Source organism: Phyllostomus discolor, chromosome 4, assembly GCF_004126475.2.
Source record: "Phyllostomus discolor isolate MPI-MPIP mPhyDis1 chromosome 4, mPhyDis1.pri.v3, whole genome shotgun sequence".
NCBI lineage: Eukaryota > Metazoa > Chordata > Mammalia > Chiroptera > Phyllostomidae > Phyllostomus > Phyllostomus discolor.
Window position 1 is genome coordinate 105,937,796 of NC_040906.2, and position 144,179 is coordinate 106,081,974.

Below are 144,179 nucleotides of genomic sequence, written 5' to 3' on the forward strand. Positions count from 1 at the left end.
CATTGCACAGGATTTCCTTAGTGTCGCTAAGACTTAGCTTTTCCTTGTCTGCAGTAGAAAGGTATGTGACTATGTCTGAGGCGTCTTCCAGATATAAATCAGTATTAACTTCAACTCAGATGTCCACGTGGGTTTGCTTAAAGGATAATTTTGGCCATTTATATAAAGCTTTTTTTCACCAACATAATTCACTGAATGTTAATTGGTTTTAAATTTATTAAATGGTCACAGAGTTCTTTTCAATCCTAAGATTTTTAGAGTATATTTCAACTGTTCAGAAGACATTCTCTATTATTCACCATGAGCTATTCACAGTGCCAGAGATACAGCATGAACAACCCAGGTGCAGTTTCTTTGCCACAAAGCTTGGTTGAATTAATCTTTTTTAGAATACAATTCATATTTCAAGTATCATTCAAGATAGCCAATCCATAAAGTAATAAAGAGAAATGTTTCCAATACCAAGAGTCACTGACAAAGAAAAATAAATGAATGCATAAAAACTAAATTATAAACTTTTATGTTTAAGTACAAAAAGAAAACAAGCATGCACTGTATGATCATTAAGTAAAATATCTGGCAAACTGTGGCCTATAGATGTCAGCAAAGACCCGCCAGAGGGCAGGCAATAGTCCCCAGAGGAAGTAGGTCCCTCTGTATACTTACTTTCGTCCTGTGTTCTCTTTGTCTCCCTTAAAAGAACCCATTACACGTACTCAAGGCAAATGTTTCCTGTTTTTTTATCTATTTGAATGTATTTTGTTTTCTGAATTTTATTCAATTAACTGACCAGTTCTGGTAGTCTAGGTTTGCTTTTATTTCTCTACTCTGAAGTACTTTTGTCTGCAGCATAAAATGTGGCACTTGGCGACCTGCAGGCAGGAACTGCTTTCTAAGGCGCTGGTTTCCCGTGGAGAGTTTCCTCCACACTACAGGGAGCACACAAAAGATTGTTAGGATAAAAAGAAAATATTAGAATTTCCACTTCTACTTATTTGGCAACTTTTAAACTTTATATTTGTGTGCATTACAGTGCATATAATGAAATCATGTTAGTAGTCATGTGCATAATTTATAATTTATAAACATATGTATGTAAGCGCTCACATATTTTTTACTGAGAGAACTGACTTTTCATTCGAACTGTTGTATCTAAATGCCAGAGACCAGGTGGCTTATAAACAACAGAAATGTATTCCTCACAGTTCTGAGGCTGGGAGGTCCAGTATCATAGGGCCAACAAGGCCTCACTCTGGTGAGGGCCTTCTTCCTGGTCCACAGCCGTCACCTTCGCACTGGGCCCTGGCGAGGGCTCTCTGTGTGGTCTCTTCCATAAGAGCACTATTCCCATTCATGAGGGCCCACCCTCAGGACCTAATCACCTCCCAAAGGCACCACCTTCTCACACCATCACATTAGGCATTAGGGTTTTAACATATGAATTTGGGGGTGGGGGACACAAATATTTAACCTTGCCCTTTTTTGGAGAAGTTTGAACACCACAGTTCAAATGTGTGTTTAGTCTTTTTTTTTTTAAGATTTTATTTATTTATTTTTAGAGAGGGAAGGGAGATAGAGAGAGAGAGAGAGAAACATCAATGTGCGGTTGCTGGGGGTTATGGCCTGCAACCCAGGCATGTACTCTGGCTGGGAATCGAACCTGGGACACTTTGGTTCCCAGCCCGCGCTCAATCCACTGAGCTATGCCAGCCAGGGCTGTGTTTAGTCTTTTGTTTACACAACTGGAGTACATGCTCTTCCAGGGAATGGTGGTGTCTTTCCTCTCTTACTCTGCCTGAAGGACCTTGTAATATAGATGTTAATGAATATTTTTCCAACTCCGCTGACCTACAGGTCAGTTCTTCAGACTGCTAGTCTACTGGCCACCTTTTGAACATTCTTTGGAAATATTTTTATTAGAACTAAGGGTGTATTAGAAATTTTTAACTAAAAGGAAAAACAAAAATATTTCCTTTGCACCATCAGAAAGAAGACTTTGTGAAAAATAAACTTGAATAGCAAATGTAAAAGGTACAAACCACCAGTTATAAAATGAGCAAGTCATGGGGAAGTAACATAAGGCATGGTGTCTATAGTTAATAATACTATATTGTATATTGGAAAGTTGCTAAGAGAGTAGATTTTAAAAGTTCTCATTATGAAAAAAATTGTAACTATGTATGGTGACATATTAACTAGACATATTGTGGTGATCATTTCATAATACCTAAAAATATCAAATCAGTATGTTATGCACCTGAAACTAATATAATGTTGTATGTCAATTATACCCCAATAAAAAAAATTGTAAATGTAGAAGTAATGCTGAGAAATAGTAGAGCAACTGGGAAGTATTAAATAAAGTCATCATCAGTATCCACAAACCGCAGAAATGTCCAATTGCCCAAGTTAATTCATATTTGGTATAATTTTTCCTTGATAAAAATAACTCATAATTAATTAACTTGCTTACCCACACTTCTTAATCCATGGTGTACATAAGAATTACTAGGAAGTAGACTTAAATGCAAATTCTCAGGCTCCAGCCCCTGGGACTCTAAGTCAGCAGGCCTAGGAGTGTCTAGAAATCAGTACCCCAGAATATTCTAATGCTGGTTGTCTGTGACAAGCATGTTCTATCTTGCTACCAGCCATAAGAATTTGATCAAAGAAACAGATCTACGAGCCCATCTACCAGATCATTGCTCCAGCTATCCCTTATCACCAAACGTCACCAGAGTGTGAAACAATAGTTCATGTTCTTCCTTTGGAAGTGATCATATTTCCAACTATGCAATGGTTTCAGTCCATCAGGACTGGGTATGGACTGTGACCCTGATGCCCCAGGCCCCTCGCTGCTCCTTCATATGCCAGCTGGCATTTCATGATATTTATTTGATAAACTGTTACTCAGTCTTAAGTAACCTCCTTGCCTCCTGACCCATCCCATCGAGCCTGGCTGCTCCTTCTTTATCCGTTATGTGGACCATCTTCTGGCTCTCCTGTCTTTCCCAACAGATGTGAATGCAAGAGATCCTGGAGCAAGGTGAGATGCCCCAGTGTGAAAATAGTGTAAACTGGCCTCTCCAAAGACCTTTAATGAAAATATGCCCTAAATCCTTCCCCAAAACGCCCTTCCCCTATGTTTTTTTGTCTGTGGATTAAACCACTGTTCACTTAACTGTCCAAACCAGAAATTGGATCCAATTAGTTTTAAAGTCCTATCAGGTCTCTTGCTTTGAGTCATTTCATCCATTTTATCTCCTTTGCTTCTAAATAACAGCATACATGAGTACTGAGTACAGTAGTGGGTTCAAAATTAGAGAAATTGATTTTGAAGGCATCTTTTTATAGAAATAATAAAAGTCTTGGTAAATTAGAGGAGAGGCCCTGGCTGGTGTTAGCTCAGTGGATTGAGCACTGGCCTGTGAACCAAAGAGTCACCAGTTTGATTCCCAATCAGGGCACATGCTTGTGTTGCAGGCCAGGTCCCCAGTTAAGGGTGCATGAGAGGCAATCACCCATTGATGTTTCTTTCCCTCTCTTTCTCCCTCCTTTCCCCTCTCTAAAAATAAATAAATAAATATTGATGCAGATACCGGCCCACAGTGTCCATAGCATTGTGGCTGAGACGAGACAAATTCACACAGACTACCGAGTCCTGTGGAGGGAAACGGACAGCACAGCCACTCTCTCAAGAGGAAAGCTTGCCTTTTATTGCTATTCTGAGCACATTACATCGAGGATGGTCCTCATTTACTATGCACAGGTTCACTTTAGGTGGTTACCTTTTACAGAAAACAAAGGAGAGGATGTTGCTAATTACATAAAAAAAGAAAGATATTTGCAAATGTAAAGGGAAAAGTGGTTGAATTGGTTATACTCATCCTTGGAAGGTTTAGTGTAGGTTTTAGGAAGTTACTTTAAAGATACGCAGTAAATGTTTGCTGCCTCAATTCAGGGTGAGGGAGTTTTAGCAAAAAGCAAGTCTCAAAGTGGCCTAGGTATAATGCAGGCCTGACTCCCCACAGGAGAACCTATCCATGGGTGTGGGTCCTGTGTACCGAACCTCACTTTCCACTGGCCTTTCCGAGTGGGAACTGGGCCCACATCACGCAGAATGGTCTCCTATAAAATATCTTTTAAAAAAATGAGAGAAGAGGGAAAAATAAGGTCAAGTAAAATGATGTCCATGAAAACACTTTGGAAAATTCAAAGTATTACATAAAAGTAATGTTTTATTAACTCTGATTTTATTTTCATTCTTATTTTACACAGAGAAATTTGGCTATGTGACAGAATTTTAAGGCTTTGGTCAAAAGAATACTAGATGGTCTCCAGTTACTACTTGTTTACTTGTAATAAAATTTCAGCAACAAAGAGAAAGTTATTTTGAAGGAAAAAAAAACCTGCCATGCCCACTCTGTAGAACTCAGCTGGGGTCTTAGGTTCAGATTAAGATACATACTCAAAAGACAATAATGAGCAATAAACTAGAACCTGGAATCTAGTTCACTTAGCTTTGTGGAAGGATGTAGAACATAATACACAACTTGCCAGCCTGACAACATTAAACACACGTTCACAGAGTCTTTACAATCGTGTAGATGTTGCTTCTCAACCCTCTCATCTCATGGTTGTGAGGCAGAAGACAGCACATGAAGAACTCTGACACTGCAATGCTGTTACTGGCCAGCATCTAGCATCCTGGTTGCCAGGAAACACCTTTTACCATTTAGGTAGAATAGTAAACTGAGGCAGGGAAGAGGAAGGAGACATGTCTCACACACTAACTCAGTAGTCCTAAGCCTAGTCTGATAATATTGCCAGGTGTTCCAACATCACAAGAAACACTATGTCAGCAAGAAAGGAGGGAAGTCCTTGAAATTCTTGTAGCGTTTTCACTATCTGGGAAAGAAAGCCTTGAAACTGTGCTTTCATCCCAAGGCCTGAATGTGGGAGACGGTCCCTGGTACCCAAAGAAGAAGCCCATAAAAACAACTTTGGTTAATTGTCTACCTCTGGTCACTATCTGTTTTACGAGGGAGTCCCTGGTGCTTACAGAAAGGACCCATAAATAACTTTGGGTAACTGCCCCAATTTTAATTAATTGTCTCTTGTCACATATTTGTTTTACAACAAGATGAACAAATGGGGTCTGGAGCAAGATAAGGATTTGAGATAACAGACCCCCACATGTACCTAAGTTTGGGTAGTCACGTCCGCCAGGAAAGCTGGCACCGCATTTACCTGTTAATCAATATGTAACTTTTTTTCCTATCCCACCAACCATTTAAGTCCTCAGAACAAAGGATTTGCCTTCTCTCTCCTCCTCTCTCTCCCTCTCCCTCTCTCTCTCTCTCTCTCTCTCTCTCTCTCTCTCTCTCTCTCTCTCTCTCTCTCTCTCTCTCTCTCTCTCTCTCTCGGGTTCAGGGCATTCTTGGCTCTCAGGTCACTGGGCCTCTGGCTACCCAAAGGATTGCTACCCAGGTCTTCAGCCGCTCTTACTTTTGCCGCCCTGCTTTGCCCTGAAACTTTGCCTTTCACCCCCCCACTCTACCCAGTCCCATTTTCTTCCATGGGAATGGATCACTAATAAACAGACTATATGCTAATAGATTTGCTGATCTGTAATTCTTTACATGTGTCAGCGAGAAGAACCAGGTCTCTCCTGTCAACAGTTGGTTGTAACAGACAAGATTGCAGGGGTAGATGGGGGCCGTCCTACGACAGGAAAACCTCACACATGACAAGGACCACATCTTGTAACAGCCTGAGAGTATGAATTCAAAGCCAAGGCTGCATTCAGGTTCAAGAAACACCACACATGGAACCCAAGGTCTGTGTTTCCCAACAGGTTTTTATACATTTCTTGTTGTGCAGACCTACAAACTCTAGCACCTACTGTCTTACCCACACAAATACAGTTCACCAAACAGATCATTTCTACAATCTAAAATGTTGCTTTGTAATACAGCTAACATTCCACATTTATCTAAACCCAGCACATTACAAAGAAACAGTGAAGATAGGGTAAAGTCGAGTTCATCTTCCCATGGGGCAAAAAAACTGGTTTTAAACTGCTGTTGAGTCTCTCTCCCTCCCCCACACCCCCTCTGGCACACCCGCACCTTTCCCTTCCCCCTCTTCTTCCCTGCCAGATGCATTACCTTTGCCCTGCTCTCTCCTAAGCTCCAAGGGCCCTTCCACCTCTGTAATTTATTTCCTAACCCTATGCAGCCCAGCTGGCTCACTTCTGCCTCTGAAATTTCTAAATAAACTTTCTCTTATAACTTGAAAAAACAAACAAACAGCTGTTGACCCTTGGGCCCACCAACAAACCTGGTCTGGCACTGAAGGGCTCACCCCAGTCAGGGCGCAGCCTGGCCACGGCGCTTCAGCAACAGCAGCTACTGAGCACTGCAGGGAGGAAACGCTGGATGGGTGCCTATAAAGAGAAAAACCCTCTGCCTTTTTGAGCCTTCAAACATAAAGAGCACAACCAATTCGACAAGGATTTGCTGTGTTCCTAGGGCCAAACACTGCCATCTCCGTCAAGACCAGCTGAGGAGAGGGATGGAACTGGAGGCCAGTAGGGAGACAGGAGGAAAGAGGACCAGCTGGGATGGGTGCGGCGGGCTGCTCCGAGGGGCCTGGACACCACCCATGCTACCCTGAAAGAACTCATAAGGCGTTTGGACGCTTCTAAATTACAGAAGAAAAAGACACAGCCAAATACATCTTAAAGACCACAGGTTAATACCACCTAGCACACAGGTGGCAAGAACAAGGCCTGTGGGCCGAATCCAGCATTCCACCTTGTTTTATCTGGCCTCGCACCTTATTTCTACCCAGCAGCAGCCCCGATCTTGCTTAACTGTTAAGAAGCAGTTACATTTATACAGTCCTAAAATTACATTCAGCCCTTTGAAGGCAACCACAAGGCTGATGTGGCCCCTGGTGAAAATGAGTTTGATAGCCTTGACCTACTAGTGTTACGGAGTCCCATCACACAGCCTCCCCCCAAACTAGCCGATATTCTCCTGGAAAGAACCAGCTGGAAGTATTTCTTCTGAACTGCGTGAAGTAAAACACCCTCCAGGTGCCCCCAGCACTGGCTCAGTGGTGTACACCGTAAGTACTCAACGAAAGTGTATCTCCCTCTTACTTATTGTCCATTCACCGCTACCTCATGAATCTCCAAGTCTCCTCTCTGTCCTGCCCCTGGAGCACAGACGGATCAGAATTCCCACCCCATTTGGCACCAGGAACAGAGACCTTTGGAACAGGCACAAGAACACATTAGTTTGAAGCCACCTGTGTAAGACTCCAGAGATCAGAAGCTTCCAACTATGAGCTACTGGGTGTCACCTGTCGCTCTGTCCTTTGAGCACCAGAAATAAAACTTCCAGTTCCCATCGAGATGGCAAATAGGTGGGTTTGGGCTCCCAGCTTCCTCACCCAAAATTAGTTTGGGTAGGACTATAGAAACAAAGGGAAACAAGGATTTGGGAAACTAGCAACAGTAAAAACAATACGAAATGTTCAGAACTTTCCAGGAAGACAGAACTACATCTTGAATGTGCGTGTGTACAGGGAGTGGGGAGGTCTGCGTCCTGGGACAGAAGGGATCCTGGCCGCAGGGAGACCTTTCTAAATTCCACCCTCGTAACCGAGTGCAGGTCCAGCTGCCTGCCACTACGAAAACCAATATGGCAGAGGCAGGTGCTGATGAAAAGGAAAGTGGTTTTATTCAGATGCTGACCATCTGCAAGATGGGGGACTCGTGTCTAAGACCATTTCCCCCTCTCAGTGAAGGCAGAGGTTTTTATGAGGGAGAGGGGAACAGAATGAAGAGATCAAGGGAGGGGGTTGAAAAATGCCCTATGTGCAGACAAGTGCAGTCCATTCCCACAAGCAAGTGATGTCCAGTGTGCATCATCCCGGTTTCGTCATCTGGCTCCACATCATCCTGGCTCTGTGGTTGAAGGTCAGCAAATCTCCTAGAACTGGGATGCTTGAAGGTCAGAGTCTGTATCTTTCTAAGTTAGTTCCCAGGATTCTCATATAAACATGCTGTTTATTTATAAGCTACATATTAGTCAGAGTCAGCACTTTCAGAAAAAAATGTCAAAAGAAAGGTAGGGAGGGTTACAATTTCCCACCATTACAATTTTCCACTCTAACACCCTCACTCCTTCATGATTGCCTCTGGACCATCACTGCCTTCCCTCGACACAGAAATGGGAATGGAGCAGCACATAGGAAGCTAGGTAGAAGCTTTGGGTGTGCATTTCTGCCTACTAGGCACCACTGCCCCAACTCTGAGCTGCAGACCGAAGCACAGAGAGCCTGCCTACCCCTAGCTGTGCTTTTCCTGAGCTGGCTGATGCAGTAGCTGCAAATCAGGAGAGCCACATGCCTGCGAGTGCTCTCCCAGGTCTGGACCTGGAAGGACACACACCACAGGGCCCACCCCTCATCTCTTTTCCACTACACATTACCCTGGCACCTAGCTGTTGCCCATGGAGCATGAGCACACAAACCTACAGAATTAAACAGCAACAGAGCAAAACCATTGCAAAACACAGGAAACAAACTGAACACAAATACTAATGCAGGACTGTGACAAAGGTGAACCAAGATCTGAAAAGAGACAGCAAGTATACTTAAAAAGATAACAGAAGATATCAACAACATAAAACAAAACCAATATTTTTTTTTACTTTTAAAGAAAGGGAGGGAGAAATACTGGGAGAGAAACATTAATGTGTGGTTGCCTCCGCACACCTCTCCCCACTGGGGACCTGGCCCACAACCCAGGCATGTGCCCTGACTGGGAATTGAACCTTTGGTTCACAGGCCAGTGCTTAATCCACTGAGCCACACCATCCAAGACCAAAACCAATCATTTATAAAGAGAAAATATTAGATATTAAAACTAGAACAGTGTAAATGACAACCACTATAGATGGAAGTAGCAGGATGGATGAAGCTGACGGGTAATTAGTGAGGTGAAAGGTGAAATGAAAGGGGCCCACTGAAAAGAAAAAAGACTTCAGCAAAATGGAGGACAGAGACAGAAGTATTGGTTGATGTCTGGATGACGAGGTCTTTCAATGAGAGAGAAAAAGAAGAATATTTGAGAAGACCATGAGTAATGAATTTACCTATTTTACAGAAAGATGAAAGACCTCAGAATAAAAGGCTGAAAAAGTACCAAAGCGAAGTAAAAAGAACATCTCCACACTGAGGTTCATTATAATGAGACAAAGAAACATTCAAAAAGCTCACAGAAAAAGAGAACAGATTGCATATGCCACAGAGTAACCGGCACACTGACATCAGGCTTTCAACAGCACCATCGGTGGGTTCAAGAATAAACTAAAATAATGGTTTACAGTGGTGAATGAAAATAAGCTTGAACCTAGAGATGTATATATGTCTCAGCTGCTGTTCAAGTGAGATGGTGCAATGAAGATATCACTCTGCATACAAAGCCTTAGACCGCAAAGGCCTACATTGAAAACAGTCCTGGAAGAAGTACTCAAATACCAAGAGAGTCAAATCAAGGAGGTTATAGCGAGGGATATAGGAATAAGGGTGCTTCATCAACAAATTCAGAATTGTATGAAAGAAAATGTGTATGTGTAACTCCAGATTTTAAAATCTAAACAATATCCACTTGGTGGGGGTATTGACATTTGGGTGAAAAGTGAAAAATAAATCAAAAGGAAAAATAAATCAAAAGGGCAGGTGATGGGTGTATTAAATTAACTTGATTGTGGTAATCATTTAACAATGTATATGTACATTAACTCATCACATTGTACACCTTTTAAAAGTCATATTATTGTCAGAATGGCTATCATTAATAAAACAACAAACAATAAGTGCTGGCGAGGATGTGAAGAAAAAGAAACCCTTTAGCACTGTTGGTGGGAATGCAGACTGGTGCAGCCACTGTGGAAAGCAGTATGGAGATACCTCAAAAAATTAAAAATAGAACTCCCTTTTGACCCAGCAATCCCACTTCTGAGAATACACCCAAAGGAACCCAAAACATTAATTCCAAAACCCATAAGCACCCCTATGTTCATTGCAGCCTTGTTTATAATCACCAATATACAGAAGCAGCCCAAGTGTTCATCAATAGATGAGTGGATAAAACTATGTGACATTAACGCATGGAATTCTACTTGACTGTAAAAAAGAAGAAAATTTTACCTTTTGTGACAGCATGTATAAACCTGGAGAACATTATGCTAAGTGAAATAAGCTAGTCAGAGAAAGACAAATACCATATGATTTCACTCATATGTGGAATCTAATGAACAAACTGAACTGACAAGGAAAACAAGGACAGACTCATAGAGGGAGAGCAGGATGACAGCTAGTGGTGGCTAAGTAAGGGGGTGGAGGGATTTAACAAAAAGGAAGAAGGACTCATGGACACGGACAGGAGTGTGGTGATTGCTGAGGGGACAGGGGTATAAGGGGACTAAATAGTAATGGAAAAAATACAATAAAGATTAAACTTTAAAAAGTCATATTGTAGAACTTAAATATATACAGTTTTGTCATGCATACATCAATAAATCTGGAAGAAAATTTTAAAATAACATTTTTAAATCAAAAGGGCATATGAGTGTGCTAAAGAATTTACAAACAAATAGTTAAGATATTTAAGAAATTAATAACAGTAAGCAAACATAAGCATATGTCAAATTAAAAGCAATCATCATAACAACAAAATCAGTATATATAAATAAAACTTTTTTTATCCTCACCCAAGGACATTTTATTTTCCCTTGTTTTGAGAGAGACAAAGAGAGAGTGAAACGTCGATTCATTGTCCTCCCACACACGCCCCACCAGGGGGTTGAACTCACTCTTAGGTATTTGCCCTGACCTGGAATTGAACCTGCGATCTTTCTGTCTATTGCATGACACTCCACCTAACTGAGTCACACCACTCAGGGTTACATAACTTTTAATCCAGCATAAAAAACAATTAGTCTAGTAAATGGAAAGCAAGAAAAAGGAAGAAGCAATATACTATAATTACAAAATGTGAACTGAGTTGCAAAATTAAGTCTTAGTGCATCAGCAGTTACCAAATAAAAGACAGAGGCCATCATAATGGATGAAATAAAAAGAACAATGGGTTATCTACAATAAATACACTTAAAACAAGAAAAAAACATAAAAGTTGAAATTAAATGGAGGAAAAAGATTTACCAGGTGGCAAATATGACCCAAAAGAACACTGGGTGACAATCTCAATAATACTCAACAAAACAGAATTTAAGGTTCAAAGAAAGGTGCATCAAGGACAAAAGAAAATCCTTTTTATAATTGAAAAGAAACAGTAGAGCAAGAACATATAGTAATCATAAACATATATAACATCAACAATGGAACCTCACAATTTATAAAGCAATGGCTAAAAGAACTATAGGTAGAAGACGGTTTTAAAATTGCAGTTGGTGATTTTAACAAATCTCTCTCAAAAACTGGTACATAGACACAATATTAAGCAGAGATCTCCAAGAACAGAAGAATAAAATTAAACTCAAATTTATTAATCAAGCCTTAATCCAGAAGAAACTAAAGCACTCCTCCAGATTAAAAATGACTAAAGAAACAATTTATTACAATGCATGATTCTGGATTGCAGGGCAGGAGATAGAGGGAATTAGGGGACCACAGGGATCCTCACTGAGGAAACGAGTCAAATTTGAATATGCGCTGTAGATTAAATACTAGTATTATATCAAAGGTAAATTTCCTCAATATTATCATTCCTGTGTTTTTCTATAAAAGAATGTCCTTGTTCTTTAAAAGTGCTCCAAAATATTTAGCAGTGAAGGGGCATGATGTCTGCAGTTCGCTCCAAAATGATCAGGAAAAAAACATTAAAGAGACAGAACCAGAGAGAAAAAGAAAGCAAACGCAGTAAAATGTTAAAAGTTGTTCAATCTCGACAAAGTGTCATAGGAATGACACTGCTTCAGCTCCCCCTGTATGAGAGTTTCCAGCCTGCCCTACGTACAGGTCTGGGATTTGACTATCCAACCGCCACAATCACACTTTATCTCGTCTCCTCTCCCCTCCTGCGGGGGCTGCACGGGTCTAGCCCAGCTCCGCCTTTTCCGGCCCCTCCCCGCCTCAGCGGATGGCTGCGGTGCTGCGGAGCCCGTGAGCCTTGGAACCGGTGAGGATCCGCAGCGCACAGACAGCACACAGCCCCGGCGAGGCCCGTGGTGACCTGTGCGCCGCGCGAGCTGACAAATGTTTTGGGGGTGGTGTCCCGCCCAGGCCAGCGCACGTGCGCGGGAGGCGGGACTTCCGGGACCCGCGGGATGCTGGGAAGGGTTGTAGTGCTCGCGGAGTGAACCCTTGGCCTAGAGGTTGCCAAGGACCCTTATTGGGTCTGTGACTTTGCAGCCCTTCCGTGGTCCGCTGTACCCACCGCAGGGCCATACTGGAACGGGCTCGTCCTAAGGTCCAGCCCTGTGCCGAAGGGGCGGAGAGAGGCAGACGTGGGAACCTTGTGCTCGCTCAGGCCCCCAGGAGCCTGCTTTACCTTTCATTAGTTTCCTGACCTCTGCCTGGGAACGGCAGGAAGGGGTCACTTAGGCACTCTGGACTTAAACCGCTTTCTGGGCCTCTGGTTCCTCATTTGTAAAGCGGGGCTAGTCCTCCCTAACCATCACTGGTTGGTGGGAGCATTTAATGATGCTCTTCTTTATGTTTTATTTTTATTGGTAATATCCAACAAGTTATGATGTATAATTACAACAGTCTGGATCGTCTGAGGTAGTTTCAGTTTTAAATGTTCTGCTCTGTGATCACCTTGTGTGACTCTAGATCATCATTGTATACCCAGAAACTGGTGCAGTATCTGGCATACAGTAGGCATTCAAACAATGCATGCAAAATGAATGATTGCATAATACTGTTTGGTAGACAGTGTGCCCCACTATTGGTTTTAAAATTGTGGTCACTGACTATATTTAGAATAGACATATACAAGCATTTTTTTTTTTGACCACACGAGTTTAAATTTTAATCTGTCAAACAGGAATATTTATAGTTAAAAACAAACTTGGGAGGAGTACTTGGGAGAATAAGGCATAGCAGATTACTTTAATATTTTCTCTTTTTTCGATATTTATTTACTTTTAGAGAGAGGAGAAGGGAGGAAGAAAGAAAGGGAAAGAAACATCAATGTGTAGTTGCCTCTTGCACCACCTCTCCACACTGGGGACCTGACCCACAATCTAGGCTTGTGCCCTGACTGGGAATCAAACCTGTGACCCTTTGGTTCACAGGCCAGTGCTCAATCTGTAACAAGGTGCAGCCAGGAGGGGACCCTCAAATAGGGATCTGTAATAAGATCCAGAAGAGCCTGGAGAAAATTGGCTCCACACCACAGGGCCACACCTGCCCAGAATCTGGCAGCTATAGCCAATTGTGAAAGGAGCCGGAAATGGGGCTTCAGAGGAAGATTGGCACTAGGATCTAAACCGAGATGCGGCAGCCATTTGAGGGGGGAGACCCATGCGCAGCCCTGCAAGAGAGAACCACACAGCTTTAGCAGAGTGAAGACTCTCGAGACCCTGAGGGAGAGAACCACGTGGCTCTGGCAGAGTGGGGACTCCCACAGCTTTAGGAGATACGGTACTCTGGACTGGGCAAAGGGGGAAGGAAGGAAGGACTGTGTCTGTTTGTGGGTGTTTTAAGGGACTTTAGGATTTTGGTAAAGACATTAGGTCCCTACTTTAAGTTTGTATAGCATTAAATAAATGTTTCCTTTCCTTTTCACAAATCTCTGGCGTTGAGAGATGTCTTTCCTCTGGCGGCGGACATAACGGACCTGGGGGCTTCTTTATATCGTCCCAGGCCCCCCTTGTTTGTTCTGTAACAAATCCACTGAGCCACACCAGCCAGGGCTAATGTTTTCTTTAAAAAAAAAGATTTTATTTGTTTATATTAGAGAGACAGAAAGAGAGAAAGATGGACAGAAACATTCAAGTGTGATATATCATTTGCCTCTCATACTCCCCCTGCTGGGGAACTGGCCAGCCTCCAGGTGTGTGCCCTGACGAAGCAACCAGTGACTGTTGGGTCCACAGGCCAGCACTCAATTTACTGAGCCACATCAGACAGGACTAGTTTAACATTTTCTTCTGAACTTTCAATTACAGTTGGCATTCTGTATTACGTTAGTTTCAGGTGTACCATAATTGATTAGACATTTATGTAAGTTATGAAGTGATCCCCCATAAGTCTAGTATAGGGGAGAGTGCTCTTAAACTAAAATGTTTACCAATATACTGATGGTATTGCCATATTTAAGTAGTAGGATGTAGTAGCCAGATTGCCTAAGTTTGAATCCTGGCTCTTCCATTTGCTGGCAACTGTCATTGTCTAACCCAGTGATTTCCAACCTTTTTCATTTCATGGCACACATAAACTAATTATTAAAATTCTGTGGCACACCAAAAATATATTTTTTTGTTGCTGACCTAACAAAAATAGGTATAATTTTGATTCATTCACACTGGACAGCTATTGTTATGTTGGGTTTTATTTTTTTTATTTGACAACCTAAGGGAAAAGAGGTCAGCACCCTGGACTAAATTGTCAGGTAATGCATGTTTTAAAAATTCTTGTGCCAAGAATGTGTGGAAAAGGGAACCCTAGTGCACTGTTGGTGGGAATGCCCACTGGTGCAGCCACTGTGGAAAACAGTATGGAATTTCCTCTGAAAATTAAAAATGGATCTGCCTTTTGACCCAGCAATTCCACTTCTGGGAATATATTTTAAGATTCTGGAAACACCAATACAAAAGAATATATGCACCGCTATATTCATAGCAGTATTACTTATGATAGGCAAGACCTGGAAACAGCATAAGTACTCATCAGGAGATGAATGGGTAAAAAAAACCTGTAATACATTTATACAATGGAATACCACACAGCAGTAAAAAGGAAACCCCTTTTAACTTTTTTTTTTTAATTTTATTTATTTTTAGAGTGGGGGAGGGAGAAAGAAAGGGAGAGAAACATCAATGTGTGGTTGCCCCTTGCACGCTCCCTACCAGGGACCTGGCCTGCAATCAGGCATGTACCCTGGCCAGGAATCAAACCAGTGACCCTTTGGTTCACAGTCTGGTGCTCAATCCACTGAGTCAGACCAGCCAAGGCAGTCCTCTTAACCTTTTTCGACAGCATGGATGGGCATGGAGACTGTTACACTAAGAAAAATAAGCCAGTTACTGAAAGCCAAATACTGTATGATGTCACTTATATGTGGATTCTAATGAACAAAATAAACTAACAAACTAGTGAACAAAATACAAACAGAAGCATAGATACATGGAATAGACTGATGGCCTTGGCCGGGTGTGGGGAGACTGAGTGAACAAAGGTGAAAGAATTGATTAGCTAAAGAACACATATACATGACCCACAGACACAGACAACAGTGTGGAGATTGCCTGAGGGAGAGAGGGGCTGGGTAGAGGTAGGCAAAGGGAGAAAAAGTGGGAACAATTGTAATATCATAAACAATAAAATACACTAAAAAAAGATTATATATATATATATATATATACACTAAGATATATATATATATATTGTTCCAGAAAAGAGAATAAAGAACAAAATCTATGCAGCTCATTGCTTATAAGAATTTTTATTACAAAAACAAATAAGGAAATACAAAATAAGCAAGTTTTATGTCCATGCTTTATAAAAGCAAACACACCACTCTAACTAAAATATTAACTAAATACAACTAACAGAAAGCATGAAAATATAGGATGATCAAATTCCTGGGTTTAATCCAGGAATGCAAAGATGTTCCACATCAAAAAGTTTCTCAATATAATCCACCATTATTAAGAAATTAAGAGGGGAAATACAAAAATACATATAAAATAAATCAATGCTGGAAAACTATTTTTAAAATTTCAATATTTATTTATGTTTGTTTTTTAATTCTTAGAAAACTAGGAATAGCACTGGCTGGTGTGGCTTAGTGGATTGAGCACCAGCCTGTGAACCAAAGGGCTGCTGGTTTGATTCCCGGTCAGGGCACATGCCTGGGTTGTGGGCCAGGTTCCCCAGTAGAGATATGCGAGAAGCAACCACACATTGATGTTTCTCCCACTCTCTTTCTCCCTTCCTTCTCCTCTGCCTAAAAATAAATAAATAAAATCTTTTAAAAAATAATATTAAGAATAAAAGAAAACCTACTTAATTTGATAAAACTTGTACATAAAAATCTGTAGTAAGAACTTCTGCTTCTGGGAAAATGGAATAAAGATACTTTTCTCTATTCCTCCCACTAAGTGCAACTAAAAACACTGGACATTGTGTATGAAACAAACATACAAAAACTCTTAAAGTTAGAGATAAGAAGGCAGACCTTGTAGGAAGCCAAGATCTGAAAATGGCACAGTGGTGAGTTCCCTGGGCTTTCCTTTTGACTCATGTATCCCAGACGTGGAGCTGAAGAAACTGGCAGTTTGGAAAGGCCAACGGATATACACACACACACACAAATTGCTGGTCAATAACCAAAGACCAGGACAGAAGCAGCCTACTAAGACAGAAAACTTTTAGAAAATAACTGCTCTATTCCAGGAAAACACCATAGAAATAACTGTAGCCCCACTCCTACTCACACTAGAAAGCCCAAATGAGAACCCTAAACTTCTGTTCCTTTGAAGTTTTAATAGGCATCTGAACATCATCCTGCAGTGGTGTCTGGGTAGACCAATTTGGATGCAAAGAATTTCATTTCTTAAGACCAGTAATGAGTCTCCTTCCCCAAGATCTCAGTGGTGAAGGAGATGGGGGGTGGGGGCGAGGGAGACCTCCCACACCTACCCAGCAATAATGATAATGGCTAAAACAAGTTATCTAAATGGAATGAAAATGATAAAATATGAACCTTGTAATATCAAAAAAGAAAGAACAAGGTAAGCAAAAATATGGATAAATAGAAAAAAGGTCTTTTAGTTTTCTAAGTTATGTTTGGTGGTTAAAGCAAAAATTATAATACTGTCTCCTGTGGTTCTAAATGTATGTAGAGGAAATATTTAAGATTATTATATTATAAATAAAGGAAGGAAAAGGGACATAAAGGGACAAACTGGTAAATGAAGACACCAGTAGACTGTGATAATTATGTATATATAATGTAATATCTAAACAAAACCACTAAAGTTGCTATACAAAGATACAAAGAGATGTACTCAAAAAAAGTATAGATAAATAAAAATCTAATTATAAAAAATGTGCAGGTAAGCCACAGAAAAGCAGAGAAAAAGTAAACAGAGAAATGAAAAACAGAGAGAACAAACAGGAAAAAAATATCAGGGGAGAGCCCTACCATACTACAATGTACCAAATTATGTTCCCCCCAAATTCATATATTGAAGTTCTCTACCCCCCCTAATGTGTTTGGAGATAGAGCCTTAATGGAAGTAATTAAGGTTAAATGAGGTCATAAGGGTATGGCTCTGATCTAACAAGATTAGCGTCCTTGTAAGTAGTAGAAGAAAACCTATTCTGTCTCTCTACCCCATGCCCTCTGGTGAGGACGTAACCAGGATACAAGTCAGGAAGAAAGCACTCACCAGAAACTGATCATGCTGGCACTCTGATCTCAGACTTCCAGCCTCCAAAACTGTGTAAGAAAATTCATTTTCATTGTTTAAAGCCTCCAGTTTATGATATTTTGTTATGACAGCCCAAGTCGACTAAAACACATATCAATTATTTCATTTAATGTAAATTGTCTAAATGCATCAATTAAAAGACAGATTGGTAGAGTGGAGTTTTAAAAAGTGAATGAACCAAAGATATGCTATCTACAAGAAACTCAGTTCAACTATAACAACATAGATAGGTTAAACTAAAAGGACGGAAAAATATATACAATGCAATCAATCAAAGGAAAACATGATTAAGCATACAACTATCAGATAAAATAAACTTCTGAGTAAAGAAAATTGTCAGAGATGTATTGGAACACTTGATAATAAAAGGGTCAATTTACCAAGAAGACTTAGCAATCCTAAATGTTTATGCACAAATAACAGAGCTGTAAAATATGTGAAGCAAAAAGTAATAGAACTGAAAAAATAAATACATGAATCTACAATAATAGTTAGAGACTTCAACATAACTCTTTCAAAAAGTAATAGAACAATTAGAAAGAAAATCAGCAAGGATACCACAGCAATGCCATCAACCAGTAGTATCTAATCCACATTTGAATGAAATTGTGGTACTTGTTCTCTGATTGGCTTATTTCCCTTAGCATAATGATCTCCAGGTCCATCCATGCTATCACAAAGGGCAAAATTTTCCTGTTTTTAAATTTTATTTTACAGCCGAACTAACAAGCAAAACAGAGACAGGCTCATAGATAGAGAGCTGACTGGCAGCTCTGGAGAGGTATTTGGGGGGTGAAGGGTTGAACAAAAAAGAAAAAGAACAGTGTGGCGATTGTGGGAGAGGGGGTGGGTGGAGATGGAAGAGGATATTAGGAGGATAAATAGTAATGGAAAAATACAATAAAAATGAACTATTAAAAAAACACTACACCCAACAACAGCTGAATACATACTCTTTTCAAGTGCCCATGGGCCCGTGGAACATATATCAAGATGGATTATATCTGAAGCCATAAAACAAATGTCAATAAATTTAAGATAATTGAAGTTGTAGAGTATGTTCTTTGACCACAATGAAATCAAACTAGAAATAGGTAATAGAAAGATAACAGGAAAATCTCCAAATGTTTGTAAAGTAAACAATTAGTTTTAAAGAATCCATTGGTCAGAAGATCTCAAGAAAAATTTTAAAATACATTGAATTGAATAAAAATGAACACACAGTATATCAAAATTTATGGAGCATAGTTAAAGGAGTGCTGAGAGGAAAATTCAGAGTATTAAGTTGTGGGGGAGCTTTGCCCACAGAGCCCCCCATTCACCATGGATGAAAACAAGTCTACCAAAACATGATCTGCTTGGGAAGGAAAAGTGGCCAAACTCTCAAAGGAGAAGGGCCAGAAACCTGTTCCTCAATGAACTTTTACTGGGTTTATTTGCATAGGAATACAGGGCATATACATAAAGCTCATCAATCATTGTCAGGCAGTAACAATCAAACAATAGATAACATTCAAAGAACTATGAGGGCTTATTTAGAGTCAGGGTCAGATAGCTAAAGGGCCATAAAACTTTGAGGAAACAAATTCACTTCAGGCTTGGACCCTTACCATTTAAATTGAAGGTATTGGCAAAGCAGGTTTCACAGGATTTTATACATTCTTTCTTAGGCCTGTTCGCCCTGGGGCAACTGCCCCTTCCAGCACAGGGCCGCACCCACCTCCAACATTGCTTCAGGCTTAGGTCAAGCAGGGGAAGTAAGGCAGCCAAGAGATTAGGAGACTTCGTAGATAGAATGAGGACCCAGGCTATGTCAAAACCAAGGGGTGAGGGTCCATCACCCCCTTTTTCTATAGTCCCCAAAGTCCTTCCCTGAGGGCCCCTTCATGACCATGCCTGTCTTGGATCATCCCTCCTTTGAGGAATCTTACCCATCATTGGCTATCCAGTCATCCGCCTGGGGCCAAGCAGGGTAAGGTGAAAGGGAGCAGAGGTGGCACCCCTACAAGGAAGATAAGCTTTGTCTCCTTAATGGCTTATGATTTCAAGGTCTTTTTACTCAGCCTTAGCCCCGAGGGGTTACAGTTTCTGAAACTGTAACCGGAAAAGACACTGGTGTTCGGGCTGCCTGTCACTACCAAATCCAATAAGCAATGACAGTGATTGAATCTTTTATAGGCGCTTTATTCAGATGGCCGGCGAACCAAGAAGATGGCAGGTTCATACCCTAACAAACCATCTCTCTCTTTCTTTCCCAGCCAGATCTTTTATAAGGGGGTTGGGGAGGGCAAACAAGGTGTCAGCAAAAGCCTTTGAAATTTAACAGTTGCCTCCAAGGGGGAAGGGTAGTCGCTTGCTTCTTCCTGGTACAGAAGTCTCCAGATGAGGTAATCCCCAGTCAGTGACCCAGGAGGTCAACTGCTTAAAATTTAGGCGCCAGGATGGGTCTTATCTGTACTTGCTGAAACAAAAACTTAACATACACATTACTTGCTAGATTTATGACTATTTACCTTAAGTTAAATTTTCCCAAGTCTTAAACCCCTATCAAAACCAGGCAGGGTGGTTCCCAACATTAAATGCATACATTAAAAAAGATTAAAAGTCTTAAATCAATAATCTAAGCTCCTACCTCAAGAACCTAGAAAATGATCAAAATCTAAAGGAAGCAGAAGAAAGGAAATAATAAAGAGCAGAAATTGATGAAATTCAAAACAAAAACAAAAGAGAAAACCAGTGAAACAGAGATGGTTCTTTGAAAAAAATGAATAAATTAATGAACATCTAGCAAGAATGAAAAAGAGAAAAAGACAAGATAGAAATCAGCAATATTGTTGCAGAACAAACAAGGGGGGGGGCCTGGGATGATATACTATTATTGAAAGAAGGCCCCGGGTCCGTTATGTCTGCTGCCAGAGGAAAGATGTCTCTTAATGCCAGAGATTCGTGAAAAGGAAAGGAAATGTTTATTTAATGCTATACTAACTTAAAGTAGTGACCTAATGTCTTTACCAAAATCCCAAAGTCCCTAAAAACACCCACAAACACACAGTCCTTCCTTCCTTCCCCCTTTGCCCAGTCCAGAGTACCGCGTCTCAAGAAAGGAAATAGAAGTCCATGGCTCACGTAGTCTTCTGGTTCTTTCCAGTTAGTACTCCCTCTCGACTGGGAGACCTCCCTGGGTTCCCAGCACCCTCCGCTGAGTCACCGGGATCTCTGCTAAAACCAGGTGGTGGTTCTCCCTTCTAAAGCTGTGGGGGTCCCCACTCTGCCAGGCCGCGTGGTCTTCTCTCTCTCAGGGCTGCAGGAAGGGAGAGTCCCCACTCTGCCAAAACTGCATGGATCTCCCCTCCAAGGCTGCCGCGTGGTTCTCCCTCTCTCAGGGCTGCAGGAGTCTCCACTCTGTCAAGGCTGCGTGGTTTCTCTCTCTTAAAGCAGCGTGGTTCTCCTTCTCTCAGGGCTGTGCATAGCTCTCCTCCTCTGGGCTGCACGTGGCTCTTCTTCTTAAAGCAGCCTGGTTCTCCTCCTCCATGGCTGTACATGGCTCTCTACTCCATCGAGTCTGCGTGGTTCTTCCCTCAATGGCCGCCAAATCTGGGTTTTAAATCCCCGCGGCCAATCTTCTTCTGCAGCCCCATTTCCGACTCCTCCTACACTTGGGCACACTTGCCCTCAATCTGCTGTCTTCTCCAGCTTTTCTGGTCGCCATCCTGGGTCTGGGCAGGTGTCACCTCATGTCATGGAGCCAATCTTCTCTCAGCTCTCACGCAGGCGCTGTAACTCAGGGGACCCGCCCTCCCCAGTCTGGGTGGGGAAGTTACTTCCATTTCCCTAGCTTAGAGCTGATCACAGCTACTTAACCTATCTATGCAACCAGCCAAAGGCTATAGATATGTTAAATGACCAACCCAGAGGTTAGCTGCAAGGCTGTTGCTATGCAAAACAGCTCTCAATGGCCCTGCTTCATTTGTCCCTTTCTCCAACCCACACCCTGGGGTGGGGGATGGAGACATCTTAAAATTTCCTGGACACCTTAAGTTCTGGACCCCATTCTAAATGTCCATTTGGGGTCCCCCCTCTTGGCTGCACCCTGTAACAATATCAGTAATGAAACAAAGAATACACTACAGACCCTGTGTATATCAATAAAATAATAAGAGAATGCTACAATTCCATGAACATAAATTTGACAATTTAGACAATATGTACCACTTTCTCAAAAAAAGACAAATTACTACAACTCACCCAATATAAAACAGGTAATTTGAATAACCCTATAACTATTAAGGTATTTTAAACTGTGTAAATTTAATCTGAAATTTAAACTGTGTAAAAGGAGATCTCAGGTCCAGATAGTTTCACTGGAAGATTCTATCAAACATTTAAAGAAGAATTAACACCAATTCTTCACAGTCTCTTCCAGAAGGAAAGACTTCTCGATTCGTTTTGATAGAAGACTCAAAATTTGGAAAATTTTAGCTTAAGGTAAAAAACTGTAAGTCTAGCAAGTAACAGTGTATGTTAAGCTTTTGTTTCAGAAACTACAGATAAGGCCCAGAAGAAGCAGCCGACCTCCTGGGGCACTGATAGAGGATTACCTCCTGGGGACATGGAACCTTTGTTCCAGGAAGGAGCAGGTGGCCACCCCTCCCCCTTGGAAACAGCTAACTGCCCAGGACTGGAATGTTGCAGCTTCTGAATCTCAAAGCCCTCACTGCACCTTGTTTGTCCTCCCCAACCCCCTTATAAAAGATCTGGCCAGGAAAGAAAAGGGAAGGTGGTTTGTTAGGGTATGAAGCCTCCATCTTCTCGGATCACCGGCCATCTGAATAAAGCACCCATAAAAGATTCAATTGCTGTCATTGCTTATTGGATTTGGTAGTGACAGGCAGCCCGAATGCCGGTATCTTTTCCGGTTACAATTTTATGAAATTAACATGAGTCTGATACCAAAAAAGACGGAAAATCTACATACCTATAGCCTTCACGAATAAGCACAAAAATCCTTTTTTTTAAAAAAAAAGATTTTATTTACTTATTTTTAGAGAGAAGGGAAGGGAGGAAGAAAGAGAAACATCAATGTGCAAGATAAACATCAATTGGTTTCCCCTCATGCACCCCCAACTGGGGACCTGGCAGGCAACCTAGGCATGTACCCTGACCGGGAATCAAACTGACAACAATTTGGTTTGCAGGACAATGCCCAAAGCACTGAGCTACACCAGTCAAGGCAGCACAAAAATCCTTAACAAATTATTAGCAAATACAATTTAACAATATATAAAAAACAGTATATATTCAATCATTTGGGGTTTTTTGAAGGATGCAAAGCTGGTTCAATATTCAAAAATCCATCAGTAATGGATTTTTGGGAGTGTGTAATCTCCCACATTATCAAGCTAAAGAAGAAAAATAAACCTTATTAACTAATGCAGGAAAAGCATTTGATTTCATTGAACACCCATTCGTGATAAAAACTCAGAAATAAAATAGAATAAAGGGAACTTTCTCAACTTCATAAAAAGCAATTTAAAAAAATTAAAACCTGTGATTCAAGACAGTGGCAGAATAGATGCAAACTACACTAACTGTTTCCCAGGACCAAAGCACACTATAGAAAAAAATCATCCTGAATAACCAACTGAACACTAGCAAAAGAGAAGCCTTATAACCAAGGACTTATGGAAGATTCCACAACACAACAGTAAGACTGGCAGGAAATATGGAGGCACAAGAGAGCTGGCTGGGTTCCCACTGAAGTTCTGGGGGGATATTTCAGTGGCCAGGAGGTTCCCCCTGAGAACTATAGGGTCTAAACCCCAAGATGGGTTCCCCATCCTACAGGACCAGTACCAGGAAAGGAGCCAAAATAGCATCTGGCTGTGAAAAGCAGTGGGGTTTCTGTACACTAGGGAGAGATGGCTAGAGATGCAGAGATCCTCTTAAAGGACCAACACACAAAAAAATTATTTTGCAGGCACTTACCCTGGGCTCCAGCAGAGGGAGGGCAGAGCAGACCAGAAACACATTAGGATAGTCTGGGGCTGGTGTAAGGGCCAGCTACCAGGATCCCTGTGCTGAGTCATTTCCCATATTGCAGAAGCCATCATTCTTTGGCAGAGCGCTCCATTTCATGTGGCATCAGCCTGGAGGGGAAGCATTAGCCCCAACTGCAGAAATCCCTCTTGTCCTACAATGGGGAGCTTAAGCCAGGGTGCTTAAGAATAGAGCTGAAGGCTATTTCAGTAATTAAGCCTAACAGAAACCTTGCAGGCAGAGGTAAATCTCTGGGAGCTCTGAGACCTTGGTTGACCCTCCCATGGATGTTGTGCTGGTAAAAGCCAGCCTTGGTATGCAGCTTGGTTCTTTCTGCACACACCCAAGTCCAGCAGAAGGAGCCAAAAGCTGTGGATCACTGATAGCTCCAAACAGGTAGCCTAGGGCCAGTCACATGCAGTGTGTGACATAATTGCAAACCAGAGACTTTGCAGATCACCTAATACATAGAAAAAAAAACACAAAAAGACTTCTGGGGAGTTCCAACCAAAATGGAGGCATAGGAATAAACCCTTTGCTTCCTTGTACAACCAATAGGAGGATAACACCCAATTTAAAATCCATAAAGAACCAGAAGTGCCAGAAAATCAAACTGCAGGGAACTCCAACAACCAAGGAATTAAAGAAACAGTCAACCAGACCAACCAGACTGGTAAGACAGGCCAATGGAGAGAACCCAAGGAAAGGCGGTGGACCATGTGGGCAGGACTGGCTGAATGGGAAACTGAGACTCAGAGTTGACTGTGGACTACCGTGGGGGTTGCCATGGTAGTAGAAATGCCTAGTCTCACACAACAGTCCATCGGAAAGTGGGGCTAGAGCCAAGCAGGTGAGCTGCATTTTTCCCTCTCTGGCCCCTCCCTCCACAGACAGCACCGCAGCACAGTAAGGAGGGTTGCCCTGCCCTGGTGAATACCTAAGGCCCTGCCCCCTTACAACTTAACAGGTTTGCCAAGACAAAGAAATATGGTCCAGATGAAAGAACAGAGCAAAACTCCAAAGAGAGAGCTAAGTGATGAGGAGATAGTCAAACTATCTGATGGGAAGTTCAAAACACTGGTAATCAAAATGCTTACAGAACTGATTGAGCTTGGTCACAAAATGAAAGAACAAATGAAGGATACCCAAAATGAAATAAAACAAAATATTCAGGGAACCAACAGCGACAGGAAGGAAACTAGGACTCAACTCAATGATGTGGAACAAAAGGAAGAAATAAACATCCAAATGGAACAGAATGAAGAAACAAGAATTTTTTTTTAAAATAAAGAGAGGCTTAGGAACCTCTAGGACAACTTGAAATGTTCCAATATCCAAATTATAGGATACCAGAAGGAGAAGAACAAGAGCAAGAAATTGAAAACTTATTTGAACAAATAATGAAGGAAAACTTCCCCAATCTGGTGAAGGAAATAGGCTTCCAAGAAGTCCAGGAAGCCCAGAGAGTCCCAAAGAAGTTGGACCCAAAGAGGGATACACCAAGGCACATCATCATTAAGTTACCCAAAATTAAAGATAAAGAAAGAATCTTAAAAGCAGCAAGAGAAGAGAGTTACCTACAAAGGAATGCCCATAAAACTATCAGCTGGTTTCTCAAAAGAAACCTTGCAGGCAAGAAGGGGCTGGAAAGAGGTATCTGAAGCCATGAAAAGCAGGGACCTACATCCAAGATTATTCTACCCAGAAAAGCTTTCATTTAGAATGGAAGCAAAGATAAAGTGCTTCCCAGCTAAGGTCAAGTTAAAGGAGTTCATCATCACCAAGCCTTTATTATATAAAATGTTGAAGGAACTTATCTAAGAAATTGAAGAAGATCAAAAACTATGAACAGTAAAATGACAACAAACAACTATCAACAAATGAACCTAAAAGAAAAAAGAAAAACAAAAACTAAGCAAACAACTAGAACAGGAACAGGATCAGAGAAATGGACATGACATGGAGGGTTTTCAGTGGGGAGGGGGAAGGGAGGAATGGGGAGAAAGGTACAGGAAATAAGAAACATAATTGGTAGGCATAAAATAGACAGGAAGAGGCCAAAAATGGTATAGGAAACAGAATTCAAAGAACTTATATGTACAACCCATGGACATGAACTAAGGGGGGGGAGGAATGCTGGAGGGTTGGAGGGTACTGGGTGGGGGGGGATAAAGAGGGAAAAATTGAGGCAACTATAATAGCATAATCAATAAAATATACTTAAAAATAAAATAAACCTAATGTTACATTAAAAAACAACAACAACAACAAAGAAGTGGCCAAAATAGGGAGACAAAAAAATAGGCCCCAAATGAAAAAAAAAAAGAGAATTCTCCAGAAGAACTAAATGGAGGCAAGAAATGTATTAGATATAGAATTTAGAGTAATGATTATAAGGATTCAACAGCATGAAAAAAGAAAATGAAACCATACAAAAGGACCAATCAGAAATAAGGAATGCCCTGGCTGGCATAGCTTAGTGGATTGAGCGTGGGCTGCGAACCAGTGTCACAGGTTCGATTCCCAGTCAGGGTACATGCCTGGGTTGTGGGCCATGACCCCCAGCAACCGCACATGGATGTTTCTCTCTCTCTATCTCCCTCCCTTCCCTCTCTGAAAAGAAATAAATAAAATCTAAAAAAAAAAAAAGAAATAAGGAATGCAATATCTGAAATAAATAATACACTGGAAGGAATAAACAGTAGGTTAAATGAACCAGAGGATCAAATCAGTGATTTGGAAAGCAAGGTAGAAAAAAAAACTCAAGCAGAACAGCAAAAAGAAAAAAGAATTAAAAAAAATGAAAAGAGTTTAAGAAACCTTTGGGAAAACATGAAGCATAACATAACCACATGATGGGAATAACAAAAGAGGAAGACAGTGAACAAGGTATTGGAAACATATTTGAAGAAATAATGACTGAAAACTTCCTAATCTGATGAAGGGAAAAGACACACAAGTCAAGGAAGCACAGAGTTCCCAACAAGATGAACCCAAACACACCCACACCACTACACATCATAATTAAAAAGGCAAAGCTTAAAGACAAGGAAAGAATCTTAAAAGCCACAAGAGAAAAGCAGTTAGTTACCTACAAGGGAGCTCCCACTAGACTGTCATTTGATTTCTCAACAGAAACATTTCAGGCCAGAAGGGCTTAGCGTGAAATATTCAAAGTGATGAAAAACAAATACCTACAACCAAGGCTATTTTAGTCAGCAAGGCTAACATTTAAAATTAAAGAAGAAATAAAGAGCTTCCCAGGCAAGAAAAAGCTAAAGGAGTTTGTTACCACCAAACCAGTGTTGCAACATGTTAAAGTCTTGCTTTAAGAAAAAGAATAAGGTAAAGAAAAAAACATAGAAAAAATAGTTTTTAAAAACGACAATAAATATGTATCTATCAATGATCACTTTTATATGTAAATGGCCTAAATGCTCTGACCAAAAGACATAGGGTAGCTTATGGACAAGAAAACAGGACCCATACCTATGCTGTCTCCAAAAGACCCACCTCAGAACAAAAGATACACATAGACTAAAAATAAAAGGATGGAAAAAGATATTCATGCTAATGGAAAAAGAAAAAAAAGCTGGGGTAGCAATACTTACATACGACAAAGTAGACTTTAAAACCAAGGCTATCACAGAAGACAAAGAAGGACTCTACATAATGATAAAAGGAACAATCCAACAAGAGGATATAACCATAGTAAACATTTATTCATCCAGCACATAAGCCTCTAAATATGTAAAGCAAAATTGATGAACAGAGACAGATCAACAGAAATATGGTCATAATAAAAGATTTTTAACACCCAATTGATTTCAATGGATAGATCTTCCAGACAAAAAATCAACAAGGAGACTGCCACCTTAAATGACACACTAGATCAAATAATTTTAATTTATATCTTCAGAGCATTTTACCCCAAAACAGCAGAATGTAAATTATTTTTAAGTGCATGTAGAACAATTTCTAGAATACACCACATGTTTGGACACAAAACTAGTTTCAATAAATTTAAGATGTAAATCATATCAAGCATCTTCTTTAACCACAATGCTATGAAAGTAGAAATCAATCACAAGAAGAACATTGAAAATCATGCAAAAATATGGAAGATGAATAACATGTTATTAAATAATGAATGGGTCAAGAAAGAAATCAAGAGATCAAGGAATCAACAAGATCAAGAAAGAAATCAGAAGCTACCTTGAAACAAACGAAAATGAGGACACAGCAAACCAAAATCTGTAGGACACAGTGAAGAGTCCTAATGGATAAGAAACAAGAAAAAGCCAAAATAAACAATCTAACTTTATAATTAAGGAACTTGAAATGGAACAACAAAGACTGAACTAAGTAGAAGGAAGGAAATAATAATAAATATATGAGCAGAAATAAATGAAATAGAGTAAAAAAAAAGATACAAAAGATCAAAGAGTCCAAGAGCTGGTTTTTTAAAAAGATAAACAAGATTGACAAACCTTTCACCAGGCTCATAAGAAAAAAGAGAGAAGACCCAAATAAATACAATCAGAAATGAAAGAGGAGAAATAACAACTAACACTGAAGAAATGCAAAGGATTGTAAGAGAAGATTATGAACAACTATATGCCAACAAATTGGACAACCTAGATGAAATGGATATATTCCTAGAAACATACAACCTTCCAAAACTAAATCAGGAAGAATCAGAGAATCTGAATACACAGCCAGTGCATAACTAATGAAATTGAAGCAGTTATCAAAAAAAACTACCAACAAACAAAAGCCTGGAATGGATGGCTTCATAGAGGAATTTTATCAAACATTCCCAGAAGTAACACTTCTCCTTCTCAAACTACTCCAAAAAATTTGAGAGGAGGAAAGACTCCCAAAGTCTCTTTACAAACTCACATTGTCCTAATTACAAAACCAGATAAAGACACAACAAAAAAAGAAAATTATAGGTCCATATCTCTGAATATAGATACTAAAATCCTCAACAAAATATTAGCAAACTGAATACAGCAATCTTTTCATCAAAAAGATCATACACCATGATAAAGTGGGATTTATTACAGGAATACAAGGTTGGTACACCATTCACAAATCAATAAATGTGATTCACCATATAAACAAAATGAAAGATAAAAACTACATAATAATATCAATTTATGAAGAAAAAACATTTGATAAAATCCAGTACCCATTTATGATAAAAAAAAAAACCTTTCAGCAAAGTGGGAATAGAGGGGACATACCTAAAGATAATCAAAGCCATACCTAACAAACTCACTGCCAGCATTCCTCTATGGGCAAAGACTACAAGCATTCCCCTTAAAATCAGGAACAAAACAGGGATATCCTCTTTCACCTCTCTTATTCAACATAGTACCGGAAGTCTTAGCCATAGCAATCAGATGAGAAGAAGAAATAAAAGGCATCCAAATTGGAAAACTTTACTTGCAGATCATATGATACTGTACAAAGAGAACCCAAAGATCCTACCAAGAAACTACTAGAACTGATAAATGAATTCAGCAAAGTATCAGAATACAAAATCAATGTCCAGAAATCAGTTGCATTTTATATGCCAGTAATTAACTATCAGAAAGAAACATTAAGTAAAACAATCACATTTACCATGCTTCAAAAAGAACAAAATACCTAGGAATAAATCTAACCAATGACTTAAAAGACCTGTACTTGAGACTGCTAGCCAAGATGGAGGCATAGGTAGATATGCTTTGCTTCCTCACATAACCAGAAGAAGGACAACAACAAATTTAAAAACAAAAAACAACCAGAACTGCCAGAAAACCAAACTGCATGGAAGTCCGACAACCAAGAAGTTAAGGAAGAAACATTTATCCAGACCAGTAGGAGGGGCAGAGATGAGCAGCTGGGGTGGAGAGGACACATGGCAAAGTGGCAGCTGGAGAACTGGGTGGGTGAGGTGGTGGCTGGTGGATGGGGCAATCCCACATTTGTGTGCAGATAAGCCAAGAGGAAAAACTGGGGAGCAATACAGACCACACAACCCAGGGTTCCAAAATGGGAAAATACAGCCTCAAAACCTCTGTCTGTAAAATCCTGTGGAGGCTGCAGCAATGGGAAAAACTCCCAACCTCACAAGAGAGTTCGTTAGAGAGACCCACAGGGCCCTGGGATGTACACAAGCCCACCCACCTAGCAGTCAGCACCAGAAGGGCCCAATTTGCTTTAGCAGGGGAAGTGACTGAAAGCTGGATAAGAGCCGATCAATTTAGCAAGTGGCATTGTTCTATCTCTGACCCCTCCCCCACATACAGTGCCACAACACAGCAAAGTGGGTTGCCCCACCATGGCGAATACCTAAGGCTCTGCCCCTTACAAGTTAACAGGTGTGTCAAGACTAAGAAAATGGCCCTAATGAAAGAACAGATCAAAACTCCAGAAAAAGAACTAAGCGACGAGGAGATAGCCAACTTATCAGATGTAGAGTTCAAAACACTGGCAATCAGGATGCTCACAGAAATGCTTGAGTACAGACACAAAATAGAGAAAGAAGTGAAGGCTATGAAAAGTGAAATAAAGAAAAATGTACAGGAAACCAACAGTGATGGGAAGGAAATCAAGACTCAAATCAACAATTTGGAACAGAAGGAAGAAATAAATATTCAACCAAAACAGAATGAAGAAACAGAATTCAAAAAAATGAGCAGAGGCGTAGGGGCCTCCAGGACAACTTTAAATGTTCCACCTTCCAAATCATATGGGTACTAGAAAGAGAAGAGGAAGAGCAAGAAATCGAAAACTTATTTGAAAAAATAATGGAGAACTTCCCTAATCTGGCAAAGGAAATAGACTTCCAGGAAGTCCAGGAAGCTCAGAGAGTCCCAAAGAAGTTGGACCCAAGGAAGCACATACCAAGGCACATCATGATTACATTTCCCAATATCAAAGATAGAGAGATAATATTAAAAGCAATCAAAAGACTATCAGCTGATTTCTCAAAAGAAACCTTACAGGAAAGAAGGGGCTACAAAGAAGTATTCAAAGTCAGGAAAGGCAAGGACCTACATCCAAAGTTAGTCTATCCAACATAGCTATCATTAGAATGGAAAGGCAGATAAAGTGCTTCCCAGATAAGGTCCAATTAAAGGAGTTCATCATCACCACGCCCTTATTCTATGAAATGTTCAAGGGACTTATATAAGAAGAAGAAGAAGATCAAAATTATGAACTGTAAAATGACAACAAACTCACAACTATCAACAATTGAACCTAAAAAGCAAAAACAAACTAAGCAAAGAGGAATAGAATCACAGAAATGGAGATCACATGGAGGGTTATCATGTGGAGGGGGGTGTGAATGGGGAGAAAATGTACAGGGAAAGTATGACTGGTGGGTACAGAATGGACAGGGGGAGGTTGGGAGTAGTGTAGGAAGTGGAGAAGCCAGGGAACTTATGTGTATGACCCATGGATGTGAACTAAGGTGGGGGAGAGCATTGGAGGGAGTGCAGAGGGAGGGGATAGGGGATAGGGAGAGAGAAGAATGTGGCAACTGTAATACTGTAATCAATAAAATATACTTAGAACTAATAAAATGAAAAAAAATTTAAAAGACCTGTACTCAAAAAAAAAATTATGACACTGAAGAAAGAAACTGATGAAGATACAAGTGAGTAGAAGTACATACTATGTTCATTGTTAGGAAAAATGAACATCATTAAAAGTCCATGCTACCCAAAGCAATCTACTGATTCAAAGAGATTACTATCAAGATTCCAATAACATATTTCACATAACTAAGATAAATACTATAATAATTTATATGGAACCACAAAAGGCCCTGAACAGCAACAGTGATCCTGTGAAAGAAGAACTAATTTGGAGGAATTATGCTACCAAACATCAAGTTATATTATAAGGCCTTAGTAATCAAAACAGCTTAGTACTGGAATAAAAACAAACACATTTCAATGGAACAGAATAGGAATCCCGGAAATAAACACACAACTTTATAGTCAATTAAGATTTGACAGAGGAAGCAAGCACATGCAATGGGCTAATTATAGTTTATTCAATAAATGCTGTTGATAAAATTAGATATGTGCAGAAAAGTGAAACTAGACCATCTCTTTATGCCACATACAAAAATAAATTCAAAATGGATTAAAGATTTAAATGTTAGACCTAATACCATAAAATTTTAGGACAAATCATAGGCAGTAAAATCTCAGACATTGCTCATAGCAATATTTTATCTGATATATCTCCACAGGCAAGGGAAACAAAAGAAAAAATAAATAAATGGGACTACATCACACTAAAAAGTTTTTGCACAGCAGAAGAAGTCATCAATAAAATAAAGACAACCCAGTGAATGGGAGAACATATTCAACAATACATCTGATAAGAGCTTAATATCTAAAATGAATAAAGAACTTACAAAATTCAATACCAAAACCCCCCAAACGACCCAAATTAAAAATGTGCAAGGGACCTGAATACACACTTCTCAAAAGAGAACATGCAAATGGCCAATAGCCATATGAAAAGATGCTCAACATCACTAATCATCCGAGAAATGCAAATTAAAACCACAATGAGGTATCATCTCATACACTGTCATCAATATATCAACGAACAACAAGTGCTGGCCAGGATGTAGAGAAAAAGGAACCCTAGTGCTCTGTTGGTGGGGATGCAGCCTGGTGCAGCCACTGTGAAAAGTAGTGTGGAGATACCCGAAAAAAATTTAAATGGACCTGCCTTTTGACCCAGTGATCTCACTTCTGGGAATATATCCAAAGGAACCCCAAACACTAATTCAAAAGAACATAAGCACTCCAATGTTCATTATACCATTATTTACAATTGCCAATATACAGAAGCAGCCCAAGTGTTTATCAGTAGATGAGTGGATAAAACAACTATGGAACATTTACACAGTGGAATACTACTTGGTTGTTAAAAGAAGAAGAAAGTTTTACCTTTTGCAACAGTGTGGATAGACCTGGAGAACATTATGCTAAGTGAAATAAGCCAGTCAGAGAAAGACGAATACCACATAATTTCACTGATATGTGGAATCTAATGAACAAACTGAACTAACAAGCAAATTAAAGACAGACTCATAGATAGAGACCTGGCTGACAGCTCTGGCAGGGGTTAAAATGTGGAGAGATTGAGCAAAAAGGAGTAAGTGCTCATAAACATGGACAACAGTGCAGTGATTGCAAGGGGGAGTAAGCATAAGGGAACTAAATGGTAATGGAAAAAATGCAATAAAAAAGTTAAAAATAAAGTGTTGCAGGTTCGATTCCCAGTCAGGGTACATGCCTGGGTTGCAGGCCATGACCCCCAGCAACCGCACATTGATGTTTCTCTTTCTCTCTCTGTCTCCCTCCCTTCCCTCTCTAAAAATAAATAAATAAAATCTTTTTTAAAAAGTAAAAAAAATACTGAAATGACAAATTATACAAATGGAGATCAGATTAGCTACTGCCAAAGGTTAAGGAGGGTTTAGAGCAATAGGGAGGTGCATATGGCTGTTAAAAAGCAACATGGGCGGTCCTTGTGATGATAGGAATGTTCTGTATATTGACTGTATCAACTTATCCTGATTTTGATATTGTACCATAATCTTGCAAGACATCACCATTATGGGAAACTGGGCAAAGGGTACAAAGGATCCATTTGTACTATTTCTACAACTGCATGTGAATCTACAATTATCTCAAATTAAAAAGTTTCTTTTAAAAATATACAGTAAACATTGTAATTAGTGCGGAACATTTCATTGTACTTCCTTTAACAATGATGTTCATTGTCTGTACCATTGCTTAACACAGAACTGGAGGTTCTGGCCAGTGCTGTGAAAAAAGAAACTAATTAAGAGGGGTTTTTTTGTTTTGTTTTGTTTTGTTTAGAGAGAGGGGAAGGGAGGGAGAGCGAAAGGGAGTGAAACATTAATGTGTGGTTAATGCACCCCTTACTGGGGACCTGGCCGGCAACCCAGGCATGTGCCCTGACTGGGAATCGAACCAGCAATGCTTTGGTTCACAGGCCCGTGCTCAATCTACTGAGCTACACCAGCCGGGGCTAATTAAGAGTTTTAAGGGTTAGAAAGCAATACTCTCAGTGTTTGCTGATATTATCTACCTAGAAAAGGAGAGAGAAAAAATGAGAATGGGAGAGAATATCAACAACAAATGAACCACTGAAATCAGAGAGCCCAGCAAGTTTGCCCCATATGTGATCAACCAACAAAACTGGTTAATGTCTAATATTTGAAAAGTATGTATCTGATAAGGTGTTATTATCCAGAATATACACAAAACTCTTATGACTCAATAACAACATGAAACAAAACCACACACGGAAAAAAAACACAATTTTAAAAAGGGCAAAGACTTAAATAGACATTTCTCTAAAAATAATACATAAATGGCAAACAAGCATATGAAAAGATGTTCAACATCACTAATCACTAGAGAAATTCAAGTCAAAACCATAGTGAAGTATCACCTCACAACCTATTAGGATGGCTACTATATAAAAAAAAAGAGCAGGGACCCGAAGAGATATTTGCACACCCATATTTAAAGCAGGATTATTCACAATAGTCAAGTGACCCAAGTTTCCACTTGGATGATTGGAGAAACAAAATGTCATATGTACATACAATGGAATATTACTCAGCTTTAGAAAATGGAAAGAAATCCTGTCACACGCTACAATGTGTATAAACCTTTAGGACATTATGCTAAGTGAAATGAGCCAGTCACAAGAAGACAAATACTGTCTTCTTTTAAAAGATCATTCTTAGCTCTGGCTGGCATAGCTCAGTGGATTGAGCACAGGCTGCGAACCAAAGTGTCACAGGTTCGATTCCCAGTCAGGGTACATGCCTGGGTTGCAGGCCATGACCCCCCAGCAACCGCACATTGATGTTTCTTTCTCTCTCTCTTTCTCCCTCCCTTCCCTCTCTAAAAATAAATAAAATCTTTAAAAAATCATTCTTATGTGAAGAAAATAAAGTTGTCAAATTCATAGAAATAGAAAGTAGCATGGTAGTTACCAGGGGCTGAGGAGAAAGGGAAATGGAGAGATGTTTCATGTGTATAGAGGATCAGTTTTGCATGAAGAAAAAGTTTTGGAGAATTGTTGCACAACAATGTGAATATACTTAATTGTACTAAATGTACACTCAAAAATGCTTACGATGGTAAATTTACATGATGTTTATCACAACTTTTACTTAATTTTTAATTTTTTTGTTTTCATATCTATTGTTGACACTATTAATGTCCCCATTTCCCAGCCCCCACTTTTTCTGTCTCCAACCATCCCCCATGCCTCTTTCCTCTGGCCATCACCACACTGTTGTCTGTGTCTATGGGCTGTGCATGTATGTTCTTAGGCTAATCCATTCACTTTCTTTCATCCAGTTCCCCTCACCCCATCCTCTCCCATCTGACAACGGTCAGTCTGTTCCATGTGTCCATGTCTCCATTTCTATTTTGTTCATTAGATCCCACATATAAGCAAGATCATATGGTATTTGTCTCTTCCTGACTGGTTTATTTCACTTATTTCACTTGATAATCTCCAGGTCCATCCATGCTGTCACAAAAGGTAAGATTTCCTTTGTTTTTGTGGCCATGTAGTATTACTTTGTGTAAATGTCCCACAGCTTTTTATCCACTCATCTGCTGATGGGCACTTGGGCTGCTTTTCAGATCTTGGCTATTGTGACTAATGCTGCTGTGAACATAGGGGTACATAAGTACTTTTGAGTTGGTTTCATGATTCAGAGGATATAGTCCCAGCAGTGGGATCACTGGATCAAAAGGCAATTCCATTTTTAATTTTTTGAAGAAACTCCATACTGTTTTCCACAGTGGCTGCACCTGTCTGTATTCCTATCAGCAATGCACTAGAGTTCCTTTATCTCCTCATCCTCACTAGCATTTGTTTGTTGATTTATTGATGGTAGCCATTCTGGCAGGTGTGAGGGGATACCTCATTGTAGTGTTAATTTACATCTCTCTGATAATTAGTGATGTTGAGCATCTTTTTATATGTTTGTTGGCCATTTGCATATCCTCATTGGAGAAGTGTCTAGTCGGGTCCTTTGCCCACTATTTAATTGAATTTTTTTTTGTTTTCCAGGTGTTGTGCTGTTCTTTACATATTTTGAAATTAACCACTTATCAGAAATATCTTTGACAAATGTATTCTACCATACAGTGTCATTTTAATGGGCATATTTTTATCTTCTTTTCTTAAATAAGTCCCTTTAACCTTTCATATAATAAGGACTTGGTTATAATGAACTCCTTTAACTTGACCTTATCTAGGAAGCACTTTATCTGCCCTTCCATTCTAAATGAAAGCTTTGCTGGGTAGAGTCATCTTGGATGTGGGTCCTTGCTTTTCATGGCTTCAGATACCTCTTTCCAGCCCCTTCTTGCCTGCAAGGTTTCTTTTGAGAAATCAGCTGACAGTCTGATGGGAACTCCTTTGTAGGTAACTGTGTCCTCTTGTTTTGCAGCTTTTAAGATTCTTTCCTTATCTTTGATCTTGGGAAATGTAATCATGATGTGCCTTAGTGTGTGCTTCCTTGGGTCCAACTTCCTTGGGACTCTCTGAGCTTCCTGGACTTCATGGAAATCTATTTCCTTTGCCAGATTAGGGAAGTTCTCCTTCACAATTTTTTCAGATAAATTTTCAATTTCTTGCTCTTCCTCTTCTCCTTCTGGCACCCCTATGATTCAAAAGTTGTCCTGGAGGTTCCTATGCCTCTCCTCATTTTTTTGAATTCTTGTTTCTTCATTCTATTCTGATTGAATGTTTATTTCTTCCTTCTGTTCTAAACGATTGATTTGAGTCCCGGTTTCCTTCCCATCACTGTTAGTTCCCTGTACATTTTTCTTTATTTCACTTTTCATAGCCTTTACGTCTTCCTCTATTTTGCATCTGTACTCAACCATTTCTGTGAGAATCCTGATTATCAGTCTTTTGAACTGTGCATCTCACAGGTTGACTATCTCTTTGTTGCTTAGTTGTGTTTTTTCTGGAGCTTTGATCAGTTCTTTCATTTGGGCCATTTTCTTTGTCTTGCCACACCTATTAATTTGTAAGTGGTAGAGTCTTAGGTATTCACCAGGGCGAGGAAACCCAAGTTGATGTACTGTGATGCTGTCAGTGGGGGAGGGGTCTGAGATGGAGCAGTGCAGCTTGCTCAGCTCTCTGTAAGCTTTCAGTCACTTCCTCCACTACCCACAGGCAAGTTGAGCCCTTATGGTGCTCATTCCCAGGTGGGTAGGGTTGTGTACATTCTAGGACCCTGTGGGTCTCTCCAACAAACTCTCCTGTGAGACTAGGAGTTTCTCCCACCCCTACACCCCCCCACAGGTTTTTTCAGTCAGAGATTTTGAGGCTTTATTTCTCCACACTGGAACCCTGGGTTGTGTGGTCTGTCTTGCTCCCCAGTTGTTCTTCCCGGTTTACCTGCATGGGAATATGGAACTGCCCACTCTGCCAGCTGCCACCTTTCCTGCCCCAGCCCACCAGCCACTGCCTTGCCCAGACCCTCCAGCCACTGCCTCACTGTGAGTCCTCTCCACCTGTCTGCTGGTCTCCACCCCTCCTACTGGTCTGGATGAATGTTTCTTCTTTAACTCTTTGGTTGTTGGACTTCCATACAGTTCGATTTTCTGTCAGTTCTGGTTGTTTTTTGTTTTTAAATTTCTTCTTGTCCCTATTTTGGTTTTGTAAGGAGGCACAGTGTATTGACCTATGCCTACATCTTGGCCAGAAGTCTGGAATTATTTTCTTAGTTTCTCTTTCTGATAGTTCATTACTGGTGCATGGCAATGACATGGATTTCTGAATATTAATTTTGTATCCTGATACTTCGCTGAATTCATTTATTAGCTCTAGTAGCTTTTTGGTAGAGTCTTTAGGGTTTTCTGTGTACAATATCATGTCATCTTTGGATGACAGGTTTACTTCCTACTTTCCAATTTGGGTGCGTTTTATTTCTTTTTCTCACCTGATTGCTGTGGCTAAAACTTCCAGTACTATGTTGAATAAGAGTGGTGAAAGCATGCATCCCTGCCTTGTTCCTGATCTTAAGGAAAATACTTTTAGTTTTTGCCCATTGAATATGAGTGAGAAGTGGGTTTGTTATGTATAGCCTTCATTCTGTTGAGTTATGTTCTGTCTATCCCCACCTTGCTGAGAGTTATTATCATGAATGAGGGTTGGATTTTATCAAATTCTTTTTCTCCATATATTGATACTATCATGTGGTGTTTTATCCTTTTTTAAATATCCTTTTAACATTTATTGATTTTCAGATACTATACCAAACTTGCACCCCCAGAATAAATCCCATTTGATCCTTGTGTATATGATCTTTTTAATGTATTGCTGGATTTGGTTTGCTAGTGTTGAGAAGTTTAACATCTATGTTTATCAGGAATATTGGCTTATAATTTTCTTTCTTTATAGTGTCTTTATCTGGTTTTGGAATTAAAATAACTCTAGCCTCATAAAATAAGCTTGGGCTTTTCCCTCCTCTTGAATTCTTTGGAATAGTTTAAGAGGGATAGGTGTTAGTTCTTCTTTGAACTTTTGGTAAAATTCCCCTGTGAAGCCATCCAGTCCAGGACTTTTATTTGTTGGGAGATTTTTTAATTAATTCTTCAATTTCACTAGTTGTGATCTGTCTATTCAGATTATCTGACTCTTCCTGATTCAGTTTGGAAAATTGTATGTTTCTAGGAATTAATCTATTTCTTCCAGATTGTCCAATTTGTTGGTGTATAGTTGTTCATAATCTCCTCTTACAATCCTTTGTATTTCTTTGATGTCACTTGTTACTTCTCCTTTTTCATTTCTTATTGTATTTATTTGAGTCCTCTCTCTTTTATTCTTGATGAGTCTGGTTAAAGGTTTGTCAACCTTGTTTGTCTTTTCAAATAACCAGCTCTTGGTTTCATTGGTCTGTTGTGTTGTTTTTAAGACTCCATTGTATTTATTTCTATGGAAGTCTTTATTAGTTCCTTCATTCTACTCACTTTGGGCTTTGTTTGCTGTTGTTTTATCCAGTTCCTTTAAGTGTAAAGTTAGATTGAGTTTTTTTCCTGTTTCCTCAGGTAGGCCTGTAATGCTATGGATTTCCCAATCTGGACTGCTTTTGCTGTGTCCTATAGATTTTGGGTTGTTGTGTTCTCAGTTTCATTTGTTTCAAGGTAACTTTTGATTTCTTCCTTGATCTCATTGGTAACCCATTCACTGTTTAGTAACATTATTTAGCCATCAAGACTTTGTGTGGCTTTCAAGGTTTTGTTTTGTTTTGGTTTTTTTAGTGGTTGACTTTTAGTTTCCTATCATTATGGTCAGAGAAGATGCTTGGTATTATTTCAGCCTTCTTAAATTTATTGAGGCTTGTTTTGTGTCCTAATGTTCCATTTGGGCTTGAAAACAATGTATATTTTGCTACTTTGGGGTGAATTACTCTGAAGATATCAATTAAATCCATCTGATTTAGCATATCAGCTAAGGCCACCATTTCCTTGTTGATTTTCTGTCTGGAAAATCTATCCATTGATGTCTCAATCTCTCTCTTTATATCAATCAAAATTAGCTTTACATATTTAAGTGCTCCAATGTTGGTTACATAAATGTATACCAGAATTATATCCTCTTGTTGGATTACCATTATGTAGTGTTTTTCTTTGTCTCTTACTATAGCCTTTGTTTTAAAGACTATTTTGTCATATATAAGTATTTCTACCCCAGCTTTTTATAATTTCCATTTGCATGAAATACCTTTATCCATTCCTTTACTTTTAGTCTGTGTGTATCTTTTGTTCTGAGGTGGGTCTCTTGTAGATAACATATATATATAGATAGATAGATAGATAGATAGATAGATAGATCTTGTTTTCTTATTCATTCAGCTACCCTTTGTATTTTTATTGGAGCATTTAAGACATTTACATTTAAAGTGATTATTGATAGTTATATATTTATTGTTATTTGATTTTTTAACTTAGTTTGAGTTTTTTTCCCCTCCTCTACTTCTTAAAGAAGGCTCTTTAACATTTCTTGTAGTGCTGATTTGGTGATAACAAACTACTTTAGCCTTTTCTTATTAGGGAAACTCTTTGTTTCTCCTTCAATTTGAAATAATAGCTTTGCTAAGTAAAGTAGTCTTGATTCTAGGTTCTTGATTCTCATCACTTTGAATATTTCATGCCAATCCCCTGTGATCAGAAATATTTCTGTAGAGAGATCAGCTGACAGTCTTTTGGGAGCTCCCTTGCAGGTAAATATCTGCCTTTTTTCTTGCTGCTTTTAAGATTCTCTCTTTGTCTTTAACTATTACCATTTTAATTATGATGTGTCCTGATGTGACCTTTTTGAGTTCATCTTGTTTGGAACTCTCTGTACTTCCTGGACTTGTGTGTCTTTTTCTTTCACCATGTACTCCTATGATGAGGATGTTGTGATGCTTCATGTTGTCCCAAGATTCCTTTAAACTATCCTCATTCTTTTACATTCTTTTTTTTTTTTTTTTGCTAGTGTGATTAGGTGTTTTTTTCTATCTTTTCTGCCAAAATGTTGATTTGATTCTCTGTTTTATCCAAACTATTTTTTATTCCTTCCAGTGCATTCCTGATGTCAGATACTGTATTCATTTTCAACTGGTTCTTTTTCATCGTTTCTGTTTTTTTATGCTGTTGTAGACCTCACTAAGTTCCTTGAGCAACCTTAAAAACATTACTTTGAACTCTGTATCTAATAGATTTCTTGCCTGCATTTCATTTAGCCCTTTTTCTTGATATTCATTCTGTCCTTTCATTTGGGGCCTGTTCTTCTGTCTCCCAATTTTGGCTCTTTTTTTTGTATTTATTTCTATGTATTAGATAGATTTGTTATGACTTCCAGTATTTATGGGGTGGCCTTATGTAGTAGGTGACCTGTGGGACCCAGCAATTCAGTCTCCTTGACCTCCTGAGCTGGGTGCTCTAGGAATGTCCCTCCTGTTTAATTGAGTCTTGTTTGCTGTTTGCCTGTTCCTGTGTGGGATTGACCCTCAGGCTGGTTGACTGAGGCTCAACCTCAACTATGGCATTTGAGCTGCTATGCGGGTGCTTAAAACAGAGGAAGTCTGGAATTCCAAGGGAACTCATGCAACTTCACCCAATGCAAAATGAGGAGCCAGTGGAGCGCAATGGGTCCCTGTTGGTACTTAACATGGTTCCAGGTCTGTGAGGTGGTCCTGAATGGGTTTATCTGGTATCCTGTCACTCTAGGCCACAGTAAGCCTGATTCACAACAAGTGAGCCAGCTGAGCTGGGTAGGCTCAGGAAATCTTTGCCATAATTCCTATAACATTGGTTATATTTTAAAATTTAGTTATATTTCTATATATCAGAAATAACTGATTCAAAAGTAAAAATACAATAAAATACCAATCACAATAGCAGTAAGAGCTATAAAATGTCTAAGAAATAACTGAGCATATATAGAACCTCTGTGAAAAAGTGAATTTAAAAAAGCATTATAAAGAGCAAACAAGATGATTTGAATAAATGGAGAAATACCCTTTACTTTTGCCAGGGATGACTTAATATTAAAACTTATTCCCAAATGGCTCTATAAATTTAATATAACCTCAATCAAAATTCAAGTTTAGTTTTGAGGAACTCAATAAACTCACTGTAAAGTATGTATAATAAAGTAAAAATCCACTAAGAGGCACACGAACCTTGGGGGTGGGGAGAACCAGAAATGTGTGTCCTCCCAGAGCCCTCAGCAGGAAACAAAAAACTTGGTCTTTTCTTGTTACTAAGGTCTTGACCTTGTCCAAGGCCAAAGGAAACCCAAGTTTCATATCTTTTCCCTCAGCCTTGGCTTCTTTCATTCATATTACAAGTGTACCAACATTTCTTTATTTGTTCTTCTCAATCCACACTCCTCCACCCTGGTTACTGCCTGGGGTGCTGGCCTGTACAACATCACAGGCTCCCAAGCTACTTGCTTCAAACTCCTTGCTTTCAGCCATGTTCAAAAATCTGAAGGAAGAGTGTGAAGTCAGGGATTTCATTCCCCTGGGTCTATCCCTGCAAGGTTATCTTGGGCTGGCTGTGTTCCTTGACTGAAGGAAACTGCTGCTGGCAAGGTGGTGACTATATAGATTCTATAGAGTTTGCCATCCTCCTAAGTGATAACCCCTTCAATCCCTTCTCTTTTCAGGCCCTGTGGTAGTGACAGCTCAGCTACTGTGCCCGGTCACTTACCATCTGTCATCCACTTCTTCGTAAACATTTCCTTGTAAATAGACTCTCCTTGAGCTATCCTACTTTGAGCATGCCCTGTTGTCTATTGTGGCCCTGATACAGTGAAAGTCGCTTACTTCTTCATTTGCTGCCCTAGACTACTCTGGTCAGGGGCTCTTGGGAGCCTCATATACAATGAAAAAGTGGGGAGTTCTGGCCAAGATGGAGGCATAGGTACAAATCCTTCACTTCCTCACATAACCAAAACAAGGATAACAACCAATCTAAAAATCAATAAATAACCAGAAGCACCAGAAAATCAAATTGCATGGAACTCCAACAACCAAGGAATTAAAGAAAAAAAAATCAACCAGAACAACCAGACTGGTAAGAACCCATGGCAAGGCAGTAGACTGTGCATGCGAGGCCAGTTGAGAAAAACTTCAGTAGGCCTTGAACACGTGGATGGAGCTGGCTGAACAGGAAACTGAGACTCAGAGTTGACTGTGGACTATAGCAGTTGCTATGACAGGAGAAACTCCCAGTCTCACACAAGAGTTCATTGGAAAGTGCACTAGGGAACACAAGCAGGTGAGCTGCATTGTTCCCTCTCTGGCCCCTCCCCCACAGACAGCACTGCAGTGCAGCAAAGAGGGTTGCTCTGCCCCCGTACAACTTAACAGGTTCACCAAGACAAAGAAATATAGCCCAGATGAAAAAAACAGAGCAAAACTTCAGAAAGAGAGCTAAGTGATACGGAGATAGCCAACCTGTCTAATGAAGAATTTAAGGCCCTGGTAATCAGAATGCTCACAGAACTGATTGGGTTTGGTCAAAAAATGAAAAATACCCAAAATGAAATAAAACAAAATATTCAGGGAACCAACAGTGACAGGAAGCAAACCAGGACTCAAAACAATGATTTGGAACAAAAGGGGAAAATAAACATCCAACCAGAACAGAATGAAGAAACAAGAATTTTAAAATGTGAAGAGACATTACAAATCTCTGGGACAACCTGAAACGTTCCAATATCCAAATTATAGGGGTACCATAAGGAGAAGAACAAGAGCAAGAAATTGAAAACTTATTTGAACAAATAATGAAGGAAAACCTCCCCATTCTGGTGAAGGAAATAGATTTCCAGGAAATCCAGGAAGCCCAGAGAATCCCAAAGAAGTTGGACCCAAAGAGGAGCACATCAAGGCACATCATCATTAAGTTACCCAAGATTAAAGATAAGGTGAGCAGCTCTGGCTGGTGTAACTCAGTGGATTGAGCAAGGGCCTGCAAACCAAAGGGTTGCTGATTTGATTGCCAGTTAGGGTACATGCCCAGGTTGTGGCCCAGGTCTCCAGTAGGGGATGTGCAAGACACAACCACACATTGATGTTTCTCTCCCTCTATCCTTTCCTTCTACTCTCTATAAAAATAAAAATAAATAATTTTTTTAAAAAAGATAAGGAGAGCATCTTAAAAGCAGTAAGAGAAAAGGAGACAGTTACCTACAAAGGAGTGCCCATAAGGCTGTCAGCTGATTTCTCAAATGAAACCTTGCAGGCCAGAGGGGCTGGAAAGAAGTATTTGAAGTCATGAAAGGCAAGGACCTACATCCAAGATTACTCTTCCAGCAAAGCTTTCATTTAGAATGGAAGTGAAGATAAAGTGCTTTCAGATAAGGTCAAGTTCAAGGAGTTCATCATCACCAAGCCCTTAATATATGAAATATTAAAGGGACTTATCTAAGAAAAAGAAGATAAAAAGTGTGAACAAGAAAATGACAACAAACTCACAACTATCAACAAAGGAACTTAAAAAAAAAAGAAGAACAATGAAAACAAAAACTAAGCAAACAACTAGAACAGGAACAGAATCAGAGAAATGGACATCACATGGAGGGATTTTAGTAGGGAGGGGGAAGGGAGGAACAGGGGAGAAAGGTATAGAGAAGAAGAAGCATAATTAGTAGACAAAATAGACATTGAGAGATAAAAAATGGTATAGGAAACAGAGAACTCAAAGAATTTATATGTACAACCCATGGACATGAACTAAGTGGAGGGAATGCTGGAGGGTTGGAGGGTACAAGGCAGAGGGGGGATAGAGGGGGAAATTTGGGACAACTGTAATAGCATAATCAATAAAAAATACTTTAAAAATAAATTTAAAAAATTAAAAGACCAAAAAAAAGTGGGAGGGGAAAGTTTGGGAGAGCCAGTAAACCCCTGTCCGGGAACAATCTCTGTGGATTTGGGGGCTCTTCATTCTCTGCAGCTCCTGGGGACTGGTCTGGCTAAGAGGTAGCAGGAAGCACCAAGGTGGTGTGAGGTTTTGGGAAGGAATGTCAGGCCCTCTAGGCAAAACCAAAGTGGGGATGAGGTTAGACTCCACCCTCCTCTGTCATTCAATTTCCCCAACTTCACTTGGAAACTTGAGAAGATGATCTAAATATAATTTTCCTAAGTAAACATTGAGATTACATACCAGTGCTTGTCTGTTCCTTTCACATGAATGTGTGCATGAGTAAGGAAACAAGAGAGAACCTGGAACACAGGAGCATGCTCTCCCTCAGGAAACAACACTGAGGATACCCAACACCCACTCCTGTGTATTTGGGTTTTATTCCCATTGTCTTTAATGTTCAAAAGAAAAACCTCAAACTTGAAGTCAACAGTTCTCTAAAGTAGTGTTATCATCACTGATGGTTGAAGATTCTCCCTGCAGTGTGCATGGTCTCCTGGACACAGAGCCAGCTCTTTTGTGGTTGGAGGGCAGGGCTACATACCTTCAAAGTCAATTCCAACTCCAAGTTCAGCTTTTTTTAAAAAAAAATTATTTATTTTTAAAGAGAGGGGAAGAGAAGGAGAAAGAGAAGGAGAGATACATCAATGTGTGGTTGCCTCTTGTGAACTCCCCACTGGAGACCTGGCCCAAAAATGAGGCATGTGCCATGAGTGGAAATCGAACCAGCAACCCTTTGGTTCACAGGCTGGTGCTCAGTCCTCTGAGTCACACCAGCCAGGGCCAATTTCAGCTTTTAAAACAAACAATAGATTGAAAGGAAAGAATCATTTGTTATGCCACTTGGATTAGATAACCCAAAACCCAATTTTCTCTCTCTCTCTCTCTCTCTCTCTCTCTCTCACTCACACACACACACACACACACACACACACGTGCAGGTGCACCCCTTTTGCCATTTCAGTATGTTCCACATGCTACTGTCGTGCAGTCCTGGGGCTGGCCACTATAGCGCCTCCTCTACCTCCCTTCCAGGCACCAGTCACTCCCTTGTGTAATGACATATACATCTTCCCTTTCCTCCCTATTGTAACCTGGCACCCTGGATCCCAGGAGACATACATAGCACTTTCTGCTCCCCATCTAGATGGGAACATTCAAGGTTAGGGCAGAGAAAAGACTGCATGGGAGTCCCCAGAGGAGAACTGGAATCTACCCAATTAGTTGACCCTTTACTTTCCTCTGGGGATCTTGTCACTTCGCTTCCCACTACTGTGATCAGACCCAGACCTTCAGATGTGCAGCTTCTTCAAAAGCATCTAGGCACAGACAAGACCCAAAGCCCTACCCCCAGACTAGACTAGAATTTCAAGTGGAATTTGCTTTGTGAAACAAATAGAAACAAGAACAGTCAATGGAAAAATGAAAACAAAACATGACAAGACTTCAAACAGGAAGTTATTAAAGAAAACATAGTCAAGTAGAGGTGGATGATTATTTACATGACACCCAAGCTAATTAATTAAACACTATACAAAAACTTAAAATGAAACACAAAACTGGTGGAGATTAATTTCTGAGCCTGCACTTACTGATTAACACAGCACCCTTTCTCTTCCTACCTTCATGGCCATGCTCAGAGAATAACCATTTTGAAAAGTAACCATTTGTTACTTTCCCCTCCCATTGACTTCTTCAGTAAACTTCTTCCAGAAGAGATGCCCTGGTCACAAGGATCCTTCTGAGGAAACCATGGGTGTAGAGATCAGTTCATGGGTTGGACAAACACTGAGCACCTACTTTGGACATCAGGTCTGTATGAACAGTGCTACTCCCACTCTTACATAGGCCCCCATCAGCATAGCAACTGTCCAAGGATGAAGGGACCTAGTCCCTGTGACCAGCCCTCCCACCCACGCATAACCAGGGACATCAGCACACAGGAAGATTCCACACAGTCACCTGAACCTCACAGCTCATCAGATTCTGGTCACATGTGTCCCTGTATAGATACCCCCACTGAAACATGCCTCCGTAACTCCTGGTTCTCCCTCCACAATCCTCTGTTAGGCTAAGTTCGCCAAGTACTTATCTTCATTTCTGGTGGGGTGGGGATTTGCCTCAAGTCCAGTATCCAACTGTAATTCCAAAAACAGTGGCACAGCCCAGCTTTCTGTGTCCAGGAGGAGTCACCCTTCTCTGGACACAAACTACCTGGCTTCTGCAATTTGAAAACCAGTATCCCACAATGGCTGCCCTTTGGGTTTGAGTTAAGAGGGAACGGAGGCTGGCTCTGAGGGTGGTGTGCTCACCAGCACGAGGGGCCTCAGAATAAAACAGTCCACTTACTTCCGGCTCAGGTAAACAAACATCCTGCAAAGAATTTGTTCTTATACCTTAGGCAAGTTATTTAACCTCTTTGAAACTCACTTTCTTCATGTGTGATGTGGAGGAAGACAGTTTTTTCTTTGTGGGGCTGTGGTGAGATATTGTACAAACATAAAGCTCTTAACCCAGTACTGGGTCATGATCAGCACTCAAGCTATGTTCTCTTCCCCACTTAGGATATTGAAGAAATAACCACCAGAACTCAGATCTAAAGTTAAGCTCTGCCCCTTGAATCCTGACTATCTGAAGGTCTGTGTCAGGTTTATGATGAAGATCAAATGAAATAACCCATGTAAAGCACCCAGTGCAATGCCTGGCCCAGAAAGTTGAGTCACTATTTCGGGTTCATTTTGTGCCACTCAATGTTCTTAGTCATATTCAAGTATGAGCTCATTTAATGCTCATAAAACCTTTTATGAAGTAAGTGAAATAAACTGTTAATCCCTTCCTCTACCTTACCCTGTGACTCCATCCCACCACAGTTCAATTTCTTCTTATGAATTATAAATTTTAAAACTGCCCTAAATTCTGTCTTTCTAGATGGAGAAATGGGGGGACGACTCGTCCACTCAAGTAGGAGAGAATCAACCCCAGTCCCCAGCTCTGCCCACAGTCCCTCCCCAGTGCCTCAGGAAAAGCCAGGAAAAGCACTACTTCCACCAGAGTTTATTCCTCAGAGATATCACCAGTGACTCACGGCCCTCTGTGTCCCAGTGGGGTCCCCGGGAAGGCCTTTAGCCCTCCTCCCCAGATTATATTCACCCCAGAAATGTAGCCTTGGACAATTACTTGATTATAGAATATTCCCAGAAATGAGTGTCTCCAAGTCACTAAGGTTTACATGGGGAGGAGACTGGGAAACATAAAGAACTGGATGGAGGAACCATGAGACCCAAGAAAAATTAGAGGGTTTGAGGATGTTAGAGGGCACAGCAGCGTCACTAAGAGTTTGAATCTCCTTCTCACTTGGAGTGAAAGTTGTAGAATTCTGCCTCTAAGAAATGTGCCGACCTGCAAAAGAAATAAAAAGGAGATAATAAGGCTTCCGACCAACTTGACTCCATCATTTATCTCTATAACCATCATGTCAGAGCCCTTAGTACAGTGATACTGAAACTTCCAGAGCTACCTTCAGCCTCCTGCCTGCAGACACCCCACTGGGTAGAAGACAAGGGCAGGCTCTCCTCTTTCCTGCTCCTAATTCTAACAATGGTGGCTTAAATCATGCCGGTGGTCTGATCGTGGTGGAAGCTCACCCCTATTACAAGCACCTTAGCTGAATCTAACACTGACCCTGCAAACTTCACCCCTTCCAGAGGACCAATAGGCAAACAGACCAACACAGATATTACCTTCTGGAAAATTGGAGCCAGGGAGCACAGTATAGCCTAGGAGAGGAAAATATTTGATTAGAGGGCAGTCTTTGTGGATAAAAATATCTGGCATTATTCACAGTAATGGGAGATAGCAATGGGAGAGCCAATCATAGGGAGAAAGTGAGTAGAGATGGGGAGATCAGGAAGGTTACTCACCAGAGGAGCCAGCTCTCCGCCAGCTGAGCAAACCAAGAGAGAAGATGATGAGGCCCAGGCCTAGAGTTGCTACAGACACAGAAACCTTCACTGTCTGTTCCGGCGACAGTCCAGGTGCTACAAAAACAGAAACGTACTAGAACCAATTTCTGTTGCTCATTCCCAGAGCAACTTTATTTATTTCAACCTCCACTTAGCAGATTCAAAGGTGCTATATCGCAATTTCAAGGGTCTAGCTCACACCAACTCACTCCTCAGAACTCCCACCCTGTGAATCATTATTCCTAGCTTAACCCTGGGGGATCCCTAGAGGTAGCACCTTAGCTTCTAGTTCCTCTCTAATACGGTGGTCTTCTCAAGGCATCCTTCTTTCTTCTTTCACCCCAAACAATAAAGCATTCCTCGTTACCTCTCTATTTACCCTATGGTGACAATGTTTGTTCCATTACTTTTTCTGAGTTTTTCCCATTAAAATGTATTGCCACCTCTCCCAGCCTCCAATTGTTCTATTCTGTAAGTTGTGTCTCTTCCTGTCCACATCCAGATTTCCCATGTGTTCTTCCAGAACCTGTCTCCACCCCACTTCACAGTCCCAGAGCTGATCCTACTCTAAATCCTGTCCCACCTAGATTCCTTGCCCTTGCTAAAATGAACATCCCACAGCTAAAGAGAACTCCTTGCACAGGCTGTGAACAAGCCTTTTCCAAGAAGCCTGTTGGTTCCACTCTCCGCTTGTCATGCTGCCCAACAAGACACTCTCCCCACTGGGGGTGGGGGTGGGGTGGGGTGTGGGGGGTGGAGGTGTGGTCTCAGCAGCCAGTCTGGGATCCTGTTCCCCGGCCCTTTGTGGACATCCTTCATCTTTCTCATTTCTTCCTCTTCTCTTTCCCAAGAATTCCCAAATCTGTGTGTAACTTCTCTCCATTCCCTTAACTACTTCCGATCCTAGGGTTTGAGCAATCATGATTGGTTCCTTGTTGATTAGTCCCCAAACATGCACATCCAAGTGTTTACCAGCCATGGCTTTTCCTCCCTGACTAAGCAGCCCAAATGCAATACTACCCCACGGCAGGAGGCAGCCCCCTTTCTTCTGCAACCTTCTTTATTTCTCCCATTCCCATTCCTGATTTGACAACAGAATAGTTGAAATCTAAGGATCCTAGAATATTGCACCATACTTTTTGGTTCTGAAATCTACATCCCCTTTTCAAGACAGTCCTGCTCCCTTCCCACCCTCAGACAAGCACATGACATCAACACCACCACCATAGCAACACCAAAAATAACTAACATTACTTTCTTGTATCCTCTTGGCCCGTCCTCAGTCTTAAACCCTCCATAAGTTTCTCCAAGCCCCATTCTCATTCTTGGCATCTCCCTCTCTACCATACACCACGGACCTCTCCACATCTCACTCCCTCTGCTGAAATATTTGTGTTCATTTTCAACCACCCACTCGCAATATCTTTTTGCTTTAACCCTACTTCCCTCCTGCCATGTACTTACTCCAGTACTGAAGGATGGGCTCAGGAGCTCCAATGTGCTCCACCACACAGATGTAGGTGTCCCCAAAAGAGGGGGTTGTGGCTAAGTAGGAGAGGGTCTGGTATGTCCAGTCTCCATTAGGTTGGGCAACCTTATGGGCACTGCCATGAGGAGGGACAAGCTGCCCGTTCTTCCTCCATGTGATGGTCACATCTGCTGGGTAGAAGCCCCACACATAGCAAGCCAGCATCACGGACTCCCTCGTGTTAAAAGGAGTGGCTTTGGCTACTTGCACAGATGGGGGCCCTGCAAAGAGGGAAACATGGTCATGAAGGAGGGATGGCCTTTCCTCCGCCTTGGCGTCTTTCCTTCTTTAATTCTTCATGGATTTTGCCAAACTACTGTCTTCATCCCCACCCCAGGCCACCACATGATCCTTGAAAAGTAAGGAATCTGAATTTACTCCTGCTTTGCTCTTCCCCCCGCCATTCCTTCACTGCCCCTCCCCTTTTCCATCTCTAAAATTATGTTTGATTGCAGTAAGTATAAGCCAGGTCTGAACTGCAGGCTGTTTCAGACGTGACTGTACTTACCTCAAGCACACAAGCTAACAGTTGTCCAGGGTTGTAAGTTGGGGTTTACGTAAAGGCAGACAAAAGGCAGACTTCTGTCATCAAACCTCATTTAACAAATTAATTTGCTAAATAAAGTTCTTTTTCCTCAGATTGTTTAAGGAAACAAACCTAACTCAGGACTCTCTTAAATTTGAAATAGTGTAGTTAAAATTAATGAGAGTGTTAATGTATACATTTTTTACTAGTTCATTCTCCTAGGAGACCCATCTGCTTGTCTTTCTCTTGGTGCTTTTCAAACAAAATTTTAAAACTTGTCTTGAAGCACAGATTTCCTGGCCCACAACCCCAGATACTTTCATTCTAAGGGTCTGCAAGGCTCTCAAGGGCTGCATTTTTAACAAGTACCTTCCCCAGGCAATTCTGAGAAAGGCGGGTCAGAAACCACACCTCAAGACACAATACTCCATTCTGTGGAGATCAAGTTTCCTTTTTCCGGTCTCAAGTCATTCTCAATGCATGGGAGTAAGGGTGGGAGAGCATACATGATCAGAAGCTTTATAAATACTCCCGTGCCTGGGTCCATCCAAGACCTAGAACATCAGGTCTTGGGACAGAAAAGCATGCACAATTACAGAAAGCCATTCTGGCTACTCTGACACACCCCTGGGGGAACTGGGGGCTGTCTCCAGAGATGCCTTCCTAGGAGGAAAGCTTGTGTACTCCCCCCCAAGAGTTTCTTGTGGACTCCAACATCACCTCTCCTCCTTTATTCCCTCCCCACCCCCACCAACCACCTTGTGCCCCCTTCAGTGTCAACCTTCCCTCTATCAACATCCAGGTCCACATATTTTCTGCTCAAATCTCAAAACCTTTGCCTGCTGAGGGATCCTCCTTGGCCTCCTCTCTCTTAAATGTGCTTCCTAATAGCCCCATTGGCACCCCTCTCTCCTTACGTGTCCTTTGGGTCAGTGATCCCCAAAAAGGCTGTGTGCGTGTGGTACAGTTCTGGAGCCCCTCAGATAAGCGCTGGAGCAGGTTTTCCTGTGCATTGAGGTAAGTGGAGATGTAAGTGGCCAAGGGATTCAGCACCCCAAATTCACAAGGGGCCATTGCTTTCTGCTGTGGATCCCAGCAGGTCAGCAAATCTTTGTTGAAGGAGATGCAATATTTGAAATCCTGTGCAGTCCCATCATCATCCAGCAGACAGGTGCTTTCCACATGGGCCACAAAGCCACCTGCAGGAGCCAGAGAAGAGGGCAGGTCAGAAACCAGGCTCAGGACACCCAGGGAGCTGGGCACGTTTCCCACCTCAGGCAGCATCTACTGACCAAGCTCATTAACTGAAGTCCCCAGGAGTCCTGATTAAGGAACTCGATAGTAGTAGCAGAGGTGTTTTAAGAACCTGCTTCCTCCTTATGTGAGACTAAGGAGCAGTAGAAGACTATTTACTTGTGTAAAAATGATGATTTACCCTGGACAAGACCTTCAGTAAGCCACACTGTTGAGTGAGAAAAAGGGTCAAAGGAAAGAGTCAGCCTTGTTCTGCACTGGACGTGTTATTAAATATTCACTCCATACATATTTACAAAGCATCTCTGTGTGCCAGGCACTGTGTGAGGAGCTAGGATGCAACAAACAAGGCAGATGCGGTCCTTGCCTACGTTCCAGCAGGAGATCTGAATTATACAAATAATTACACAGCTTAATTACTATTAAAATTGCTATAAAGGTACAGTGCAAGTGCTGTCAGAGTAGATAATAGGGAGACAAACTAGTCTGGGGCATCCAAATCCAATAACAGAACGGAATTCCCTTACCAAGAAAAAGGGGCAGAGGAAGGCAGGTCCCAGTAAGGAACGTCCTTACCTGCTCCGGTGCAGCCCAGGCTGAGGCCCAGCAGCAGCTGCAGGAGTGTGGTCATGATCTGCTCTGGGAAGACCCGGAGAACGTGGTCCCCTGGACCACCTCTTCCAAGGGCCTTGAATTCTCACCTGCCCCACAAACACCAGCCCAGGTGAATGATCTCCAGACCCTGAGTGGAATATGGTATTGCTCTGGCGCCTCAATCCCCACTAAACAAGTGGTTTAGAGCCGTGCAGCCCCTAGACATTAACTTGTTCCTGATCTAACAGGGTTGTGAAATTGGCTATTAAACGGAGAGACAAATCGGCGAGTGCCTCGGCCTAGTGTCATCAGTTGCTAGGTAAATCTCATCCTGCCCTAGGCTCTAAACAACTCCTGGTCCCTTTCTTAACTTTTCCTGTGGAGCAACCAGTCTGTAGGTGGATTTCCCTGGGTGAGTGGGGAGAACACACCCAGCATTCCCAGGATGCATGTAGCCTGTCCTGCCCGCTGGTTGAACTGTTTCCTTTCAATGTCCTCCCCAAAGACAAACTAGATAACCTCCTTTGTTCCTTAAAGGGGGGTTACTTGGGAAGATATTCCATTACCCTTGGTCTGTCCTGTCACCCAGCAGATGGAGCACACAGGCCCTTCTGGGGCAGGTGGCAGAGGCAGGACTGTTGAGAAGGAAGGAAGCGTGGGAGAGTGAGGGTTCTCTCTGGCCTCAAAGCAAGACAGCAGAATAAGGAAGGCGGGTCCACCCAGGGTCAGGCACAAGGGCCTGAAAATCCCTGCCTGGCCCAGTCTTTCTTCGTCCAGCCAGTGGAGTGTCATTTCCCCCTTTCTACTTTCTGGAGCAGGAAACTCTATCCTCCTACACTCTGAGCCATCTCAGGGCCGACCGCAGTTTAACTCCACTTAAGCCCCTTAATAAATACTGCTGATGGGCCCGTACCTGAAGCTCACCTGTCTTCCCCAAACTTGAGACTCCCCTGTGTGTTTCCCCCACTGGTGCCATCTGCGCCAGAGCAGGCCCTTGCAATATGAAGCCATGAGCAAAATAAGATAAGGCTTCTCTACTTTTCTTCCCGTGGAAAAGGCAGATTTTATTTATTTATTTATTTATTTATTTATTTTTAAATCAAATTTATTGGGTTGATGTTGGCCAATAGGATCATATAGGCTTCAAGTGTACATTTCTATGATACACAATCCATATATTGCACAGTATGCCCACCACTCAAAGTCAGATCATCCCCCATCACCATGTGTGTGGCCCCCTTTATCTTTTACTAGCCCCTACCCCCTTCCCTCTGGTAACCACCATACTGTTGTCTGTGTTGATGTTTTTCTTATTTGCTAATTTATTGCTTTTAGTTTTATATCCCACATGTAAGTGAAATCCTATGGTTCTCAGTGTTTTCTGACTAACTTACTTCAGTTAGCATAATATTCTCAAGGACCACCCATGTTGTTGCAAATGGCAATATTTCATCTTTTCTTATGGCTGAGTAGTATTCCATTTTGGGAGGGGGCCCAAAACAAACTGGAATTATCTTCTGGAGAGCATCCCTTGTATTGCAGGCTTCCCTCGCTAGGTGAGTATTCTAGGAACCCATCTGTATCAGTGTACCAGCTGGCGTTTTTCTGAGAGGCTGCAATCAGTTTCAGTGAACTTATTTTGAAGACTCTTTCAAAATGTTTGCCCATTTCATAATGAGTGATTTACAAGTGCACCTGTCCACACTGCACTGAGTGTTGAGTAGTTTTTGACCAAAAACAGTATGACCCCCCCATGCCCCACCCTCCCCATTCAGCCAATCTTGCCCCAAATGACTTTTTTTGTTTCCACTGGTTGAAAAAATTCCTCAGAGGGAAACATTTAGCCAATGTGGAAGAGGAGAAACAAAAAATGGTAGAAGCACTAAAGGGCATCAAAATTGACAAGTTCAAAAACTGTTTTCAAGTATTGCAGGTTCTATTCCCAGTCAGGTTACATGCCTGGGTTGCAGGCCATGACCCCCAGCAACTGCATATTGATGTTTCTCTCTCTCTCTCTCTCTCTCTCTCTCTTCCTCCCTCCCTTCCCTCTCTGAAAATAAATAAATAAAATCTTAAAAACAAAACAAAACAAAACTGTTTTCAGCCATGGAAAAAATAGGTATATTGCATCAAATTGAGAGTACTTTGAAAGTCACTGAAGTTTAAACATGTAAAATACACAATTTTTATAAATAAATTCCTGGTTTTGGGGGGTCCCCCCCATATGTACCACATATTCTTTATTCAATCATCTATTGAAGGACACTTTAGTTGTTTCCATGCCTTGGCCACTGTAAAAAATGCTGCAATAAACATGGGGGGTGCGGTGTGCATATATCTTTGCAAATAAATGTTTCCAAGTTTTTCAAGTAGATACTCAGAAGAAGGATTGCTGGGTCATACCATAACTTTGTTCTTAATTTTTTGAGAAACTTCTGCACTGTTTTTTATAGTGGCTGTACCAGTTTACATTTCTACCAGCAGTGAATGAGGATTGCTTCTTCTCCACAACTTCTCCAACATTTGTTATTACTTGTCTTATTGAAAACAGCTATTGTAACAGGTGTGAGGTATTATCTATCATCTCACTGTCGTTTTTTTTTAATTGGTTTGTCAATCAAACTTTTCAAATGGTGGTCTGTTTTTCCCCCCTGTGGTGATTTTTATTTTATTTTATTTTATTTAAGATTTTATTTATTTATTTTTAGAGAGGGAAGGGAGAGAGAGAGAGAGAGAGAGAGGGAAACATCAATGTGCGGTTGCCGGGGGTCATGGCCTGCAACCCAGGGGTTGTACCCTGACTGGGAATCGAACCTGCAACACTTTGGTTCACAGCCCGTGCTCAATCCACTGAGCTATGCCAGCCAGGGCTCACTGTAGTTTTGATTTGCATTTCCCTAATAGCTAGTGAAGTTGAGCATCTTTTCATGTATCTGTTGGCTGTTTGTATTTCTTGGGAGAAGTGTCTATTCAGGTCCTCTGCCCATTTTTTAATTGGATTGTTTGTTTGTATGGTATTAAACTGTATGAATTCTCTATATTTTTTATATTAATCACTTGTAGGAGCTGTTATTTGCAAACATCATCTCCCATTCAGTTGGCTGCCTTTTAATCAATATTTTGTTGTCAGTTCTTTTGCTGTGCAGAAACTTTTTAATTTGATATAGTCTCATTCACTTATTTTTGCCTTTATTTCCTTTGCTTTGGAGGGTCAAATTCATAAAATGTTCTTTACAGCCAAGTTCCATAATTTTAGTACCTATGTTTTCTTCTATATAATTTGTTGTTTCAGATCTTATATTTAGGTCTTTGATCCATTTTGATTTAATTTTTGTATATGGGGACATACTGTAATCTAGTTTTATTCTTTTGCATCTGGCTTTCCAGTTTTTTCACCACCACTTATTGAAGGGGCGTTCTTTTCTCCAGTGTGTGTTTTTGGTTCTTTTGTCAAAAATTATTTGCTCATATACTTGTGGTTTTATTTCTGGGCTCCCAATTCTGTTCCATTGGTCTGTGTGTCTGTTTTTCTGGCAATATCATGCTGTTTTGATTATCATAACTCTGTAGTATAATTTTAAGTCAGGTAGTGTGATACCTCCAGCTTCATTCTTTTTTTCTCAGGATTGCTTTGGCTATGTGGGGTCTTTTGTGGTTCCATACAAATCTGATGATTTTTTATTCTATTTCTTTAAAAAATGACATTGGGACCCTGGCTGGTGTGGCTCAGTGGATTGAGTGCTTGTCTGGGAACCAAAGGGTCTCTGGTTTGATTCCCAGTTAGGGTACATGCCTGGGTTGTGGTCCAGGTTCCCAGTAGGGGGCACGTGAGAGGCAACCACACACTGATGTTTCTTTTCCTTTCTTTCTCCCTCCCTCCTTATCTCTCTAAAATTAAATAAATAAATAAAAACTTTTTAAAAAATGACATTGGGATTTTGATGGGGATTGCATTAAATCTGTATATTGTTTTGCATAATATGGCCATTTCAACTATGTTAATTCTTCTAATCCATGAACATGGAATATCTTTCCATTACCCTGGAAAAATTGATTTTTAAAAAGACTTTATTTATTTTATTTTTAGACAGAGGGGAAAGGAGGGAGAGACAGAGAGAGAAATATCAATGTGTGGTTGTTTCTCACATTCCCCATACTGGGGAGCTGGCCCGCAACCCAGGCATGCACCCTGACTGGGAATTGAACCCGCAACCCTTTGGTTTGCAGGCTGTCACTCAATCCACTGAGCCACACCAACTAGGGCTAGAAAAGATGGATTTTTGAATGGCAATTCATCCTCCTATCCCATTGTTAACTATACCACTGGTGACTTTTTCCATCACAAATTTACAACCCTAAGTTGGTTTCTCTCTGTTCCCTAACATGGCTGCCTCTTCTCACCTTGGTTTCTGAAAGCTCTTGGATTTGATTTAATAGCCAGTTAAACAAAAAAGGATTAGGAGGAAGCCCCCACCACTACACTTGTCTGTCCTCCACCAAAGTCCCTGACTCCAAGAAATTTCTGATCTTTATGAAGAAAATGGAAGGAAAAAAAAAAAACATGGACCAAAGGTAATACTGAAATGAATGAATACCAGAAACAAAAGACTTGTTTCATATAACTGAGCTTAACTGAAGGTGTGCCCATGTTTCCTGGCCACCTGCACTCTCAACCTCACCCTGGTGATAAGATTGTCCTAGACTCTAACTCTCCTAATGAACCATCAAGTACGTTGTAGTGGGCAGAAAATTGGGTGGGAGTCCAAAATTTGTTGAGCTTCTACTTTGTGACAGATTCTATACTAGACAGGTCTTTTGGAAGCTGTCTCATTTAATCTTGAAAAACCTGTTAATTGTCCTCACTTTATAGTTTTGGAAACAGGTCCAAAGATACACACCTAAGGTCTAGAGGTACACACATATACACTTGAGTATGCCGACACACTGGGTACCTCCTGGGACTAAGATAACCTCACAGCTAGTGGTGTCCTCCAGAATTCTTTCTGCTTGTTGAAACTCGGTCTCTTCCACTTTCTCTTTCAAAGTTTCTCTTTCAAAGTTTTCAAATGGCCAAATCTCCTACATACACACACACACACACACACACACACACACACTTCCCCCATATGTCCTCCATTAGGTAGGAGGAAGCCTAATCTTGCAAGAATTAGGTTTTAGGATTGTTTTTAATGTTTACAAAGCGTGGCCTAGCACAGGACTTCTCACCCACTGTGTGGCCGGCACCGGTATGGCCCTCTGCCAACACGGTGATGCTGAGAGGGATTCCCTCTGGTGCCTAGGTCTCGGTTCTGGCAGCCGAAAGAGATGTGAAACCTGTAAGGCAGCAGCCGGAAATGTAGATTTCACTTCTTTGTTAATGAGAAGACTTGAGGGTGATTTTTAGAATAAGGAAGGACAGAAAAACCCAGAGACCTGTGCTCAGCGAAGCAGTTTCTTCCTTCCCCTCTTTCTCTACTTCCCCTCAAGCCTACTTTTTTTTTTTTTACAGGCGTAGCTCTGTCTCCCACCTCTAGTCAACCCAAAAGAATATTTCAACTGCCCTGTCCATTGCTGGTGATTTGATAACTATTTACGTATCATCAGGACTGCAGAGGTTAGGGAACCCCAGCCAGCTGTCCCACACTGTCCCAATGTCACTGCCAATATGCAAGGACCCCTAGAGTGAGTCCTCCCTTTTCCATGTGCCAAAAGTATACTAACCAAGGTGTTTATGTGCAAAGCACTACAGAGAATAGGAGCTAGGAGATATGGACTTTATCTCCCATCACTTGTTATTCACTGAGAGGTCAGTTGGGGAATGAGAATAAACATCTATAAAGAAGCATTTGTGTTGAGGTGAGTAAGCAATAAGTCCAGTACACTTAAAAGAAAAAAAGAGAAATCATCGTGGATGTCCTCTCCATCGGAGTCCTCTTCCTCGAAGGACAGGGAGTCCTCTCCATCGAAGCGGCCTGGAGGTGAGCCTTGAGTATGGGGCAGGATTTGTGTCAGAGAAGAGGGAGGCGGTTGGTTCTCAGTCTTGGCATGTAGCTCCACAAGCCTGGCCATGTTATGAGGTGCTATTCCAAGTCAGCCAGAAGCCTGAGCTGGATAAAACAAAAATGAACTGCGATAATGTCACTGGCATTGCACTTTGAAGGAGACCACAAATGTGGTCTCATGCTTTTCCTGAGAGTATAGCCATAACGATAAATCTCTTCCAGGTACTTCCTAACGTCACTCCCTCTAAATTCTCAGGTTCCTCTTCTGGACAGATGGTTTTAACTCAAGCCTCCACTTTATAAACTCAAAAATTGTTCAACCTATGAATTATCTGTAATCTAAAACCAATAGTATGAGGCCACTTTTTTGACTTCTTTCAATGTCTTTTCAAAATTACACACACCTGCACCTACCAGGATCACACTACTCCGCAGTCTGTCAACCTTGCTCTGCCCCTCCTCCCACTTCCTCTTCCCTATCAGGATTCACGCTCTAGAGTCTAGACCCTGACCTTTGGGTTACAGTTGCTGTAACTAGTTCATCATCCTTCCATCCTGCAGCCAAATTACTTGAACTATTAGGGGACATTCTACATGATTTGCCACAAAAACTCTTGAATGTTATCTCCATTTTAACTATGAGAAAATGGAGGCAGAGAGAAGTAATTGCCCTTACCCAGATATGAAGTAATAAACCATAACTTGAACTCAGGATTTATGATTTTAAATCCTATACACCTCAGAATAAAATAAAAACAGTTGAAAATTGTCAATAATTTATGGGTAATAAAAACTATAATATAGCTAGAAATTAACATATAAGAACTTTATAGGAAAAAAACTTTGTTCAATTACATAAAGTAAAACCTCAAGAAATAACAGACATATCATTTTCATGGATGGGGCATCCTAAAATAATGAAAAAGCCAATTTCCCCCATACTTCTAACCAAAATGATGTCCCAACCAAAATCACAGCAGGATTTGGGGAGAACTTGATAAACTGATTCTAAAATATACATGGAAATAAAGCCCATGAATATCTTGGAAATTTTTGATAAAGAAGAGCATATTAAAAAGCTTTAAGGATTAAAACAATATGACACTTACAGGGGAACTGAATAATTCATAGATAAATCCATGCTTATAGGGGAACTTGATGTAAAATCCCCAGGAGTAAATGGAATATTTGGTAAATGGTATTAAAATGATCAATTTATTATTTAGAGGAAAAGAAAGTTTTATCTTTACACCACATAAAAAAATTCTAGATCAATAAAGGTCTCAATGTGAAAGGAAAGCAATAACACTAACAACAGCACAGTAGAATACCATATACAGCCACATAAATATAAGGACAAATTTTTTACCCAAAATATTCATCAGAAAAGAAGGAATTATTTATATATAGGTCCTTAGGGTTTTTTCTTTTCAAATTAAGTCCACTTTCTCAAAACTATTTGAAAACAATGTTTTCCTAAAATGATCTCAATTAATACATTCATGAGAAGAATTCAATTGTTTTATGAAATGTGAGAGTGGAAACAGCAATATGCCTACATTAATATATTATATTATAAAATGTAATTTTAAATTTAAATTTTTAACTAAAGGTAATTTGACTATTTCCCTATTACTTCTGTATCACTAACATTTCATATATTAAACTTGTCAAAAACTTTTAAAATATTCTTATTGAGAAAATTTAAGTATTACCTTTTCACTTTAGAGTCCAGCAATAATTGTAACTTTACTGTCTTGTGGTTAGAAAGCATTTCTTAAGATCATAAAAGCACAAACCATAAGGGTTTTGAAGGTCAAAATTAAATCTACTCAGGTAAAAAAAACTGTGTATAAATTTAACTGGTGAGCAACAAACTGGAAGAAGGCATTTGCAATATTTATACTGACATAAGATTACTATATCAAATATATTAGAAATCCCTGCAAATTTGTAACAGGGTGAAGCCAAGAGGGGGGCCCCAAATGGGGTCCAAACTCAAGGTGTTCAGGAAATATTAGGATGTCCCCAACCCCCGCCCCCCCCCCCATAGGTGTGGGTTGGGGGAAGGGACAAATGGAGCAGGGCCATTGAGAGCTGTTTTGCATAGCAACAGCTTTGCAGCTAACCTCTGGTGTGGTCATTTAACATATCTATAACCTTTAACTGGTTACATAGATATGTTAAATAGCTGTGGCCTGTGCTCTGAGCCAGGGGAATGGAAGTAACTTCCCCACCAAGAGGTAACTGGGGGGCAGGTTCCCCGAGTTACAGCACCTGCGTGGGAGCTTGGAGAAGATCGGCTCTGTGACACGGGGCCACACCTGCCCAGATTCACGATGGCAGCCCAGTAAAGCTGGAAGGATATGGGAGTGCTGGCAAGTATGGTCAATTGTGGGAGGAGTCGGAAATGGGGCTGCAGAGGAGGATTGGTGCGGGGATTTAAACCCAGAAACGGCAGCCATTGAGGGGAGAACCATGCAGTTTTGGCAGAGTGGAGACTCTCGCAGCCCTATGAGAGAGAATTACCATGCAACTTTACCAGAGAACCGCCACTTGGCTTTGGCAGAGTGATGACCCCCCTCCCCGCAGCCCTGGGAGGGAGAACCACGTGGTTTTGGCTGAGTGGAGACTCCCTCGGCCATTGTGCAGAGAGGACCACGCAGCTGGGGCAGTGGAGAGAGAACCTCGAGGCTTTGCCAAAGCGGGGACCCCTGCAGCTTTAGTAGGGGGAACCACCACTTGGCTTTAGGAGAGGTCCCAGCGACACAGCTGATGGTGCCAGGAACCGAGGGAGGCCTACCAGCTGAGATGGATTACTGGAAAGAATTGGGGGCTGCCTGAGCTGTGGACTTCTATTTCTTTTCCTGAGATACAGTGCCCCAGACTGGGCAAAGGGGGAAGGACTATGTGTGTTTGTGGATGTTTTAAGGGACTTTGGGATTTTGATGAAGACATTAGGTCATTACTTTAAGTCTGTATAGCATTAAATAAACATTTCTTTCCTTTTCACAAATCTCTGGCATTGAGAGACATCTTTCCTCTGGCGGTGGACATAATGAACCTGGGGTGTTCTTTTCAGGTAATAGTATATTGCCTCGGCTGCCCTTTGCCCCCCCCCCCCCCTTGTTGTTCTGTAACAAATTCACAAGAAAGACAAGAAAATGCAATTTTTTAAACAGACAAAGACATGAATTGGCAACTCATATAGAGAGAACCCTATAAAAATATGCTTGGCCTCACTAGTAATGAGAGAAAGGCAAATTAAAATGAGATCCACTTTACACCCACCATATTGCCAACATTTGAAAGTCAAATAATCTCAAGTGTTAATGGTGATCAAAGAACATAAGAACTACCTTGCTCTGTTGGTGGGAGCATAAACTATTTATGATCCCTGAATTATAGAAATTACATACCAGTTGAGTGAAAAAAATTAACATGAAACAAAGCAGGATATCCTTGAGCGTAAGGCCTGAATTGAGTGCTTCCAAGACTCCAGCACTGTCTTGGAAGAGTTCAATAAAGACCACTTAGGGCTGCGGGACTAGGCAGAGGTTCATAGAAGAGGTCAAAGCTAGGTTGGATCTATAGCGTTGGTTAATATGAGAACAAGCAGAACAGAACAAGAAAGGCACTCTGGTGAGGGGAAAAAGCCTGGATAAATGCACTTAAATAAAGTAGACATGATACAGTCAAGAAGGGGAGAAAACATATTCATTGAAGAACAGGACTCCAGCTGGAAAGAGTGGATGATATTTTTTATTAGAAGGGGACCCAGCCCTAGCCAGTGTGGCTCAGTTGGAGCGTCATCCCATTCACAGAAAGGTCGCAGGTTTGATCCCCAGTCAGGACATGTACAGGAGGCAACTGAAGCAACTGATCACATTGGTGTTTCTCCCCCTTCCTACCTTTCTCTCTTCCTCTCTCTCTAGAATCAATATATATATATTTTTTAAATGGTTAAGATGATAATTTTTTTAAAGGAAAAGAAAAAAAAAAGAAGAAGGGGACCCAGAGTAGAGAGGGTCTTGAATGCTTCTTGCATGCTATAAGTGACATTCTAATAGAACGCTTGATCAGAAAACACCTAAGCCCATCATTCCAGATGAGGAATCTGATGCCCAGAGAGGGGATGGGAATTATCTAAGGTTACACAGAATAACGAAAGCAGCTTTAAGGCTTGACTGGCAGGAATTTCTGAATAGGTTGGAAAATAGGTAGAAATCAGGAAGATGTAAAAAACAATAAGAGACAGCTGTAGAAAGGTGAAGTAAAAAGAAACACATCTCAAATGGAGAAAATACAAACAATACTTGAAGGTATATTCAAAATAGGTTCTGGAAAAAGAGAAAGAAGTCAATGATGTTAAGTTCCCCTGTGAAGATCTTTGCAAAGTTATTGAGCACCTTCACTCTGTGCTAAACACTGTTCTAAGCATCTGACAGGTAGTAACTTATTTAAGCTTCACAACAATCTTATTAATGTGGGCACTACTGTAATCATCATCCTTTTACAGAATATGGCATCAAGGCACAGAGAGGTTAAGTAACTTGCCCAAGGGTACACAGCTAAAATTTGCAGTCACGATTGAATTTCCAGCAGTCTGGTTCCATAGCCCACACTCTTAACCTGTGAACATGCTGCTCTTAGAAATGAAGTGGTTCAGAGAGGTTCCAGCTCCTGGAAAGAATTTTTTTTTCCCCTTAGATTAGATTCTGGTACAATGCAAAGAACAGAAACTCCCTCACCAAAACCAAAATAATTTCATTCTGATTAATGCCACCCCCTCCTCCAAAGCAACTCCCAGACCCTAAAGAAAGCAAGAAGCCAAGCATATGCAAAGTAATTTAGTCCCAGTAGTCACATGCCCCTGGCCCCACTATCCCCCCAGAACAGCAGGAGGAGCCACTCAGGCCAAAGAACAGACCGTTTGAAAGGACACATGAATTCTGGGCCCTTTCAGGCTGCTCAGACGTCACTTCCAGAGTCTGATTATGCTGGTTTCACAGAACTGATATGAAGAAGTTAGAAAAGCATCTGAAGATTCATTTTTCCCATTCCTGCATTCCTGTTTCCTCGACTGTGGTGAAGGTGGAAGGGAGTTACATACTTCTCAAGGCAGTGAAGTACAAAAATACACACAAGCAAAAACTCCATTTTGTGAGCTGATGATCAAAAATATTTCTGCCTTCATTTCCCACATAGTTTCCCACACTGATGGGAGTGGAAGCCATTGTGAGGTGCTGAGACCAGGGAACAGAGGCAGCTGAAGAGTTAGGAAGTTTCCTATTTCCCTCCATAAGGAAGACAAGCTGTGTTCAGGTTAAGGCATGTTGAATTTGAAATGAGAACTCACTCAAGTTCTCATTTCAGAAAAAGATATCCAGAAAAAAAAACCATCGTGAGTTAAAAATTATTTATTGCCTTGAAGTGGGAAGGATTGTGCTCATGATAGAAAGGCCACTCTGGGTTCCCTTGGATGCAACCTGTACACCCACACACACAGCCGGGGGAGTCCCAGGCCTTCTGCTCTGAGAAGGAGCAATCAATATCAGGCAGCATGTGAGAAACCTGAGCACCCCCTGCTGGGATGGCCGAAGGTGTTGGCATCAGACTCTGATCAGGAAGAATCAGTCTGAGGAGAGAAAAGAATGGAGGAAAGCCATCAGGGGGATCCCCGTCCTCCCCAGTGGCCCCTCCCCGCCTGCAGCACACCCTACAGAGGCTGGTCTCTCCTTGTGCCCAAATCATCTCCAAGCACCCTTTCTACAGCTCCCCATATCACTTCTCTGTCACTCAAAGCCATCTCTGTCACCCACAATTGTGTGTGTAACCAGGACTACAACAAGGTGGATGCCTATGGTGCCCAATATAGCCTCTCCACCAAAGAGCCCGAGGGTTATTCTAAGTCCTCCCCATGCTCGATATAATCCTGGCATGCCTGCCCAAGCACCACTGTATGGCTTCCTCAGCCCGCCAGCCCCTCCAGATGCCCCGATGTACCACCTGAGCAAGGCTTCCGGAAGTAGATGATGAGGACCAAGCCAACAATGATGCCCAGCACACCCAGGCTGAAGGCCATGCCACACAGCACATTCTCCAGAAGATCTGAGGGCAGTGCGTTGTTGGGCACTGGAGACAAAAGGGAGCGGTTGGGCCTCGAGACCTTGTTGGGGAGCCCCCCACCCAGGTGAATGATGTGTCTGGGATGATAAGGGAGAAACTGAGGCATGGAAGATTGAGGTTAGCTCAGAGTAAGAATGGACTAAACAAAGTCCAAGGAAAGAAAGAAGGCCCTCCCATGGGTCTATCCCTTTTTATCCCCAAATGAACCAGGCTTTCAGGAAGGAGAGCCTTACCCCAATAAGCAATTGCTGTTTGGCCATCAATCTCATGAGTCACAACACAGGAGAAAAGGTCAGAGGGTTCCGGTGTGAAGTTTAAGTAAGAAAAGGCTTGGAAGCTGAGTCCATCAATGGCTGAGACAAAAGTGGGCCCGGCACCTTCCACAGGGGCCGAATGATGCTGCCAGGTCACCGTCAATGCGGGTGGGAAGAGATTGCTGACAAAACAGACCAGCGTGTTGGGTTTGCCGAACTCCAGGGGCTTCAGCGTGAACACCTCAGCAACAGGAATCCCTGAGGGGATTGAGGTATGAGGGAAAGAAGGGACAGTTTAGATGGTGCCCCAGTGTTTGGAGGGGTGGGCAGAGACAGAGTCAATGGGGACAAGCTTTGTGGGAGAGATGAGGGAGGTGTTGGGGCTCTGAGGGGGCCTTTTTCTAGGTGAGAACCAGAGCCGGACCTAGAGGCAGAGCCAGGTCCAGGCTACTCTAGCCATCCACCCGGACTTCCTGCACCACTTCCTGTCAGATCTCACAATGGCATCTAATCACAAGCTGTCTTCTTATTAAAACTTGGGCACATCGTGCACTCTCCTCTTCCATCTTGCTGAGCATAGTAACATAGGCAGTCATATTTCCTAGGCTTCAACTGCTCCCTGCTGACTTCATCAAGTGTAATAAATACAATAGCTTTGAATGCCTGTACATCTGGGCACTTGTCTCTGACCCACAGCAAAAACACACCAGAGTTGGTGGGGGGTGGTGTGAAGGGAAGCAATTAAGTTTATAGATTAATGAGGTTAAGAATGCAGCCCCTAACCCACCCTAAAAAGCCCCTGACCTCTAGACTCTGGAATTTGCCCTTCAAGTTTTGGGCCTATTTCATGGATCATGACTTGACAGAATCCTTTGTCAAATAAAACAGTGGAAATATCTCCAGACTTCTGAGCCCAGTCAGCAAATTCAGGCAGGCGAGGCACTCGGGTGTTCTGGGAAAAGTCGAAGGAGAAAAGCTGGTCATCATCGTAGGCCTCCGACAGTCCCATCCTGGGACTCCAGTCCTGACAGTACATTGTGTGCTGGAACGTGTGGTTCTGCAGGTTATCTTGCCACCCTGCAGTAGGGGTACAAAGGAGACAGGGTGAGATTCAGGTAAGGGGGACCCCCTCCTTCTCCTCTTTAGCTTAGAAAACAGCCAGGCCTGGCTGGTATGGCTCAGTGGATTGAGCACTGGCCTGAAAACCAAAAGGTCGCCGGTTTGATTCTGAGTCAGGGCACATGTCTGGGTTGTGGGCCAGGTCCCCAGCAGCGAGTGTGTGAGAGGCAACCACACATTGATGTTTCTCTCCCTCTCTTTCTCCCTCCCTTCCCTTCCCTCTAAAAATAAATAAATAAAAACTTTAAACAAGAAAGAAGAAGAAAGAAAGAAAGAAAGAAAGAAAGAAAGAAAGAAAGAAAGAAAGAAAGAAAGAGAAAGAAAGGAAGGAAGGAAGAAAGAAAGAAAAAAGAAAGAGAAAGGAAGAAAGAAAACAGCCAGGCCTGCTGCAACCAGAGGGGCAGGGGTGGGGTATAACCCCCTGTAGTGTCTTTTATTTGGGCTCTCCCATCTAGTGGAGGTGAAAAAGAAATTACTGGGATCTCTCCAAACTACCTCACCCATAAAAGGCCAACCGTCTAAAGCTGTAAAAAGTAAAAGTGGTCTACTGTCTAAAGTGTCACAGCATTGGTTGTGTGTGTGTGTGTGTGTGTGTGTGCACTAAGGAGATAGCTGGAGCCTGAAATACAGCCTGCATTCTGCTCATCAAGCCATGCATTCTGGCACAGGGCTGCATCCTCCCAAACGAGAGATTGTCTGTCTAATTCACAGGCCACCACAGTCACTTGTGGAGGTCCTGGATGGGTTTCCCAGTCTTAGAAGGGAGGATGAAGGAATGGTCATGGCCTCCCCAAGCTATAGATGACACTGTCCCTCTTCCACTCAGACACACATGATAAATTGAAAAAACCATCTCTAGATTTCTTTTCAGCCACTTCCTTGGCACCAGGCCTCTCCGAAAGCATTTCCCCCTCCTTGCTCAACTGTCCAGCTCTTGCAATGACAGGACTGCAGGAAATGACCCCATAGCTGCCAGAAATAATCCCCATTCTATGAAACTTCCATCAGGAATCCCTCTAGCTAGTAAAAAACCTACTCAATATCCTATACCTAGAATAATAGACATTTAGAGTAAGAGGGAACTTCCAGACTATCCTTCCATTCTGTCCCATCCTTATGAGCAAATAAAATTAAGGACCAATAAAGACTTTTCCCTGCCCTGGCTGGTGTGGCTCAGTGGATTGAATGCCATCCTGGGAACATTAGTGTCGCCGGTTAGATTCCCAGGCAGGGCACATGCCTGGGTTGCAGGCCAGGTCCTCAGTAGGGGGCGCTTGAAAGGCAACTACATACTGATGTTTCTCTCTCATTTTCCCTCCCTTCCCCTCTCTCTAAAAAGAAATAAATAAAATCTTAAAAAAAAAAGACTTTTCCCAAATTGCAAGATGAGTTGATAACAGGCTATGGAGTGACTCGAGTGGAAATAACACTTGCTTCATTCAAATCCCAGCTCTACTACTTCCTAGTGTGTGGATTTTGACGAGTTACTTAAATCCTGAGTCTCATTTCCTTCATCTGAAAAATGGATATTATAATCTGTGCTTCAAGGGGCTCTTAAATGAAGTATATAAAGTACCCCTGATACTGTCAGCCACCCATGCATAGTAGCTTTTTCCCAGTTCTGTTAGTCTCCAGTATCCCACAGTTCTTCCAACCACTTACTAAGCACAGGGCTCTTCTTCCAGTGCTCCAGGTTGGCTCCCTAGGCCTGAGCCCCGACAAGACGGAAGCAAAGGGGAGGTGCTGTCTTACCTTGAGGGGCGGTCCAGGAGTGGGGCAGCAGCCACAGAAGGTGTAGCAGCCGCAGCAGCGCAGGTCCCAGGCTCCACTCATGACCCATTACCTCACCCACACTGTAGGGTAGGAGCGACCCACCAGCTCCCCAGACTGTGTCCCCAGATAATGTTCTACCAGCTCACTTCCAATAGTGTCCTTGCCATTTTTGCTAAACCAATCACAGAAGGGAATGCTTTTACATCACCAGGCTCTGGGGAGACAGGCCCTGGGCCAGCAACCTCCTGAAACTGCTCTTTCACAGGCCAGAATGGGGTGTGTAAATGGGCTGGGTAGCCTTGCAGGAATGTCTGCCTCCTGGTGGCGATCCCTCAGTGTTGGCTACAGCCTCAGCCTGGAATCTTAACCCCGTGTCCTGCCTGTGAAGCAAGCTACTCTTCCCACAGCAAACCCCCAGGGCTCCTTAAACTCTGCTTTCTGCCTACCCTCTCTGGGATGCCCCCAGGCCTCCTCCTCTTTCTCAGAGAATATTCTCCTTCCATCTTCAGCTCAAGTGTGTTCAGCAGTGCTAGAAAATACATTGGTGAATAAGGCATATTCCTGCCTTCAAAAGCTTCAAGTTTAGTATGCATGTCTATAATAAGTACACAACAATGTAATATATTTAGTTAAGAATGTGTCAAGTGTTTTGGAAGTAGTAATTTTATAAAGTTGAAGGAATAGGTGAAGCATATCAGGAAGGCTTCTAAGAGTCTTGAAGAAAAAACAATTTGACTAAAAGAACATAAGAGAAAAGCATTCCAGATCAAGGGACAGGCATTTGTGTAAAAGGCAGTCATTCAGAGCGCCTTCCGTTAGAGACCCCTGTGACATCAGATGTGAATGTTGTGCAGACTGCTCATCTGTCCCTGTTGGTCATGGGGAGGGAGCGGGGAGGGTCAAGATGAGCTAGAACCAGATCACATAAGCCCTGTTTTGGCACAAGGAGGGTCTGGCTTGTACTTAGCAGATGATGGCAATACTAAAACTGAAGAGTGAAAAATCATTTCAAAAATTTTAAAGTATTGTTCCAATATTTTAAACAATGGAGCCTAGAAAGAATTGAGGAAAAACTGTTGGTCACAAGTCTGTAGTATATGAAACCAAAATAAAAAGTTGCACACACACACTGCCCTCATGTAGCAATAAAGCAGTGATACTGATGACAAATGTTAAGGCCCTGAGTTAAGGTATCAGTGGAAGTGGGGCTCTTTTGGTGTCCAAAGGCAAAGGATTTCCTGAGGCCCTTATGGGAGGATGTGGCTGTATGGTATGATTTATTGATGATGTACAATTAAGGGGGTTCCCCTCCTGACTTCCCAATGTCCCATCTCTTGTCTGTCTCACCATGGAAGAAGTAAATCCAATCTTGTCCTCAGTAGGGCCAAGATGAAGGCTGCTGCCCAGAGTTTCTGCTCCATGGTGAAGTACAGTCCTGGCCAGCATCCAGCTAAGTTAGTGTTTCCAGCTGCAGTGCACTGCTGCGCTATGGTATTCAGGCTTCCTCCTGGAGGCCAGGGCCACGTGGCTAAGGCTTCATGGCCATGGAGAGAACAGGAGCATGCGCCGTGTGTGGGTCAGAAGCCAGAGAGGAGAGGAGGGGAGAGAGTGCTCTCACTTCTTTGTTCCCCTGGGATTATATTAGTTTGGGTTTGGGAGGGGCCAGGTACTTCTCAAAAGAACCAATCAACTTCCAAGTTTTTGCGGGTTTTGGATAGGTTTACACCCCCTAGTTACACTGATAGGCCTCTATGGTCCAGCACCTCTCCCTGCATCCCCCAACAATCTGGTGCTGGACTGAGGGGGGAGGGCTGTTAATCCTTGTGGTGGAGCACTATGCCATAATCTCCTGGGGTGAGAAACTGCAAATTCCTGGTGAAGCAAACAGCCTCATGCTTCCCATTTTATTAAGTCCAATGTCTAGTCCCCTTAGCTCCCTCTCCTTTACCGATATCTTGCTAAACAATGGTGGTAACAAAGTTATGAAGAGAGATGGGAGAATCAAATATTCAGATAATTTGGAACTAGAATCTAAAGGGTCTGGCTACTGACTAGATGTGGGAAGGTGAGATGGACGGTCAGGAGTGACACCCAGGTTTCTAGATTGGGTGGCAGGGTGAGTGGTCAGTGATGGACTGTATTGAAATAGAAAAAAAAAAAATGCCATAGAAGCAGATTTGATGGAGAGAATGAATTGTTTTACACATCATAAATTTGAGATGCCCGTGGAACAGGAGCATGGGGGATATAAGGTATATGAGTATGGATTTCTGCTTTGGGTTGAAGAACCTTCATTTGAGATTCATCAACAGAAATGTTGAAGCAGAGGTGGTGGACGAGATCACCCAAGTGAACTGTGCAGAGATGAGTGGGGAGTGACACAGCAGTCTCAAGAGTTCATACCCCAAACCTCACCCATCAGGATCTAGGATCCAGTAAGGAGTATATAACCACACCAGTTATTTCCAACTGAGAGTTTTAATAAAGAGAATTCATTCCAAAGGCAACATGTGCAAAATGGAAAAAGAGAGTGGCTGGAAGTGCACGTAGGAGAGAGGAACATCTGGAAATCAGAAGCTGATGTTGCCGGAGCTGGAATCCATGTGCACACCTGCTGTTGCCGGAGGGCACACAGTCCATCCTGGATCTACTAAAAAGCTGTCATCTCCAGCAAGGCTGGATCATTGAGAAGGCACTTGCTCTGCCCAGCAGCCTAGGGTCCAGAATTGCCTGTTCCTGCTGCTGCTGCAACTACCTGCTACTTCCAGTCTGTTCGAGACAACAAAGCAGGAAACTTCTCAGTTTCTCCTACTTTCTGAGCTTTCTCCTACTGAGAATCTAATGGGAAGCCAAATGGCCAGGAGGGCTCGAAGTACACACCTTGCAGACTCCTGGGCTTAGCATTCTAGAGCATGAAGTAGGCACTCTCTGTCACTGCATAACCAGTACACCGAAATGCTCTAATTTGTGAGAATCTGGTGGCAGCGGGAGCATCTGAAGAGCTAGAACACAGAGGAAGCAGATAAATAGAGCTGTTCCATGAAGGGCAAGGTCAGCATCATCAACTGCGACTCAAAAATCAAGGAAAGACTGAAAAGGGTCCTTTGGTTTGGTAATTATGAGATGGTTGACAAATTTATGGAGAGCAGCTTCAGTGTTGTAGTAGGCGTGACTCCAGATGGTGGTGGGCTGAGAAGTGGGAGGCGAGAAAGAAACTGTCAGCATATAGCTGCAAGTTTGATAGAGTAGAAGAGAGAGAAGGGGTGGGTAGAGAAAGAACTAGTGGGGCCACTAAGTAATCTTAGAAATTGATCTGTTGATATGGTCCGTCCATATTTCTGACACTTTCAAAATCCATACTCGCTTTAGAAAAGCAAGTAACAGCAAGAACAGCCCCAAACAAAAGCAACCCCCATGAACTCCTGAAAATTCTGAGATGTCAGTGGCGGGTAGGGGCAGGTGGTGTGTGGCAGGCAGGGTGCCAGAGTAGGGGTAGGTTTGGAAATCACTGTACTGTACTCCAGTAAGTGGAACACTTTCCCAATGTCCCTGCTTTGTGGACTAACCCATGTTAGTTGCTATGGTAGGAAGGTTCCGGTCCCTAGGAAACTAGAAAGTCTGTGACAGCGCTGGGCTGGGAGGAGATATATGGCACACAGCCACACACGGTGTCAGCAAACTTTTTCTGAGAAGGACCAGACAGTAAACAGTTTAGGCTCCGTGGGCCATTCTGTCTTGGTCAGTACTCAGCCTGGCTCGCAAACAGCCCCAGGCAACACGTCAATGAAAGAGCAGACTACTGTGTCCTCCCGCTTCTCCTCCCACTTCTTGAGCCTCTCCTTAGGTCTCTTTCGGGACTTCTTTTCAGCTATTTTTAAAAATATTGGTGTTCCTGGAGTTTTGCTCTTAACTTTCTTTTTACCTCTGGACACTAACATTTAAAATTCATGTAACTTAGATACAAAATCTAATTTTTTTCAACCATCTAAAAATGTAACATCCCTTCAGTACTTGGGCTGGATTTCCCTCACAGACCAGTTTGCTAACACTGTTCTACATCTGTAGTCAGAATTGGGGTGGAGGACGCAAAATAAACCCACCCTCCAAAGAAGAGCCTCATTAGCCCTTGGAGATGACAACTGGTTAATGAACACATTCTGCCCCAGATACAATGGACCACTTGGAAGGAGGTCTGAATGGGAGGGCTAGGAACACATATAGCAGACACTGCAACTCCTCTGGGTGGGAGGAACAAGGGAAAGGGTAGACAAGACCAGCAGGAGAACTATAATCCCGTCACCAGGACAAGAGTGAGGTATGGCTAACTACTCGTTCAAACACTAATAATTAATTACCTTTCCTTCTTCCTGTCAGGGCCCTACCATAATAGATTATCTAACCTCCTAACCTACTAATAGATAATCTCAAAACAGTCTCTCATCAGTTTGGGAAAGTGGTAATTGTGGGCAAAAGAGGAGTAAGGCAGATAGTCTGGCCTACCAGAAATTATCTGCTTTGGTCTTCACATATGAATGCACCTGAGAAGAGCAGCAGGGCACCACAGACCCAGGAGGCCACAGCTCCTGACACTCAGCTCTCCCATCCTGTCTACTACTGCTGCTTTCTTGGCAGAGCCAGATTTTCTGAAAGTCGTGGTAACCATTTCTTCCCTTTGATACTTGCCATTTAATCCTTACCGCTCCACAATGAAATTGCTCACTAGTATTGGTGTTGCTAAGTCAAGTGGGCTCTGTATTCTCTGCCACATTTGACACTTGGCCAGGCCCTCCTTCCTAGTTTTTTGGCATCTGGATGATACTCCCTGCTGATGGTTCCTCACTTCTCTGGCGTCCTCTTCCCAGCCTCCTTTGTGGAATCCTTCCTTTCAGCTGCCCTTTAAGTGTTGTTGATGTTCCTGGAGTTTTGTCCTCAACCTTTTCTTTTACACTGTACATGTCCTGGATGGCATTTACTCCCACACGACTTCCCTTACCAACCACTGGCTGCTGTTGACCAAATCTAATAACCCTTCAGCTCAGCTCTGCTCTGCTCCCCACCCCTTGCCCCCAGTAAGTAGCCTATAGGCAGCTCCATTTGGATGTTGTGCGACAGTTGTCCCCACAGAAGTCTCCCCGAAAAAATTTTTATTTTTAAATTTATTTCAACACAAAACACATTTATATAATTACTGGCAATAACTTATCATGTTTAATAAGGCTTGGTTGTAAGCAACAGAAATCAATTTTGGCTAACTTAAATTTAAAAATGACAATTTATTAGAAGGAAACTGAGCGAGCTCATGAAATCAAAATTACAGGGGAATAAGCTAGCCCCAGGAAGGGGAGCCACAGGGGCCCTAGCACCAGGGGTTAGTTGCCATTAGTATGCCTCACCTTGTATTAGGTGTATACCTCCAGATCAATTAGCTGTGACCAGGTACAGTATCACCTCTGTGCATTAGAGCTACTTACAGAGAAGGGAGAATCACCACAAACCAAACCACCATCTCAACACAGCTCTCTTGAATTACAGCATCCCAATTACATGAGATTGCCTGAGGCATAAAAAGGGGGTAACATCTGCATTAATGCTCAGGCAGCATTTACCAAGTAACTACTGGGTGATGTCACCTATTTGATGATCTGTGGTCTGTCACAAATCTTGCCACAAACTCAAAATACACTTATGATACGATTCAATGTTGATTTATGAATAGAAATATTTATATTCTACCAACTGATTTCCTTTGGATTTATGGCTAAAAGGGCTTTTAAAAAATTCTACTATAAAAAATTTCAAACATACACAAAAGAACCTAACAAACCCCTATGTACTCTCTTAAGTTTCAACAATTTTCAATATTCTGTCTTCCCTTGTTTCATCTATTCTTTCAGGTTCTTTTTCTGTAGTATTTTAAGCAAATGTTGTCATTATATTCCACAAGGGAATATATTTCTAAGGATACGGATAATAGATAACTTTTCTTTGCAAAAACTATACTATCACCAAAAACATTAAAAATAATGGCTTAACTTCATTTAACACAATCTGTTTTTCCCAACTATCTCAAAAATGCCTAAAAGATGTTTTAAAAAGCAGTTGTCTTATGGTTTTCAAACTGTGCTTTCACTTTTTAAAAAAAAAAATTGGTTGAGCTTCCTATTTTATATTGCCACATAAATCCCTCTTGATAGTTCAATAATGAATTCCAATAAACAAATTCAAGTTTAGCAAATACAACTCTGAATGCACCTCCATCTCAAAATTTACAAAATTCATCACCTCCCCTTCCCAACATGTTCCAACTCTTATTTTCAAGAATTTAATAACTGTCCAGCCAATTATCTGAGCTACAAATATAAGTCAATCATGACTTCACCTTTCTCAAAACTTCTCATCCCTGTGTTTACCAAATCCTATCAATTCTACCTCTTCAACAGATCTTAAATCTGTCCTCCCTTTCCTTTCCATTCCCAATGGTTCACTCATTGGTTTGTCCCTTGAATTACTGCAACTTTCTTATAACTGGTTTCTCTATCTCTAATCTTATTTTCCAGTGCTTCTAAAGGGGTATTTTTATTATGCATATTCAGTCATATCTTACTTTTGATCTGGATCCTATTTAACCTATTCTACATTCCTTTGAGACAGAATCTCCCCTCCCCTAGAAGACTTCTCGGAACTAAATAGAGAGATCAGTAAGTAATGTCTTCAGTATGCTAACACAGCACCCTGGCCTGCCATTACCATCATTTTTATAATCCCCTTTTATTTATGTCTGCTTAAATCACCTCACCCCCACTGCAAGGTCCTTAAGGGGATCATGTCATATTCTTTTTCATATTCTCAGCATCCACCAAGAAGGCCCACCAAGTGACTGCTCATTGGATGAATAAATAGGCTGCTAGTTACTAAAGGGGTTGAAGCTGAGCCTGGAAGCCTTCAAGCTTTTGCAGGAGTGTCTTATCTGTAGCCCAAGGACCACGTGTGGCTCAGGATGACTATGAATGTGACCTAACACAAAATCGTAAATTTACTTAAACATTATGAGTTTTTGTGGTTATGTGTCAAAATGTATTTAGTGTGTGGCCCAAGACAATTCTTCCAGGGTAGCCCAGAGACACCTTCTAACAGAGACTTCAACAGTAAATCTTACCAGGAATGTCCCTGGGCTACTCTGTACAAACACCTTCACCCCTACTGCCTTCCCTGTGCACACCACCACTCTTCCCATTCCATTCTAGGTCCTTCCCAGCTGCCACTTTCTTCCTAGTGCCTGCCACCTCCTACTTTAGAGATCAAACCTAGCCACCCAGCCCTCACACTTACCTTCACTCTTGGCTCAGTATCTCTACATATCCATACCATCCTTCCCTTTAAGCTACATTACGAGGAGTAGCAATCCTCTCAACTGATCTACAAAGTTGGCATTTATTATCCTCAGTAGATAAACAAGAACTCTGGCTCAAAGAGGTTCATTTATTTATTTAGCAAATATTTACTGACCACCCTCTATGTACCTGGAAGTATACTGGTCACCAGACACCACCTACAATGAAACTTGTAATCTAATGAAAATAAAGAGACATTAAACAAGTACACATACAAATCTATAAAAGCAAATTTTAGCCCTGCCCAGTGTGGCTCAGTTGGCTGGGTATCATCCTGCAAAGTGAAAGGTCACTGGTTCAATTCCACGTCAGGGCGCACGCCTGGGTTTGCAGCTTTGGTCCCGGTCGTAGCATGAACAAGAGGCAACCAATTGATGTTTCTCTTCCTCCCCCCTTCCTCTCTTTTTTTAAAGCAAATTGTAAAAGGCACTATAAAGGAAAAATATGATTTCCTAAGAGACTAGCTGGAGTTGGGAACCTCCTGATATTGAGATGGGACCTGAAGGGAAATAGGAGTTAGGCAGAGCGGGTAGAGTACACCAACAGAGGGAGCACCATGTGTAGACCATGAGGCAGGAAAAGGACTGCTTCTTCCAGGAAGTGAGGGAGGACCAACGTGGCTACAGCATAATTAGCGAGTAGGAGGACAGCAGATGAGGACGGAGACAAGCAAAAGCAAAGTCATGTAGGACCTTGTAGACCAGAGTATTAGGTTCTCTTCTGAGTGCAGTCAGTTCTGATGCTGCAACTACTTTATTCCTTCTCATCTCATACCTGAATGTGTGCTAAGGTTGCTAGCTGACCAACCTCCAATGTCTACAAAAGCAATCCATGGTATACACTGTTACCAAGTAAATATTCCTACAAAGGTAGCTCTCAATTCCCCAATCAAGAAACTTCAAAATAGCCTCTTCCTTTCTACTATACTCAGTCTGAATTACTTGGTGTGGATCCCCTATACTCTCGAGTTCTACCCAGATGACAGAAACTGCTCTCTAATATCAGTAAGTGAGCCCCACATCAACAACTGATTGTTCCGCTTTCTTCATTCTCCCACACATATCTGTGGGGGGGATCCCACCTCCTCACCAGTCAGAACAGGGGTTCTTATCCTGCAGTCCACATGCCATATAATTCAGGGATCCATGAATGTGGATGGAATAAAAAAGTCACCTTATTTTCACTAACAACTAACCAACTAAAATTTAGTTTTATAAATGTAGAAAATATATCTTTGTAGTATTGTTATGTTGTCATCAGTAAAAATCATCAATATTTTCATAACACATATACAGAAAACTCAAAATATTTCTACAATTATGCAAGTTGTTAGACCTAACAGTAAACCATTTTATTTAATGAGTTGAGAAACACATGTATTAATAAGAAAGCACATTACCATCACACATTTCTTTAAGTGTTTTGATAATTGTATATTTTATTTGTGCATTTGCAAGTATTATTGTTGGACACAGTCCAAAGGAGCCACCAACTGCCAAAGACATCCATGGTACAAACAAGCTTAAAAACTCATTCAACAAGTCCTCGCTAGATACCTCTCTTGTTCTTCCTTACTCATATTGTGTTGTTTTGCTTTTCCTTCCTGTCTGATGCTCTTCCATTGGTTCTACTTCCTATTTTTGTTTCAAAATATTTTATTTACTTGTTTTTAAAGAGAGGGGGAGGAAGAGAGGGAGAGAAACATGGATGTGTGGTTGCCTTTCACACACCCCCAACTGGGGACCTGGCCTACAACCCAGGCATGTGCCCTGACTGGGAATCAAACCAGGGACCCTTTGGTTCACAGGCTGGTGCTCAATCCATGAAGCCACACCAGCCAGGGCATCCACTTCCTATACTTGCTCCTTGGGGAGCTAACCCAAAAAGCAATCCTTGACTCAAAACTAAATTCTGCTCCATACTTCCTCCCTTATAAATCTCATTTACCTACACAACTAATTCAAACACTGCCTCAAAGGTGACTCCCAAATCTACCTCTCCCTTTTTTCCTCTAACTTCAATCCTAGATCTTAAACTACCTGTTGTGCTTGGCAACCAGAATAACATACCATCCAGGGCAGACTGCCTGGGTTCAAAGCCCAGCTTTGGTCACTTACTAATAGTGTGACCATGGGCAAATTATTTAACATCTTCTGCTTCAGTTGCTTCATTTGAAAAGTGGGGGTAATAACAACAGTACCTACATCATAGGGTTATAATGATTAAGAAAGTTAACACATGTAAAGGACTTACATTTGGACCTGACTCAACAATTTCAAGTATTCAACAATGTTAGCTATCACCAGTCTCATCTCCCTCCAACCTGGAATTTTCATTTTTGTGGGTTTTTAAAAATTTTTATTGAATTTACTGGGGTGGCAATGGTTTAATAAAATTATATAGGTTTCAAATGTACAATTCTATAATACGTCATCTGTATATTGTATTGTGTGTTCACCGCCCAAAGTCAAGTCTCCTTCCCTCATCATTTATCCCCCCTTTTCCCTCTTCATTTTTTGTTTATTAACAGGTATAGTGCTACCTACTAGGGATATGAAGATAGAGTTCCTATCCTATGACATAATCTTGAATAAGTCATTGCTCAAAAATTTCTAGTTGCTCCCCACTGAGTCCAAACTTAACAGCATTAGAAATCCTCCACACTACCTCAAATAAATTTACCTCCCAGTGTTCTCTACTAGTGCTTTACTTCTTGTAGCTTATATTCTCTTCTGGCCAGACTGGACTGCACCGTTCTCTGTAAAACGACCTTTGCTGTATGGCTTCTATCTTTCCTCATACCGTCCTAATGTCTCAAATGTGTATTTGAAAGCAATGACTGCCTTACTATGATTATTTCCCCAATGCTATGCACAGTACACCATAAACATATACATTACAATCTTACCTAAGTCACATACTTACTTAAGCATCAATTTCCTTCAACATTTTGTTCACTTTGTGAGCACCTCATACTGTCCAGGTACTATGCCAGGAGCTGGGAATATATACTAAAAAACAAACAAACAAACAAACAAACAAAAAACCAAGATGACCCTGTCCTCAAGATTAAAGTCTCATAAGAAAGAGCAGCATGTAATCATGTAATTTCCATTCACTGTGAAAGGTACAATCATAAGGACACCAAGGAAGGAGCAGTCAGCTCAATTTCAGAGGCAAGAGTAGGTTTTTCAGATGCTTTGGGGACTTAAATGGACGGGGAAAAGCCAATTAGACTGCAATATGTATAAAATACAAAGGCATAATGGTGTCTTAAGAAACAGTTCATTATAGTTGGAGTATAGGGCACAAGAGGAAATGGACAGCATCAAGGCTGAAGAGGTAGGCAGATCTTTCTGTCAGGTGCAGGAATTTGGACTTTATCTCCCAGGCAATTAGGAATTAATATACGGTTTAAACAGTAACACAAGGCCAGTGGTGTACTTTGGAAACCTCACAGTACTGCGGCAGAGGCAGAGAACAAAATCTAGGGCAGAAATCTTCAAAACACTTTCTCCAGTGATGGAAATGTTTTATAATGTGTGCTGTCCAATGAGACAGCCATTAGCTACATGTAGCAGTGAGAACTTGAAATGTGGCCATTGCAACTGAGGAACTAAATTTAAAATTGCATTTAATGTTAACTTAAATAGTCACATGTGGCTACTGGCTACCGTATGGAACAGTGCAGCTTTAGAAGTAAGAAAAATCAGGAAGCTGTTGATGTAGTTCAGGTGATAGGATAAGGACTGAGTGTGGATCAATAGATATTTTAGAGACAAAATGGTAAGTCTAGTAAATACAAAGCTGTAAGAAAAAAAAAGTCAAGAACAGGCTCCCAGATTCCAGGCTTTGTGACTGAATAGCTGCTATTATTCACAGAGCCAGGGTAATATAGGAGCGAGTCTTGCACACATACAGATTGCATCAACTTTGAACAGGCTGAAACATCTGGGGGTTATCCAAGTGGCAATATTTAGTAGCAAGTTAAGTTCTGGAGAATTGTGTGAACTAAAGGTACATATTTGAGAAGCTTTGAGTCATTGAGTGAAATTACTTAGAGGAGATGAGCAAAACTACAAGTAAACTGAAGCAAAATCCTGGCAAACTTCAACACGGAGGAAGGAATAACATAGAGTCCATGAGGAGATGGGAAAGAACAACTGGACAAGCAGGGAGAGAAACAACTGAGCCTGGTCACAGAAATCAAGAGTGCAGTGAATTTCAGGAAGGAAGCATGATCAAGTGTCAAACACCTCAAAGAGGTCAAGAAAGATAAGAACTGAAAAGTGCTTCCAGCCCTTGCCAATTAGGAGGTCCTTGGTGACATTTGCCAGAACAGTTTCAGTAGTGGAAGAAAGAGGCAGAGAGGAAAATTTAGGTAATTTCAGGTGTTAGCTGTGCAGGAGAGCTGAGAAATACATAAGAGTCTATATGGGGATATAATAGTGATAAGGTTACGTACTTTTTTTCTTTCCTTTTTTTTGACTGGGAAACTTGTAGAATGAAAAAGTTAAAAATGCCAATTGATAGAAAATCAAAGATAGCTTCAGAGTAATGGAGAAGGTCAATCAGGTCAAATAAAAAGGAATTTCCTTAACCATAAGAGAGGATTTCTAGTAACAGACATGCCCCGTTTCTGTTGTTATTGGTGGGCAGTGAAGGCGTTACAAAATACAGACTAAAAATTTTAACTACACTCAGGGTCAATGGGAGGAATCGCTGTCTATGAACAAGCAAAAGGTCTGCTTTAAGTGGCAACGCAATCACAGTAACATCCCTAGACTAGATATTTATGGGATTGACTCAAGATCAAAACAGTTACGGGCAAAGCCTTAGGAAAAACTAAGAGTTTTACTTTCAATGGTTGAGCACGATATGAGTAAAGAAGTAAAAGTGATGAGAAGCTGGTAAGTTTTGTAGAAGGCAGAGGAATCCAAGGACTAGAAGGTCTTAATGAAATAAAGAAGTTTAGTTACGTTCAGAGGAAACGAGAGATTGTAAACCTGCCTAATGCAAACATGTGAAACAAAAAGCCCACACCTTGCACGGGCACTTCATCTCCCCGCCTCAGGTACCATGAGAGTGACTAAGTCCCTCTCACGCAGCAAACTCTCACATCTCCAGGTCCAGGCCCCATTCTCTTTCACTGACTGCAGCTCTGTGGCTCGCATTTTCGCTGGACTCAGTCCGAACAGGTCCAGGTGCACCTCATACCTGCGGAAAAAGGAATTGACGGACGCCCCCGGCAAGTCGCGGACATTGGAGAACGGGCTGAAGGGGCCGAAAAAGCCAGAGAGGCCGGAGGTCCGTGCGCCACGCCCGCTTCCGCCCCACCCACCCAGAGCTTTCCAGACGCGCGGCGCAAACTGAGGCGCCGACCCGGACGCCTGCGCTCTGCTACTCTTCCCGCAGCCTCCAGCGCTCCTTTCCCCTTCTCCTAGCTGGTCGCATCCTTGCGCCTGCGCAGTTCAACGTTTCCGGGCGGCGGCACCCTTGCCGAACCCACAAGGAGAAGCGTTGGGGGGCGGGGACAAGGTCGGCGACGGCTGGATAGGTAGCGGTAGGTTAGAGAAGCAGCGGCATTAGCGTGCTCCGACCCTCTGGGAAAGGACCTGGGCCTTGCATTTCCCTTAGCCCCTCTGTACGACCCCCATGATCTTCGGAAAACAGTGCAGACCCCGTGGGGGGGGGGGGAGGAGAGAAATAGCTGGCACGTGACCTGCCTTAGCCAATCTGGGTGTTGCTGACGTGGCCGCGCGGCCCAAATGATTTCCCCACCCCACCCGACTGGGAAGGGAGGGGCTGGGGGCTACGCCCCCTCCCCCAACTGCTTCGGTTTCCGGGGTGGGGGGTGACACCCCGGATTACGTTCTCCCCCCTACCCCGCACCGAGCCTAGGGGAACATTGGATCCCCTTTGGAAGGTTCCAGGACCCAGGTAAGAAGGGGCCTTTGGAGGGGGATGTTGCCAGTCATTTACGTGCTTAACCAGTGGTGGGGAGTCCGGGAGGGAGATTCTTGGGGTTCACAGTAAAATCCTGAGGGTGGGTTTGTCCTTCAAGTATTTAATAGCCAGTGAATGGGAGCGTGAAGAGGAGCGAGCAGGAGAGGGCACCTCTGATGGGGGAGGGGAATGGCCAACTTCAGGCCTCCATACCAATAGGAGGGCAAAGGGGACTGGGGCGGTGTGCTCCCACCCCTGCCAATTCCCTTCATCCGCTGGTGGGTACGGAAGCCCGGAACTAGGTAAGGTTCATTTTGGCATTGTGGCGGCCGGTGGGGGGAGCGGTGAGGAGGGGAAGTAGTGATTGTAGTTCCTACTCGTGGGTGTGAGGGGTTAAGAGTGGGCAGCCTAGGATATGAATTGGGATTGTTCCCACGTGCCCACTCCCTTTCTACAGACTCTAGAAAGAGCATTTTAATGCTTCCATTGTGTCAGCGGTAGGAAGCTCGCGGTCATCATATGGCATGTTGGATGTTACGCTTCGAATTACCGAAATTGTGTGCATTCACGTGGACAGGGCCTATGGACCTTTCTGCACAAACCTTCGTTGCCCCGTTGGGATCCTAGGCAGAAAACTCGGGGTCTGCTTGGGAGCAGACGTCAGGCCCAAGGTGGGTGCAGGGAGGGTGTCTGAAACTGGAAGGAGTGAGGCGTAGGACCTGGGAGAATTTCACAGCTCACAGGGTTTCGGGTTTTTCCAGGGTGATGTGTTTGGCCTCCATTTCCCCTTCCCCCATTCCTAATAGTTTTCTCCTTGTGTACAGCGGGGGTGGGAACGGAAAGGAGGAAAGAGTTACTTTTCCAAATTACTGAGTAGCCGTAGCCTCCTGTGTGACTCATGTGGGGGAAGGGAGGGTTGGGAGCGGAGAGCAGTGATTTTCCAGAATTCGGGGAAACAAGCCAGAGTAATGTCTGGCTGCCCTTTCGCTTTCTCTAAGGCCCATTATTTTCGCGACCTCTAAGTTTTTATTTCTTGACTGGTCTGTGTGCAGACTTGTGTGGTCCCGGGTGGAGAAAAGCAGATTTGGGAGGCTGGGCCACTGAGGAAAGGGAGGCTTCTGCAAAGTTGCTGTGTCATTGACCTCCCTGCTGCAGCTGCGGGCCCGCCTGTACTTTTAGAGCCTAGGCCTGATACCTGGCGGAGGGCGGGGCGGGGGGGTGGTGCGGTGAACCTGCTTTCCCGGGGCGCATTCCACCCCCCCACCCCGAGGTTTGCCTAACTCGGAAGGTCGTGAAGAGAGGAGATTGACAGCCATTTTAGACGCAGTAACGAGGTTGGGGGACTCAAGAACTACTGCAGAGGAGGGTGACGTGGTTGGAGCTCAAGGATATAGGTCTATCAGAAGCCCTTCCGAGGAGAGGGAACCCTTATATCCGTTGACTTGCTTTAATTTCCTTTCTGATTTTGCACAGTCTGTATTCTTCCTTGGTATCCAGAAAAGGGGAAATGGGAGGGAGGTATTTACTCTCCCGCAAGGGGACTGGCAAGCCCAGAGATGGCTTTAGAGATGTTGAACTTGGTCTCTGGCTTTTTATTCATGCGTAGTCTAACCGTATTCAGATAACCAGATTGGGGGAAGGGGGCGAAACTGAGCTCCCAAAATGGCTCCTGCCCCTCCTCGGAGGCGGACGGCCCGGGGCGGCGGGGGGAGGGGAGAAGGGGATAGAAGGAGGGGGAGGGCTAGTGAGCGGCAGCCGCTGCCTCCTCCGCTTGCCCTCCTCCCTGGTGCTGACCGATGGACCAGCCGCTCGGTGGGGAGGACTCCGGACCCTGGTGGGGGGGATGGGGGCCCTTTTGCCCCCACAGTGGAGGGACCCTAAGGGGGGTACTGGCATGCCCTTGGGATGGGGGAGACGGGCAAGGTGGGGAAAAGTACGAGCTCTGCAGGGGAGGATGTTCCCGCTGATTGGCAGGACTTGGGGGTTTTTTTGTTTGTTTGTTTGTTTTTTCAGCTCTGAGGCAGACACCGGAATGAAATTTGGGGAGGTGGGTTTCATAGGTATGTTTGCGGATTTTGCTGCCACTTCAGGGCTGCTGAGGTTTTGTCGAGAAGACAGGTATTTGTACTGACGACGAAGCATGAGTGGGTAGGGGTTGGAGATGTGTTTGCGGGGGATGTAAGTTTAACGCATTCTAGGTTTGGTTACCTTCTTGATAGAAGTTTAGGGGGGTTCAAAGATTCATAGGAGTGCTTTTGCCTTTCGGTTGGTTGTTCGATCTAGAGAAGGGCAGGGGCGATTTTAGACACTCTAAAGCCTGTGTTTTTGTTTTTTTATTGTGGATAGGGACGTTAGATCTTGTCTTTGCAAAGTTCTGGATCCCTTAGCTGTTGCCAGAGTGCGAGGCCGTGGCTTTTAAGATGGCGTCTTCTTCTTCTTTTCAGATTCTTCACCACAGCGTCCTCACCGTCAAGAACAACCACTCGCCAGTCGACCTACGGCCACACCCTGGCGGGCCGAGGTTGGCTACGCCCACGCGGCTCCCACCCGTCCTGCTGGTCTGACCTGCGGAGGAGCTACGAATGGCACGACCTGTCCGAGTTTGGCAGTCGCCAGTGGCACCAGGCCTGCACGCCTGGGAAGACTCTTGGAAAGGAAGATGGGGAGGTGGTGTTGCAAACTGCCAACCTCCCTCTTTCCTTGGAGTCACCGAACCACAGCGCAGCCAATTGGCTCAGTGATAATGGCGGATTGCCGCTTCCCTTTGGGTCAATGCGGCACTCTTCTGCCTGGTGACTGACGCTTTGGAAATGAAGTTTATGACATAATGGCTTCAACCGACCAATAGAAAATGCTCCAGCGGAGAGGCGTTCCCTCTGCTGCCACTGGACTTCTAGCGCGTGAGCGAGGGAGCGTACGCGCGCAGGGGGTGGGGGAAATCTCGAGCACGGTGGCGCGCATGAGCGGCGAAGCTCCTCCCCTCCTGCCAATATATAAAGGGCTGGCGCGGGGCTCGGCGGCGCCATTTCGCGCTGGAGTGGAGCAAACTCTAGGACGAGCTGGAGGATTCTGCCTACCGATACAGAGCTCGCAAGTCGTCGGGACCGCCATTACAATCCACGTCCATCCTCTTGGAAATGGCCTTCCTCTCGGCCTGTGACTGGTCCTGGGGGACAGTACAGACCCCATAGAAGCCCCTGAAGCTCCCCTTTTTCGGGCCCCGCCCAATCCTCGGAATCTGTCCACCCCCTCTACTCCGCCCTCAAGAGGATTTCAAAGATGGAGGCGGCGGCTCCCTAAACCATTTTCCCGTGTTCATCCGCCTCCATCGAGATCGAAACGGGACCTCGTTTACCCCGGATGGTCCCCCCAGGAAGAGGGGATCCTTGCAGACCAACATCGGGCGATATTGACGACGGTGTCTGGGATCGGGGTCCTTCCTAGGGTTTGAAGAGTCCGTCTCGTTCGCCCACCTTTGCCGGGGCCGCCGCCATTTTCTCGCTGTCCGCTTCTTGTGGAGCGCGCCAAGCTGCGGGGAGTTCTCCGTGAAGCAGCGGAGGAGACTGCTTTCGTGCCTGTCCTGTGGGAAAGGGGGGGTTGTCGCCTGGAAGGCAGGGCAGCGGCCCCCCCCATTACCCGGGTTATGCTGGACGGGGAGATAAGGGGAACCGAGGCCACCCGGACTTTACGCGGCTGAGTGTAGCGCCGGTTCCCCGCCGTCAAGATGCTGCAAAACGTGACTTCCCACAACAAGTACGTCGCGGCTAGCGGGAAGGGGACGTTGCGGGGCTGCGGCACGGGGGTGTAGGACGTCGGGTTCGGAGAGAATCCAGAACCCACCGGGCCGTTGCTATTCAGTAACGCGGCTGTTGACTCTTGGGGGAGGAGGTGCTCGCGGAGGGGATTGAGCGACGGTTTAGGAATCGTGGTACTGTCCCAGATGCTGTGTATGGAGGGAGTACAAGGTAGTTAATGTCTCCGTTACTTTTCCCGCGGTGGCCCAGTCTTAACCCAGTCGGTCAGACCTAGGTTGGCAGAATGTACTGAGAAAAAATGACATTGATTGGGCAGCAGGTTCTGTGGGTAGGGGGGTCGGATGTTTAGCGACGGTTTGTCGGGGGTGTTCGTGGCCACATCTAGTGTCTCACCGGGTCACCATGGTGACAGTTTCAGGGACTGGCAACGGGAATTCCCAGGGTAGGATAGAGGGATTATTGTTTTAGCCTGTGGGTTCCTGGCGTGTAAGTCATTAAACCCCTGCTTGTCTTTCAGTGACTGGATCGGTTTTGTGTTAGGATGTGTGTTTTGTTTGAGGAGAGGACTTTTCATGGTAGCCTGGAGTTTTTTGCAAGGCGGGAGGGTGGAGCTAAGGATTCTCCAGTCGTTTATCTTCAGGTGTAAACAATGAGATAATCAGGGTAGTGATTTTAATGTTCGGACCTGGGAAACACCTGGTCCTGAGGAGCACCGTAGAGAATGGAAATCACTGTTGGCCTTTGATCTTAAGAGTTGATGCTACAGTGAGAATTACTGTTGGAATGTTGGTTTTTGGCAAGGGGTGGGGTGTCAATTTTTCTTATGGGAGAACTTGATGACCTTGACTGAGCAGCTCTATTTTTTGAGTTCGTTGGAGGAAAGCTACTGAATTTGCAAAAAAAAAAAAAAAAAATTATAGAAGCTGGCACTTCGATTATTCCAGGCTGTGAAGTCCCACAAACGCTGGTTGTCAAATTACTTTATTTTGAGTTGGTATTGTGGTGTGTTACACTTTCGGTTCATTTTCTGCTTTGAAGTTAACTGTGCAGAGCTTGTGGAGGATGCTGATCTTTTCTGCCTGAATGGATTCCTAGCTGTCTCATCAGCATTTTATGAAATCCTCCCTATTTTGCTTCCTCTTCCTCAGGCCGGACCACCATGGGCAGTCACCAAACCCCTAGTGAATGAGGTCCTCCTAAAGCTTGGGGCTTGAGTTTCTAAGCTCCACCCATTTGCTTAAGTCTCTTCCTCATAAGTCTGTTCTCAGTATGTCCTGTAAGAAACCATTTGGGGGCTGTTTACGTAAAAAAAATAGGATAATATAGCCTATCATCAGACTTTAGAGGGTAAGACTTAAATCAGTATACTAAAAATAAGGAAACAAAAAACGTGGAAGCGGGGACAAAAACAAAGTCGCTGATATTTAGAAACCATTTGGGGGCTTCCCCCCCCCCCCCCCCCGCCCCACTATGTATAAAAAGAAAAATGACAGAGCCCATCAGGCTCTGGAAGGTGAGACCTAGATAGGTGTACCAAAATGTGGGAGGAGGAACAAAAACAATCTCTGATGGTTAGGTCCCAAGCCTGAATTCGTTGCATATATAGTGTAAATTGTGCTCTTCCTACTTTTTGTGAGGTTACCACATTTTAATTTTGTTTCCCATTTTCACAGACTCCCTGGGGAGGGGAATGCAGGGTTACTGGGGCTAGGTCCAGAGGCTGCAGCGCCTGGGAAAAGGATTCGAAAGCCTTCCTTGTTGTATGAGGGATTCGAAAGCCCTACGATGGCTTCAGTGCCAGCCTTACAACTGACCCCTGCCAACCCACCACCCCCGGAGGTATCCAATCCAAAAAAACCAGGACGGGTTACCAACCAGCTGCAATACCTGCACAAGGTAGTGATGAAGGCTCTGTGGAAACATCAGTTTGCATGGCCCTTCCGGCAGCCTGTGGATGCCGTCAAACTGGGTCTGCCGGTGAGTTAAGAAGTTGGAGAAGAGGGGTGTGGGAATAAATAAGAATGTGTGAGTGGGGGTAGGCTGTTTAGTATAGGTGCTGCGGCCCCTAGGGATTTCCTGTCTCCCTACTCCATAGGGCAGATAGCCACCAGATTTCTGGATTCTTGGTCCTTTATGATTGATCCATCCTTTTGCTATCTTGGCATCTCTCATTGTGCCCTCCATGTGTCCTTCCTTAACTTTTGTGCCCTGGCTCCATTTTACAGATTCCCACCCCGGGTTGGGAGAGGACCACGGTGGCCAAAATTCTTAGCTTCTTCCTCTCCCTCATGCAGCCCATGGATAGCCAGCCCCAGAGGTAATGTCACAGGATGGGAAACCTTCCAGAGTGGGTGGGAGTTGGGTGGTTAGAGAAAGACAGTAGGGGCCTCCTGCTGGGTGTTAAGAATCCTATTCCATTTTTCCTGTCCTGTAGTTTAATTGGGGCCGCAGTTTAGGGGGCTTACATATCCCTTTAATACTGGTGTGTGTGTGTGTGTTGGGGTCAGTAGTTGTCTAGGAAAATAGGCATGCATTTTTCAATGGCTCTGACTTAGCTTTGTTTGTTTTTAGGATTATCACAAAATTATAAAGCAGCCTATGGACATGGGTACTATTAAGAGGAGACTTGAAAATAACTATTATTGGGCTGCTTCAGAGTGCATGCAGGATTTTAATACCATGTTTACCAACTGTTACATTTACAACAAAGTAAGTTTTTCCTTTTTGTGTGTTCATTAGATGGGGAGGAACTGCTTTTATTGCAAGATATTTTAGCTATGCAAAGTCCAAGTCTTTTGCTATAGGAGATGTTCTCAGTACTTAGGCTCTACAAAACATAAGTTCCAAAGGGTACCACTGTACTCAATGATGTGGCTTCAGAAATCCAGAGTTAAAAGATTTTTTAAGGATACTTTTCATACTTGAGGATGGTGGCCCTGTTTGTCAGAAATTTCCAGAGATCTAAGTAGAGCAGAACCTGTTTTCCTTGTCAGGTTTCTTTCCCTTATTTCTGAACTTTTTTCTTTGGTTGTATTTTGAGGGATAAAATTGGGAGAGAAAGTGGGAATTAGTGTCCTAGTGTAAGTAATTTTTAGTACTCAATGGCAAACATCTAAGGGAGTGGTGATGATGCCTGCTAGGAATTCCTTTGAAAACAAATAGTTTATCCTTTGCTGGTATTTGAACCTTTTTGTTCTCTGTAGCCCACTGATGATATCGTCCTGATGGCACAAACGCTGGAAAAGATCTTCCTACAAAAAGTGGCATCGATGCCACAAGAAGAACAAGAACTTGTGGTGACCATCCCTAAGAACAGCCACAAGAAAGGGGCCAAATTGGCAGGTAGGAAGAGTGGGAGTTTTGCTAATTAGAGACCAAAAGACATGAAAAGATGATCAAACTAACTTTTTTTTTTTTTCTTTTAGCACTCCAAGGCAGTATCACCAGTGCCCATCAGGTGCCTGCTGTCTCTTCTGTATCTCACACAGCCCTGTATACTCCACCTCCTGAGATACCTACCACTGTCCTCAACATTCCCCACCCATCAGTCATCTCTTCTCCCCTTCTGAAGTCCTTACATTCTGCCGGACCCCCGCTCCTTGCTGTCTCTGCAGCTCCTGCAGCCCAGCCCCTTGCCAAGGTATAGATTTGTGGATTTCTTTTGAACAATGGGGAAGACAAACTTCGATGAAGTGGACCTGAGGTAAAAGGCTTTTCTGTCTTTTTTGCAGAAAAAGGGGGTAAAGCGGAAAGCAGATACTACCACCCCTACACCTACAGCCATCCTGGCTCCTGGTTCCCCAGCTAGCCCCCCTGGGGGTCTTGAGCCTAAGGCAGCACGGCTTCCCCCTATGCGTAGAGAAAGTGGTCGCCCCATTAAGCCTCCACGCAAAGACTTGCCTGACTCTCAGCAACAACACCAGAGCTCCAAGAAAGGAAAGTTATCCGAACAGCTGAAACATTGCAATGGCATATTGAAGGAGTTACTCTCTAAGAAGCATGCTGCCTATGCCTGGCCATTCTATAAACCAGTGGATGCTTCTGCTCTTGGCCTGCATGATTACCACGATATCATTAAGCACCCCATGGACCTCAGCACTGTCAAGGTACTCACTGCATGGGGCATATAGGGAACTCAGGTAGTTTTTGGAGCTTAGGGGTCAATAAAAAACTATCAGTCACTTCTCCTTAGGGGCACACAACAATCTCTGGTTCTTAATATTTTACTTTCTACAAAATTAGTAATGTGGCAATTGGGCAACTATTTGTTAACAGCTAATTTCTGGAGTTTGAAACCATATGGTGGGTTTTGTATTCAGAGCAACACCGCTTACATATACTTACGTCCTAATTATTGGGAATGTTCAGTTAGGGGATAAGAGGTGAAGGACAGAGGCCGCTGACCCTCCCATCACTTAGAAATGATTTTTTTTTTCTAGACATAGATTTTTCTTCAACCCACCCAAATTCCTTTGACTTCAAACTTGAACCTCGGGGCACAGATCCTTAAAGTCATCCCCACTGTGCTTTTGAGAGGGCTGCACTTGCTCTGTCTGGGGTTGGCAGGGAATGGTGAGTCTCCGTACCTACATAGCTTCTGATGCTGCCTCCTTCTGCAGCGGAAGATGGAGAATCGTGATTACCGGGATGCCCAGGAGTTTGCTGCTGATGTGCGGCTTATGTTCTCCAACTGCTACAAATACAATCCCCCAGACCACGATGTTGTAGCCATGGCACGAAAGCTACAGGTGAGTGTCGTGGTTGGAGTTTGGGAAATAAATATGTCTGGGGAGATTTTTGTCACTTGCACTGTATTATCCTAATGTGAGGATCTCTTGATCTTTGTAGTTGTAAAATGGAGCTGTATCATCAGGTGGCTGGGTATAATCAGCACACTATCTTCCCAGCATGGTTTTGAGTCTGCCTCTCTTTCTAGGATGTATTTGAGTTCCGTTATGCCAAGATGCCAGATGAACCACTGGAACCAGGGCCGCTACCAGTCTCTACTGCCTTGCCTGCTGGCTTAGCCAAATCATCTTCAGAGTCCTCTAGTGAGGAAAGTAGCAGTGAGAGCTCTTCAGAGGAAGAGGAAGATGAAGAAGATGAAGAGGAGGAGAGTGAAAGCTCTGACTCTGAGGAAGAAAGGGCTCATCGCTTGGCTGAACTACAGGAACAGGTATTTGTCACTATTTAGTTTACTAAGACTTTCACACCCTGTCCTTGGCCCCCCCCCCCTTCACCAGTCATTGTAAATTGTTCTATTTTATGTTTCGTTACCATTCTACATCTTGATTATTCTTCCTCCCTAGCTTCGGGCTGTACATGAGCAACTGGCTGCCCTGTCCCAAGGCCCAATATCCAAGCCCAAGCGGAAGAGAGAAAAAAAAGAAAAAAAGAAAAAACGGAAGGCTGAGAAGCATCGAGGCCGAGCTGGGGTAGATGAAGATGACAAGGGCCCTAGGGCACCCCGCCTCCCTCAGCCCAAGAAGTCCAAGAAAGCAAGTGGCAGCGGAGGTGTCAGTGGTGCTGCATTAGGTCCCCCTGGCTTTGGACCTTCTGGAGGAAGTGGCACCAAGTGAGTTGTAATGGGAGGATGCTTTCTCTCCTATTCCTTGCAACATTTTCTCTTAAGCCAAGGGTCAGCAAATGTTTTGAGTGGCCATGTGACAGGCACTTAGTCTGAAGACCACAAAGATCTCTAAGCTACTCAAGTTTGACAGTACAGTGCAAAAAGTATCCCTAGGCAATAAAGATGTGAGCATGAATGCACATTCCAATAAAACTATATTTTAAAAAAAGAAGTGGCAGGTCAGATTTTGGCCCAAAGATCATAGTTGGATCAACCCTTTCTATAAACCAATGAGTCCATACTTGTTCCTGTTTTCCATGGCGGGGTGGGTTAACAGTGCTTTAGGGAACAAAAAGATGTACTCGTTCCTATATCCAGCTCTCAAAGCCCAAAAATAAATGTTAAATGGTTGGAATCCCCTGTTGTAGTGTCCTGGCTCTGGCTCACTAATTTGCCTTAATGGAAAACCAAACCGCACACCTAGCAGGAAATCCAAATTATTGAACAGTGGGAACATGTTGAGAGAGGTTAAGGATGCTTCTTTAATTGAGAAGTTTTTTTGCCCATAGATTGCCTAAAAAGACTACAAAGATGGCCCCACCTACCCTGCCTACAGGCTATGATTCAGAGGAGGAGGAAGAAAGTAGGCCAATGAGTTACGATGAGAAGCGGCAGTTGAGCCTGGACATCAACAAATTACCTGGGGAAAAGCTAGGTCGAGTTGTGCACATAATCCAAGCCAGAGAGCCCTCTTTACGTGACTCAAACCCAGAAGAGATTGAGATTGATTTTGAAACTCTGAAGCCATCCACGCTTAGAGAGCTGGAGCGCTACGTCCTTTCCTGTCTTCGAAAGAAACCTCGGAAGCCCTACAGTGAGTATAAATGAGGTCTACCAATATCTGAGATTCTAAGGACAATTTAGAAAATGGGGTAGTAGGGTATGCAATGCTCATGTGACTGTCAGTTCCCAGGGTGGTGGTCAAGTTCAAGAAAGGAACTGGGTAACACCAGGGTACAATAAAACTACGGTGTTTACAGCAGTCTTAGCCTGTTACAATTCTTTTTTTAGCCATTAAAAAACCTGTGGGAAAGACAAAGGAGGAACTCGCTTTGGAGAAGAAGCGTGAACTAGAAAAGCGGTTACAAGATGTTAGCGGGCAGCTCAATTCCACCAAAAAGCCCCCCAAGAAAGGTGAGTTTCCTGTAAATCACTGTAAGTTCAATGCATTCTGTGCTGCTTATTGCCTTGTGTTTACAAATGGAGATCAGACTCAATATACCCTTAACCTTTAACTCTGTTCTGCAGCGAGTGAAAAAACAGAGTCCTTATCTGCTCAACAAGTTGCAGTATCACGACTCAGCGCTTCCAGCTCCAGTTCAGACTCCAGCTCCTCCTCTTCATCTTCCTCCTCTTCAGACACCAGTGATTCAGACTCAGGCTAAGGGGCCAGGCCAGATGGGGCAGGAGGCTCCGCAGGACCGGACCCTCAGACCACCCTGCCCCACCCCTTCTCCCTTTGCTGTGCCGCTTCCTCATCTCACCCCCCTTCCCCGCTGTAGGAGGTTTCCTCATCTCACCCCTCCCCCCACTGTAGGAGAGCTGGCTCTGCAGGGGGGAGGGATGTAGGGACATTTACAGAAGGAGGGACACAATGGACAAAATAAGGTTCAGTTCCCAGCCCCATAGAGAGACATCTCTTGGGCATAAAACCCCATTCAAAATGTATGGGATAGGGCGAGTGGATGGTATGAGTGGGCAGAGACCCTGATGGGGGGTAACCTGAGGCCATTGCTGCCCTGTTCATTTGTAAAGGCCCAGTTTTGAGGTTGGTTGATACTAATTTATTTTAAGCTAGGTAAGGCTGAGGGTTGTGGAGACATCATTCTCGGCCTCCATGGAGAAGGAAGAAAGTGGAGCTCATTTTTTACGTTGACATTTTTCTACTCTGTTTTTCCTTTTTCTCAATTTGGGGCCCCTGGGGGTTTCTGTCGTCTCCCCATTTGGTCCCCTGGATTGTCTGTTGATTCTAACTTGTAAATAAAGAAAGTATTATTCAAGTTGTGAGTTACCTTAGCATTTGTTTTTGTGGTGCTTCAAAAAAACAGTGTTGGAACTATCTGAATTTTTTGAGGTGAGAAAAAGAGCCATCCTGTAGTTCGATTGTCTTAATTTTTAATTCAAGTCCGTAGGCTGTTAATGTGAAAGTAAATACATCGCCTTGTAAAGTGAGTCCTTAAAAATAACTTTTGGGTTCATGATTTGCTGTGGTTTAGATGAAGAAAAGCAGACTTGGCACAGGTATCCCTTAATCATGACCTTAGTGCTCAAGACATGGGGGAAGCTCTAAGATTTTCCACTGTGCTGAATGGGTGTGTGGATTGACTCTGAATATACAGAAGGTGAAGAAGATGGGAGGTAGCCAAATAACAGGTACTTAAGGCATTGGGCATCTGCCTTGGGAAGGCAGTTGTGCCTGCTTTCATAATTGGCTGCTTTGGTTTCCAATTGTAGATTGACAGCCCTGCATAGTTTATTAGTATGCCATTCAGAGCATTAACAGCAATTCTCATCAAGTTCAAATCAAAAATACTCTTAGGTCTAAACCCTTGTCTTCCTCCAAGGGGAAAGGGGCCATATATAGTTCAGGGAGCTGGGATGTGGTTGCTGGAATTGGGTTCAACAGACTTAAAAAGTAAGACATTTAGCGTAGTATATAATGGGCATTAGTAGGAAGTCTGAATTCTGAAATTATGGCTGTGAGTTGGGAATGTAAAGTAAATGGTTTATTATGAAAGAAACGATATAGGGTGGAGTCTGGTGGAGACAGTAGTGAAGACTGAAAGCAGTGATTTTCCAACTCATTAACATACTAGAATTCTGGAGAACTTTTAAAAACAAGTTATTTCTGGATTCAATGGTTATGAGTTCTCAGCAAATTGGGGCCTGGGCAACAGTTTTCAAAAGCTCAGGAAATGGTGATGTACAGCCTTGAGAAAACTCATCCTTGGGTTTTGCAAAGTCTTTCACTTAATTTTAAAGAGGAAGAGACACTTGGGCTTTTTGGCCAACTCAGATATAGAGCTCTGAGTGACCTCAATTCTTTTTGGAGTTCTGGTCCTCGTGAGTGGTAGAAAAAATTTTGAAAACTAGCCCTGGCTGGCGTAGCTCAGTGGATTGAGCACGGGCTGCAAACCAAAACATGGTAGGTTTGATTCCCAGTCAGGGCACATGCCTGGGTTGTAGGCCATGACCCCCAGCCAACCACACATTGATGGTTCTCTCTCTACCCCTCCCTTCCCTCCCTAAAAATAAGAATCTTAAAAAAAAAGATTTTGAAAACTAGAGGTACTATATAGAGTTGTGTTTTGTTAGTGAGGTAGGAATCAAAAGTCTTAAAAATGTTGACGTTAAAATTTCATTAAGTTGCATATCTGGGACTACAGGCACATTGTGACAAGCAGGGTTCTTTTGGGGGGGAAAGGCAGCAGGAAAAGGTAAGTGTGGGATGGATTGATTGGCTCCATGAAGGAAGCCATAGGCCTCAGTATATAGGAGCTGATCAGGGCTGTAGAGGACAGTGTGGACATCGTTAACAGGGTTGCCAGATATCAAGTTTAAGTTGAATTAGTTTGAGGCTAGTTACACAGCCATTTTTGGTTTTGTTTTAGTGTTTTTTGTTTTTTGGGTTTTTTTTTTACTTTAGGAGAGGAGAGAGAAACTTGCATTTGAGTTTCTCTATGCATTCATGGTTTTGCTTATTGTATGTGCCCTGACCAGAGTTCAAACCTAACCTTGGTGTATAAGAACAACATTAACTTACCTATCTACCCAGCCAGGGCTTTTTAATTTTAGTTTGGGAAAGTAAAATATTTTAACTATCAAAAGGTATGTTTCTGCCCTGGCTGGCGTAGCTCAGTGGATTGAGCGCAGGCTGCAAACTAAAGTGTCACAGGTTCAATTCCCGGTCAGGGTACGTGCCTGGGTTGCAGGCCATGACCCCCAGCAACCGCACATTGATGTTTCTCTCCCCCCCCCCCCCTAAAAATAAATCTTTAAAAAAAAGTATGTTTCTGAAGTGCTGGCAAGGATGTGGAGACAGGAACCATTTTGCACTGTTAGGGGGAATGCAGATTGGTGCAGCCACTGTGGAAAGCAGTATGGAGATAGCTCAAAAAATTAAAAATAGATCTGCCTTTCAATCCAGGTATCCCACTACTGGGAATATATCTGAAGGAGCCCAAAACACTAATTCAAAAGAACATAAGTATCCCTATGTTCATTGCACCATTATTTACAATTGCCAAGGTACAGAAGATGAGTGGATTAAAACAACTGTGGGACGTTTACACAACGGATACTAGTTAGCTGTTAGAAAAAAAAAAACCCTTTGTAACAGCATGGATAACCTGGAGAACATATGCTAAGTAAAATAAGCCAGTCAGAGAAAGACAAATACTATTTTATATGTGGAATCATGTGGAATCGAATGAATAAACTAACAGAAAAGAGGACAGACTAGGAGAGGAGAATGAGGACTGGGGTTGCGAGTAAGTGAGGGGGCAGAGGGATTGAACAAAAGAAGGATTCAGACATGGAAAGTGGTTATTGAGGGAAGGAGGTATAAGAGGGCTAAATAGTAATGGGAAGAATTCAATAAAGATGAAATCAGGAAAAATAAAGGTGTGTTTGTGACATTGTACCTGAATTTCCTATAACTGCATTGAAAACCCTAAATGCTGTTAAGAGAAGGAGGCCTGCCTTATCTGCTTGACTGCAGAAATGTCTGAGACTGGGAAGGTAACCCTGGACGTGCAGTAAACCTCCCGCCCTGCCCTGTTACTAGGCAGCTTACGTAGTAAGTGGATTTCCTGGCCATCAGCCTTTTGGGAAAGTTCCTGCCCTGTTCCCTGAGGTTTTGTTTGAACCAGTCTGTTGTTTGATTTAACTTTCTCCTTCAGTCCAAACCCCAGCTCTACCCTGTCCCATCCCCTTTTGACATTGTAATAGTTTCAGGAATCAAACTGAGTGCTGTCTTGGTTGGGACAACTGCCTTCCACAGTTACTGATCTCCAACACAGCTAACGCTGTGGGTATTTCCCTCCATGCTCTTCCAAGCTCTTGAAATCGTGTCCCAATGCCTCTGTTTTTCTTCCTCTCATGCCAGTTGCTTGTCTTGAATGTTTCCATAGGGAGTATTTATTCAGTCAAATATTTTATTGAATTTCCTTGATTGCTTTTTCTCTCTCTTTTATTTGAAGTATATTTTATTGATTGTGTTATTACAATTGCCTCATTTTTTTCTCCTCTTTGTCCCCACTCTGCCTTGCACCCCATCTCCCACCAGCATTCCACTCCCCTTAGCTCATGTCCATGGGTTGTACAAACAAGTTCTTTGGCTTCTCCATTTCCTCTACTACTCTTAACCTCCTCCTAACTATTTTGTACCTACAAATCATGCTTCTTTTTTATTTCATTTTTAAATATATTTTATTGATTATGTTACTACAATTATCCCATTGTCCCCCCCTTTATTGCCCTCCTCCCTGCACTGCCCCCTCCCACTCGCACTCTCCCCACCTTTGGTTCATGTCCATGGGTCTTACAAGTTCTTTGGCTTCTACATTTCCTATACTATCCTTAACCTCCCTCCCCCTGTTTATTTTCTACCTACCACTTATGTTACTTATTCCCTGCATCCTTTCCTCCTTTCTTCCCCTCCACCTCCCCTGCTGATAACCCTCTATGTGATCTCTATTTCTGTGATTATGCTCTTTTTCTAGTTGTTTGCTTAGTTTGTTTTTGTTTCTCTTTATTTTTTTAGTGTTTGATGGTTGATAGTTTTGAGTTTGTTGTCATTTTCCTGTTCATATTTTTTATCTTTTTCTTAGATAAGTTCCTTTAACATTTCATATAAGGGCTTGGTGATGATGAACTCCTTTAACTTGACCTTATCTGGGAAGCACTTCATCTGCCCTTCCATTCTAAATGATAGCTTTGCTGGATAGAGTAATCTTGGTTGTAGATCCTTGCCTTTCATGACTTTGAATATTTCTTTCCAGCCCCTTCTTGCCTGTAAGATTTCTTTTGAGAAATCAGCTGAGACCCTTATGGGCACTCCTTTGTAGGTAACTCCTTTTCTCTGGTGCTTTTAAGATTCCTTATCTTTAATCTTGGGTAATGTAATTATGATGTGCTTTGGTGTGTGCTTCCTTGGGTCCAACTTCTTTGGGACTCTCTGAGGTTCCTGGACTTCCTGAAAGTCTATTTCCTTTGACAAATTGGGGAAGTTCTCCTTCATTACTTGTTCAAATAAGTTTTCAGTATCTTGCTCTTCTTCTGGCACCCCTATGATTTGGGTGTTGGAATATTCAAAGCTGTCCCAGAGGTTCCTAAGTCTCTTCTCATTTTTTTCGAATTCTTGTTTCTTCATTGTCTTCTGGTTGAACATTTATTTCTTCCTTCTCCTCCAAGCTGTTGATTTGAGCCTCAGTTTCCTTCCTGTCACTGTTGGTTCTCCCTATATTTTTCTTTATTTCACCTTGGATAGCCTTCTCTTTTTCCTCTATTTTGTGACCATACTCAACCATTTTTGTGAGCATCCTGATGACCAATGTTTTGAATTTTGCATCTGATAGTTTGGCTATTTGCCAACCTGTTTTTGTATTTTTCTGGAGCTTTGATCTATTCTTTCATTTGGGACATATTTATTTGTCTGGGCACACTTGTTGCATTGTAAGGAGTAGAACCAGGTATTCACCAGGACAGGGCAACCCATATCACTGCATTGGGGCGCTCTATGTGGGTGAGTTGTCAGAGAGGGAACAATGCTGCTTGATCAACTCTCCAACTGCATTCAGTCCCTTCCCCCACTACCCACAGGAAAATTGGACCTTTTCGGTGCTGATTCCCAGGCAGCGGGTGGATTTGTATACATTCTAGGACCCTGTAGGTCTCTCCAGCAAACTCTCCTGTGAGGCTGAGAGTTTCTCCCACCTCCACAACCCCCACAGGTTTTTACAGCCAGAGGTTTTGAGGTTTTATTTCCCCACGTTGGAACCCTGGGTTGTGTGGTCTGTCTCACTCCCCACTTATTACTCCGCATTTATCCACACACAAATGTGGGACTTCCAGCCACTGCCTTGCCACTCATTGTCTCCACCCCAGCTGCCTGTCTCCACCTCTCCTACCAGTCTGGATGATATTCCTTCTCTAACTCCTTGGTTGTTGGACTTCCATATAGTTTGATTTTCTGGCAGTTCTGGTTGCTTTTTGTTTTTAAATTTCTTCTTGTCCTTCTTTTGCTTTTGCAAGGAGGCAAAGTGTATCTACCTACACTTCCATCTTGGTTGGAAGTCTGCTTTTTATTTTTCAGCAAGCTGTGCTACGTCAAGCTGTAGGGATAAAGATAGAAGCTTGTTCTATCAATAGAGTCCAATCATGGTACCAATGGTTGTATTGACTTTCAAGATAAAGGCATGACTTTATTTTTCCAGATCATTCAACCTTCTTAAACCCCACCATGTGGACCCCAGCCCCAGCCCTGCAAACTTTGCTCTTAGGTCTGCTCAGGACTACCCTTATTGGAAATCCCTGCTTCCCTGAGGGACCAGCATGATTGCTTCCCAGCACAAGGACCTGAGATTCTTTTGGGCCTGCTCAAAATAAACTTGAGGGAGGTCTCCCTGGGTGCTGGGATGGAGATGCGGGAATGGTAGAAGGGAAATGATCTGATGTTTCTATGATCTCACATCTTTCCTTCTTTCCCCTTTCCTGGATCCCCTTGGTTCAAGCTCTTTTCCAAATTCCCACTAGCTACTCTCCAGTCCCAAACGGACAGCTTGCTGCCCCATAATTTGTATGCTGGGAGTGAGGAAAGGGGCAACATTTAGCAACTGCAGGGCTTATTTGTTTGTTTATTTTTAAATTTTAATCTGAGATCTGTGAAGGTAAACTGCCTGAATGCAGGTGGTGCTGAAGCTGCAAGAATGAAAGGGTGCTTTCAGAAAAGTCCAGAAAGTTGGACAAGCCATGATAAGGACTTGAATTTTTATCCCAAACACATTAACAATAGCTTACATTTATTGAGTATTTACTATTCCAAGCACTGTACTAAAAGAAAAAGGATAGAAAGAAGAAAGAAAGAAGTTGTAAACTCATTTCATCCTCAGCTCTGTGAGGTTAGTCTTACCTATCTCCATTTAACAAACGAGGCAATGAGGCACAGAGAGAGGTTAAGGAAGTTAGTGGTCCAAAATCGCAATAGCCAGTGCTGGAGGGGAGAACTGCACTTAGCAATCTGTCTCCAGGAGCTACTACACTAGAATCCCAATACTGTGAGTTGCTGGGCAGCTAGGAAACACGTGCTGTGAAGAAATTGCAATAGAGAGATCATAGGTTTGTGGGGTATCAGGAATGGATGGAATGATACTTTAGAAAGTAGGTGCTGCCCTTGGACCCAGCAAGTAAGGGAAGTGGTTTGGGATGGGGAGGCAGTGTCGTAGATAAGGAGACACAAAGAGGCCCAGAGCTTTGTAGTAGTGGAAATTTGATCATTTGTTGACTAAATGAATGCTATCTGGCTGACTGGCAGGTGTGAGTGAAACTCCAACAAGGCTAGCAGAAAAGGCTGGCTCTGAGACACTTGTCCATAGGACTGCCACAAGGGGTCTCTCTTTGGAGTCACCTGATGAGTATGTTATTCATGACTTCCTGAATCTGTAGATATTTTTGTGCCCACCCTCCCATCTCTAGGTTCTCTCCTTACTTCCCTGCACCTCAACTTTTGAAACATGAGCTTTACTGTTATGGTGCAGAGGCCTCATCTCCTGTGACCTCTGAAGCACCTCCTGTGCTTCCCCTGGTCCACTTCCACTTCCACCCTCCTACTTTCCAGACAGTCTCTCCTGGCCTACTCCTCAAAAGTCAGCCTCAGCCTTCCACAAGATGTTGCTGTCCCTGTGCTACCTTCTTTGGTCCTCTTCTCCTTATTTGCACGTTGTCTCTAAGCAATTCTACCCATTCCTCTGGAGGCAATTCTGATCCATAACATCTGTCTCTGTTCAGACCTTGCTCCAAAGTTCCGAGTCTGTTTTTCAGGTGCCTGATGGCAATGTCTCACAGACTCCCTGTGTGACTTGTCTCTTTATGTAAAAAGCACTCATACAGAACTCGCTAGTGTGCCAGACACTTATGAGAACCTTCACAGTTTTTTAAATTTTATTTTAATTGATGTTGCAGTACAATTTTCTGTCTTTTACTCCCATCCCAGCCCACCCAAGAACCTTCACAGTTTTAAGTCCTTACAATAACACCATGAGGTAGTCATCACTCTGTACAGATGAGGAAATTGAGGCTCAGAGATATTCAGTAAGAGTTCTATCATACATAAGTGGTAGCAGAGCCAGGATTATGAACGTGTCACTATTCTTCCAGTCATTTGAACCACAGCCTGGTGGTCTGCCCGAATTTCTGCCCCTTGCTGTCTCGTCCCTCATTGTTCATCCACCATTCCTGTTCAGCCTTCCTCTGTCACTTTTTTACTGTCAGCGCCCCCATCAGGCTGCACTGTCATGACTCTCTTCTACCTAGTCTATCCAGTCTCATTTCCATCTGATTAATCTATTCCCCACACTGCCAGAGAGACTCTTTAGAAAATAAATCTATCTGATCATGTTGCTTATTACCCTTAAGGTTTAAAGTCCTTTGCAAGGCCTACAAGACCTGTGCATAGCCCTTTTTCCTCTACAAGGTTATGTCCTTCACTCACCCTTACTTGAACTCTGTGCTCAACTCAGAGCAAAAATGGACCTTCTTAAGGTTCTCCCACGCTGCTTATTGCCACCGAGATTTGGTACACGCTGTTTGCTCTGCCCAGAATATCCTCTTCCTCCCACCAGTAAATCCTACAGAGTCTCCAAAACCAACTTGTTACCTCCACTATAAAGACTTTTTTAACTGTCCTTTAATCCCCTGACACACACCCCCCCCCCCCCCCTTCCAAGGGACCCTGCTGAGCTAACTGTACTGGGCCCTCTCCATTCAACCACTCTCCTGTCTCCAGACTGCAGCAGCACTGTCTTGCACTGAATTAGCATGGCCTATCAAGGTTGTTCTGCTCAACAGCCTGGAGGACTCTCCGAATGAACAAATAGACTGACCTTCCATTTTCAGTTTACACTTAAGTACTTCCTTCCTCCTTAATTTTGCCCCCTTATGCATACCTGTCTCCTACACCTCCCTTTTGAGGTAGGAATTGTGTCTTGTTCTTTATAACCTTAACCCTCCCAGTGCCTGGGACACAGTTTAAATTTCAGCATAAATGATGGTTACACCATCTCTTGGCATTTGTATTCATCCAGGTACCCCAGCACAGACTCCAACAGAAGGCTCACTAGCCCTGCCCCAGCCCTGCTGGCAGGTCCAAGAGCTGAGGTTTAGACACCTATATCATCAAGGTATGCTAACCATAGGGTAACCAGCTCTCTCTGTTTTGCCAGGCACTGAGGCACTTCCCAAAACATGAGACTTGTAGCAATAAAATTGGGGAAACCCCAGGAAAATTGGGATGAGTGGTCACCTCATGAATGGGAAATGTCATCATTTTGGCCATGTAGGGAGATAGTGAGCGCTAACGTACACTAGGCATTTATCATGTTCCAGGCCCTGTGTTAGCCACTTCGCACACATCATGTCATGATTCCCAAAATATCCAATTCCTGGTCATTAGATTGTTTCACCCACTTAATATAGAAAAGAACACAGAGCCTCATAGGGGAGTATTAACTTGGCCTAAATCATTTGTTCCTAAGTCCCTGCCTTCCTGCAGTGCCATGTTGTCTCAGGGGGCCATCAACCACTGTCCTCCCTCACACCCTGCCCCACTACCCCCCTTGCCAGTAGACTGTCCCCCCTGAGGACCAGGCCTGTCACCTCTACCTAAGGTGGCCAAGATATGAATAGCTCCTTGTGCAAGTAAGAGGAACCAATCATCCTTTCCAAATTTCATGTATTTGGGGGTTCTTATGTAATAAGTAAATATTTATACAAAATATTTCTCACATGTGTTTGCTAAATGAGGACATTGCAAATCTTGTCAGTTAAGCTAATGTTTGATTTGAGGTTGGAAGAGAAAAGGGATTCTCCAGGGATAAGAATTTTTTTCAGGTGTTCATTTGAAAAAAGAGTGTTTCTAAAGTGATCCTGTATCAGCTGCAACTGTCAGCCCTCCCAGAGGCTGTCGCTATTGTAATTCCTGAGATATGAGAATGGATCAGTCGATAAATACATCCTCCTTTTCTGTACCTGCAATGTTCATATTGGGACTGGCTTCCCATAAAGGCAGTTTGTAGACACTGAGAGTTCTTCCAAAAGTGGCTATTACCTGTTCTTCTGTCTAGTCTGTATTTCTCAGCCAGAGTTACTGCAAAAAGGGGAGAGTTTCAGAGTTTCCTCATTTTTTGCTTCTCTCTTTCTCTCACTTTGTCAAAAAAAAAAAAGCAGCTTTCCCGATTTTCTAAGGGCTGTTTGTTTGTTTGTTTGTTTTTGTATGCTGTTAACTTTAAGGAACCCCAGGGAAATAAAAGCTGAAAAGTTACTAACAGAGTGATCCTTACAAATGGCCAGGAAGTCCTCGTCCCTATCAGAGTGAACCGAAGTGCTCTTCAATGGGAAGGAGAATGATGGTTATTTTTCTAGGTCCATGGGTTTTGATCTGAGAAAGAGCAGCACTGCCCAATCCCCTAGGGTTCTTGTATCAGAGTTCTGGTTGCACTCACTGCCTTCCCTAAGAAACTCTTCTTTTGTGGTCCCCAGTTCCCTAGGGTCTGGTCAATGACCTGGTGTTGAGACTGGCCATGAATCTGTACTTAGACTTCCCCTTAAAATTCTGTATCCTGTTATGGACCTCATTCCAACCACAGTGCCCCAAACCCCTGATTTACTGTTCTTGAGTCCATCTCCTGCCCCTCAAGCTAAGCCCCAGTACCACGATCTTCCATCACTAGCTTTGGCCTCTCAAATATATCCTGCAGATCTATTGTGATACTAGCCAATGTCTATTGTGATTTAGCCAATGATTTGGCCAGGAGAAAACAAATTGAGTGCAGGAAAGAATGATGAGCAACTGTGGAGGCAGCTTGGGGTTGAGAGGCTAGTTGAGAGCAGTCTTTGGGTGGGAGTGGTGGATACGGCCCACTTCAGAGTAAGATACAAAACAAAACAGAAAGGACCTTGTTTCCATGGCATCCAGGGAAGCTGAGAACAAAGGAGAAAGCCGGGGAAAGAAGTTGACACTGAGCTGTTGCTAACTGCCAGGTATTTTGATGGGCCCTTTTTCACTTATCTCTTTCGGTCCACACAGCATCCCTATCACATATACATTAACTATCCTGTTTTAGAGATGAGGAAACTAACAATGTGCATAAGATCCTAGAGCTAGGGAGACAGGATAACGCTGATTTCATAGTTTATATTCTTTCTTCTATATCAAAATTTTTAATTGAGTTCTAGATGTAAGCAAGAAAGGAATTCAAAAGTGAAACTTAGAAAAAACATCCCGATATGGTTAACTCCACCAACGTGAACCAAAGAATAAGGCTGGGCACACACACACACACACACACACACCCAATTCTCTCTCTTTCTCTTTCTCTCCATCTATCTATACATAAGTAGCTTCTGCCCAAGATTGCTCCATGCTGTAGGAAATGAATTTATTTCACCAAGCCCAACTAATTGAGTTTAGCTGAAGGACTATTGGAAAGTGTGAAGACACAAAGAAGAAATGAAACAACCTCATTCCCCAAGTGCAAGTGAGAGGATTCCCAGTGATTGCTTTTGCTCTGTGAAAAGAAAGAGGGCTAAGTGGAAATTGTTCACTTTGGACTGAGTAATACCTGAATGGTGACTATTTATATCTACAAGCCCTCCTAACCCTCCTTCAGGCTTGGCTTAGACACTTTACGAACTTAGGAACTTGATGAAGAACAAGCCTTTGGGAACCAGGGTATAGGAGGTGAAGGTAAGGTTGGGACCTAAGGTTGGGAGAAGATGGGACTGTGACCAGGTGGACAGGACCACGAGAGGAAAATGGGATGTGAGTGGTGCTATCTGGGCTTGTATTGAAAGAAGGACAGAAAAAGAATGACAAAAATTATAGACCAGGAATAAACATTACAAGAACTTTGTAAGATTTTGGAAACTTTGTATCTTCTCCATTTTTACTATTTTGTATTAATCTTGTCTGATTAAGATTGACAATAAAATCTCAAACATGGAGGAAAATAAAAATTGCAAACCATCTTAATATTTTTACAGTTGAATTTATTCATGGTGTTCATGAGATGACTATAGACAGTGTTGTAGTAAATTTTGACTACGGTACATTTTTTTCAAAGGATCAGATTCAATGAAGCAATTGTAGGACTCTAAGGTGAAAATGAGACTGTGCTTTGAACCCATGGATGAAAAAGTTGCTGGAGGAAGTGGTCAAATTTCATGTGTGTATTTAATAACTGTGCAATAAAGCAAAATATTAAAGACATTACATAATGCTTACTTTATTTTAGTTAAAATAAGAGAACAAAATATTTAAAATATCTATTACAGAGCAGTAATTCAATTATTCAATAGGTGGCATGTATCAATTCATGGGTTCAGATTCCAGTGATCTCATTTAATCTGCCTTTTCAAGTATGGCACAGATTACACACACACATTGTGAAAATTCTAACATACAGAAAAGCTGGGAAAAGTACCAAGAATACTCAAATACCCATAACATACATTCAACAACAGTCAAGATTTTCCTATTTGTTTCAATTGTGTAAGTTTGTGTGTCTCAATCCATTTCATAATAAAGACATCATGGCATTTCATCTCTAAATACTTTAGCATAAAGGCATCTTGCTACATGACCATAGTACTATAATCATACTGAACAAAACTGAAAATAATTTCCTAATAACACTGATTACCCAGCCCATATTTAATTGTTCCTGTTTGTCTCAAAAGTTGGCTTTGTATGTGTTTTCCCCCAAAGATGTTACCCAGAATCACCTACTAAATTTGATTGTCTCTTAAATCCCTTTTAATTTCTCGCCACCCACCCCCCATTTCTTTTTTTTTTAATTTTATTTATTTTAGAAAGAGGGGAAGGGACGGAAAAAGAGAGGGACAGAAACATCTCCCAGGGACCAAACCCCTGAACCCACAACCCATGCATGTGATAGGACCAGGAATGGAACCAGCGACCATTCTCTTTGCCAGTTGATGCCCAACCAAGCCACTCCAGTTAGGGTCCCACCTGGCCATTTCTTCTCTGCCTTTTAAAGAGACCAGTCCAACTGTCTCATGGAGTATCTCACATTCTGAATCCGTACGATGATTCTTAATGGTTTCATTGGACTTATCGCTCTATCTAATATATTTTCTGTAAATTAGAACTTTGAGCCAAAGGCTTGATTAGATTCAGATTAAAGATTTTTGCAATAATTCTTTATAGGTGATGCTGTGTACTTCACTTATCATCTCCTCAGGAGTGTATGATTACTATCTTGTTGTCCCATTATTGATGAGCCCAGGTGGATCACTGAGATGAGGTAGTGACAGCTAAGTCTCTCTTCTCTGTAAAGATAGTCTCTCCCTTTTGTCACTAGCTAACAATCTATAGGCACAAGACTGGCATGATGTGACTCTCCAGTTACGCATCATCTGTTCTACTAATGGTTTAACATCTACAGTACCTTCCCTGAACCAATGATCACCTTAGAGTGCAAAATGCTGACTTTCTAGTTCTATTATTTCATCTACATTTATTAACTGGCAGCCATCTAAAGTAAAGAACTTTTCTCATCAAGTACATAGTTCCTTCTGAAAAGTCAGGTTAGATATGCTTGTTTTCTTCAAGTACCAATTTTCTGCATTAGGAATTCAAATGTCACATCCACTGGTGACAGTCAAGTTTGTTGTTGCTTATTCATTTATTTTTATTGGATCATTATTAGGGACCCATGAATTTTTATGTATTCAATGGTTTCAGTCAATTCTGGTCATTTCTCTGATGCTCAAATTGTCCCAAATGCGAACCCCTTCTAGCTGGCCGCTCTTTTCTTCTGACAGGACTCTATTAGTCTTTGAACACTTCCTTGTTTTCTAAAACATACTTGCCTTGTATTTTCCTTAACCCAGACCTGAAGTCAGTCACTTCTCCAGGAAGCTCCATCACCTTTCATGGAGAGTAGTATTTGGAAACTGTAGTTGGTGAGTCAGGATGCTCATTGCTGCTGAGGCATTATTGGTTCCAGGTTCTCCATTTGCTAGGGCTAGGATTTATAGAAATATAATAAATATTAGTTAGAATTGACATTTGTTATAATTCAGTTTCTTTTTTCTTCCTTTTTATACACTCAAGATCTTGGTTCCTAATTGCATTACATCAGTAATTTCTGATTTGCTCTACCCTATAGTATATATAACATAGTTTCAAAATAATATCCAATATTACTATTAATAATGACTATTGAAACTATTGAATGACATTTGATGTTTTTGGTATTTTTTGTTCTTAAAATATTCCACTAAAAATATACAGTATTGTTTTCTAATTAATTTAACTAATATTTTAACTAATTGCCTTAACTAATATTTTCTCTGTGTGGTTCACTTGTTTCTGTTTCTTTTATTTTTTATTTTTATTTTTTTAATGTTTCTTTGAAAAAAGTTTATTTGCTGACTAAACAGATGTGATTTGTTCAGAAAGAGCATTGTTAGAGAGGAGTATCTGCTGAGAAGTTTATTTAGTCAACCAATATTCATTAAACTTACATTTATTTATTAAATTTATATTACATGTCAGGTGATGGACAATTTTTTATAAAAATTGTAAAGCATTTATATGTTTCAAAAGTCAATGTTGCCCTGGCTGGGTAGCTCAGGTGGTTGCAGCATCATTTCAATATGCCAAAGTTTTGTGATTTGATCCCTGGTCAGAGAAAACACAAGAATCAACCAATGAATGCATTAGTAAGTGGAAGAACAAATCGATGTCTCTCTCTCTCTCTCTCTCTCTCTCTCTCTCTCCACCTCTCTCTAAAATCAATAAATACAATTTTTTAAAAAGTCAATATTCACTGTTGCTTCAAACCCACTTCTTCAAATCTACTCTCCTTTTCCTTCATTTTAAAAAAGACTTTATTTATTTATTTTTTCTGAGAGATGGGAGGGGAGAGAGAAACATCAATGTGTGGTTGCCTCTCACACGCCTCATGCTGGGGACCTGGCCTGCAACATAGGCATGTGCCCTGACTGGGAATCGAACAGGTGACTGTTTGGTTCACAGTTCGGTGCTCAATCCACTTGAGCATACCAGCCAGGGCTTTATTTCCCTCATTTTTAAAATCAATTTCCGGTTTATCTATCCAGTGTGGCTTTTTGCAAATGTATATCTCCCCTGTTTCTTACCTCAAAGTAGCACATACTAGATACATTTCTTGGTATCTTGCATTTTCCACTACATCTGAGAGATCCCTCCACACCATTTCAAAGAGATCTTTCTCCCCTGGTGGATGTGGCTTGGCTGGTTGGAGTACCATACTATACACTGAAAAGTTGTGGGTTTGATTTCTGTTCAGGAGACATAGGTTGAAAGTTTGATCCCTGATAAGAGCTCATATGGGAGACAACTGATCAATGTTTCTGTCTCACATCAATGTGTCTCTCTCACCCTCTCTCTTCCTCTCTCTCTAAAAGCAATGAAAAAATGTTCTTGGATGAGGATAAAAAAAGACAGCCAAAAAAAGAGAGAGAGAGAGAGAGATCTTCCTCATTCTTTCTATCAACTTTATGTTACCTCATTGTGTGGATGTGCTACAGCTTTTTCAACCATCCTATTCTTACTGAATATATTTCCAATTTTTTGCAATTATAAAAAAATGTCATGTCCATCTTAAATGGCAGATGACTATTTAATAATCACTTATATGCGCTTGGCACATCCTTACACATATTAAAATATATTTTAGAAGAAAAATATTACTTATGTTGATTTGTTTTTATTATATTTTATTGATTATGCTACTACAGTTGTCCTATATTTTCTCCCTTTTATTATCTTCTGCCTTGTACCCCTCTCCCACTCCCATTCCCACCACTTAGTTTATGTCCATGGGTCCTATATATAAGTTATTTGGCTTCTCCATTTCCCATACTATTCTTAACCTCCCCCTGTGTATTTTGTACCTACCATTTATGCTTCTTATTCCCTGTACCTTCTCCCCCATTCTTCCCTCTCCCCCTCCCCACTACTAACCTTCCATGTGATCTCTATTTCTGTGATTCTGTTCCTGTTCTACTTGTTTGCTTAGTTTGTTTTAGTTTTAGTTTTTGTTTTCAGGTTTGGTTGCTGATAGTTGTGAGTTTGTTGTCATTTCCCTATTTGTATTTTTGATCTTCTTTTTCTTACATAAGTCCTTTTATCATTTCATATAATAAGGGCTTGGTGACGATGAACTCCTTTAACTTGACCTTATCTGGAGAGCACTTCATCTGCTTTTCCATTCTAAATGATAGCTTTACTGGATAGAGTAATCTTGGATGTAGGTCTTTGCCTTTCATGATTTTGAATATTTCTTTCCAGCCCCTTCTTGCCTGTAAGATTTCTTTTGAGAAATCAGCTGATAGTCTTATGGGAACTCCTTTGTAGGTAACTGTCTCCTTTTCTCTTGTGCTTTTAAGATTCTCGCCTTATCTTTGATATTTGGTAATGCAACTATGATGTGCCTTGGTGTGTTCCTCTTTGAGTCCAACTTTTTGGGGACTCACTGAGCTTCCTGGACTTCATGAAAGTCTATTTCCTTCACCAGGTTGGAGAAGTTCTCCATTATGTAGTCAAATAAGGTTTCAATGTTTTCTCTTCCTCTTCTCCTTCAGGCACTCCTCTAATTCAGATGTTGGAATGTTTAAAGTTTTCCTGGAAGTTCCTGAGCCTCTCCTCATTTGTTGAATTCTTTCTCTATTCTGTTCTGGTTGAATGTTAATTTTTTCCTTCTGCTCCAAACTGTTTATTTGAGTCCCAGTTTCTTTCCCTTCACTGTTGGTTCCCTTTATTTAACTTTTTATAGCCATCACTTTTTCTCTATTTTATGACCATACTCAACCATTTGTGTGAGCATCCTGGTTACCAACGTTTTGAACTATGTATCTGATAGGTTGGCTATCTCTTCATCACTTAGTTGTATTTTTTCTGGAGCTTTGATCTGTTTTTTCATTTGGGCCATGTTTTTTTGTCTCAGCGCACCTGTTGTGTAATAAGGGGTGGAGCCTTAGGTATTTGCCAGTGCGGGGCAACCCAAGTTGCTGTGTTGTAGTGCTGTATGTGGGGGAGGGGTCCAAAAGGAAACAATACTGCTTGCTCAGCTCTCTCCCAGCTTTCAGTTGCTTCTCCCACTACCTACAAGCAAATTGGGCCCTTCTGGTGCTGATTCTTGGGGGGGGGGGAGGGGTTGTGTACAGTCTAGGACCCTGTGGGTCTCTCCAATGAACTTTCCTGTGAGGCTGGGAATTTCTCCTGTCATCTCAACCCCCACAGGTTTTTACAGTTAAAGGTTTTGAGGCTTTATTTCCCCACAGTGGAACCCTGGGTTGTGCAGTCTGTCTCACTGCCCAGTTGTTATTCCAGGTTTGTCTGCTTGCAAATGTGGGACCACCCATTCCACCAGCCACTGCCTCTCCCACCTTAGTCCTCCAGTTGCCATTTGCCACACATCCTCTTGGTCCAGCTACCATCTCTGCCCCTCCTACAGGTCTGGATGAATGTTTTTTCCTTTAACTCCTTGGTTCATCAGAGTTCCATACAATTCAATTTTCTGGCAGTTCTGGTTATTTTTTGTTTTTAATTTTTCTTGTTGTCCTTCTTTGGGTTGTATGAGAAGGCACAGTGTATCTACCTACACCTCCCTCTTGTCCAGAAGTCAGATTTATTTTTAATTAACACTCTTCAGAGCACTTAAGATTCGTGAAACAAGTCGGAAAACTCTAGATGTGCTTTATGGTGAAAGTGCAGACCAGTAAGTTTGACAAAAGTAAGGTGTTTAGTGTTTGGCACCTTGGAAGTACTCAATAAATGAAAGATAATAGTGATAAAAGTAATAATAGCAGACATTGTATTATTTATTTTTCTCTATCTGGACAAATCATTAGAAATTTGAGAGCTGAATGGACACATTTGACTCTTCAGTCAGTTTTCTATTTCAGAATTTATTGAGTAACCACCATGTCCCAGGTGTTATGGTCAGAACTTGTACTTGGGGCTGAGTCACAGACTGAAGGCCTGAAGGAAGGGGTGAAGGACAACTGGGAATCTAGCCATGTCTCAGGAGTGGGCTTTAGGCTCTAGGGAGGAGACAGCAGAAGTTTCAGGGGCAGAAATGCCATGGCATTTCTGAAATCTTCTCCTTGGGAGACTCAGGGTTGCTCAGATTTGGAGCCTCTACACCAGGGGAAGTCAAACCACAATTAGTGCACCTTGAGAAGTGACTGTTCCCCTAAAGTCATGGCCACTTCCCCAGAGGCTTTCCAGGGGTGAAAGAAGTAAGGGAAGCCTGTGAGGATGGATACAGAACCATCATCCAGAACTTGTCCAAAATCACAGACTCCCTTTCCCTCCTCCTCCCTCCCCCAAGAGCCTAGTTCAGGAGATCTGGACGAAGACTGCACTTTTTTTTTTTTTCAAATATTTTATTTATTTATTTTTAGAGAGGGAAGGGAGGGAGATAGAGAGAGAGAGAGAGAGAAACATCAATGTGCGGTTGCTGGGGGTTATGGCCTGCAACCCAGGAATGTACCCTGGCTGGGAATCGAACCTGGGACACTTTGGTTCCCAGCCCACGCTCAATCCACTGAGCTATGCCAGCCAGGGCTAAGACTGCACTTTTTAAAAGGCTCCCAAGTGATTCTTTTATGTTTATTCTGATTTGAAAACCACTACACTGTATCACTCATTTGACCCTTGACATAAATTAGCTTTTATAGTTACTTTTCTTTTGGTGTGTATTTTTTATTTCATTCACAGTAAACCAAATCTTCTAGGCCACATATTTATGAAACCAGAAAAGTCAGCATTCATGCTGCCTTCACTACCAGAATGAATAAGTAGAGACAAGGTTTGAATCTTTATGGGCGCTTTATTCAGATGATCAGTGATCTGAGAACATGGAAGGTTATGTCCCTTAAGAGACTGTTTTACATTTCATTTCAATCCAGTCTTTTTTTATAAGGAGAAGAAAAGTGTAGGTAAGGGGTATGGAATTCAGAAAAAAGGTTAATCAGATAAAAACTGCAGTCAGGCAATTTTCCTAGCATCCTTTCATCTGTTAACTGGTGATTCTTTATCTGTGTCCTGGGCTGCAGACGTCTTTTCCTTGTAGCACAAGGGCTCAGATATCATCTTGATTGCTTGCAGTCCTCCTGGGGAAAAATGATCAAATTGCTTCAGATCTCCTGGAGTCATAGTGGGTCACACCCTCAGTTTCTGAAACAATAGCTTTCTACATGCCTTAATTACTAAGTTTATTAACTATAACTTAAAACTAAAAGTTTTCCAACTCTTGAGTTCTCACATCATTTAAAGAGTGTTCAACCTTAAACCTTCCCTCTTTTTTCTTTAATCTTCACCAGAGGACACTTTTTCATTGCACTTTAGAGAGGAAGGGAGAGAGAAATATTGATTTGAGAGAGAAGTACCAATTGGTTGCCTCCCATCCAGGCTCAGACTAGGAATTACACATGCCTGGAACTGGGACTGAACCTGCAACCTAGGCATGTTCCCTGACTGGGAGCCAAATCTACAACCTTTTGGTTATAATATTATGTGCCAACCAACTGAGCCACACTGGCCAGAGCTGGACCTCCCCTCTTACTAGACACATGTAGACCTACCCTGCTATCCTTTTAACTGATATAATTAACCCCATGTTGAGGAAGTAGTCATCTTAGTCAAGCCTCAGGACACTCTTTGTCATGCATACATCTCTAGGGAATGTAAAAAAAAAGATGACATTGTAGGTCATGGCTGGACACCAATGGCTTCTTCATTACAGAGTAAATCTGGACAAGAATGGAATTGTCATTAATCTCTCCTCTCCCTGTACCCTTCAGAACTGATGTTGGTTTCAGGAAGCTACAACGAACAGACTACTCTGTGTCCTGAAATCAGGAGGCAAATTTCATGAAGTCTCTGTGAATCATCCCATTCACAGTAACACACAATGGGCTTCGAATTGATGAGTCAAATGAAGCTGGGCCAACCTGATGTTAACTGCCAATCCCCAGCACCAGATGGTAACACTTGGTGGCCATCACCCAGAATTCCCTTTTACAAGTCCCAGCATCCTTCACAATCTGGGAGAACTGACCAAGGACTGGTGAAAGGATACAGTGCAAACATCGCTAATAAATTTATTCTTGCTAGCCAGAGGTTTGGATAGAGCAAGAAAGTGTACGAGTCACCGGTCAGAATGGTTATCATCAATAAATCAACAAACAACAAGTGCTGGTGAGGATGTAGAGAAAAGAGAATACTTTTATAGTATTGGTGGGAATGCAGATTGGTGCAGCTACTATGGAAAGCAGTATGGAGATACCTCAAAAAATTAAAAATGGATCTGCCTTTTTACCCAGTAATCCCACTTCTGGGAATATATCTGAAGGAACCCAAAACACTAATTTGAAAGAACATAAGCACCTCTCTGTTCATTGCACCACTATGTCTATTTACAATCACTAAGATATGGAAGCAGCCCAAGTATCCATTAGTAGATAGTGGATAAAACAACTATGGGACATTTACACAATAGAATGCTAATTGGCTATAAAAAAAGAATAAAATTTTGCCCTTTGTGACATTATGGGTGAACATAGAGAACATTATGCTAAGTGAAATAAGCCAATCAGAGAAAGACAAATGCCATATGATTTAACTCACATGTGAAATCTAATGAACAAACTGAACTGACAAGAAAAATAAGGACAGGCTCAGATGGAGAGCAGATGACAGCTAGTTGTTCCAATTTTCCCTATTTTCCCCCTTCCCCTAACTGGCCCCTATTCCCACAGTCAATCCCCACACCATTGTTCATGTCCATGGGTCATACATATATGTTCTTTGTCTAATGCCCTTACCTTCTTTCAACCAATTCATACCTCTCTCCTCCCCTCCTACAGCTGTCTGTTCTATGTTTCTGTGCCTCTGGTTCTATTTTTGTCATTAGTTTCTTTTGTCCATTAGATTCCAGTTATAAGTGAGATCATATGATATTTGTCTTTCATTGACAGGTTTATTTCATTTACCATAATAGTCTGCAGTTCCATTCATGCTATTGCAAACAATAAGAATTCCGTCTTTTTTCACTGCTGTGTAGTATTCCATGTGTAAATGTACCACAGCCTTTTATCAATTCATCTACTGTAGGGTACTTAGGCTGTTTCAAAATCTTGACTGTTATGAATAACACTGCTATGAACATAAGGGTGCGTATATATTTTTGAAATGATATTTCAGGATTCTTTGGATATATTCCCAGAAGTGGAATTGCTGGGTAAAAAGGCAGTTCCAGAGTTCTTCATGCACTACACTCTTAGCTCCATATTCCACGCCACCACTGCCAGAGTCCTGGTGGCAAGCGCTCTCCACAGGCTAAAGCAGTGGCCAAAGGAGGAGGGGAGGGCATTGAGTGTTGCGTGGGTCTCTGGCCAGCAGTGACCACAGAACGCTGTGGATGGCTCAACAATAACATGCAAGAAAAAACAGGCACAGAGACAGACCAGTTTCTGTGGGGAAGTAGGGATGAAATGGCCACCCCTTCTAGTGAGGAGTGCCGATTTACCATCCATACCTGCTTTTATGGGGCTCATTTTGCATAATAATTCAGGTAAAGTACAGTACTCATTAGGGGGAAGTAAGGAACTATAGAAAACAAGGAACCCAGCTGGTCTATTTTGAGTCGGGGTCAAAGAGCTGTAAGACTTTGAGGAACAAACTAACTTCCTCCTAGGACCCTTCTCATTCAACTGAGAGCATTCTAAACAAAGAAGGTTTCACAGTAATTTACATATTCTTTCTTAGGCCTGATCACCCAGGGAATCCGCCCTTTTCAGCACAGAGTTGCACCACCCTATCATTGTTTCAGGCTTAGGTGGAGCACGGGAACCAAGGCAACCAAGAGAGAAGGAGATGAGGACTCAGCCTGTGTCAAAGCCGAGGAGTGAGGGTCCATCACCCCCTTTTGCTGCATCCCCCCCAAGTCCTTCTTTTGGGGGGCCTCCCAAAGTGATCGTGCCTGTCTTAGGTCATTCCCCCCTTGGGGAATCTTACCCGTCTTTGGCTAACTGACCAAGCTTTTGGGGGTTCAGTTATGAATAAAGCAGCAGAAGCAGCATTCCTGCCAGGGAGATAAGCTTTTGTCTCCTTGCTGGCTTACGGTTCCAAGGGCATTCCCTTAGCCTTAGTCTAGGTGGGGGTTACAGCTTCTGATACCAGTCAGGGCAGTTCCCAACAATTGAGCCATCTTTCATTGTGTCTTTCCAGAAGAGAAGGTGAAATCCCAGTAAGGGAAGTGCCTTCACCAACTTACTCAGTTGGTGAGTGCAGAAGGTGAAGCTGGGACAGGAGATCCTGACTACCCACCTGGTACTTTTCCCCTCAGCCACATTTCCTGTTTCTCAAAGAGTAAAAATAAAACACCTGCTCTACAGCATACAAGACATGGGGGGCAGTGTCTCTCAGTCAGCCAGCTGGAGGGAAGGACCCACCAAAGATGTACCCAACAACAATCAAAACCCAATTACATCCAGAGAGCCAACATAAATGGCATAAAAGGCATCTCAAGAGCATCAGGTTCATCAGATCAAGGAGATTGCACCACTGAGTCCCACAGGGCTCCTATCATAGAAGTTCAAACCAAATGAGAGGGAGAAAAATCAGATCAATTTAAGAAGCAGAAACAAACAAGAAGAGTCTCTTCTAAAATGAGGAGAAAAAGAAACAACTCCAAATCAAAAGGAAAGGAGGAATTCCTAGAAAGAGTGCTAAATGAGATAGAGGCAAGTAAACTATCAGATACTGAGTTCAAAATAATAGTTATAAGTGAGCTCAGTCAGAATTACAAAGAACTACAGGGAAGCTACAAAGAACTTACTACAAACTACACGAGCATGAAAAAGGACCAAAAAAAAAAAATCAATAAGAGACAGGAAGAAGTAAAGAATACTATTTCTAAATTGAAGAACACAGTAGAAGGAATCAAAAGCAGGTTAGATGAAAGAGAGGATAAAATTAGCAAGCTGGAGGACAAGATAGAAGAAAATTTCCACACACAGCAAGAAAAGGAAAAAAGACTCAAAAAAGAATGAAGAAGGGTTAAGGGAGCTGCAGGACAACATGAAATGTAATAATATCCATATAATACAGATACCAGAAGGAGAAGAAGAGGAGCAAGGGATAGAAAATCTGTTTCAAAAAGTAATGACATAAAACTTCCCTAACTTGATGACAGAAAAAGTCACACAAGTCCAGGAAGCACAGAGGGTCCCCGTCAGGATGAACTCAAAGAGGCCCACTCCAAGACAAATCACAAGTAAAATGGCAAAATTCAAAGACAGAGAATCTTAAAGGCAGCAAGGGGGAAGAAACTAACATACAAGGGAACTCCAATAAGGCTTGCAGCAGACTTCTCAATGGAAACACTACAAGCCAGAAAAGAATGGCAAGAAATGTTTCAAGTAATGAAAAGCAAAGACCTGCAACCAAGACTACTCTACCCAGCAAGACTCTCATTTAAAATGGAAGGCGAGCCCTGACTGGTGTGGCTCAGTGGATTTGTGCTGACCTGTGAATCAAAGAGTCACCGGTTTGATTCCCAGTCAAGGTACATGCCTGGGTTGTGGGCCAGGTCCCCAGCATGGGGCGTGTGAGAGGCAACCACACATTGATGTTTCTCTCTCCCTCTTTTTCTCTCCCTCCCCCCTCTAATAAATAAATAAATAAAATCTTTAAAAAAAATGGAAGTCAAAATAAGGAGTTTTTGAGACAAAAGAAACCTAGAAGAATATACCTCCAGCATTCCAATACATGTTAAAGGGACTGCTTTAAGAAGATGAAGGAAAAAAAGAGACAGGAGAGGAACACAGGTACTAAGAGGAAAAATGGCAATGAATAAGTATCTATCAATAATAACATTAAATGTAAATGGATTCAAGGCTCCAATCAAAAGACATAGGGTAGCTGAGTGGACAAGAAAACACAACTTGCACATGCGCTGCCTACAAGAGACCCACCTCAGAACAAAAAACCTACAGACTGAAAGCGAAGGGTTGGAAAAAAGTATTCCAAGGAAACAGACAGGAAAAAAAGCTAAGGTAGCAATACTTATATCAGACAAAATAGATTTCAAAAGAAAAGCCATCAAAAGAGACACATAATACTCAAGGGTAAAATCCATCAAGAAGACATAAACATTGTAAATATATATGCACCCAACATAGGAGCACCAAAACATATAAAGAAAATGCTGGAGGACTTCAATAACAATATAGACAGCAACACACCTATAGTAGAGAATTTTAAACCCCACTGTCAACAATGGATAGATCTTCCAAACAAAATATCAACAAGGGTATTGTGACACTGAACGATGCACTAGATCAAATGGACCTAACTGATGTATACAGAACCTTTCACTCCAAAGAAGCAAAATACACATTCTCTTCAAATGCAAATGGAACATTTTCAAAGATGAACCACATGATAGGACACAAAACAAACCTCAACAAATTCAAGAAAACTGAAATCATATAAAGCATTTTCTCAGACCACAATACTTGAAACTAGAAACCAATGTCAAGAAAAAGCTCAAAAAACAGTCAAAATCCTGGAAACTGAATAACATGTTATTAAACAATAAGTGAGTTAACATGAGATCAGGGAAGAAATAAAAAGGTTTCTGGAAATAAATGAAAATGAAGACACAACAGACCAAAACCTATGGTACATAATGAAGGCAGTCCTGAGAGGGAAATTCGTAGCAGTACAGGCCTACCTTAAAAAGACAGAAATTTTTCAACTAAACAACCTAACCCTACATCTATAAGGACTGGAGGAGCAACAACAAACAAAGCCCAGAGTGAGTAGAAGGAAGGAAATAATCAAGATCAGAGAAGAATTAAATGATATAGAGACTAAAAGAACAATTCAAAGGATCGATAAATCCAGGAAATGGTTCTTTGAAAAGATAAACAAAATCAACAAGCCTTCAACCAGACTCACAAAGAAAAAAAGAGAGGGCCAAATAAAATCAGAAATGAAAAAGGAGAAATTACAACCAATATAACAGAAATACAAAGAATTGTAAGAAATTACTATGAACAAATGTATGCCAAGAACTTTCAAAACCTTGGTAAAATCGACAAATTTCTAGAAACATACAATCTTCCAAAATTGATACAAGAGGAAACCAAGGGCCTGAACAGATCAATGACAGCTAGTGAAATTGAACAGTAATAAAAAAAAAAAACTCCAGGAACACAAAGGCACTGGACCACACGGTTTCACAGGAGAATTTTATAAAACATTTAAGGAAGACCTAACCCCTATCCTTCTCAACTACTCCAAAAAATCCAAAAAGAGGGAAGACTCCAAACTTTTAATGAGTCTAGAATGATCCTAATCACAAAACCAGAAAAAGACACAACAAAAAAAGAAAACTACAGACTAATATCACTGATGAACATAGACACTAAAATCCTCAACAAAATATTGGCAAACCATATCCAGCAATACATTAAAAAGATCATATGCCATTATTAAGTGGGGTTCATCCCAGGATTGTAAGGATGGTACAATATTCTCAAATCAATAAACATAATACATCACATAAACAAAAGGAAAGACAAAAATCACATGGTCATATCAATAGATGCAGAAAAAGCATTTGATAAATTCCAGCACCCACTTATGATAAACATAGTCAGCAAAGTGTAAGTAGAAGGAGCATACCTCAACATAATAAAGGTCATATACATCAAAACTACAGGCAACAGCATACTCAACTGGCAAAAAGTAAAAGCTTTCCCACTAAGATCTGGAACAAGATAAGGATGTCCAGTTTCAACATTTCTATTCAGCATAGTATTGGAAGTTGTAGCCACAGTAATTAAACAAAAGAAGGAAGGGAGGAAGGAAGGAAGGAAGGAAGGAAGGAAGGAAGGAAGGAAGGAAGGAAGGAAGGAAGGAAGGAAGGAAGGAAGGGGAGAGGGAGAGGGGGAGAGGGGAGGGGGGAGGGGAGAGAGGAAGAAAGAAAGAAGAAAGAAAGAAAGAAAGAAAGAAAGAAAGAAAGAAGAAAGAAGGAAGGAAGGAAGAAGGAAGGAAGGAAGGAAGGAAGGAAGGAAGGAAGGAAGGAAGGAAGGAAGGAAGGAAGAAAGGAAGAAAGAAAGAGAGAGAGGAGAAAGGGCATCCAAATTGGAAAAGAGTTAGCAAAACTGTCATTGTTTGCAGGTGACATGATAGTGTACATAGAAAATCCTATAGACTCTACAAAAATATACTTGGCTTAATAAGTGAATTTGGCAGAGCGGCAGGATACAAAGTCAATATTCAGAAATTGAAGGCATTTTGTACACCAACAATGAAACATCAGAACAGAAATTAGGAAAACAATCCCATTTACTATTGCAACAAAAGAATGAGGTACCTAGGAATACATTTAACCTATTGAACACTAATAAAAGAAAATTTTGAAAAAGGCAGTTCCATTTTTAGTTTTTTGAGGAAATTCCATACTGTTTTCCACAGTGGCTGCACCAGTCTGCATTCCCACCAGTAGTGTACTAGGGTTCTCTTTTTTCCACATCCTTGTCCACCCTTGTTTGTTGATTTGTGTATGATGGCCTTTCTAACCAGTGTGAAATGGTATCTCATTGTGGTTTTAATTTGCCTCTCTCTGATGGCTAGTGATGCTGAGCATCCTTTCATATGTCTCTGGACGCTCTGTATGTCTTCCTTGGAGGAGTGTCTGTTCATGTCCTTTGCCCATTTTTTTTTTATTGGATTGTTTGTCTTCTGGTGTGGAGTTGTGTGAGTTCTTGATATATTTTGAAGATCAAACCCTTGTCCTAGGTATCATTAGCAAATATGTTCCCATACAGTGGGTTTCATTTTCATTTTGCTGATGTTCTTTTTAGTTGTGAAGAAGCTTTTTAGTATGATATAATCCCATTTGTTTATTTTTTCCTTTGTTTCCCTTGTCCAAGAAGATATATTGGCAAAAATATTGCTACATGAGATATATGAAATTTTACTGCCTATGTTTTCCTCTAGGATTTTTATGGTGTCACAACTTATGTTTAAGTATTTTATCCATCTTGAGTTATTTTTGTGTATGATGTAAGTTGGTGGTCTAGTTTTTTCTTTTCTTTTCTTTTTTGCAAGTACTAGTCTAGATCTTCCAATGCCATTTTTTGAAGAGGCTATTTTTACTCCATTTTATGTTCCTGCCCCCTTTGTCAAAATGTTAATTGACCATAGAGACATGGGCTTATTTCTGGGCTCTCTATTCTGTTCCATTGGTGTAATGTCTCTTCTTATGCCAATACCAGGCATTGTTGATTACAGTGGCCTTGTAAAATAGTTTTATATCAGGTATTGTGATACCTCCAAATTTGTTCTTATTTCTCAAGATTGCTGAGGCTATTCAGGGTCTTTGTTGGTTCCATATACATTTTTGGAATATTTGTTTAGATCTGTGGAATATGTCATTGGTATTTTGATTGGAATCTCATTGAATCTATAGATTGCTTTGGCTAGTATGGATATTTTAATAATGTTAATTCTTCCAACCTATGCATATGGTATATGTTTCCACTTATTGTATCTTCCTCAGTTTCTTTCTTCAGTGTCCTATACTTTTCCAAATACGGTATTTTACCTCTTTGGTTAAGTTTATTTGTAGATACCTCATTTTTTATTGAAATAGCAAATGGGATCTCTTTCCTAGTTTTTGTTTCTTATAGTTCATTATTAGTGTATAAAAATGCCACCAAGCCCTGGCTGGTGTGGCTCAGTGGATTGAGCACTTGCTTGTGTATGGAAAGATCACTAGTTCAGTTTCTGATCAGGGCATGTGCCTGGGTTGCTGGCCATTCCTGCTTGGGGGCATGTGAGAGGCAACCAATCTATTTCTTTCACACATGGACATTTCTCTCCCTCTCTTTCTCCCTCCCCTCCCTTAAAAGAAAGAAATACAATTTTTCTTAAAATGCCATTGATTTCTGAGTATTGATTTTGTATCCTGCTTTGCCAAATTCATTTATTAGGTCAAGTAGTTTTTCGATGGAGCTTATAGGGTTTTCTAGGTACATGTCATGTCATCTGCAAATAATGACAGTTTTACTTCCTCCTTTTCAATTTGAATGCTTTTTATTTCTTCTTCTTGTCTGATTGATGTGGCTAGGACTTCCAATACTATGTTGAATAACAGTGGTGAAAGTGGACATCCCTGTCTCATTCCTGATCATGAGGGAAACACTTTTAATTTTTGCCTATTGAGTATGATGTTGGCTGTAGGTTTTTCATATATAGCCTTTATTATGTTGAGATGTGATTCCTGTATTCCAATTTACTGAGAGTTTTTACCATAAATGGGTGCTGGAATTTATCAAATTCTTTGTCTGAATCTATTAATATGATCATGTGATTTTTATCTTTCTTTTTGTTTGTGTGATGTATCACATTTATTTATTTACAAATATTGTACCAACCTTGCATTTCTAGAGTTAATCCCACTTGATCATTGTGTATGATCTCTTTAATGTATTGCAGGATCCTGTCAGCTAATATTTTATTGAGGATTTGAGCAATAATGTTTATCATAGATATTGGCCTATAGTTTTCTTTGTTGTGTCTTCATCTGGTGTTGGAATTAGGATAATACTGGCTTCATAAAAAGAGCTGGGAAGCCTTCCCTCTTCTTGAAATTTTTGAAATAGTTTGAGAAGGATAGGTGTTAGTTATTCTTTGAATGATTGGTAAAACTCACCTGTGAAGCCATCTGGTCCAGAACTTTTCTTTGCTGGGAGTTTTTTGATTAGTGCTTCAATTTAATTAGATCAGGTGTTCTAATTGATTCAGTTTTGGGAAACTGTATGATTCTAGAAACTTATCCATTTTGCCCAGGTTGTACAATTTCTTGGCATATAGTTGTTCATAAGATTTTCTTACAGTCCTTTGTATTTCTGTGTATCATTGTTGTTTCCCCTCTTTCATTTCTCATGTTATTAATTTGGGCCCTCTCTCTCTCTCTTTTTTTTCATGATGAGTCTGGATAAAGGTTTATCCATTTTGTTTATTTTTTCAAAGAAGCAGCTCCTGGATTCATTGATCTTTTGAATTGTTTTTTAAGTCTCTACATCATTTATTTCCACTCTGGTCTTGATTATTTCCTTCCTTCTACTACCTTTGGGCTTTGTTTGTTGTTGCTTTTCTAGTTATTTTCGGTGTAGAGTTAGAATAGTTTTTTAAACATTAATTGAGATTTTTCTGTCTTCTTGAGCTATGTTTGTAATGATCTGAACCGCTTGTCAGGACTGCTTTTACTGTGTCCCACAGGTTTTGGGTTGTTGTGTGTTCATTTTCATTTGTTTCCAAGTACTTTTTAAATTTCTTTCTTGATCTCATCTATGACTCTCATTATTTAATAATATGCTTTAGCCTCCATGTATATGCATAATTTTGAGGGGGTTTTTTTACTGAGGTTGATTTCTGATGTTATGCCATGTGATCTGAGAAAATGCTTGATATGATTTCAATTTTTTTGAATTTTGTGTCCTAACACATGGTATCTCTTTGCAATGATTTCCATGTGCACTTGAGGAGAATATGCATTCTGATGCTTCCCAAAACATTACCCCATAAAATGTTTTGTAAATATCACAAGCAAGAAAGAGCTGGAAGGAAGTACTCAAAGTCATGAAAGGTAAGGACCTACACCCAAGATTACCCTATCCAGGAAGGCTATCATTTAGAATGGAAGGGCAGATAAAGTGATTCCCAGATAAGGTGAAGCTTAAGAAGTTCACAATCACCAAACCCTTATTACATGAAATATTAAAGGGACTTATCTAAGAAAAAGAAGATGATCAAAAACATGAACAGTAAAATAACAACTTACAACTATCAACAACTGAACCTAAGAAAACAAAAACAAATAAGCAAACAACTAGAACATGAACAGAATCACAGAAATGGAGATCGCATGAGGGGTTATCAGTGGGGAGGGGGAGGAGGGATATGGGGGGAAAATACAGGGAATAAGAAGAATAAATGGTAGGTACAAAACAGACGGGGGGAGGTTTAGAATAGTAGAGGAGATGTTCTCCATTTCCAAATAAGCCAAAAACCTTATGTGTAAGACCCATGGATATGAACTAAGTGGGAGGAATGCTGGTAGGTGAGAAAGTGCAGGGCAGAGGAGAATAAGGGGAGAGAAATGGGACAATTTTAATAGCATAATCAATAAAATATATTTTGAAAAAAGAAATGCTCTGTAAATATCAATTAAATCTTTTGACCTAGTGTGTCATTTAGGGTTGCTGTTTCCTAGTTCATTTCTTGTTTGGAGGATCTATCCAATGGTGACAATGGGATGTTAAAATGACTGTATGTTGTGGATCTCTTCCTCAAAGTCCACCATGTTTTTCTTTATATATTTAGGCACTCCATGTTGGGTGTTTACATGTTTATAAGGGTTATATCCTTTTGTTGGATTCATCCCTTTAGCATTATGTAGTGACCTCCTTTGTTTCTTTCTGTAGACCTTATTTTGAAGTCTATTTTGTCAGATATAAATATTGCTACCCCAACTTCTTTTCATCTCCAGTTGTATGGAATATTTTTTTTCAACCCTTCACTTTCAGTCTGTATAAGTCTTTTGTTCTGAGGTGGGTCTCTTGTAGAAAGTATATATATATATATATATACATATATATATATATATGTATATATATATATATATATGTATATATATGTCATGTTTTCTTATACATTTAGCTACCCTATGTCTTTTGATTGGATATTTAATCCATTTATATTTAAGGTTATTATGGATAAATACTTGTTCATTGCCATTTTATTCCTTTAAACCTATGTTCATCTCCCTCTCTGTTACTTCTTAAAGCAGTCCCTTTAACATCTCTTGCAATGCTGATTTGCTGTTAATGAACTTCTTTAGCTCTTTTTTTGGGGGGGGTGCTTGGAAGCTCTTTGTTTCACTTTCAATTTTATTTATTTTGGGGTTTTTTTTAGATTTTATTTACTTATTTTTAGAGACTGGGGAAGGGAGGAAGTAAGAGGGAGAGAAGCATCAACATGTGAGAGATACCTGGACTTGTTGCCTCTCACACAGCCCCAATTGGGGACCTGGCCCACAACCCAGGCCTATGTCCTGACAGGGAATTAAACTGATAACCTTTCAGTTCAGAGGCCAGCATTGAGTCCACAGAGCCACACCAGTCAGGGCTCATCTTCAATTTTAAATGATAACCTTTCTAAAGAGAGTAGTCTTGATTGCAGATTCTTGCTTTTCATTCTTTAAATATTTCATGCCAATTCCTTCTGGCCTAAAGTGTTTCTGTGGAGAAATAAACTGAGTGTCTTACTAGAGCTCCCTTGTAGGTGACTGACTGTTTCTCTCTTGATGCCTTTAAATTCTCTCTTTGTCCTTAAACTTTGACATTCTACTTATGATTCTTTTTTTATTTTTAAAAGGTCTTTATTCTTTGTTGTTATTCAGTTACAGTTGTCCCCATTTTCCCCCCATTGCTCTCCCCTGCCCTGTCAATCCCCTGCTCCGTCCAACCCCTGCTCCCAAAGACAACTTCCATACCATTGACCTTGTCCATGGGTTCTTTGTACATGTTCCTTGACTTGCCATTCTCCATATTTCCCCCATTATCCTCCTCTGGCATCTAGTGTTTCTGTTGGGAAATCAGCTGATATCTCTATCAGAACTCCCTCATATGTCACTATCTGTTTCTCCCTTGCTGCCTTTAAGATTTGCTCTTTGTCTTGGAATTTTGCCATTTTAATTATGATGTGTCTTGGAGTGGGTCACTTTGGGTTCATCTTGATTAGGACCCTCCATTCTTCCTGCACTTGAGCGACTTTTTCTCTCATCAGGTTAGGGAAGTTTTCTGTCATTACTTTTTCAAGTGGGTTTTCTACCCCTTGCTCCTCTTCTTATCCTTCTAGTGTCTTTATTATATGGGCATTAATACATTTCATGTTGTTCTGCAGCTCTCTTAACCTCCTTTCTTTCTTTCTTTCTTTCCTTTTTTTTTTTTTTTTTTTTTTTGGCTCTGTGTGGGATTTTTTTTCTACCTTGTCCGCCAGCTTGCTAATTTTATCCTCTCTTTCATCTAGACAGCTTTTAATTCCTTCTACCATGTTCTTCAATTCAGAAATAGTACTCTTCATTTCCTTCTGGCTCTTATTGATAGTTTCTATGTCCTTTTTCATGCTGGTGTAGTTCACAGTAAGTTCTTTGTAGCTTTCCTGGAGTTCTTTGAAGTTCTCGTTGAGCTCCTTGAGCATCCTATAACCATTATTTTTAACTCAATGTCTGATAATTTGGTTACCTCCATTTCATTTAGCACTCTTTCTGGAGATTCCTCTTTTCCTTTTGATTGGGAGTTTTTTCTTTTTCTCTCCATTTTAGATGACTCTTCTTGTTTGTTTCTGCTTCTCAGATTGATCTGCTTTGACAACCTGTCTTTTGGTGTGATCTTCTGTGATAGGAGACCTGTGGGACTAGTGGTGCAATGTCCTCAATCTCCTGAACTTGATGCTCTGGGGATACCCTTTATGCCATTTATGTGAACTCTCTGTTTGTAACTGGGTTTTGGATGTTGTTGGGTCCTTTTATGGGTTCTTCCTTCCAGCTGATTGATTGAGAGTCACTCCACCCACCACATCTTCTGTGCTGTTGTACAGGTTCTGCCAGAACAAAACCCAAACAGCCCAGGAAACAGACATGCACTCTCAAAGATATCCCCCACCTACAATTGCAGTATCAATAACCATTGTGCAAAAGTTAATAAAGGTGTAAAGAGATTAAGGCTATTGTAAGAAAGGAGAAAAGAATATGAGATGACTAACTGAAAGAAATGAGATTTTGTAAGGGTATAGGGAGGAGCAATAATCAGAGTAGGGAATAGCCCTGGCAGCTGTGGCTCAGTGGTTGAGTGCTGGCCTGTGAATCCAAGGGTTGCTGGTTTGATTTCTACTCTAGGGTACATGCCTGGGTTGTGGGCCAGGTTCACAGTGTGGGATGTGAGAGACAACCACACATTGATGTTTCTCTTCCTCTCTTTCTCTCTACCTTCCGCTCTAAAAACTAAATACTGTATTTTTTTGGACTATAAGATGCCCCCCCCCCCAAAATTTGGGAAGAAAATGCAGCAGCAACCCTGATCCTGCCTGCTTTGACCCCTCTCCACAGCCAGTGCCCTCCGCCACAGCAAGCCAGGTAAGCTACATTTGCACTATAAGATGCACTCCCTTTCCTCCCAAATTTGAGGGGTGTGTCTTATAGTTTGAAAAATACTGTAAATCATTTTTTAAAGAGTAGAGAATAGAGTCAAGGCAAAATAGGGAAGAAAATAAAATTTACTTTGTAACTAAAAAAGGTAAGAGAGAAAGTGGAATGGAGTAAGAGAGGAGAAGAATGTAGTATTAGGTAAAAACTAAAATTTAAAGAAAAAATATATATCTAGTGATAGAAAAAACAGACAGCCACAACAATTTATACATAATGTGGCCCTAATTGAAGAAAAATCTCCAACACAGAGATATCAACAACCAATGAGCTAAGATTTATATAGGTGGAATAGGAATAAGAGGGCAAAAGGGAAGAAAGAAGAGCTTAGGAGATGTCAAGAGGAAAAAAAGTTATTTTGAGAGTGTAGAGGGAGAAGGAATACTAAGAGTTCAGGATAAATACCTGGCTATGACAGGAAAAAAATAATGTTTAAAATGAAGAAAGGGAAGGGCAGGAGGAAGGTAAAACAGAGTAGGAGAGGAAAACAGTGAAATTTGAGATTTGAAATTCAAAGATAGTCACTATCTAGATTTAAGACTTAAGAAATGTAACAACAACCACCTTATCCACTACCTATGAGCAAAGATTGATAAAGGTGAAGAGAATAAGAGTATTTTAAGAATGGGAGAAGGAATGTGAATGACTAATGAGAATCACAAATAGTTCTGAGAGGCTGGAAGGGGGAGCCATAGTAATAGCGCAGAATAGAAACAAGTCATAGCAAGGGAGAAAATAGAATTTAAAACAAATATACATAAGAGGAGGGAGGATGTAGCATGAAGTAAGATAAAAGAAGAGCAAAATATGAGATTTGAAATAAACTATATTATAAAAGCTGGTGCCATATTATGCCCAAACTTCAAGGATATGACATGAATGTTAAACAGCTTTGCAGGAGAGAAGATAGTGTCTTATTGCACCTGTCCCTGTTTTCTCTGCTCTGCTAGGTTTAGTAAATCAGGGCCTGAGGAGCTGTGTAGTACATAATGTCTGGTGAAGGGCCCTATCAGAGCTTTTTTCTTCTTTTCCCTGAGGAAATGTACACAGCAGGAAGCTCCTGGACCTTACTTATGCTAAGTCTGTAATCCTGCAGGTGGGGTTGGGTTCAGTTGTCTGTGAAAGGCTCTGGCTGACTGGAGCAAATCTCAGGCATTCAGCTCCTGCCTTCCAGACCTGCGCCTGCCGCTCTCTTACAAGAGATTCTGCCTGAATTTTCCACTCTGCTCTGCTCCCTGCTTATGAGCCATTTTGGATCTGGTCCTCCCATTCCTTCAGTGTATTCTCTGCCTCCAAATTTTTTGTTTAGCAAAGCTGATGCATCCCACCCTCATGAACAAACCTGCATGCCTGTGTCCCTGCCAAGCCTCAGGTACATCTCAACTCCCCTTTTAAAAGTTTCTCTATGGCCCCCACGCTGTAGCATGGGTCACTGGGGGTCTGGTCTCCACGCTTTTCCTTCCCCCAAAAAACACAGTTTCTCATGGTCAGGCTGGCCAACTCCTTACAGGGCCTCCAACAATTTTAGATACAATTTCTCTCTGAATCTTTCCCACATGGTGTTGGGAAGATCCCTTCAGCTCTACTATACTATGACACAAGGCAGTGATGGCATGCTGTCCCTGCTCCTTCCGAAGGTCTTGAGCCTCAGCTACCTGTTCACGCCATTGCTGTCTTGAGCTCACACCTCCCAGGCCTTTTCTTGCCATCCCAGTAGTCACAGGTCCTGAGCCAATTCTCAACCACCCTGACTCTGTGCAACCAGCAGTGCTGGGCTGGGCAGCAGTGGTGGTGAATCTAGAAAGCATGGGTCAATGGTTCCCTTTCTGCCTAGAAAGCTTGGGCCATTGGCCCACAGGCACCCTACAGACGGGCCAGTTCATGCATAATCCTGCACATTCCCTCCTCCACATATGCCCTCACTCACAGATGCTTTTACTCATTCTGTGTTCTGACTTCAAATCCAGTCCATGTCTGAAAGCAGATGAATGCAGCTGCTAGCTACTCTGCCATTATCTTGGCTCACTCTAATTATGATTATCTTGGTGTGGGTCTCTTTGGGTTCTTCTTGATTGGGACCCTCTGTGCTTCCTGAACTTGTGTGACCTTTTCCTGCACCAGGTTAATTTTCTGTCGTCATTTCTTCAAACAAGTTTTCTATACCATGCTCCTTTTGGTATCCCTATGAGGTGGATATTGTTACATTTCATGTTGTCCCAAAGTTCCCTTAAACCTAAACATTCTCATCCTTTTTAAGTTTAGTGGGGGTTTTAGTATATTTTATTGATTATGATAGTACAGTTATCCCAATTATTCCCCTTTGGCCCCCTCTTCCCAGTACCTCCTTTCCATTCAGCAATCCCCCCTTTAGTTCATGTCCATGAATCATGCATATAAGGTCTTTGGCTTCTCCATTTCCTATACTAATCTTATTATTCCCCTGTCTATTTTATACATACTAATTATGTTGCTTTTTTAAAAAATTACTTTATTGTTGTTCAGTTACAGTTGTCTGCATTTTCTCCCTGCCACTCCCCCCCACCCCAGCCAAACCCACCTCCCTCCCTTTCGTCCACCCTCCCCCTTAGTTTTGTCCATGTGTCCTTTATAGTAGTCACTGACAATTATGCTTCTTAATATTCCCCCATTCTCCCCCTTCTGCCTCCTAGCCGATAACACTCCAAATGATTTCCATATCTATTATTCTATTCCTGTTCTTATTGTTTGCTTAGTTTGTTTTTGTTTTTTAGAATCAGTTGTTGATAGTTGTGAATTTTTTGTCATTTTACTGTTCATAGTTTTGATCTTCTTCTTTTTCTTAAGTAAGTCCCTTGAACATTTCATGTAATAATGGCTGGGTGATGATGAATTCCTTTATCTTTACCTTGCCTGGGAAGCACTTTATCTGCCTTGCCATTCTAAATGACAGTTTTGTTGGAGAGAGTAATCTTGATTGTAGGTCCTTACTTTTTATGACTTTGAATACTTCTTGTTAGTCCCTTCTTGACTGCAAAGGCTCTTTTGAGAAATAAGCTGATATTCTTATTGGAACTCCTTAGTAGGTAACTCTCTGCTTTTCTCTTGCTGCTTTTAAGATTCTCTCTTTATCTTTAACCTTTGACATTTTAATTTTGATGTGTCTTGGTGAGTTCCTCTCTGGTTCCAACTTGTTTGGAACTCTCTGTGCTTCCTGGATTTGTATGTCTATTTCCTTCAACAAATTTGGGAAGTTGTATTTTATTATTTTTTCAAATAAGTTTTCACTTTCTTGCTCTTCCTCTTCTTCTTCTGGTACCTCTATGACTCAGATGTTGGAATGTTTAACATTGTCCCAAAGGTTCCAAAGCCTTTCCTCATTTTTTTTTGAATTCTTGCTTTTTTTTTTCTATCTGTTCTGGTTGAATGTTTTTTTCTTCCTTTTGTTACAAATCACTGGTTTGAATTCCTGGTCCCTTCCCTTCACTATTGGGTCCTTGTATATTTTTCTTTATTTCACTTAGTGTATCCTTCATTTCTTCCTTTATTTTGTGGCCATACTCAATGAGTTCTCTGAGCATCCTGATCACCAGTGTTTTGAACTCTGCATCTGATAGGTAGGCTATCTCTGTTTCATTTAGTTCTTTTTCTGGAGTTTTGATCTGTTCTTTGATTTGCACCATTTTTCTTTGCCTCCTCAATTTGGTGGCCTCCCTGTGTTTGTTGCTGTGTTTTAGGTGGAGCTGCTTTTAGTCCCTGTCTTAGTAGTGTGGCCTGTGCAGAAAGGGCACCTGTCTAGATGAATGTGACTTCTTTTATCCTTGGTTGTCAGACTTACATACAGCTCAATTTTCTGACAGTTCTTGTGTTATTCATTCCTGAGATCTGGTTGCATTTCTTTCTATGGTTGCATGAGAAGATGAAGCATGTATACCTACACCTTCATCTTGACCAGAAGTCTAAGTCTTTTTTTCTTTTTGTTGCTCTGATTGGGTGTTTTTTTCTACTTTGTCTTTTAAATCAGTGATTCAATCCACTGCTTGGTCTAGCCTGCTTTGAATTCCTTCTAGCACATTCTTCATTTCAGATATTGCATTTTTCCTTTCCAACTAGTTCTTATTCATGGTTTCTATGTCCTTTTTCATGCCAATGTAGTTCCTACTAAGTTCCCTGTGGTTCTCACCAAGCTCCTTGAACATCATTATAACCATTACTTTGAACAATAAATTGTTTGCCTCAATTTCATTTAGCTCATTTTCTGGGGATTCCTCCTTCCCTTTAATTTGAGGGTTGTTTCTTTGTCTCCCAATTTTAGCTAACTCTTTTTGTTTGTTTCTATTTATTAGATATATCTGCTTTGACTCCATCTTCACGGGGTGGCCTTATGTGGTAGAAGTCCTGTGGGACCCAGTGGTGCAATCTCCTTTATCTTCTGAGGTAGATTCTCTAGGAATGACCTTTATGCAGTGTATGTTCAAAACACCTTTCAGTCTCCCTAGGGGTTCCCTCTACTTTCCCTCTGTGGTTTCCTCAGGGATGATTTTTATGTATGGGAACCAATAGCACATGCTAATTTATCCTGGCAGGAAGCAGATCACTCTATTATTTTTTGTAATTTTTATATATGAACATTTTCTCCAAGACAAAAACGTCAACAGATCATGGTTTACTGTTATATAGTCCCCCCTCTTCCCAAATGTTAGCACAGTATTAAATAAATGCTTGTCAAATAAACAAATAGATGACGGCAAATAAAACTAAATAAAGTGAATACCAGTGGTTCTAGTGAGAGACATTTGCCTTCTGGGAACAAATACCAAGAACATATACAGACTCGTCAGAAAGTCTGAGTAAACTATCTACTCTTCGAACATGACAAATGAAGTTACTCTACATGGTCTAAAACATTGATTTTGAGAAAATGGTCATTTGCATGTATCATGTTCTCTGGGTTCTGATAAGTTGAGGTAGGTGCTAGAAGATATTACTTATTAAATAAACATTTATGAAATATGTACTCTGTCCTGGGCACTGTGCCCTGCAGTGGAAATGAAGAAGAGCAAGACAGGGCCCCTCCTTCTAGAACTGTGTTGTCCAGTACGGTGACTACCTACAACACGTGGCTATGGTGCACTTGCAATATGGCCTGTTGGACTTGAGATATACTATAAATATAAAGCACATTGGACTTCAAAAACTTAGTTAAAATATATATTATATTATCTTTATCATATCATATCATATTAAATTGTGCAAATGTTCCTGGACTTATGATGTGGTTACATCCTGATAAACCTATTGTAATTCAAAAATACATTTAGGCCCTGGACAGGTGGCTTAGTTGGATGGAGTGTCATCCCATGAACCAAAAGCTTACAAGTTCAATTCCCAGCCAGGGCACATGACTAGGTTGCAGGTTCAGTCCCCAACTGAAGTGCATATAGGAGGCAACTGATCAGTGTTTCTCTCCCACATTGACGTTTCTCTCCCTCTCTTCCCCCATTTATTCTCTCTCTAAAAATAATTTTTTAAATGTCCTTGGATAAAAATGTCCGCCGGTGAGAATGAAAAAAAAATGCACTTAGGACTTTTCAAGAGGGCAATAAAGTAAATGGATCTTGCACTCACCTTCTCCCAGGACTAAACTGGGAATACAACTAAATTGGGGAACAATCACCCTGACACAACTAATAACTAACTCAAGAGGAGTCTTATAACCAAGGATTTGCAGAAGAAGCCATGTCGAGATTGCACCTGCACAGCAGATCACATGCCATGGTTGGATTTGAGCCTCATAGTCAGTCAGCCTGAGGGTCAATCCCACGCATGAATGGGCCAACAACAATCAAGTCTCAATTACAAAAGGAGGTCCCACATAACCCACACAAGGGACATTCCTAGAGAACCCAGACCCAGCCCAGGGGATCAAAGAGTCCACACCACTGGGTCCTAAAGGACACCTACAACATAAAGCCAACCCATGAAGACTGGGAGTCATAGCAGATATATCTAATACATAAAAACAAATACAAAGAGACAGTCAAAAGGGGGAGGCAAACAAACAGGACCTAAATATAAGAAAAGGAGTAATCTCCAGAAAAAAATGCTAAATGAAATGGAGGCAAGCATCTATCAGACATAGTGGTCAAAGTCATGGTTATAAGAATGCTCAAGAAACTTAGTAAGAACTAAAACAGCATAAAAAATGACATAGAAACCATAAAAAGAACCAGTCAAAAAGGAAGAATACCATATCCGATGTCAAGAATACACTGGAAGGAATAAACAGTAGTTTGGATAAAGCAGAGGATTGAATCAGTGATTTGGGAAATAAGGTAGAAAAAACACCCAATTAGAGTAGCAAAAAAAAAATTAAAAAGAACAAAGATAGTTAAAGGGAACTTTGGGACAACATGAAACATAACAACGTCCATAGTATAAGGGTACCAGAAGGAGGAGAGAGAGTAAGGGGTCAAGAACCTATTTGAAGAAATAATGACTGAAAATTTCCCTAACCTAGTGAAGGAAAAAGACACAAGTCCAAGAAGCACAGAGAGTCAGAAACAAGATAAACTCAAAGAAGCCCACACCAAGACACACCATAATTAAAATGTAAAAGGTTAAAGACAAAGAGGATTATAAAAGCAGCATGAGAAAAGCAGATAATTACCTATAGCTGATTATGTTTCATCAGAAATGTTTCTCTCAACCAACAGAAACATTTCAGTCCAAGAAGGGATTGGCATGAAATATTCAAAGTGGTGTAAAGCAAGGACCTACAATCAAGACTACTTAACCCAGCAAGGTTGTCATTTAAAATTGAAGGAGAAATGAAGAGCTTCCCAGACAAGAAAAAGCTAAAGGAGTTTGTTGCCACCAAACCAGCACTACAAGAAATGTTAAAGGGCCTTCTTTAAGAAGTAAAAGAAGAGAGGGAAAACAAACAAACAAACAAAGGAACAGAATTAAAAATTTAAATGGCAATAAATATGTACCTATCAATAATCAATTTAAATGTAAATGGCTTAAATGCTCCAATAAGAAGACATAGGGTACCTGAAAGGAGCAATCCAACAAGAGGATATAACTCTGGTGAACATTTATGCACCCAATAGAGGAGAACCTAAATATATAAAGCAATTCTTGACAAACATAAAGGGAGAGATTGAGACATCAATGGATAGATCTTCCAGACAGAAAATTAACAAGAAGACAGTGGCATTAGGTGACACACTTGATCAGATTAATTTAAGTGATATCTTCAGAGAATTTCATACACAAGCAGCAAAATATACATTCTTTCCAAGCACATATGGAACATTTTCTAGGATAAACCACATGTTAAGACACAGGCCAAGTCTCAATAAATTTAAGGAGACTAAAATTGTATCAACCGTCTTGTATGACCATAATGTAGGAAACTAGAAATCAACCACTGGAAAAAAAATGAAAATCACACAAAGTTCTGGAGGCTAAATAACATGTTACTAAATAATGAATGGATTAACAATGAGCTCAAGGAAGAAATCAAAAGGTACCTTGAAACAAATGAAAATGAGAAGAAAACAACCCAAAATCTATAGGACAAATCTATAGCAAAAGCAGTCTAAAGAGGGAAATCCATAGCATTAAAGGCCTACCTCAGACCTTTACCTCAGGTGTACCTTTTTGTACACCTCAGGCCTTTACCTCAGGGGTACCTTTTTGTACACCCTCAAATAAACAATCTAACTTTATAAGTAAACTGTAAAAACAACAACAACAAACAAAGCCCCAAGGGAGTAGAAGGAAGGAAATAATAAAGATCAGAGCGGAAACAAATGAAATAGAGTCTAAAAAAATGCAAGAGATCAATGAAACCAAGAGCTGGTTCTTTGAAAAGATGAACAAGATTGACAAAACATTAACCAGATTCATCAAGAAAAAAAAAAAAGAGAGAGAGGACCCAAATAAATGCAATCAAAAATGAAAAAGAATAAGTGACACCAAAAAAATACAAAGAATTGTAAGAAAGTATTGCCAACAAATCTGCCAACAAAACAGACATATAAATCAATGGAACATAATGGAGAGTCCAGAAATAAACCCACACCTTGATGGTCAATTAATATTTGACAAATAAGGCAAGAACATACAATGGGGTAAAGACCATCTGTTCAATAAATGGTGTTGGGAAAATCAGACAGACACATGCAAAAATGAAACTAGACCACCTTCAACAGTAAACTCAAAATAAATTAAAGGCTCAAAACTATAAAAATAAAACATAGGCAGTAAAATCTCTGACATTTCTCTTAGCAATATTTTTTTTGATACATCTTCTTGGGCAAGGAAAATAAAATAAATATTGAATATGACTTCTGGCCAAGATGGAGGCATAGGTGGAAGCACTGTACCTCCACACACAACCAAGATTGGAACAACAACAATTTAGAGGCAGAGTAACACCCAGAACTGACAGAGAATTTATCTGAATGGAAGTTGGACAGCCAAGAAGTTGAAGTAGACCTGTTCATCCAGACCGGTAGGAGAGGCAGAGAGGAGGAGCCAGGCGCGGGTCATGGTGTGGGTCATAGCGAGGAGAGCAGAGACAGTTGGGCACATAAGGCAACCGGGGCCACATAAGGCATCTGGGGCATGCAAGATTGCAGCAGGTGGACTCTGAGTATGCAAGCAGCAGCTGGCAGACCCAGTGAGGTGGCGATTGTGGAGCAGGGCAGAGCATGCAACCCAGGATCCCAGGGAAGGGACTGAAGTCCCACGGAGAATGGAGCTACTGCCATTGTTCCCTCCTGCCCCCGCCCCGACAGACATACAACATCACAATCTAGTGACTGGGGTGCCCAGCCCTGGTGAACACCTAAGGCTCTGCCCCTCACTGTAACAGGAGCAACTAAACCAAAAGAGAGAGAGAGAGACAGACAGACAGACAGACAGACATGGCTCAAACAGAAGAACAAATCAATGCCCCAGGACTCATCCTTTTAAGCGACCAAGAGAGAGCCAACCTATCAGATGCACAGTTCAAAACACTGGTGATCAGGAAGCTCACAGAATTGGTTGATTTTGGTCGCAAATTAGATGAACTAATGCAGGTTATGGTAAAAAAAAAAATGAGGGAAAATGCACAGGGAACCAACAGTGATGGGAAGGAAACTGGGACTCAAAACAATAGAGTGGACCAGAAGGAAGAAACAAACAACCAAACAGGAAACAATGGAGAAATAAGAATTCAAAAAAATGAGGAGAAGCTTAGGAACCTCCAGGACATCTTTAAATGTTCCAACATCTGAATTATAGGGGTACCAGAAGGAGAAGAGGAAAAGCAACAGATTGAACACGTATTTGAACAAATAGTAAAGGAGAATTTCCCCATTCTGGCAAAGGAAATAGACTTCCAGGAAGTCCAGGAAGCACAGAGAGTCCCAAAGAAGTTGGAACCAAGAAGAAACACACCAAGGCACATCATAATTACATTAGCCAAGGTAAAAATGAAGGAGAGAATCCTAGAAGCAGCAAGAGATAAGGAGACAGTAACTTTCAAAGGAGTTCCCATCAGACTATCAGCTGATTTCTCAAAAGAGACCTTACAGGCAAGAACGGGCTGGAAAGAAGTATTCCAAGTCATGAAAGACAAGGACCTATATCCCAGATTACTCTATCCAGCAAAGCTTTCATTTAGAATGGAAGGGCAGATAAAGTGCTTCTCAGATAAGGTCAAGTTAAAGGAGTTCATCATCACCAAGCCCTTATATTATGAAATGCTAAAGGAACTTATCTAAGAAAAGAAGATTAAAAAAATGTATAGTAAAAGGACAGCAAATTCACAATTATTAACAACCACACATAAAGCAAAACCAAAAGAAACTAAGTAAACAACTAGAACAGGAACAGAACCACAGAAATGGAGATCACATGGAGGGTTAGCAACAGGGTAGTGGGAGGAGGAGAAAGGGGGAAAAGGTACAGAGAATAAGTAGCATAGAATGTAGGTTGAAAATAGATGGGGGAGGGTAAGAGCAGTATGAGAAATGTAGAAGATAAAGAACTTATAAGTATGACACATGGACATGACTAAAGGGGGGGGATGTGGGTGGGTTAGGGTGTACAGGGTGGAGGAGAGTGAAGGGGGAAATGGGACAACTGTAATAGCATAATCAATAAAATATATTTTTTAAAAAGAAATATTGAATATTAAACAAATAGGACTACATCAAACTAAAAAGTTTTTGCACAGCAAAGGAAATCATCAACAAAATATAAAGACAACTTACTCCTTGGGAGAAATGTTCACCAATGAAACTTCTCATAATGGGTTAATATACAAATATATATAAAGAATACAGACAACTTAACACCATTAAAACAAACAACCCAATTAAAAACTGGGTAAAGGACTTGAAGATACACTTCTCCAAAAAGGCCAATATATATATATGAAAAGTTATTCAACATCACTAAACATCAGAGAAATGCAAATCAAAATCACAATGAGATACCACCTCACATCTGCCAGAAAGGCTATCATCAATAAAACAAACAAGTGCTTGTGAGCATGTGGAGAAGAGAACCTTCATGCACTGTTGATGGGAATGAAGATTGGTATGGTCCCTATGGAAAACAGTGTGGAGGTTCCTAAAAATGGAACTGCCTTATGACCCAGTGATTCCACTTCTGGGCATATATCCAAAGATACTAAAAACACTAATTCAAAAGAACATATGCACTGCTATGTTCATCCCAGAATTGTTTACAATAGCCAAAACATGGAAGCAACCCAAGTGCCCATCAACAAATAAGAGGATAAAAAAGCAGTGCTACACATATAATAGAATATTACTCATCCATAAAAAGGAAGAAAATCTTAACATTTGTGACAACATGAATGGACCAAGAGGGTACTATGCTAAGTTAAATAAGTCAAACAGAGAAAGACAAATACTACGTAATTACACTTATATGTGAAATCTAATGAACAAAATAAACAGACAAAATAGAAACAGACTCACAGATACAAAGAACAGACTGACAGTTGTCAGAGGGGAGGGCTTTGGGAAGCTGGGTGGAAAGGGTGAAAGAATTAAGCAGTAGCAATTGATAGTTACAGAGCAGTCCCAGAGATGTGGATTGCAGCAGAGGGAATACCGTAAATGACATGGTGATGAATGTGTGCGGGGCCAGGTGGGTACTTGAGGCAGCAAGGGGACCACTCTGTGAGGTACATGATTTTCTGGCCACTTTGCTGTGTATCTAAATCTGATACAGGATGGTTATGAATGTAAACTATGACTGAAAAATAAAAGAAAATAAATTTTGAGAGGAGGGAAGATGGTGGCAAGGTAGGTAGGAACAAAGCCCACTTCCCCCTGGACATGGGTGAAACACCTAGCTGATCTATTGAGGAACAAAGTGAATAGCCAACAGTACCCCAGCATATATGAAATAGGAGACCAAAAACTGTAGGGGACATTGAAAAAACAGATGGTAAGGAGAGTGCTTTAGGACGATAAGGTCCCTGGGACCATCTCGGGGACCAGGGTGGTTGCAGCCCCAGCCCCAGCGCCCACTGGGTCTGCCACAGTGTTCTTGGGAGAGAGCTGGGTCAACAGCTCCCTCCCTGCCAAACAAGGTTTGAGCAGCACCAGGAGAGAACTGGTTGCTCGAAGTTCTAGAGAGGGAAATAAGGACTAAGTGGCAAATACACAGGGGCTGTGAGCCTGTTTGCTCACAGAGCACACTGTGTGCCACAGAGTCTGTGGATGCCAGCTGGGGAGAGTTGAGAGTCAGGCCAAGATGAGCCCTGACTCCCATAGTCCCCGGTCCGTTTGGAGAGTGGGGCTGTGTGAGAGGCCAAGCCTCTGTATACAGCGGCAGACTTGAGCAGGACGAATTTCTCAAAAAAGAAAAAGTGAAAAAAAGGCATTCAGTGGTTGTTTGGGGAATTCTCCTGAAGCAGCCACTTCAGCCTCCTCCTTACCCAGCCACGTGGCACAGAAGGCCCTGCGCACACTCCTGTAGCCCTGGGAAGAGTGTACGCCCCAATCTGAGGGACTGGAGGTGGCATGGTTAAGTGCACACCTGAAGCCCCGGGGAGAGTGTGCACTGTGGAAGACCCCAGAGCCCACACCCAAAGCCCTGGGGAGAGTGCATGATCAAATCTGTAGGACCTAAGGCTGCTGGGGAACTGGGCTAGAGGCTGGCTGAGTGTGGATCAGGAAGGGAGTAAAGTGAAACCAATCACTCTCAGCCTGCTGCAGCCAGGAAGACCAATAAAACTGTCTCAGCCAGTTTGAAGCCAGCAGGAGGATCTTTTTCTTTAAGTAACTATTTTTTATTACTTTTTTAATCTTTTAATTCCTTCTTCCTCTCTTCTTTCTTGTTTTATTCCTTCTTCCTTTCTTCCCTTTTTATCTCGTCTTCCTTCATTTCTTCTTCTTTTTTTTTTAATTCCCACAAGTGAGACAAAAAACCCTGAAACTGTAAAAAGACCAGAATTGGACCCAAAAAGGGGGCATCCCAACAGCTGAGACAGTGAGACAAATTTCACTTTGCTACTACAGAGAATGTGCAAGTTATTGCATATTTGTATTACTACTTTTTTCATTATTCTTACATCTTTTATTTTATTAGTATTTTTGTATTTCTCTTCTTTCTGATTAGTCTTCTTTGCTTGGCTAGTTAAATTGCATTGTTTGACTGATTTTCCTTGGTATCTCTTTCACAGTGTATTGTTAATTTACTCTCTTTCACTTCACTTGTGTTCCATCAGCACACTACTCTAGGTCCTATACTTCCTATTCTTGTTATCCAGATCACATAGATTATATTATATGACTGTTGCTCCATTATTATTGTAAATAATAGCTATTCCATACAATTGTAAATACCACACAGCACCTCTCGCAGACCTTAGCCCACTTCACAGTTTCCTGAACTTTATTATTGTAGTGGGTAACTCTATTCTCTCACACACTACACCTATTTTCTATCCTTTACTCTCACTTTATCTCATAAACTGACCCCCCACAGCCTCACTGCTTTCTAGATCCAACTCACAATCCTTCCCACCCCACAACAAGAGTCTTATCTTCTTTCTACACTTTCTAAAACATGGCTAGTTGGGTGAAATATCATGGTTAACACTATACATATACAAAAGATCTCCTATCTTTTCTCTATGGGTTGGTACTGTAAATATCATAGAATACACTTGCTGTCTTAAACCATTCTGCCTTCCCCCTCCAACCGATCACAACAAAGAGTAGGTAGAAGCTGTGAACACCAGGATACCTGTTGGAAGAGGAAACCCAACAACAAAGGAACCACCAACAGATAACAACAGAAGAAGGTGAAGGAGGGAATGGAAGCCACACTAACTCAACCCAGGACCTATCTGGAAATACAACTAAATAGTGGAGAAATTACCCAGAACAAAAAACTGAACAAGAGCAAGAGAGGATCCTCAAAACCTTGTACACACGGAAGAACCAGCTTCAACACAACCTGCCCACACCTGCACAAAAGAATACAAGAAGTGGTGGACAGAGTGACCTTCAGTTAACCAGCTGGTGGGAAGGACCCACCAAAGAAAGACCCAACAACAATCAAAACCCAAAGACATACACAGAGCCAACATAAACAACAGCCCAAGACCAGTGAGCTCAGGATCACTGTCCCTTGATCAAGGAGACAGCACCACTGAATTTCACAGGTATTCTACCATTGAAGTTCACACCATAAACTAAGGAGTCAGAACAGATCAATTTAAGAAGCTGAGGCTAACAAGAAGAGTCTCACAAACAATGGGAAGACAAAGAAACAATCCCCAAATGAAAAGAAAGGAGGAAGTCTCAGAAAGAATGCTAAATAAAATAGAGGCACATCAACGGTCAGATATGAAGTTCAAAGCAATGGTTATAAGGGAGCTCAATGAGCTCACAGAGAATTACCAAAAACTACAGGGAAACTACAATGAACTCACTGCAAACTATATTAACATGAAAAAGGAAATAAAAAATATCAACAAGGGCTAAAAGGAAATGAAGAATACAATTTCCGAACTGAAGAACACAGTAGAAGGAATCAAAAGCAGGCTCAATGAAGCAGAGGATCAGATCAGCGAGCTGGATGACAAGGTAGAAAAAAACACCCAGAATAAGTGAGAGATGGAAAAAAGACTCAAAAAGAATGAAGAGGGGGTTAAGGGAAATGCAGGACAACATGAAACATAATAATATCTGTATAATAGGGATACCAGAAGGAGAAGAAAAAGAGCAAGGGATAGAAAACCTATTTGAAAAAGTAATGATGGAAAACTTCCCTAATTTGACTAGAGAAAAGTCACACAAATCCAGGAACACAGAGAGTCCTAATCAAGAGGAACCCAAAGAGGCCCACTTCAAGACACATCATAATTAAAGTGGCAAAATTCCAAGATAAAAAGAGAATCTTAAGGGCAGCAAGGGAAAAACAGGAAGCAACATATAAGGGAGCCATGATAAGACTAGCAGTTGACTTCTCAATGGAAACACTCCAAGCCAGAAGGGAATGGCAAGAAATATTCTAAGTAATGAAAACCAGAGGCCTGCAACCAAGACTACTTTTCCCAGCAAGGTTCTCAATTAAAATGGAAAGCCAAAGAAGGAGCTTCCCAGACAAAAGATGCCTCAAAGAATATTACTCTTTCAAACCAGCCCTGCAGGAGATGCTAAAGGGTCCTCTTTAAGAACAGGAAGTAAAACAGTGAAAGAGAGAGGAACCCAGGTATGAAAAATGGCAATAAATAAGTACCTATCAATAATATCCTTAAATGTAAATGGATTAAATACCCCAATCAAAAGACACAGAGTAGTGGAATGGATAAGAAAACATGACCCACACATATGTTGCCTACAGGAGACCCATCGCAGAACAAAAGACCTACACAGACTGAAAGTGAAGGGCTGGAAACAAATATTCTAAGCAAATGGACAGGGAAAAAAAGCTGGGTAGCAATACTCATATCAGACAAAATAGACTTCCAAAAAAGAACTATAAAAAGTGGCCCAGAAGGTCATTTCATAATACTCAAGGGAAGAATCCAACAAGAAAACATAAACATAGTAAATATATATGCACCCAACATAGGAGTACCCAAATACATAAAGAAAATCTTAGAGGACTTCAAGAAAGATATTGACAGCAACACAATTATAGTAAGGGATTTCAAGACCCCATTATCAAAAATGGACAGATCTTCTCAACAATGATATTGTGGCATTGAACAATACCCTAGATGAAATGGACTTAACTGATATCTCTCTCTCTCTCTCTCTCTCTCTCTATTTATATATATATATATAATATTATATATATTATATATAGAGAGAGATCTCTTTCTCTCTATATATATATCTCTATATATATAAAGATGTATATATATCTAAAATAAATAAATAAATAAAATATATTTTTAAAGATTTCATCTATTTATTTTTAGAGAGGGGAAGGGAGGGAGAAAGAGAGAGAGAAACATCAATGTGCAGCTGCTGGGGGTCATGGCCCGCAACCCAGGCATGTACCCTGGCTGGGAATTGAACCTGCGACACTTTGGTTCACAGCCTGTGCTCAATCCACTGAGCTACACCAGCCAGAGAAGAAAATCTTTTTAAAAAAGAAAAAGAAATAAAAGGCATCCAAATTGGAAAGGAGGAAACAAAACTCACTGTTTGCAGATGACATGATAGTGTACATAGAAAATTCTATAGACTCCACCAAAAAACTACTTGATCTAATAAATTAATTTGGCAAAACAGCTAGACACAAAGTCAATATTCAGAAATCAAAGGCATTTTTGTATGGCCACAATGAAATATCAGAAACAGAAATCAGGAAAAGAATCCCATTTGATATAGCAACACACATAAAAAATAAAGTACCTAGGAATAAAACTAACCAAGAAGGTAAAAGACCTGTACTCAGAAAACTACACAACACTGAAGAAAGAAATTAAGGAAGACACAAGCAAATGGAAGCATGCTCATGGATTGGAAGAATTAATCAAAATGGCCATACTACCCAAAGCAATTTATAGGTTCAATGCAATACCTATTAAAGTACCCATGATGTATTTCACAGATACAGAACAAATATTTCAGAAATTTATATGGAACCATAAATGGCCCTGAATAGCTGCAGCAATTTTGAGAAAGAGGAACAAAGCGGGGATCACAATACCTGATATCAAACTGTATTACAAGGCCACCTTAATCAAAACAGCCTGGTACTGGCATAAAAACTGGCACTTGGAGCAATGGAACAGAACAGAGAGCCCAGAAATAAACCCAAGTCTCTAAAGTCAACCAATATTTGACAAAGAGGGAAGAAGCATAAAATGGAGTAAAAATAACCTCTTCAACAAATGGTGTTGGAGATCTAGACAGCTACATACAAAAAACTGAAACTTGATCACCAAATTACACCATACACAAAAATAAATTCAAGGTGGATAAAAGACTTAAATATAAGTCGTGACACCATAAAAGTCCTAGAGGAAAACACTGGCAGGAAAATCTCAGACATTCCACAAAGCAACATCTTTATGGATATGTCCCCTAAAGCAAGGGACATAAAGGAAAGAATAAACAAATGGGACCTCATCAAATTAAAAACTGGTGCATGGCTAAAGAAAACAACATAAAAAATAAAAGAGAGCCAGCTGTATAGGAAAACGTATTTGCCAATGACACCTTCGACAAGGGCTTGATCTCCAAAATATATAAAGAACTCACACAACTCTACTCCAGGAAGACAAAAAGCCCAGTTAAAAAATGGGCAAAAGACTTGAACAGACAATTCTCCAAGGAGGACACACAGAGGGCCCAGAGACACATGAAAAGATGCTCAGTATCACTAGCCATCAGAGAGATGCAAGTTAACACCACACTGAGATACCACCTCACACAGGTGAGAATTGTCATCATAAACAAACAAGTGTTGGAGAGGATGCAGAGAAAAGGGAACCCTAGTGCACTGTTGGTGGGAATGCAGACTGGTGCAGCCAGTGTGGAAAACAGTATGGAATTTCCTCAGAAAACTAAAAATGGAACTGCCTTTTGACCAAGCAATTCTACTGTCCTGAAACACCACTGCCCTAAGAGCCCTGAAACACCAATCTAAAAGGACCTATGCACCCCAATGTTCATAGCAGCACAATTTACAATAGCCAAGTGCTGGAAGCAACCTAAGTGCCCATCAGCAAATGAGTGGATCAAAAAACTATGGTACATTTACACAATGGAATTCTGTGCAGCAGAGAGAAAGAAGGAGCTTATACCCTTTGCAACAGCATGGGTGGAACTGGAGAGCATTATGCTAAGTGAAATAAGCCAGGTGGGGAGGGACAAATACCATATGATCTCACCTTTAACTGGAACACAATCAACAGAAAAAAAAAAGCAAACAAAATATAACCAGAGTCATTGAAATTAAGAACAATATAACAATAGCCAGAGGGGAGGGGACTGTGGAGAGAAGCGTTTTCAGGAACTCCTATAAAGGACACGTGGACAAAACCGAGGGGGAGGGTGGAAGCAAGAGAGGGAGTGGGGTTTGGAGGAGGTGGGGGAAGGGGTGGGGAGAAAATACAGACAACTGTAATTGAACAACAATAAAATAATTTAAATGAAAAATAAAATAAAATAAAATTTTAAAAGCCCGCAAATAATAAAAATGAAAAGTATTTATATGTAAATATATAACCTTATGAATTTTTATATTGATTAGTGCTTAATTAACAATATTTTGGATTCATTAGGTTTAAAATACACTAAATTAATTTCACCTGTTTCTTTTTTTTTTAAGATTTTATTTACTTTTAGAGAGAGGGAAAGGAAAGGAGAAAGAGAAGGAAAGAAACTTCAGTGTGTGGTTGCCTTTCAAGCACCCCCTACTGGGGACCTGGCCTGTAATCCTGCATGTGCCCTGGCTGGGAATCGAACCTGTGAACCTTTGGTTTGCAGGCCTCTGCTCAGTCCACTAGCCCTGCAGCAGCCAGGGCTAGTTCTTATTAGTTTTTTAATGAGGCTAGTAGGAAATTTGATATTGAATATGTATCTCCCATTATATTTCTGTTGGACAGTGCTGCTTGGGTTGCTCTTGGTTGGCTACCAGTTGGCTGTTCACTCCTTTTCTTCGATTATTCAATTTAAGCAGCCTGCTGGCCAGGTCCTTGACTGTTACTACATAGAGATTCCACCAGAGGGCATCCTACCTTTCAAGTTTTCTGTTTTAGCCGGATCTATTTTGTGTGTGTACAGGGTATGAGCAAAAATAGGTTTACAGTTGTGAGTATCCAAAACAAAGTTATGCACCCCATAACTATGTATGGTTGCTGTTGTAACAATCACAACCTGCAGGTTTTTTTCCAAACAACTGTAAACCTACCTTTGCCCACGTTGTATATGTGTATTTGATTACCTTGAGTCTATTTTGCTTCTGGCACAGCACAAGGCTCTGGGATCACAGTTGTGGTTCCTTCCATCAAAGGTCTTTTCATCTATCACAGGAGGCTGTGCACAGAACTACAAGTGATGTGATAAAAGGGAAAAAAACCATTAAACTAATGTGCAATATAGATGTCTACATGGTCTTTAACTTTCTGGGGTGCCCTTTCCTTAGTAATTAATTAAATAGTTCCAAGTGCCCAACCCACATAAATGCAGCAATTCAAATGGTCTAGTTCTCTTACCAGAATTTTCTAGACAGAAAAGTGATGCAGGTGTGTGCCTACCTATGCTAGGTGGTCCGCATCATCTCTTGCTCCACCTTTTGCAACAAGCACACTGCCCTGGTCATCTTGGGGCAGCTCTACTTTACCAGGTTTCTTACTGGTCATCCCTTTTCAGGATACAGACTTCTATCATGTTGGTAGAAGCTGCTCGCTTCCCTAGAACTCTCCCTCCCATCTCCTGACTCTAAATCTCAGAGCCTCAACCTCTATCTCCTGGGAAGAAACTGAAAATGTTGAAGCTAAGATCTGTCTTCCTTTGTATTTGTAGATAGTTTGAAATCTACACATTAAAACTTTTATGTGAAGTAAATCTTAAAAAAAAAAAACATATAATCAGTCTCATTACACTCTGGAGCAACAATTTCATGTGGTAGTAGGAAAACCCCTAAATTGGCCACTTAAAGGTACAGATGCAGATCTTCCTGTTTAAAAAAAAAAAGTTGTTTTTTTTTTAAATACACGTCTTTTTTGGGAAAGGCCAAGTTCCTGTTTCTCAATGCCCACCCCAAGACTTGTTTTCTGTTCTTTGGTAGTAGTCAGTCCACTGGGCGTGAGGTGGTAGTATAGTGTTGTGGTTTTGATAAACCCTTCCTGGGTGATTAGTGATGCTGATCATCTGTTTCTGCACTTATTGAATATTTGTGTATCTTCTGTGGAGAAATGACTGTTCGAGTCCTTAGCTCCATCATTAAATTGGATTGTTTTTGGTTGTGGTGTTGCTGAGTTGTAGGTGTTCCC

General features: G+C 41.5%; 3 protein-coding genes and 1 long non-coding RNA gene across 16 annotated transcripts; 2 read left to right on the top strand and 2 right to left on the bottom strand.

The window, feature by feature from the left end:
- Nucleotides 1-24,251: 24,251 nt before the first annotated feature.
- Nucleotides 24,252-42,593, top strand: LOC118500161. Its single transcript, XR_004902703.1, has 3 exons — nt 24,252-24,527; nt 37,040-37,043; nt 42,549-42,593. It is a non-coding gene; the product is annotated as an uncharacterized LOC118500161 (long non-coding RNA).
- Nucleotides 42,594-47,296: 4,703 nt separating this feature from the next.
- On the bottom strand, nt 47,297-52,378 carry LOC114494593 (HLA class II histocompatibility antigen, DM beta chain). Of its 2 annotated transcripts, XM_036023892.1 has the most exons (6): nt 52,104-52,378; nt 51,191-51,472; nt 49,684-49,968; nt 48,178-48,294; nt 47,998-48,033; nt 47,297-47,656 (listed from the first exon to the last, which is right to left on the bottom strand). In XM_036023892.1, the coding sequence occupies exons 1-6, from the start codon at nt 52,156-52,158 to the stop codon at nt 47,640-47,642; spliced, it is 792 nt and encodes a 263-aa protein (XP_035879785.1). In that variant the 5' UTR covers nt 52,159-52,378; the 3' UTR covers nt 47,297-47,639. The 2 variants fall into 2 exon arrangements, with proteins under 2 accessions (XP_035879785.1, XP_028365632.1); XM_028509831.2 differs by lacking the exon at nt 47,297-47,656 and having other exon boundaries at nt 47,683-48,033; nt 52,104-52,223.
- Nucleotides 52,379-63,528: 11,150 nt separating this feature from the next.
- LOC114495689 (HLA class II histocompatibility antigen, DM alpha chain) lies at nt 63,529-80,073 on the bottom strand. Of its 5 annotated transcripts, none has more exons than XM_036023904.1 (6): nt 79,909-80,073; nt 77,715-77,800; nt 65,311-65,583; nt 64,486-64,764; nt 64,130-64,258; nt 63,529-63,761 (listed from the first exon to the last, which is right to left on the bottom strand). In XM_036023904.1, exons 3-6 carry the CDS (start codon nt 65,540-65,542, stop codon nt 63,757-63,759), a joined length of 645 nt encoding a protein of 214 aa, XP_035879797.1. In that variant the 5' UTR covers nt 65,543-65,583; nt 77,715-77,800; nt 79,909-80,073; the 3' UTR covers nt 63,529-63,756. The 5 variants fall into 5 exon arrangements, with proteins under 5 accessions (XP_035879797.1, XP_035879796.1, XP_035879798.1 ...); XM_036023903.1 differs by having other exon boundaries at nt 79,833-80,073; XM_036023905.1 differs by lacking the exons at nt 77,715-77,800; nt 79,909-80,073 and adding an exon at nt 67,378-67,533 and having other exon boundaries at nt 65,311-65,458.
- Nucleotides 80,074-80,214: 141 nt separating this feature from the next.
- On the top strand, nt 80,215-92,119 carry BRD2 (bromodomain containing 2). Of its 8 annotated transcripts, none has more exons than XM_036023899.1 (14): nt 80,549-80,729; nt 83,180-84,488; nt 86,164-86,467; nt 86,716-86,807; nt 87,062-87,199; nt 87,694-87,832; nt 87,916-88,130; nt 88,222-88,596; nt 89,110-89,238; nt 89,427-89,666; nt 89,800-90,065; nt 90,629-90,933; nt 91,131-91,253; nt 91,368-92,116. In XM_036023899.1, the coding sequence occupies exons 5-14, from the start codon at nt 87,089-87,091 to the stop codon at nt 91,502-91,504; spliced, it is 2,040 nt and encodes a 679-aa protein (XP_035879792.1). In that variant the 5' UTR covers nt 80,549-80,729; nt 83,180-84,488; nt 86,164-86,467; nt 86,716-86,807; nt 87,062-87,088; the 3' UTR covers nt 91,505-92,116. The 8 variants fall into 8 exon arrangements, with proteins under 8 accessions (XP_028365515.1, XP_035879791.1, XP_035879792.1 ...); XM_028509715.2 differs by lacking the exons at nt 80,549-80,729; nt 86,716-86,807 and adding exons at nt 82,469-82,547; nt 82,749-82,795; XM_028509714.2 differs by lacking the exon at nt 86,716-86,807 and having other exon boundaries at nt 80,215-80,729; nt 91,368-92,119.
- Nucleotides 92,120-144,179: the final 52,060 nt, after the last annotated feature.

Coding starts and splice junctions, on each gene's coding strand:
- LOC114494593 (XM_028509831.2), bottom strand. CDS start 52,158: ATGACCACACTCCTGCAGCTGCTGCTGGGCCTCAGCCTGGGCTGCACC. Junction 51,473..52,103: donor CCTGGGCTGCACCGGAGCAG/GTAAGGACGTTC, acceptor TGGCTCCTGCAG/GTGGCTTTGTGGCCCATGTG. Junction 49,969..51,190: donor ATCACTGACCCAAAGGACAC/GTAAGGAGAGAG, acceptor CCCTCTTTGCAG/GGCCCCCATCTGTGCAAGTA.
- LOC114495689 (XM_036023901.1), bottom strand. CDS start 67,465: ATGGGTCATGAGTGGAGCCTGGGACCTGCGCTGCTGCGGCTGCTACAC. Junction 65,584..67,377: donor CTCCTGGACCGCCCCTCAAG/GTAAGACAGCAC, acceptor CCCCTACTGCAG/GGTGGCAAGATAACCTGCAG. Junction 64,259..64,485: donor AACAGCAATTGCTTATTGGG/GTAAGGCTCTCC, acceptor TTTTGTCTCCAG/TGCCCAACAACGCACTGCCC.
- BRD2 (XM_028509714.2), top strand. CDS start 84,460: ATGCTGCAAAACGTGACTTCCCACAACAA. Junction 88,131..88,221: donor CAGCCCAGCCCCTTGCCAAG/GTATAGATTTGT, acceptor TCTTTTTTGCAG/AAAAAGGGGGTAAAGCGGAA. Junction 89,667..89,799: donor TGGCTGAACTACAGGAACAG/GTATTTGTCACT, acceptor CTTCCTCCCTAG/CTTCGGGCTGTACATGAGCA.